A 130,736-nucleotide genomic window follows, 5' to 3' on the forward strand; every position below is an offset into this window, starting at 1 on the left:
AGGCAAAACAATGGCCCCCCCAAGATGTCCACATCCTCATCCTTAAAACCTGTAAATGTGCTACCTTACACAGCAAAAGGAACATTGCAGATGTGATCAAGTTAAGGATCCTGACTATTCTGGAGATATTCTGGGAAGACTATTCTGGAATGTCTGGGTGGGCCCAATGTAATCATAAGGATCCTTATAGGAGGGAGGCAGGAAAGCCAGTCAGAGGAGATATAACAGGAGAAGCAGATGCTGGAGCAATGCCAATGCTGTTAGGAGGCCATGAGCCAAGGAATGCAAACTGCTTCTAGAATCTGGAAAAGGTGAGGAATGGATTCTCTCCTACAGCTTCCTTGCTGACATCTTGATTTTACCCCTGTAAGACCCAAGTTCAGATTTCTGACCTAATAAATGTATGTTTTGAGCCACTAACTTTGTGGTAATCTGTTATAGCAGCAGTTAGAAACTCATACACTCTAGAAATGTGGTGTCATAGAAATGCCCAAATCCTTTGACGCAGTCAGCATCAATTCTGCTTGTACGTGCATTAAGGGAGCCACCAGCAAACTGAGAACCAGGGAACCACAGAAAGGTCTCAACTGACTCCAATGTTTGACTTGACATCCGGTAGAGAAAGTCTAGAAGACATCAGACTCCTCCCTGCCTTGGCCCCTCCCTCCTTCACAGAGGTAACCACATCATTGATGTTCCACAGTTGATGGGGACCAGGCAGCCTTGCACCCACACAAAGAAACCCTAAGAAGGCATAAAATGAGTCATTGTCTCAAGTCACCTGTTCCATTGATGAATGAGAACCTGCAAAGGGCAGAATCAATTTACTCAGCATTTTGTTTTGCAAAAGAAGAGACATAAAGGGACCTCAGATTGTGAGAATAGCTTTTAATTTTAAAACAATTGAAGCAATAAATCACCCATCTCTCTTCCCATCACAGGCAAATATTCTCCCCAAACATTTGAGATATTTTAAACAACAACTGTGACTAGTGCAAAATAAAATAAATACAAACTCTTTCAGAAGCCAACATCACCACCTGCCAGGCAGGTGGGCACAGGGAGGAATGGTGACGTATCGAGAACGGCAGGATTCGCAGTTTCAAGACACCCAGCTCTGACCAGACTAAACAATGCCTGGGGAGGGGAACCCACAAGAGAATGTTGCCTAGAGTGAAACAAATATGCCCAACACCCTCATGTGGCTGACATTCTTGGTACCTGGAAGATGCTTGAAAAGTAAGTGCAAAGTTAGCAGCTTCTAGGAAAAGGTGAAAGAACAGAGCTTGGGGCTCATTTGCTTTTGTTTTTTAATTGGGGTCTGATACATATTGGTTTTTCTATGGAAAAATCTGCTGGCTTCTGGAAGGCATTCCATGCCTCACAGTGCTCCCAATTCCAATGAAGCATTTGTGTTGCTTCTATCTGGAGAGGTTGGAGAATTACCTTCCATACCTTGGTATTTCACTGCCTACGCCACGCCACCTGGTCTAGCCTAGAGCGGCACTGTCCAACAGAAGTACCATGCAAGCCACACATCTGATTTTAAATTTTTTGGTAGCCACATTAAAAAAAGATAAAAAGGGACAGGTGAAATTTTAATACCTTACTTAACATATTTAAAATATGATCATTTTGGTATGTAATCAATATAAAATATTGATGAAATTTTTTACATTCCTTTTTTGGTATCGTCTCCAAAATCTGGTATTTTATGTGTACAGCCCAACTCAATTTGGACAAGCCAAATTTCAAGAGGTATTAGCCACATGTGGCCGTTGACTACTGCATTGAATAGCGCAGCTCTAGAGAATCTTAATACAAGCTCCTTCAGCAGGATTTACTGGGTAGGGAATCTCCTGCACTGTGCAGGTGATCTTATACCCCAACTTAAGAGAACAGAACCTGGTTCTGTAACCTAGGATTTCTGAACTAAGGTGAAGGACAGAATCACATTTTATCCACGCCTATCCCTTGGCCCCTGTCACCTGCCATCTCCCCACAGACAGCCTGTACAGATGGATGTGACTTAGCAACAGCGAAGCCTACAAGATGAAAAGACATCCTGTCTGTGACAGACAACTTCCTCAATACTTAGTCGGGGATCATAGCTATAACTGAATGAGAAGAAGATAATGTTATAAATGTTATAGATTTCGCTGAAGGTAGTTCTGAGGTTTTTCAGGAGGTGTTTTAAATGGATTTTTCATTTCTGAGGGGATGGTAACAACATACATCATGGACTAGGAAGAAGAGAGTTTCACGAGTGGGGAAAGAAAAAACGGGATAATTACCAAAGAAAGTGGAAACAGAAGCCAGGGTGGGCACACCAAAAATGGCACAGGTTCTAAACTGCGGTGTATGGGCCATAATAAACCAAATATATAACATCCAACCTCTATGTGATCCCTCCTATCCCCATGTCTGACCCCAGTAGTAACCATAGGAAAATAAAAATAGAATCAAATGTTAGGGCAGGAAGGGACTTCTGAACCTATCTGGTCTAACCCACTCATTTTAAAGAAAAATGGCCAGAGAGGTAAAGGACTCAGCCCATCACAGGCAGAGATGGAGTCGGGCTACAAACCCAGGTGCCCTCACTATGAATTGCAGGTAAGGCTCCGTCTAGTTCAAGGAAATAAATGATGCTGGGAGTCACAGGCTCGTGCTACTCACACTAGACATCTTCCATCTCCAAGTGAGCTCAGGAGAATGGCAGGCACATTCTCTTGTAGGTGGGAGAAAACAGCCAAGTCAATTCAAAATATTGAAGCAATGTTGATGTAAAATAGCATTAAAACAGGCTTCTTCCAATTGTCCTTTCTGCATACTTTTCCTCCCCTTTAAAAAAAATCCCAATCTGAACCAAACTGGAGTTCTGATTAGTTAAATGGGCATTTAGATCAATTGACAAAATAAAAACTTTGCTACATTATATTTTCCAAAGACACATTCATTGGGATTTTACACAAATGGATATCAAAAGATATTTACAGGGAAAAAAGTGCTCTCTTTCACACATACACTCACACACAGTGAGAATTTCACAATTATACCACCACGCCTCACACAAGGACTCCTAACAGGTTGATAATCAGTAGACGAAATCCACACATTATTCCAGTTTTCAGTAACAAATAATCTCATCTACATACATGTGTAAAATTAAGTAGTATGTTCCAGACTTTTATTCCAGGGAAACTTGCCTTGTATATATTAAGGTATACATATAAATACATTTTTAAGCAAGAAAGAAACCCATTATTCACTCCAGTTTTTCCCAATTCTTAATCTGAAATGAAGAATAAGCACATATACAAAACTTTGCCTTGTAGAAATAGCCCTTTGTTTTGTGAGGCAGGAAAAAAAGAGGCAGCCATATTACACTTTCTTACAATAGGTTTAGGCATCAAAAGGGCTAAATTTCTTTTTCTACTTAATGAAATTAAATAATGTATAGCCTATAATCTTATATACTGATTTGACACCATTCATTTTGCAAAGTTTTATTAGAAAATTTTTTGTTCAAAATACACGTGCTATCATTGTCCATATTTCAATCCAAACCCCCAATCACCTCCCACCCCCAGAAAGGCCTTTGCTTTGTGACAGCATTGAAAAGAAGTCATTTTCAATGTGTGTTTGGAGTCGTTACTCTACAATACTCAGCCCTAAAGAGACTGGATTTTCTAAGGCTGCTCAGCGTGGGGTTTTGACAGGAGTCAGGGGCTCATGTAACAGAGTGGGACTGCCTTAGGATATGGAGTCAATGTTAAAAGGTGACACCAGCGGGCAAAATTTAGTAGAGAATTACTGCACCACGAGCTCCCGCCTTCTGCCAATCTCACTTGTTCCCAAATTGAAGAAAACATCAGATGAGAGAAGGGAGGGAGCATACTCTACTAGGACCCACCGTGGCACACCATCTGCGACTCTTTAAGGTCATCGTACCAAATCTCGCCATATCCTCAAAGCACAGTTGGAAAGAGAGGGCAAGTGTCATCACACCATTGTGCAGATGATGAAAGTGAGGCACGGGGAGGATGAGGGACTAGCTCAGCTAGGGGCAGCACCCGTGGTCTCCAGGCCACGAGCCTCGGGCTCTGCATCCCTCACTCACATGGCATAATGCATCTGTGAGACGGCCCCATCATAACCAGAATCCTGATTGTTCACAACTCACCATGTCATCATCTGCCATCTGTCCTGTGTCTCACCCAACTGGTTCTACTTTCTTTTCCTACACTTTCTAGAAAGAGCCTTTCTACCAACCAAATGCATGTTTAGCAGACAGCAATAAATTTTCCATTTGACTGAATAATCTGAAATAGAAATTCCAGAGACCCTGGAATTTGGTACAGGGCAGTAGGAAAATCACAGAGCACTATCATTCCATTTTTTCATCACATGTGAAACTCTGATCTAACCCCAGGTTACAACAAAACACTGAAATGTAAATCATGGTCTTTTATAATGTCATATAAACTTTCTTCGCATGTGAAACCCTTAAAGTACCCAGGATCACACTGTGGTTGCAGCAGATAAGCAGTGAAGGCAAGTCAGGAGGTGATTAGGCAAGAAGAGAGCAGGGATGGGACTCTGGCCCCATAAAACGTAGAAATGGAGGCAGGCAAAGAGCTCAGAGATGAGAAAATTACAGACCAATGTGGGGCACTTAACATGATTCTAGGGAGTTGTCATGTGTTATGGTAAGAAGAGATGAGCTATTTTAACTAAAAATACACACTATACCTTAGCAGGAATGGCTGCTGAGAAACAGAATCCATCTACCTTTGGCAAAGTACAGTATTGTGCTGCTGTGGGCATCCGGCATTACACCATCAAAGGTCACAAACCCAAGTGAATTCTCGACAGCCCTCAAAGGGACAATCAGCCCTTTCTAAGCCTGGAAATCTAAGTGGGGAACTAATTTTTAAACTGTTCCTGAGTTATAGTTTCTTTAAACTATTTGCTTGCTTTTTCTAGCTATGCTTAATACCAACTGTTTTAATCTTTAAAAACCAACCCGTCACAGATTTTCTAGTTGACTATAAAGGTCTCACACTCTTGGTCTCATTCTCACACACATTCACACAATTGTATTATGTATTTTGATATGATTAAATTAAAAATATCTTTCGTTGCAGATGCTCTAATCTACTATACATGGATAGGTCAGAAATTATTGTCTGTAATGAAAAAATTATGTCACAAATAAAGCCCAGCTCAGTTACTGATTTTCGTTATGAAACAAAAGTGGGCTTCTCATTTATTGTGGGTGAGGCCACATGACTGGCCCCATTACTTGGTTTCTCTGGAGGCCGCTACCACTGACCCCCAAAGCAAAATAGAGGGCTAGTGGCACATTCTCACCTTTGATGTGCCAGTGGCAGATCCCCCACCAGCAATATGAATATGTTTTTTTTAAAAAATCATCCTCTCCTTGAACATTTATAAAAAGAAAAACTATCTACAGTCGTGTATCATCACTAATAGAAATTTCTTCCCAGTTCTATTTCAGAAGATGTCAAACGATGTTCTTTAAATAATCTATAAATACCCCATGTATTCCTTCATGTCTGGCCGTCCAACTTCTTACTTTTTTTTTTTTTTTGGCAAATTAAAAAGGCATATGGCTTCTTCTCGCCAATTTGTACGTCTGAGGTTTAGCTTGGTATCCTGCGGTAAAAGTACATGTAGCCCAGGTCTTTAGGGGGCCTTTCAGAGGCACAAACTTTGTGGTCATTGTAGATCACCCACCTGAAAACAAAAGACAAAAGCATTTAATGGATCTAAGTCAGTTCCAGGAAACTCTGCAGGGAAAAGTTACCGTGCCATACTTAAAATCATCAAGATGCTTTAAGATAACCATACTCAAGCTTGTGGTCTAAAAGGGAACAGAATGCTGGTGGGAAATTGCTTTTTCATTCTTGAACCTAATCAGAAAGTAGCTACTAAAGGAGCCTCCAATCATTTTAAATCCTCTATCTCATAATTCTGTTTGTAGATATCCATAGACAGCCTCAGGAATGGAGTCAAAAAATTATGTACAACAGTGTTTATTTTAGCCTTAGGTATAAACTAGCTAAAACTCAGAAGTAAATTGCCATGCAGTGAACTATTATAGAACCAATAAAATATCTTCAAAGAATATTTGGTGAAGTGAGAAAATAATCACAATGTAATATGAAGTGGGAAAAAATGTTACAAAACTAATACTTTATTATTAAATAATAATATTTATTATTATAAAGTATTGTGTACATACTTTAAGGTTTTAGAAAAGTTGTAAATATATATGCATATTTATATGTAGTGTGTACATATGTAGCCATATATACCCTCTCCCAATAAAAACAATAAAGCAAAGAGAAATATACCAAAATACAGACAATGGCTATCTCTAGGTTTCCAGATGACATATTCTTTGTATGTTTTTGTATTTTACAAATTCTTTTTACAATGAATTTTATTGCTTTTTAAATTATGATTAAGCTATTTTTTCTTAAGAAAAGTATTGTTAAAAGAGCTATCAGCCTTGGTAATAAAAAGAATTCACCATAAAACAGGTCCCTGTGCTCAACTATTTTGTTACTCAAGTTTAAAAGATAAGACTAAAAGACACACCAAAAAGGAACAGAATTGAGTTCTGAGTGGGAACTGATCACTCTTGCAGCAGGAGACACGGAGTGAGAGGTCAACGTCAAACCAGGAGAGGCCAACGTTAGGTGTTTCTCCAGCATCCATGTGGCCTGAGCAATGATGCAAACAGGAGTGCTGACCCACAGGCTGCTCAGTGGGGAGCTCAAGGAAGGGAAACCAGTGGAGCCTCTGGAGATCCAGCCTGGGGAGAATGTTCTGAAGAGAAGAGCAGCCTTACATCCCATAACTGTCTCCTTTCCTGTTTACCACACACCTAACAATCCAACTTAGGAAGCCAAGAAACCTACTGCAAGGCTGCAATAAGGCAAAACCCTGGATGTTTAGGGTTGTCAGATAAAACACAGGATACTCAATCTTTGACTATCAGGTAAGGAACAAATAGTTTTTTAATGTAAGTTATGTCCCATGCAATATTTGAGACAATATTTGTACTAAAAAATTATTCATTGTTGATCTGAAATTTGATTTTAATAGGGCATCCTGGTTCTCTTGGGTTTTGTTTTGTTAGCCAAATCTGGCAATCCTATGGAGGTTCCAAATATGACATGCATTCTGCTGCAGAGTGCATCTTCATTTTGAGAAGTCACCTTGGTATGACGGTTGAGAGTGGCTTTGAATACCAGCTCTGACACAGCTACTTAGGAGCTAAGGTCAAGCTACTCAGCCTCCCTGAGCTTCACTGTCATGATGTATAAAATGGCTTTAAGAATACATCCCTCCAAGACCACTGTGAGAACCCAATGAGAGAACATGAAATCCCTACTAGAGTGCCTGTCACATAGCAGGTGCTCAATAAAACACAGACATCATTCACCTTCTAAAAAAAACTCACCTTCCTTCCTTTTTGATATGGCAAACATAATGGCCACTCATTGTAGATGTTCCCATGTGACTGATGAATGCAAATAATTCATACACTATGAAAGAGGAAACAACTCAGTTACAAGGCAATACTTCAAGAAATCAATAGCAATTCTGATCAGAATTTAAAGCCAACAAGAGTGTAACCCAGCAACTGTTTAGATTGGAAGACAAAGTTTATTTACCTTGTTATGCTGAGAACACACACGCCCATACATCCACCCACAGTGACACCAAATTCAACCTGCAAGTTCTTAACAAAGCAGGACGTAAACTATCAAAGTACAGCTGACACTAAATCCATCTCTGGAAAGCAGTTAAAAATGCCACAGCCCCATTTGGTGGCAAGCTCACAGTCTGAAAGGGCAGTCCTGGCTCTACCTCTTCCGAGCAGCGTGAGGATAGAGGAGTTATTTCATCTTTCTGAGCCCATTGCTTCACAGAGATGAAAAATCCACCCACTTCACCAAGTTGTATGAGGCTTACATGAGCAATTCAGACTAAAATATCATACAAATGTCAGGATTATGAGGAAGCCAGCAGATAGCTGTTAGCATTTATAGAAAAGGAAAATGCTTCAGAATACGCTTCTTGTGATTTCTGACTTGCTCATAATTATAAACTATATGAGACCAAAATTCAGGCTTCGTGTTTTCTGAACAAGTAGATATATAGCCTCTTAGAGCATTAGACTGGTGTTTATTCTCTAACGAGTACGTCCTACCATCTAGCACAGTATTCTGTACCAAATCCATGTTGAACGAATTTCAGCTCATGCTCGCCCGGCCAAACCTAGACCTACACAAGACACAGTGGGTTCCACAGACTGCTACCAGTCCCCTCCACAAACTACAACAAAATAGGTACAGAAACTGAGTGAGCATGAACTTTAACAATAATTGGAGAACAATATTCACGTCTGTAGAATCTAATAAGAAAAAAATGGGCTTGCATAGTCATTTTTCTAGTACTCAGTTTTTACTGCGTTTTCCAAAGTACTGGTTTTGGACAGACCGTTTTCCCCCACCTCTCCCTCTCCCATTCTCTCTCTTCCTCTTGCTGTTCACCCATGCTCATCCACTTACTCACTTGCGAATCCTCAGTCCTCATTTTACTCACCTTCAGGACATCACACTGCTGATCACCTCCTCCTTCCTCAACTATTTATTCTTAAGACACAACTCTCTTGGTTGTCTAGCTGACTCATCAGCTCCTCCTCGTCTCCCCGACCTTTAAATGGTGGTGATCTGAAGCTCAGCTCTCAGACTTTTCTTTTCTCTATCCTGATTCTCTCTCTGCATGCTTTCATCCAGTCTCACAGAATTAAGTGGAGTTATTTTCTTAATTTCTGGAAAGTTCATTGCTAATGTATGGAAATAAAAGTGACTTTTGTATATTGATCTTATGTCCTACAACCCTGCTGAACCCATTTATTAGCTCTAATAGTTTTTTCAGTGCATTCTTTAGGATTTCCTATATATAAGATCACATCATCTGCAAATAAAGAGAGTTTTATTTCTTCCTTGCTAATCTGGATGCCTTTTATTTCTTTTTCTTGCCCAGGTGCCTTGGCTAGAACCTCCCCTTACAATGTTAAATAGAAGTGGCAAGAGTGGACAGCCTTGTCTTGTTTCTCATCCTAGGGGAAAAGCAGTTAGTCTTTCACCATAAGTATGACATGAGCTGTGGGTTTTTTCTAGATGCTCTTTACCAGGTTGAGGAAATGCCTTTTCATTCCTAATTTGTTGAGCATTCTCTCCTCAGCCTTATCTATCTTTGCCAATGGCAATTCCATTCTTCCAGTAACTCGGGACAAAATCTTGACTTCTCTCTCACACTCTTCACACACACCCAATCTATCAGCAAATGCTGTCAATATTTCCTTCAAAATATATCCAGAATCCAACCACTCTTACACCTCCAATAGTAACTCCTAATCCAAGTTACCACCATGTCTTGCCTGAATTTTCACAATAGCCTCCTAACTGGGCTCCCTGCTTCCTTCATTGCCCCCTGCCCACTATACTCAGCATGGCTGTCAGAGCGGTCTTTAAATGGAAGTCAAATTGTGGCTATTTCTGTCAAAAACCCTCTCAGTGGCGTCCTAGATCTCAGAGTAAAATCTTACTCTTACAGGGGCCTATGAGGTGCCCCCACCTCCTTCCACTCTCCCCCTCACTCCACTCCAGCTACTCCGGCCTCCTGGCTGCTCGTCAAACACACCCAGCGCCCTCTGGCCTCAAGCTTCTACACTTGTTCCCTCTACCTGAAACTCTTCTTCCAGATGTCACATGACTCACCCCTCACTTCATCAAGATCTCAGATCAACTGTCACCTCAGAGATGCTTCCTGAACCACCATATGAAGGAGCAGCCCTCCCGTCCACCCCCACCCTCACCTGACCTTTCTTCACTGTTGTCCATCTAGCACAAATTAACACCTGCCATGTCATATACTTACTCGTGCATTCATTTATTGCCTATCTCCTTTTATCCCAGGCTAGAATATAGCTCCATAAGGACAAGAAGTCTGTCTATCATATTTGCTGAAATATTCCAAGCACAGAGAACCATGCTGAGCACGCAGTAGGCACTTAATAAGTATTTGTTGCGTGTATAAATAAGTGAATTAAGGAATAACTCCCTTCACTCCATTTCCTCATTTGTTTTTATGTCACCTTATATTGACTATATTTATACCAAAGTATAAATTGGGGTATAAATTAGTGAAATAATGATTTAAAAAAGAAATGAATCAGAGGGAATTACTGTTCCCATCATAACTAAGTTTTTGTTGCTAGCTGTCACATCCAAAAAAAAATTCTAGGTTTGAAACCAGAAACCAGGCAAAAACAATTGTGAATGACAATCATTTTGCCTGGCCCTTATTTTCTGAAATAGTGATCCAGGGACCCTACCCTTTTCTGCCCTTCCCATTGCCCCCCAACACTAAAAACCCACCCAACCCCAGTGAGCAAGACAAGGTGTGGGCTGAGACTTCTTCCAGTTTCTTGACCCTGGTGGGTTTTTAAAGCTCTTTTAGAATAATTCAATAGCAAATTCCAAAACTTCAATTTGACAGGTACAGTGCTGGTCTCCCAAACTTCAGCTGCCCTCTGCTGCCCTCTTAGAATTTTTATGAAATAAAGACAAGATACGATGCCCCAACCAAGGCTTTTTTCCCCTCAAAGAACCGTCCCCCAAAACAACGACTTAAATAATGGAACAGGGTATTTAATGAGCACTGCCCAGCATAAGCCTGGGCCATAACAATGAAACATTGCTCAGACACCAACACAGCCAATGGGTTGACGAAACAAACACACACACCAAGAAAAGGACAGATCCACACACTCCAATACACCCAAACACGTCATTCAGCCCCAAAGGCATTTTTCCCCCATTCGGTTAAAAACAATTCACATATATACTCAGAATCATAAAAATAAATTAAAGAAAAAAAGATGAGCATAAATCTTAGTCCTATAATTAAAATTAACCATGTTTATCAATATAAGCAATCACCCCATGCATTATTCAAGACCTCCTGCTAGGAACCACAGCAAAAGAGAGAGTCTCTCTCAACATATTTGCAAAAACTCAACAGGCAAAAAAATCTCATTTAGTGTTTCTTTCCAAAGAGAAAGTCAAGGTGAACAAACCAGACGGGATGATGCTGCCGGTTCTTCTTCAAGTTCCCGGAGGTCAGAAAACAGCATCAGCACACACACTGCCCCTAAAATGTATAGACCCCTTCTCATGTAGATAGAAAAGCCAGTTTGAGGTAAGGTAAATCATTCAAAAAACGTTGACTTTCAACAGAGAAACTTTCAAAGTATCCGAAAGAGCTGAACAAACTTCCTATACATACCACTACGTCCTACATCTGCTGAATAGGGACCCTCTAATAGCCAGAATTAAACAGCATCTGAAACTAGCGTCCTTCCTCCCTACTTCCCTCTCCCAACAAAACTTGTCCTTTTACGAACTTAGGAAAATGTTCCCAACCTTTCTAATCACAGAATTTTTTAACATCAAAATTTTATCACCCCACCCCCAAAGAACATAGCAGCGATTGTACTCGGATTTTATTCATTGGGAGAGCACTGTCAGAGAAAGTCTATGAAACTTGGGGAGTAGCATAGTTAGGCAGAATGCCCTTTCGTGTCATGTGGAGGAATGGCCACCCGAGGATGGTCTTGGATAGGGACTGGCAAACTAGGAAGCCCCACAGGCCAAATCCAGCCCACAGCCTATTTTTGTACTGCCAAAGAGGAGAAAAATAGGAGATGACCTGCATATGACCCAGGAAGCCTGAAACATTTACTATCTGGTCTTTTACAGAAAAGGCTTGTTGGCCCCTGGTCGAGGGGAATGAACTCAGTTCATCTCATTACTTACCACTGACTGAAGGTCCCAAACTTAGTGAAGTTACTTGTTAATTAGTAGATTTTTGTCCAGTAAAACTATGAAAAATTTCTGTCCAGTGAAACACAGAACCTCAAGGATTTACGATCTTGATAGACATGAACTAATTTTATCTCTAACTCAGCAATCAAGTTATCTTTAAATATCCTAGCTTCTCAGATGCATTTGAACCAACAACCAACTGGTTCCCTCATTAATTAAGGAGTTAAAGAAAATCTGTGATATGTGTTCAGTTTACATTTACCTGAGAGTTATGATTCCACCTTTTTGAAAATTATAGTTCAACAACACATAACGACGAAACGCAGCTCTAGATTCAGGAGTGCAGTTAAATTAATTTATATTTTATAAACCACTACAGCATCCACATATATTTGAAAAGCAGGAGTATCTTGTAAGGGTGCGATACATTATTTAGTCCACAGAAAGTGCTCACAATACAGAAACAGCAAAAGACCCCTTGAAATAACCATCGAGACCCCAGAGGCTCTGCAGACTTCTGGTGAGAAACCCAAACTGGGTTTTCCAATTGACAAACTGGGTTTTCCAATTGAGTCTTCCTAACTTGAATAATTTGTTTCATTACCCATCTCTAACTCTCTCTGTACAATAGGGGGGGAAACAGCACCCCCCCATTTACTAACATTTGACTCAAAAACACCCTACATTTGCAAACAATCTCTACCCCCAACAGCTTGATTTCCCTCATCCCTGCTCTGAGAAAGGGCGGCAGAAGGCGGAGTTTTTGGCAAACTTCTGAATTCCCAAGAAGAGAAAAAGGAGGATCTGGGTAAATCAATAACAGTTTAAGGCAGCTGATAACACAGGCAGAATCTTAAAGGGTCTGCGAACTGCGAACTGCCTCCCGACCCCAGCCAGCTCAAAATTACCAATCCCCCCTGACTTCTCTTTGTTATACAGCCTAAAACTCCAAATATCAAACACTTCCCTCCTAGCTTAATAGTTCCCAGTCATTCATACTTTAGTGTAAATTAGTTTACTCCACAGAGTGGCTTCCTCTTAATGTCCAATAGCCCCACTGAAAAAAATAGGAATTACAAATAGGTGCTGAAATGGGATGAGCATTAGAGCCCAGATGTGGTAAGTAAGTGTGTGTGGCTTTCAAGTAGACCACTGGCGCTTAGCTCCCCGTGCAGCTGTACCTCCTGCTCCCCAGATCCTATTCTGGCTTCATTCCTCAGGGAGCCCGGCATGTGGGGAGCCCCACCATTACGTAAATGAAATGTCTCTCTGCTCCCCTTGCTGGAAAATCTGAGCTGCAGAAGATACCTGAACCATTACAGCAATGTGGCTGAAGGAGCCAGAGCAGGTTTTGAGTAATCACAGCCTAATCACATTTTAATTACACTGGCAATCAGTGAGTTCTTAAAAAAAAAAAACAGTAAACGCTCATTAAGTGCAACACAGACACAGAAATGGTTTTGCAAACAGCAGAAGCCCAGACAGGTCAACTGAAGGCCTGATTTCCCTCTTTTTTCAAATTTTTAAAAACTCAACAGAAGGGCCAGCCCCATGGCATCGTGGTTGAGTTTGGTGTGCTCCGCTTGGGCAGCCCAGTTTCATGGGTTTGGATCCGGGTGCAGACCTACACCATTCATCAGCTATGCTGTGGCAGCAACCCATATATACAGTGGAGGAAGACTGGCACAGATATTAGCTCAGGGCTAGTCTTCCTCAGAAAAAAAAAAAAAAAATCAACAGAAAGTGAAGCACTAGCCCTAAAATGTGTAGGACATGAAGATAAACAGACAAATATCTTCTGAAAAATAGACTCCTGTCTCCATTCCAATTTAGAAAATCTGAAATAGGATGACTCAAGAGGGAGTGAAGGAGAAAGCGCACAGACTTCAAAATCAGACAGACGCAAATTCCAAGCTGGTTCTACTACCAGCCAGTTGCCTCAGTGGCCCAAGTCACCACTTCCTTATCTGAATACCCAGCTGTAAGGAGTGAAGGAAACACTGTAGAGGGAGTGCCTGCACATAGTAGGCCTTCAATAAAGGACCACTACTAGAAGTGTTAATAGCACTAATCCTTTTAAGCCAATTACATAACATTTAAATAACGCAATGACATTACTTCCTCATTCAAAATGATAGCAATAAAGATTCTTAACATATTCCCTAAAGGAAGAATTTGATACGAGTGCTTCTTTAATCCCTGTCCTCGTAGACAGTAGTCTCTTTTTTCCAATTCAAACACCTACCTTGTCATTATTTTCAGTGTTAACGTGGTGCAGTGATGTCCCAGTAGCCACTTTCCTCTTTACAGCAACAGTAACCTAATCTTGCTTTAAGGTGGTGGTTCTCAAATTTAAGCTGAATTAGAACCACCTGGAGGACCTGCTAAACCACAGATGGCTGGGTCCACCCTCAGAGGTCCTGATTCAGTAGCTCTAGGGTGGGGCCCAAGACTATGCATTTCTAACAAGTCCACAGGTGATGCTGACTCTGCTGGTCCACTTGAACCAGGGCTGGAAGGGACCAACCCTTCCCTTCGCAGCTCAAAAGCTAGAAAGGAACATGTATCCACCCTGAGGCTCCATGAGTGGGTCCTGTGACCAGGGGCAGGGTGGGCAAAACCAGAGTCTCATTCTCAGGATGTCTGCTGAGACCTCTGGGACAAGACTCTGCTGGATTTTAACCTGGAAAGACACCAATGCAGGAGGCACTGGCAGCCATCTGACAGCCATTAGGGAGAGCCTTTCTGAGACTGGAACCAACCCAGAGGGAGCAGAGGCCAGGGGCACAGCCAGACAAAAGGGTTTGAGTCTGGGAGTCAAGGGCACGCCTAGTGTCAGGTCTCTCTGGGACTTTCTAGCTTTTATGACCCAACACTCACTTTTTTGCTTAGACAAGTTTGGCTCAGCCCTCCTGGCAGGTATAGGAGAACCCTTAAAACTGAGGTTGTTGGTTTTACTTGTTTCTTGGTCTGTTTGTCTGTTTATTTTGGCTCTCCGTTTTGCTCCTAAATAGTAATTACCTAAACCTTTAAATTGTCTTCATTACCCCCAGGTCAAATGTCCCAACCCAATTCACCAACCAAAAAAAGAGGTAAAAAACACTGTCTCGGGAATGGAAACAACCTACCTACACAGAATACCCATCTCCCCGAGTTAACCTATGCATTTAATGTAATTCTAGTCAAATCCCTGCAGAACGGCCAATGGCCAAAATTCAGCAGTAACAATTTAGAAAACATAACAGGAAAAAACTTTATTCATAAGTAAAACAGAAAACGTAATTCTGAGAAGTAACTAAACCAGAAATGCACAGGATGTTTATAAAGAAAACCATACAGCTTTGCAGGAGCAGGAGAAGAGGGGATGAATCAGGAAAAGGATAATATGTGTTTGGCCAGAAAAACTCAATACTGTACAGCTCACCAGGTACTCCCAAACTAATAAGCAATATGAAACTCTTCATACAAATCAATAAAAAATAGCTAAAAACCTCAACCAAATGGGAAAATGGGCCAAAGGAAATGAGGACGCCATTAATACAAGAAAAACAACTGGGCAATAAAGATATGAAGAATATGAGAGTGCTCAGCCCGACAGCAGTGCTGGGAGGAACGGGAAAGAGCAGAGATGCCAGGGCAGCCAGGATACGCAGCAGGGCTGTGTTTCTGGGGAGAAGTGTAATAATCTGTGTTAAAAATCTCAAAAATATGTAGTTTGCCTCAAAAGCTTCACTTCCAGAAATTTACCCTAGAGAAATAATCAAATGAAGATCCAAGAATGTTCATTATAGCATTATTTTTAATAGAGAAGGAAGGGAGGGAGGGAGGGAAGAAACAAATGTTGAACAAATGTTTCTTGCGTAACTGCATAGGGATTAAAGGCATTTGTTGTACTTCTGCGAACTGAATTCATCCCCTAAGAAATTTATTATTTAAAAATCATTGCTGTCATCTTCTGAATGTGCAAATAACCCTCTTTTTGGAAACTCTGTAATCGCCGTTTACTCAAATAATAACTAGTTAGCCTAAAATTAGGTATATAGATTATGGTACATCTACACAATGGAATATTATTAATATATGTTCAACAGTCTAGATTATATATATGTACACCACAGTTAGGGGGGAAAGTAGGTTATAAAATAGCATGTAGAGAATAGAATATTTTTATAAATATACACATTATATTCATTTTTATAGATTTGTATAGAAGGAGCTAAAGAATATACAAAAAACATTAACAGTGGTTATGAGTGGGTAGTAGAATTGTAATTTTTATTTTCTCTTTTCACATATCTGTATTTTCTCAAGTTGCTAAAATCATTATATTTCATTTTAATTATAAGAAAAATAAACAATATAAATGTTAATTTTTTAAAGGAAAAAGAGAGAAGTGACTGACATATGAGTTCAGGTGCTGATGCAGCAAAGTAGAAGAAATCATCTTTTTCCCTTCCTGTGATTGACGCAAGTGTGACAAAATGGGACTGCCGCTTCCTCCATATGGCACTTAGTGGAGGCAGCAAAAAAACCATCCATGTGACCACTGCCTCTTGCATTCATTTAATTCTCCATTCGATCATTCATTTGCTGATCACCTCTCATGGGCCAGGCACAGGGCTGGAAAGGCTACCTTAAAAACATCTTTTCTTCTATAACATCAGATGCAAAATGCATTTGGTGAATTAGGATGGTTTATGCTTTTTTGGTTTTTCATAAGTAAATTTTTCACCTACTACTGTTCTTAGGTGCTGCATATCCTCTATGTGATCCCTCATAGTGCCTCACTGCCTCCTTCCGCGCCCTCACTCTCCTGCGCCCTACATTTGGGGGCGATTAGGAATAAGGCCGCAGAGTTTGGCCCTTTAAATGAAAGGGTGCTTAAAAGCATCATCATAGCACCCTATTTAAGGATGCACCTCAAAAACCAGTAGAGCCAGGAATATCTGCAGACCACTCTGAGCACAATAAGCCCGAGGAGCTGATGTGGCCGTTTTGTGTCATTAATGACCATCTTGGGGAGGACGGTTGGTCCCTCCTAGCTCCACCAGAAGCAGGGAAACCCTAATGGATCAGACTCTCCCTCCTTCTGCAGCCAAATCTCTTGGCAGCTTTACAACGGCCCCATCTTGTGGTTTATTTCTTTTGCAAGAAGGACTTATCCTCCCCAAAGAAAAGTCCATTTCAGAAAATCAAGGAAGCAGTGAACCGGTGAACACATAATACATAATAAATTCTTCTTGTGAATTATTCAGTACCTTGTCCATAACAGCTTTTAATATTTTAGGCAAGCCAGTGATTTCCGAAAAGTAATACAAGACCCCTTAGATGAATATGGAAGACGGGAGAACTATACATCTCATCCTTTTCTTACCCGTCGGGATTAAAAACAGCTTCAGTGAAGAAATTCCTATTTTATATAAGAAAGAAACTTTCCCTCCCACCCTCTCTCTTGAGTTAGATCAATACATCCATGTTAAGTCTGGTAAGAGCACTAATGAGTAGAAGTATAGCGATATGATTATAGGAACAAATGCTTCTAATGTAAATTCAATCCCATTTTTATTTACTTAGTACTTTCTATGTGCTAAACACCATGAGCTTTGTAAAAGTAAAATGGTTTCTGCCCTCCACAAGCTCCAAGTCAAATGGGAAACACAGATATATACACAAATAATCTTACTGCAAGATTTTTTTTTTTTTGCTGAGGAAGATTCATCCTGAATTTGATACTTCTAATAACAGAAGAACCAATACTATGTTATAGCGGCTATGGGCTCTGGAGGCAGACTGCCTGGGCTGGAATTCTGGTTCTATCTGTTACTATGTGAACTTGGCAAGTTATTTAACATTCTCTATCTCAGTTTCTTCATCCGTAAAATGGGGATAACAATGGTATCTACCTCATAGGGTTATTGTGAGGATTAAATGTACCAGAAATGGAAGAATTGTTGACACTGGTACAATTATTACTAGCATACGAGGTAAGGAAGGACTGATTATGACAAGGGTCTGGGAAAGCAGTCCAGAGAAATGGAATCTGTGGCCAAGTTCTGAATAACGGTAAGGATTTCAGTGTGCAGTGAATGGAGAGAAGGGCGTTTCACAATTAAGGATTAACCTGAGCAAAGGTCGGGAAGTAGCGAGAAGAGGGTCGATGACAGCTGAGCAGGCTGGTGGTTTGGCTACAGGACCAGCCATCTGAGTTGCAGGGAAGGGCGGTACAGGAGAAGTAACGCTGCGAGATGAGGTAGCCTGGGATCTAACTGGGGAGGCTGCAAAGAGGTGCTGAATGGCAGCTAAAGAGCCTGAACATTATCTCACAGGCAACGACAGCCCGAGAGGAAGGGAATCACGATGGTGAAGAACGTGGATTCTGAGTTTGAATCTTGGCTCCACCTCTTAAGAGCTGTGTGACCTTGGGCAAGGTACCTAATCTTTCTGTGCATCTATTTTCTCACCTGTAAAATGGGTGTGGTGAGGATTAAATGAGTGTTTATAAGCAAAGTCCTCAGAACAGTGCCTGGCACATAGTGACATATATAAGTGTTTGCTATTATTATTATTTTTTTAAATATTTTTTATTTATTTATTTTGAGGAAGACTGGCCCTGAGCTAACATCTGTGCCCATCTTCTTCCACTTTCTGTGTGGGACGCCTACCACAGCATGGCTTAACAAGCCGTGCATAGGTTCGCACCCGGGATCCAAACCGGTGAACCCCAGGCCGCCGAAGGGGAACACATGAACTTAACTACTGCGCCACCAGGCTGGCCTCAATGTTTGCTATTAAAAGGCAGAACATTGGCCTATGACACCTCCTCCTGCCATCCTGACAGCCCTTCAGAAAATTATCAGTAGTTGGTATGGGTAATGACACACCCATGGGTATGTATGGGGTCAAGGGTACAAGACTGGTTTTCAACTATTCAAGAATATCACCATGAAAACAAGTGCTCTCCTGGACAAAAACTTCTGTGGTCCATGAAGAAATTTTACCTCAAAGGACAGACAAAGTCAAAGCTGGCACTAAACTTAAGCACACATGCTACTAGGCAACATGACTCTGAATTTGTCCAAAACTTTATCAGATCCTTGTGGCCCATGCAAAGCGGCAAAATGTACCACTTATGGGAAGATGGGATCTGTGCTAACTTTTGAATGATGGCAAAGGTTTTAATATGCAGTGGTGAGAGGGAAGGGCATGAGCCGAACATATAGTCATGATTGTTCACACAATCCTTAAGGCAAGAACTTACTTCCAGATCCATCCTTGACTCTAGGTCCTTCGGGCTTGGCCTCAGAAATAATGTTTGCATTGGCGTTATTCTCCATCTCGATCACAAAGTCACTGTCCTCCTCAAACTCAGGGTGGCTAAAGATCCAATCCAGTGCTCTTTCCAGGTTATTATTCTAATAAAATAAAACATTTTTACAATGTATGCAGTCCCCGGGCCTCATTATAACCTGACCATTTGAAAGGACGTCAAGTAGATAGGGCAGGAGGCCTGAATTCATTAGTCCTAAGTGCCTCTGAGTAAGACGCTCTGATTCCGCATATGAAACTCACGTTAGTTGGCATTCTGCAAGTCTCCCAACTGAGCTCTCCAACTGGAGTCACTGGAAAACAGTTCTGAGCAGCAGATTAGCATTCTAAAGTCCGTCCGTCTTAGCTCAGCATTTCTGTAGGCCGATGCTGATAATGATGGGGTGCAGAATGCCAGAGAGGATGGCATTGAAGTGCCGCCCTTTTTAAAGCCACACTAACTGCACACACTGCATTCTCTACCAACTGTATTTTCTGCAGATAACCATGCAAGGTTGAGGGGGGCCAACGTGAGTACTATGTTAGCGCCTCCTATCCCTAAATGTTGGTAGAATGGTTGAATTGCAGGCGAGTCAAGATTAATTCCTTGATTAAGGATGACAACGCTGGTTAAATTGTTTTAAACTGAACTCCATGCGGTTCAAACCAATTGACCATGAAAATAGTTCCATCTTCCCCTGTTTGTGGTATCACTGATGGGTTAAAGAATTGTTTCGACGTAGTCAGAATCTCCAATGAAACAGTCAGGCTAATAAATAAGTGGAGAGTAAGCAAGTTCCCCGAGTGAAACAAACTCTAGTTGAGACATCTCAAGCATTCTTAAGGGGGACAGATTGTTCCAGCCACATTTCCATGAGCTAGTCGAGAGCCACTGTGACCTCAGCAATGGACCCTAGCAGGCAACCAGTCAGGATAGGCAAGAAGGAATCAGTAGCAGACATCCACTCAAAAATGGAGTATGGTGTGGCAAGGAAGGGTTTAAAAGAAAAAAAACAATGCAAGGGAGGATGGGTTAAAAAAAAAAAAAGCATTTTCCCTCAATATGAAATAGATATCTGTACTGCCAGAGGAAGACTTCTTTCTGCTCTCTAGTTTCACAGCCCTTCTCTCCTGACATCAGGAATTCATGAATACAAGAAAAGCATAACTTCTCATAAAGAACTGCCTTATTGAACACAGAATCTCGTGCAGCCCTCTTTGCTACAAGGCCAAACAAACTCCAAGTCAAATCTCTGACCCTTGTTAATAAATGTTAGGAATGAAACAGAATTTCTTTCAGTTTCGTCATCTTGCCCAGATGTACTATCTCCCTAATCTTAAATTCTTTGTATGATTCCCTCAACCGTTTATTTTAGCTTTAAATACACTATATGCCAATAAATCTCTCCGGGCAATGGTGAGGTATAAGTGAGACAAACATGATTCAACACAATCAAAGGACATTGGAACATCTCAATTGCTACTGACGAAAAACAAACCACTTCCAATAAGAGGAAGGTATTCACACACACAGTCTCTCATGCTTACTGTTGCTCGTAGCGCCTGAATAGCCTGATTTCGATGGAATCCCATGGAGGTAATAATAGCTACAATTTCCTCCGGAGGTTGGTTATCCAATCCAGTAGCACCAAAAACAGAGGCTCCAGCAGAAGCTGCTCCTCCATAACCAGGCATGGTCAGTGGTTCAGCAAAATCTGGGGAAAATAATCACACTCAGGCTTTTTTCTTTTTTTTGGTCTTGAAACAACACTTTAAGCTAAGGAGGAAAAATAACTACAAAGTTACAATAATCAAGACAGTTTGGTACTGGCATAAGGATAAACACATAGATCAGTCAAACAGAATTGAGAGTCCAGAAATAAGCTCATACATCTATGGTCAATTGATTTTCCACCAAGGTCAATTGATTTTCCACCAAGACCATTCAGTGAGGAAAGGACAGTCTTTTCAACAAATGGTGTTGGACAACTGCATATCCACATGCTAAAGAATGAAGTTGGACCACTACCTCATACCATATACAAAAATTAACTCAAAACAGATCATTGACCTAAATCTAAGAGATAAAACTACAAATGCTTAGAAGAAAACACAAGAGTAAATCTTTGTGATCTTAGGTTATGTGATGGTTTCTTAGATACAATACGAAAAGCACAAGTGAAAACAGAAAAGAACAGATAAATTGGACTTTATCAGAATTTAAAACTTCTGTGCTTCAAAGTATACCACCAAGAAAGTGAAAAGACAACTCACAGAATGGGAGAAAATATTTGCAAATCATATATCTGATAAGGTACTTGTATCCAGAATATAAAATGCACTCTCTGAGCTCAACAATAAAAAGACAAATAACCTCATCAAAAATGGGCAAAGCATTTGAATAGACATTTCTCCAAAGATATATAAATAGCCAATAAGCATATGAAAAGATGCTCTATATCATTAGTCATTAGGGAAATGCAAATCAAAACCACAATGAGATACTCCTTCCCATCCACTGGAACGGCTATAATAAAAACAATAATAACGAGGTTTGATGAGGATATGGAGAAACTGGAACTTTCATACATTGCTGGTGGGAACGTAAAATGGTAGAGCCACTGTTGAAAACAACTTGGCAATTTCTCAAAATGTTAAACATGGAGTTACCATACGACAGAGCAATTCCACTCAAGATAAATGAAAACATACATCCACACAAAAATTTGTACACAAAATGTTTATAGCAGCACTATTCATAATAACCAAAAAATGGAAATAACCCAAATGTCCATCAATTGATCAAAGAATAAATAAAATACAGTGGAAGATTATTAGGTCATAAAAAGAAATGAAGTAGTGATATATGCTACAACACAGATGAACCTTGAAAGCATTGTGCTAAGTGACAGAAACAAAACACAAAACATCCCATATTATATGATTCCATTTATATGAAATGTCCAAAATAGGCAAATCCATAGAGCCAGAAAGTAAATCAGTGGTTGCCAGGGGCTTGAAAAAGAGACAGGGAAGTAGAGGATTTCTTCTGGGGGGACAAAAATGTCCTAAAATTAGATAGTGGTGATGGTTGCACAACTCAGCAAATTTATGAAAAACCACTGAAATGTACACTTTACATGGGTAAATTATATCTCAGTAAAGTTGTTAAAAGTAAAAGCTAACTAAATAGCTTCCATTTCTTCACGATAGGTTTCTATTTCAAGTCCTTATATTCCCTTAGCTAGAAGTTTCTCTCACATCTTTCCAGTGGTCTTTTGTCATTTAAAAGGGTGAATTATATCTCAATAAAGTTGTCACTTAAAAAAAAGAAAGAAAAAGATCGTGACTTTGTGACACAGGCAAAGTCCTCCCCCACCGCAGCATATTATGAGCTGAAGAGTCATTTTCTGGGACACATCCAGAGGACATGGAAGAACCAAGACTTACCATCACTGAGGATCAAATCAGATTCCCAAGCCATTCCATTTTCTGACCACCTACCTGGCTCCTCCATGTGAACAATGATCCAGTTGAAGGCCACCTCGGCTCCCATATTTCCAGTAAAGTACACAGCCTTCCGACACGCTTCTAGGGGGAACCCCATCTCGGCCAGCTGCATCACTGATGACTCATCGATGTCTGATGCTACGGAGCACAACAGGATATTGCGGCGTGAAAAAAGTAAATTCTCCACTTCTTCTTGTCTTAGCTTCTCTTCACCCCCTTATCCACGTGCTACCCAAAGCAGGTGCTATTTTATTTAATGTGTAGATGGTGGTTTAACATTGTTTTGTTTTAAGCCATCCAAATATTAAGCGATTTGAGCTGAGTTTACATCTTGGACCTAAATAGAAACCATGGTAATTACCTGAACAATCCAAGCACTGACAAACAATTCTCTAATTTCATATGGGGAGATTTAGCGTATTCCCAGAACCATTTCCGCCTCTCGGATCATTCCTAAGACCTCTACAGCAGCCTCTCCTGTGACTGAAATTTGAAGAGAAAAGCATGATCTACAGGCCCAAAAAGATGTTCCTTACATCTCACAGAAAGTTACAGCAGGCCTTTAGATATAAGAGCAATCAAAGGAAGTAATCAGACAGGGGAATGGAGAGCCCAAATATAGAAGGAAAGAATGTGCTTTTTACTTGTATACATTTAAGATATTAAAAGAGATAATTTTACAAACCTAACTTGGGCTTACACCCAAGGGTTTTCTTCTCTTTTCATAATAATATATAGATATTGGTAGAAATGTGTGTGTAAAGACACACACATACATATAGGTTTGTATGTATATATATCTTTGTACATATATATACACACACATAGGTATGCTTACGTATATGTATACACATACATATGGGTGTGTGTGCACCCACACACACCTACACAGTGCTCTCAAATTATACCAAAGGTAGAGAGGAATAGAGCACAAAATATATCCCTTACGTTTTTCACGTCCTGAGGCCTCTAATCTACTGAAAATTCTCCCAAAGATAGCATTTAGCAGAATTTAGGAATATAGATATCTGTTCTACAAAAATTATATTGAAAATGTGTTTACCAAAGTTCTCCTACAAGGAAGATACAAAGAACATACTATCGAGGTCAAGTTTTAAGAAAGCAATGATGTAGGACAACAGTGATACCCAAATTGTGTTCTACAGTACTCTAGGGTTCTAAGAAAAATGTAATTATTGAACCACAAAATAAGGGGTTTCCATGGTCAAATAAATTTTTAAAAGCTACATTCTCAATTCTCCCCTTAGAAATTCATAATGTGCAATAGCATAATGAAGACCCAAAAGTCCTATATTAAATATTCCTACAGTAAGGAGACTATGAAAGTCCTTCTGCAGAACACCTTTCAACAGCTTGTAAGACTCTAATGTTCCCTACGGTCCATCAGCTATGAACATATAGAGAAGATATGGTATATCTATGATGGAATACTACTCAGCCACAAAAAAATGACAAAATCGTCCCATTGGCAACAAAATGGATGGACCTTGAGGGCATTGTGTTAAGCAAAATAAGCCAGACAGAGAAAGACAAACACTGCATGATTGCACTCATATGTGGAAGATAAACAAACACATGGATAAAGAGAACAGATTAGTGGTTACCCGAGGGGAAGGGGATTGGAGGGTGGGTGAAAGGAGTAAAGGGGCACATATATATGGTGATGGATAAAAATGAAGACTGCTGGTGGTGAGCACAATGCAGTCTATACAGAAACTGATAAACAAGAATGTACACCTGAAATTACACCATGTTATAAACCAGTATGACCTCAATAAAATAACTGGGGAAAAAAAAGGAAGTACAGTTTAGTAAGAAGTGTATGTATGTATATAATAACATCGGACTGAAAATGTATAATTCCATTCTTGTGAAAAATAAAGTGAGCCAGGCATAAGTAAAGAATAATGGAAGGATATACACCAAATGATAATAGTGGTGATAGATGGGTGATGAAACCACAGATGATTCTTTGCTAGTCCATAGTTCTAAATATCTCTTTTACCTTCGTAATAAGAAAATAAGTTATTCCTTTTAAATATCTGAGAAAGGTAGGAGGCAAATGTAAATTAACTCCAGCTAATGCTCTTTTCTGCTGTTGAGGATAGGTAATTGCTGATAAGACAGCAAGCTCAGACCCAGAGGGAATCAATGGTCAAACCAGGAACACTGGAAAATGGCCGAGTGCTCACAGTCAGAGACAGACTCCTCTGGAACAGTCAGTTCCAACCACCCACGACATCCCCTGGGGCGAGATCCTGCAGGTCAGCTCTCTGCAGCATCAGGAGCAGCCAGCAAACCTCTCCAGTGCAGGAAAGGTGAACTGGCATGAAAAGCACACTGGACTCCTAGCCCTGGTGCTGGTCCCAGCCCTTGGGTCTCTGAACTTGACTGGGTCTCAGTTTTATCCTTTGTAAAAGGTCATCTGCCCTACCCTTCTTACTGTGATAATCAAATGAGAACCTCATCTTTGTATAAAAGACCTGTTATATACCATTGAAAGGAGTTATGGAATAATCAATGCCTTGTGACTCATGGTAACCATTCAAAAATATTAACAGCCATTGTTATTATTTCAACTAGATTACCCACATTGACAACGGCTTTCCCAAAACCCTTGCTGACCCTAACAGCTTCTCCTAGCAATTAGCAAATTATAACTGACCCAAGAAACAAAACGTGGAGGCCTAAGCCATACAATCAACCACTTGCAATGTGGAACACTCGAACTTCTAAATTAACCATAGTTGTTTCCAGAAAGGCTTTGCGGACAAAAAGATTCAGAGTATTTAGTGTTCAGGGTTTACTCCCTCTTCCTCTCTAATTAATATCTAAATAGTTTGTTTTTTTAATTTCTTTTTTGAAAACTAAGAGTATCAACTCCCACCGGATTAAGGCACTAACAGGCTACAAAATTAACAAAACAATCCAATGAAATTAATAACCTTGAGAGTATTAATTAATACTACCATGTCCTGTCAGTCACGTGTCTTCATTATGTGTCTAGTGGCAGGAGTGGAAAAAATGACTGCCCACTGTGCCATCATTGCAGAAAGAGGCCTACTCATGTGGCCAGAGAGGGAAGAAATAGCATCATCATCCCCTGTTCACACACGAGGAAATTGAGGCTCAGAGAAGTTAAGTAAATTATTCTAGGTCACACAGTCATAAACAGCAGAGCCAAGATTCCATCCCAGGGCTTACTGGCCATTCACACTAATGGCCACTCTCCTGAGCCACAGGGCCACCTAAGTCACTATGTCACTAGTTTACATTTGCTGCCAACTCAACTTGCAAACAAAGAATCATTCCCACCCAGGAAAAGCTGCATATACACATATAAAGAACAATGCCCCTTTACTGAACTCCCACAGATAAATGTGTCAGACCACTAACAGCGGTAGGACACACAGAAAAATTTCAAAAGATACATACGGTCTATGAATTGGTTCATCAGGCGATCTGGAAATTAAGGGAGAAGGCAAAAAATGAGACCAAACCACAGCAAGGAGCTTTAGAGAAAGAAAGAGTTAATCCAGGGTGCTCCCTAGCACCCACCCCCCACTCCTTGATATCCCAGTGTTGTCAACCCCTCAAACCCCCACAGAGACCACCCCAGCCTGCACGACATCAAGTCATTACAGTAAGGAGGGAAAAGACCAGGTTTCAGGCATTTTGAGCAGCTAAAACATGATGCTCTATCACCTTAATGAACTAAATAACATGGAAACTACACTTTTGCTGGTGAGCACACCGTAGTATATAAAGAAGTCAAATTATAATGTTCTGAAACCTACACAATATTATAAACCAATGTTATCTCAAATAAAAAAAAGCAATGAACTAAATAATTTCTCTTCCTGTATTACTAAGAACTCTATATAATTACAAACCTAGGATCCTGTTGGGAACTGCATAAAATGCAGGAACAGTGCTAATAAACCATCTTGTATTTCTCTGATGCTCCTACGGATCTCTTCTTTCTCGAATTCCTTTAATGAACCACCTGTACCACACACCCGAGACTGTCCCACATACAGGTCCCTTGTCTACCCTCCGTACTCTGTAATTTAACATTCGACTTAGCATTAGAGAATAACGTAAAAAAGATGCCTATCTTGAATCCTATCGTGCTCCTCCTGCATTCACCTTACCCTTCTTTTGCACCCGAACGTGGCCACCAGTAACATTCACTGTTCAACTGATGAAAAACGTTCGGTAGAAGGGCCCAGCGTGCTCTATCACTATTAGCGAATTGACCTAATGGACTCATTAGGAAGATGAATGTTCAACGAGTGAGCAAATGAAGCCAGAATGAAGCTGATTTCATCAGAGTAACTGAGTCCATAAAGGAACCAAGATTTTTCGACACTGTTCTTGGACCCACAAGGTGAAGCAATTATTTTTTGCATGTCCTTTTCCCTAAAAAGTGAAGTATTCCGAACAATGACGAACTCAGCATTCACAGGGTGAAAGAGAAACTCGAGCCGCCCCCTTGCTGTGAAGCAGTGATGACGCTGGGGAGGTGAGATGTGGGTAAGATTTTTAAAACCAACAAACACTGCTTAATTTCCCCTTTTGGTTGTCCAAAGATACTCCCAGGAACGACACAGCTCCCCTAGACTAAGAGCCGACTGAAAACACAATCCTTCTCTTCCCTATGGGCCCCTCTGGGGGAAGGAGACGGAAGAGGCAGGCAAAGCCAGAGGCAACATAACCTACTAACTTTTAACTTTTGGGAGATTGGTTGCCCTCCGCTGCCAGTGATTTCCACAGGTATGTTTCAACTACTCGTGATGGGTCTGTGCCTCTTCCCACATCTATTTTAAGTTCACAGGTGCAGCCAGGCCTCACTTGTGTGTCTATGGTGACTTACAGCACAGGAAGGGACCGCAGAAGGCGTGGGAGAAAGTGACGATTCCAGCAAAGGAGGGTGGGGGAAGTGATAAAGAATGTCTTCCTGGCAGAAGATGGTACCTTTTGAGTCATCAGGAATGACTATTGGGGGGCTGATGTCTGGAAGTTCCTCCTCTCCTGGCTGTAACCCCCTGGCTCGGAGATGGTTGATGTCAAGTAGGTCTGGCATATCAATAGAAACATCTGCAAAATGAGAGAGATTACATTCACTGGATTCTCCAAAAACCCACAATCACCTCCTAAAACCAACACCACTAATTCTACGTGCATGTGTCTAGGCAGAGCTAAGGGATGCTGTTCAGTTCCCTGGAGTAGGTCACTAGACCAGCAGACTCATCAAGACTGATTAGATGTTAATGGAGAACCGGGGGAAAGTACAGGGAGCGGCAGGATTTCACACTGAACAAGAACAAACGGGGTAAGCCAGAGGTTGCAAACTGGGAACCCATAGACCACTTGCAGCCCAGACATTTTCCATTGGATATTTTTTAAATGATGGCAACAAATTCCAATTCTTAAATTGGATTTCATTGAAAAATTCAGATTTCCAGCTTATTTTGGAAAACAGAAAGCTGTAGCACATTCTCATATGGTAACAACTGCCTTGGGCCTGATCTTCGGCTTCCACTGTAGACAATATGTGCTCTCTGTGAGTCTGCCACAGACCCCACCGCTCCCTATTGCCCCCATGACCCTGAACATCATATTTGTGTTATTCTAATTTCTATAGTAGAGAAATGTTTTTCTAATCCATGTCTTTATCCAAAGTGGGAATACCCAAGAAAGACCAAGATATGTTTCTTATACCCAACCCACTTCTTTCATTTACATTATCATCCAGTCCTCGTTAGGCATTTGAGTTTGCAACTGCTAGTTTATGCCTTTTCTCAGATCATGGTGGGTACTGTGATTATTCTAACTAAGGTAATAAATAAGAAATGAAGTTTTAAAGAAATTAATCGAATCTCAAGCATATTAGTCTTGGGTATATTTTTTTAATTTCTCAGCTCAGTTGTTATTGTGTTAACTTACTCAAATAAAAAATGTATCAGTCTGATAGCCTGTTGAGATTTAGTACTGCACACATTCAGATAGGATAATAACGAAAAATGGGTTCAAATGCTGGTGCAGGATGTCTCTTGGGCTAGCAAAAAGAACCTGAAAAGACTATCCCCAAAACCAGTTATGAGGCCAGGTGCATAAATCCTATTTTAAAACAATAACCCAAAGAAGAAACTTAGCTAAAAAAAAATTTTTAATCTCATGGGACAGCAAAAACAAACATAACATCTGACCAACAAAATCAATACAATTGTTCCTCAACAGAAAATTCAGGTTCATTAAAGAAAACTTCGGGGCTCCTTTAAATTCAGTAAGTCTATGAAATCTGATGTGAATTTTACATCCTTTACAGAAATTCCAAGGACAACGAAACAGAAGAAAACTGCCTCTAAAGTGGTTCAAAGCCTTTAGAAGAGTCAGTTTTCTCTCTCAGGTACCTCCCAGGTCCATGGAGGAAAGGTTGAGGGATGAACATCCCATCCACAAAATGATTCCGTCAGGAAAAGCAAAGATCTGCTGCAGAATCAATCACCAGGCAAACAGTGCCTTGTTAACGGTGAGTGCTGGAAGTTTCTGGAAAATCTCTCCTGCCGATTTTACATTCTTTTTACCTACCCCCTTCAGATGAGCAGATGAGGGCGTAATTAACCTGGGGAAGGCTCGAGCTGCTGTTTTTAAGTGCTCAAAACATAAAAGCTTTAAAGGCCTGGCAAACTGTCTGAGGAAGCTGCTTGAGAAACCACCGAGGGTAAAACCGTACATCCTCCCATGGCACTAAGGACAGTCCACCGACACCTTGATAGGAGAGCACGATGGTGGAGAAAATGTCCTTATGCACTTTCTGGAAAACGAACTTCTAACAATGGTCAAGGGCCTTTAAAATTAGCAAGAAGAAAGCCCAATTAGGCCAAAGTCACATCTCTCTTTTGACTAATGCAACTGACTATACTCCTTTTATTATTAATAAAATTTGTATGATCTAAGAGAATATCACCATCCACACCTGCCCGCTTCAGAAGCAGAGGAGAGATGCTGAGAGTGTATCAATTACTTGCATCTCCAAGTGTGGCCTCTGGACCAGCAGCATGAGCAGCACCAGCATCACCTGGGAGCTAGTTAGAAATCAAGAATCCCAGGCCCCACCCTAGTCCTGCTGGATCAGCATCTGCATTTTACCAAGATCCCAGGTACCCTGTAGACATGGTCAAGTTTGGGAAGCATTTTTATTTGATAATGTGAAAATCCCGTTTTCACTCTCAGAATCCGGTCATTCCAGAACCCATTATTAGGGGTGGGTTAGTATGTGGTCATTTTTACTGTCAATGCTTATCATATATTCTGATTCAAAAGAAAAAGGTGAGAATAATGGAAAAAGAATGAAATGGAACTGTTTCTGGCAGCCAAACCACACGCGCTCTTTCACATGCCACGTTTTCTAAATGGCTAATTTGATGCTTTAAGCAAAAGCATGCAAAAGATACCTACCAAATTTTTTGGGAACCCAGTCAAGACCAAAAGTGAACTTCTTTATCTGCACTACCAAGTATTCAGGGAATGAGGCAAAGCGAGATGTTCTGGGAAACACAAGGGGATTAGATCAATGAAACAAGGCAATAAGAATTGTGAATACAGTTCACGAAGCATCAAAAGCTTTGTCTGAGGCATACCTGGCAGTTCCAGTGACTGGACTGAAGGGGAAGAACACGCAAACAGACATAAGCAGACACACTCACCCACTCCTGGTCATTCAGCCTGGCCTTTTCACAAGAAGAAAATGCTTAACGGAGGAGAACGATGTCCCTTGACAATGATTTTGGGCACACTGCAGAAGTATTACTGTTACTTTGCTGTGGCATTTCATACTTCCAAAAAGTGTTTTTCGACTATAAACATTTGTTTTTGCTAAAACCCTTGCTAGAATTTAGTGTACATATTTGTAGGCATGTGTGGGCATGCGTGCATTATGCATTTGTGTGTGGGGTTTGAAAAAGCTCCCCAAGCAATCCTTACACACCCCCACCTCCGCTCCCACCGAGAATCACTAATTACAGCACAGAGTCTGCATAACGAGGGTTTATTGGAACTTTGGTTGAGGTCAACTATTGGAAATGCCGGGGTCTCATTAAAATACTACTGCACCTAAACTCCACGGTACCTGGAGCCTAAAGGAATATATATTATGGCGTAAGGATCTAAAACATCTAAATCTGGGCCTTAAATTTTAAAATTAGTTCATTTGTTCAATGTCTTGAGTTTCCCTTCAAACTTTCAGGAAGGCTGAATGGCCTGGACTTGGGTTTGACAATTTTATGCACAGTCTATTCAACTGGTACACCAAATTCACACCCCAGTTCCAGCTCATTCTCTCCACGTTTATCATCTTGTTCATAAGAACCATTTCTATTTGATTGTCAATGTGGGTATAGTAGGTAACTGTAAAAAAGGAGATTAGCTGCGACAGATACTATAGATACCTTTTAAAATAAGATGCTAGAACACCCTCCCCACAAACTCTACTTTTCAAATGTTATTCCTTCTATTTGGAAGGTATTGTCCCAGAATTCAGAAAACAAAAGAAAATGCATTGCTGCCCCCTAGTGTAGAAGAGAAGCCACAGTACAGGGACAGAGCACCACCAAAACAAGTCAAAAGATGTGGATTTGGGTCTATGATACACTACTTAATTCACTCCAAATCTAGACAAGTCACAGACCCTCCTTGAGGCTCCATTATCACATCTACAAAATGGATTTATTAATACCCATTTGCCTTGGCTGTGTGATATTCATAAAAATGTGAAACTACCTAGCGCACTAGAATGTACTATGTATACCTAAGGAATTAGCTTGATTATTTTGCCATGAAAGAGTTGGAATCCATGAGGCTTTGGACACTGACTTGGTCTGTCGCTGACCTGTATTTTGTCCCAGGCAAGTCACTGAACTGCTCAGTATCTCAAATTCTCCAGCACAAGGATGGTAGAAGGGTACAGGCAATAACACAATGGAGTTTTTCAAAAAAACAGGAGCTTAACCATCCTAAGGAATTGATCTATTATCCTGGCTCGCCCTCCAGAAATTATATATTATCTCTAATTAGGTTTTCCCCATCTTCTGAGAAGCAGTAATAAACATCATTCTTACTTAAATATAACCAAGTCTTCATTTGCACCAAAACTCAACAAACTCCATCTGATATTTTCAACCAGTGTAAAAATGTCACCTCTCTGACTTCTTCTTACCACATTAACTTAAGATCTGAAAAATATATAGCGGTGAAATCAACCAAAAGTCATCGGTAAATCAATGATTGCCAAAATGTGGTTCAGGAGTCCCAAGACTCTTGCAGTAGCTCTGTGGTCAGCATTTGGGTGAGGAGTTTTCAGCTGGTAATACCACGGGGTGGGGACAGGGGAACTCAAGCCTGGGATGGGATGGGAGAGGGGACAGTAATTTAACCCACTACTTTGCTACGGGTAACTACCAACCTAAGAGTACCAGAAAGCAGGTTAGATGATGCTCACATATTTGCCCTGTTGGGTAAACACTCTTTATTCATCTTTGTAACCTCTATAGGGTCTCAACTTGAATCACCCATGTAGAAACTGCTCAAAATATATTTGTTCAAATCAATCTCAAAATTAATATTTTATATTCATCAACTGCAGGTCTGGGACATCAAGTTTGTCAGTTAAATCCAGCAAAGTTATAAATTATGCACTACTTACTCTTTTATTCCTAAAATTAATTCCTGGAATTAAAATTTTTCTTGAAAAGTTATGTATTTAATAAAGACCTTAGAATGGAAATCACTCAAAAAGGTCTAGGTAGACACACAATAAATTTACCTCAAAGAATTGCTATGGGAACTAAATGAGTTAAGACATACAAAGTGCTTAGAATAGTGCCTCACACACTATTGTGTTGTCTATTGACAATCTAGTATCGGTCTTTAAAATATATCAAGTGTCAACTAATTACAATTAAGGCAAAAACACCATGAAAACCTTACTAAGAAAAAAATATAAGCTGTCCTCTCCTTGAAATTATTAAGATTGTCTAATGTATTGAAAACCTGATAACTAAAAAATATATAATTTGGCAGCGGCCCAGTGGCATAACGGTTAAGTTCACGTGCTCCACTTTGGCAGCCCAGGGTTTGCAGGTTTGGATCCCGGGCATGGACCTACACACCACTCATCAAGCCATGCTGTGGTGGGGTCCCACATACAAGAAATAGAGGAGGATTGGCACAGACGTTAACTCAGCAACAATCTTCCTCAAGCAAAAAGAGGAAGATTGGCAACAGATGTTAGCTCAGGGCCAATCTTCCTCACCAAAAATACATCAATAAATAAAAATTACTCTAACCTTCCCATTAAATATGTTGAAAACATGATAATTAACCAACCACAGTCAAACTGTATAATCCAAAGCAAAAACAAAAAAAAAAAGGAAAGATAAAAATACCAGTAGTAACAATTACAGCATCTATTCACTCTGTGCCAGGCACTGTACAAAGCACTTTCCATGGTTTATCTCACCTTAATCCTCACCTCAACCCCATGAGGAAAGAACTATTCTTATCCCCGGTTTACAAATAAGGAAACAGGGGCTTAGGGAGGCGAGGTCACTTTACCGAGGTCACGTCCCAGTCATTTCTACACTGGGGATTCAAACACTGCCCACCCACGTAAAGCCTGTGCTCTGGAAGCCCACACCGTGCTATTCTCTTTATAAATGATAAAAGTCAAGAGAAAATCTCTCCTGCTGACCCTTACTTAATCTGTTAGCTGCTTAAGGGCAGGAACTAGATCTTGTTCAACTCGTGGCCTAGAAGACACTGGGGGGCAATAATGAATGACTTTTCAAACACTACCATTCTTTCCAGACAGTCTGTGCAGGACCATTTAAAGGAAGGGTCTTTAAGTCTGGTCCACACTGATCCAAGCTCTTCGGGACATCTTTTGCCTCTTCCTGGCCTTTCAGGCTCTGAGTCTAACATAAGAAAAGTTCAAGGCCCCAAATTAACAAAATAAGAAGGTCGTGTCTGAGTCACAGCCTACATTGCTGGAAATAAGAAAAAGAAAAAAAAAGAGATCTTTTAGGAGTCCCCTGAACTAGTTTCCCCAAAACTAATATTTGAAATATAATAAGGTATAAGAAGGAATAAGTGAGGCTCTACAAGGATTACATATATGAATATAAGGATAAGCAAGCATGATAAGGAATGTGGTGCACTATATAATACAGGGATTAAGAGCTTAAACTTTTAACTCAATTGACCTGCGTGAATCCCACTCTGCCCCTTACTGGCCAATTACTTCTCCTTATCTCCTCATCTGTAAAATGGGGAGAATAATGGCGCCTACCTCACAGTAGTACTAAGAGGATTAAATGATAACTGATGGGAATTATTCAGCACATGACCTGGAATAATAAATGTACAATATGGTAGTTGCTTTACTACCCTAAAACATTGTTTTCTCCTGTCCCATAGACACCAGTTTTCAATTATTAACAATTGTGATACATCCAGTACTAGTGTTTTTATACACGTAAACCCATAAGAGCGCGTGTATCTGTAAAAGACAGAGCAAAAAGGAAAACATGTTTCATGTCTACTATTAAGGATTAGGGAAAGCAGAACCCTTCCCTCAGGGATTCTAGTAATTATGTTAGGACTGCCTACAACTAAATATTTTGTAGCATTTGAGGGGAAAATCAGGTCAACAAGCATCATTCTTCCATTACAGAGGGAAGCAGGACATTGGCAGTGACTCTGCCCCAGGAGAAGAATCCAGATCTCCTGACCACTAGCCCGGGGGTCAGAGGCTCTGTCTGCTGGAAAGCTAATGCCTCCAGCCTCCACTTTAAAGACGGGCCTTTTCCAAGGAGTGAGAAGGCTCCCTCCTGCGGGCCCAGAGAGTACAGCACACCCTGCACTTCTAAGATGTGAGGCCACTTTTCTGCAGAGAAGGAAAGGGTGGCCGAGCGGCCAAGCAAAGGGAGAGCACTCTGCAGCTCACCCCTCATGCTGGGGGCTTTCTAGGCTGCGGGATCCGCGATCGCTTCCACCTCCCACACCGCATCAGAATCACAGCGCCAAGTGCAAAGGATGAATGCTTGAGGAATCTCCAGCCTACTGTCAATAGTTAAAGTAAAAAAAAAATCAAATCAACACATCGTACACCTTCAACTTACATAATGTTGTATGTCAATTATATCTCAATAAAGCCGGGGAAAAATAATTAAAGAGCTTGTTTCCACCCCTAATCTAGGGTAGATTTCTAACTGTGCAAAGATGTCTTCGAGTTGCAATGAAGTGAATCTTGCATATTTAACATGCCAACTCACCAACTGTCATCTGCAAGGACACACACACACACCCCCCCATACCCACACACACACACACACGCACACACGCTCCAAAGCTGAGCCCTTGTAGGATGAAAACTTACCCTGCAATGGATAACTGAAAACTGAATCAACTACTATTAATCTTCATTTGGATATGAAGAACCTTGTTTTAAAAATTATTTTAAGAAAATACAGCTTTCTTTCAGCTTTTGAAATAAATTCTTTTTGTTTCACATTTTTAACATGTGAAATCAATCATCTGAAACAAAGAGGAATCCGGAGGGACGGCCGTTGCAGAGACCAAGTGATTCAGGCGCGACTGCTCCTTAAGATCGTGATAAAAACAGCCGGCAGCAGCGCTGCCATCCTTCACTCTCCTTTATGTCAAGAAGAGCTCAATCTTAGTTTAAAAGAAAAATGGCCAGAAAACATCTAAAAGTAGTGAAATTCCCAGAGCCAAACTTTCAGACCTCCCCTCACTTTATGCCACTATGAGCACTCTTTGTCCAAGTGTATGAAGTGTGTCAGCAATGGCTTGACTGTATAAAATCAATTAAGGTGTCAAGGGGAGAAAAAACATTTTTTATATACCTGACAACAAGGCTCATAATGTGGAAACAGAACACCTGCCTGAGTCCTGGCAGCTCATCTGAACAATGCTCAGGAGCCCTTATGTGCCCTTTGAGACGCCCTGAGCCCCCTGGTCTCCGGCAGGAACACAGTCACCAGGTTCTAAGCCAAGTCTTTAATTATGCAATTAAAATCTATCACAGGGGAGTTTAAATATCGAAGACTGTCATAGGTATTTTTGTAATTTCTATATTAACATCATTCTTGCCATGCAGGGCCGGGGGGTGTTTCTTGGCTACAGCCTCTTGGCAAAACAAAAAAGCAAATTCCTAATAGAGGATAAACCACGACCTTGCTTTTTTTTTTTTAAAAAAAAAAAAAGGCATTCCCTCGCTAGCGTGTCATATAGATGATAAGTCGGTTATTGGACAGGTCTCACACAGTGAGGTCTACAACAACCAGGAGTGTGTGATCATAATCTCAGCTCACCACACACAAGCAAGCCTGCGCGGACTCACACAACACCCTGCCACCTCTCCCCTGCCCCAGGCCCCGCCTCTCAAGCCCCCTCCTCACCCCACAACCACCACACAAGCGCACACACACACACACACATGCACACGTGTACTTCCACACACTTACTTCACACCCGCAGACTTTGCCTGGAGGGCGCTACTCCAGAAATCGTCAACGTTTTCTGGTTCAGAAAAGGCCTGAAGGCAGGCACTAAAGGGGATCTTGGCACGAACCACCTCGGGGAGGGGTCTTCTGTTCGCTTCTGCTTCCCTTCTCGTTAACTCATAGGCGATCAGTTCATCTGAGGGAGAGAGCAAATGAATGATGATCGTGCAGTCACTTCCATCTCCTTGAAATGAACAACACCCTCTTTGGACAATCCTCCCCGAAGGCTTCTGGGCTGGGGCAGGATTTCTTCCTTGTGCCCTTCCCAGAGCTGGTGAAGCCTGCTGAAAGGCCGTTCTTGGGGCCATCTTTAGAGCGGCACTGGCACCGCCTCGAGCCATTCGTACTTTTTTGCCTGTTCCCCTTCAAGACTGACAGGAGTGAATTCTGGCCCAGCTGAGAGGTTCAGATCATGCAAGTGATGTAAGCGATGCACGAACCTGGTCTTTCATTTGCCCAGAGGTCAAGGATGGTTTTACCCAAACACCCCCCTCCAATCACAAAGTCTTCACACCAGAGCATTTCACACTGAAAAAGATCCGGGCTCACCTCTTGCCAGGCCCTTCACTATGATTAGGGACCATGGGGGGTGTGGGCCAAGGAGCAGGATGAACTACAGGGACTGCAATTATAGCCACTGCCCACAGTCTGTGACACTAACCAACACTGCCGAGGCAACTTTGGGCCAAGGTTATGGAACACTGCAGACATCAGAACCACCAACCTTGAAAGCCTTTCTACGCTATCCATGCTCAAAGAATTAAATACCAAGGGAAAAAGAGGTGAGTGCACCAGGAACTTCCCAAGAATCAAGAGATCTGCTCTTGGAAACTACCTGTTAAGTCAAAATTTTATATAGATTTTGAATGGGCCTTTCTGGGAATTCCTTTTGTATCACAGAAAAAGAAATCACTCCTGATTTAACAGTTTTTCAGCACATTTATGCACCTATGCATGCTTATGTGCTTTCCTTTTTTTTCTTTTTTTTTGCTGAGGAAGATTAGCCCTGAGCTAACATCTGTGCCAATCTTCCTCCACTTTATACATGGGTTGCTGCCACAGCATGGCTGACGATTGGTATAGGTCTGCGCCCGGGGTCTGGACACATGAACCTGGGCTGCCAAAGCAGAGCACACTGAACCTAACCACTTGCCACAGGGCTGGCCTCACTATGCGTTTTCTTAAACACATCTGAATATTCATTCCCCAGTCCACATCAGTTTATGATGTAAGTAAATCTAGGATGCTGGCATTAGGCATCCCGAGCAATCAATATCCAGAGACTAAATTATAAGTCTCCTTTCTGAAAAAAATAGTTACCACTCATAAATTATAAACAGTGAGTTAGAGAAGATGATAGAACTGAGCAGAACAGGCAAGAGAAAGCAATTAAGCCGAGTTCTAAAAAGCAAACAAACCACAGGCCCCCACCCTCATTTCTACCTTGTATAAGGGATAAGAATTTAAAAATTGGTCAAAAGCTGCATTGAGCTTACAGAAAATGGAAATCATTTCATCTTAAAATCATCATGATCATCACTCTCCAATTAGCACAATATAGTCAGGAAAAGACCAAAAAGGAGAAAAAGGCTACCAGGGAGTTGTTGAACTTTACAGAAATGACCAGTTCACAGGAAATAAGCAATCTGGCAGATATTTTGCCTTTTTCTGCTTTTAAGATGCTAATTCTAAGAAATTACCATTTGTCTATTCTGCCTGGGAAGAACCAGATGAGATGGACTGAAGGAACCCCCACTGGCTGCGGTATCTCTGCCTCCTTCCTGCTTCCGAAGCCCAGAGAGTCTTCTAACAGGCCTCGCTCCTATCAAGGGCCTTGTCACACTTTATCTCAAAGACTCGGAGGCCAAAGCTGGATTACTTCAAGAGACCTCCGCTTGAATGTCTCACATCAAAAAATGCAGTTCTGGAGCCAGCCTGGTGGTGTAACAGTTAAGTTCGGGCTCTCCATTTTGGCGGCCCAGGGTTCACAGGTTCAGATTCCAGGGGCAGACCTACACACTGCTCATCAGGCCATGCTGTGGCAGCATCCCACACACAAAACAGATGAAGAGTGGCACAGAAGTTAGCTCAGGGACAATCTTCCTCAAGCAAGAAGAGGAAGACTGGCAACAGCTATTTCCTCAAGGCCAATCTTCCTCACCAAAAAACCCCACAAAAATGCAGTTCTGATCATTTCCCTCAGCACAACTTATGAGAGACAGTGTTAAAGAAGTTTCCACATATATAATTCAAATAATTTTCCCCAAAATTAAGCTGACTCCAAGCCAACCTATGGGTTAAACTTATAGGCGCTAAAGTAGGTTCCATCCACAACCCATCCACAAAATCTGTGATGCATTTGATTCTTCTCAAAAGGAAGTCACACGAGGACTGAGGGAAAGATGGAAACAACCAGACACCTCTGGGCTGGGTCCACTCCTAACACAACTTTGAAGCCATGTCATCTCTGATGGAGGGTGTTCACACGTGAAGCAGCACCCTGCCGATTTCCCCCTTTGGAACCGTTACCCTTGTTGGTCGCTGCCTCCATGGCCACAGGCAACTGCATCAGGTAATCCACTCGCTCTGTGTAGCGGACTTTCCGGGTCTGACAGCACTGAATACGTTCTTCCACCAAAAACCGAAAAACATCACTTGGGTTTTCTGAGCCGATGCGGTTCCTCTGAAGGTTGGATTATACCAGGTTAGCAAATGTATGAATATTAAGCTATGAATAAAAACTAATAAAATCAAATATAAATCTGGTATAAAGGTCTGGGGTTACTAAAAGTTCCCTCTGGTGTTGCTAAAAGTTTCCAGTTCACTAGATACTTTCATAGCAAAACAGTGGTATTTATCTAAAGTCCAAAACTGGAAGAATGGTTAAATAAATTACAGCCCATCGTGTGAATTAATATTATGCAGTCATTAAACATTATGGGAGAGAAAGTGATCTATATGGAATTAGAAGACAAGGGTTGAGGGAGACAAAGTGAGGAGACAGGGGAAAAAATAAAGGAAAAATTAAGGCATGCATGCTATGATTATATAAATGCATTTGTGTAAATTATATACAAATAAAACAGAAATCATGCTCTATTCAAATAAGTAATGACATGGTAAAACGTTCACAACAGGTTAAGCGGAGAACATTGCTTACAAAACAGCACATAGAGAATTCATAAATGCACCTGAAATGTGACTGGTGGGTCAGACACCAAAATGTTAACACTGGTTGTCGGTGCTGGTATTACGGGTGATTTTGATTTATTTCTTTGTGCCTTTCTATATTTTCCACAAAGAAAATGTTTGTAATCCAGAAAAAAGGAGTTGTTTTTCAAGAGGAGAAAAAAGCTTTTAATCATGACTTCTCAGTGGCTTTAACCAGAGCATTTAATGGGATTTACTCTGCTGCGAGAGAAGTGTGACCATCTCTGAGCGGTGGCAGGAAGACACCACATATCACACAGGACTCTCAAGGAGCTTTGTCACGGAGAGAAAAAAAGCGTGAATGAAATAACCAACAAACGTTCCTATAACACGTACAAATGAAAAGGAGACCAGGGACGTCCACAAGCGCCTAGAAAACAGGGCATCCGGAGCGATTACAACAAGTACGATGAGCAGAGAAAGCCTCAAAGAAGCAGATTCCAAGTGAGCTTGGACAGTGAGAGATGGAAGGAAGTGGCCAGGCCAGAGCGGACTGCACCGAGGGGCTGGGCACACTTCTTTCAACCCTCAGGAGCATTTTTGAAGACTGACTTACTCACCTCTACAAGATTCACCAGGTGCAAGAAAAATTCCTGGGCATCCTGCTGTCTATTGGAGGAGAATTCTGGGTGGCTCTTGCTTACAAAGGCCTTAAACATGCGTGGAGAGATCCCATTCTGTTGAGGCTAAAACATAAAAATAAAATCATCTTACAATACTTTCATACACATAACAGCACTAAGTGGCAAGGACAGTGAGGATTACCATAAGTCCCAATTTCCAGATGAGAAGACAGAAGGCCACAGAAGCTAAGTAACAATAAGGGCCAACACGCCCTGGATGTTTAGTGTGCACCAAGCACCGCACTATGAAGCTGACGTGAGAACAGGATGCCACTCCTCCTGCTGACTCAAAACTAGAGACATGATAAATACCCCACTTTCTAAAGAGAGGCACTAGGCCCATCCTCACAGGGCCTGCTACATGGGGGCCAAACTGGTGCATCACAGCCCATTTCAGAGCAGGCTGGAGATGCATTAGGGAGGGGGGTCCTCGGAAGGAAGTTAAAGGAGGGGAGAGCTCTGTAGCATCTCCCTGCCCTCCCTCTGAGGAACTATGAGAGGCTCCCCCACAGAGACTGGGGCACTTGCAAGAAAAGGAAGTGACATTGCATGCCCCAGGCAACCATGGCAGAGCTGTTCGGCTCATGAGTCCACCCTGGGCTGTTTCTGGAACAGAGCACACGGAGTTCCCAGGAGCTTGCCCCTCACTTGGAGAAGTGGAAGGAGCTTCCTGCAGCTGCCAGGAAAGCAGAGTGGGAAGAATGGGCAGCAGGCACAATTTTGGTGGGACAAGGATGTGTGAACTTGCCCAGGGACTAAAAGGATAGCTCAAAAGGCAGCCAGGCTCCTCCAGAAAGGCACTGCATGAGAAGATGGGGGGAGGAGGCTTGGGGTAGGAACTGGGGTAGAGTGTTACAGAGGTCAGCGGTCCAGGGCATCAGGGAAAGGTCCTTGAGGGGACAAGCGGGGGTGGGGAGGCATCTCTAAAGAACCACTAATGTGCCCCCACAAGAAGGTTGACCATGACAGAAGACACACGGCAGCCAAGAGGGAGCCAAACGCTCCAGCTCAGTGAAAGACTCTGCCTCTTTTCTAATCTCCCATCCCTGGATCCTCCACTCTGGAGGGGCCAGAGGAGGTGGGAGGAGCCAAAGGGATGGAGCAAGGACAAAAAAATATCAGAGGATGCTTAGCTGACCCTTCTGTACTGCTGGTTTCCAAGACTCCCGAGCTTGGTAAGGAAGAGAAATTTTAAACTAGTTCTAATGTGAACCCGACATTTTAATGCTAGTAACTTGCAAGAAATCACTAGAAATCTGGGCGATCCCCATAAGATGCTCTGACGAGGCACGATGGGAAGATTCCACATCACCTTTGAGGACAGAGGTGGGCACATGATAAAGCTGTTTCCTGAGTGTCCCTCCACATTCAGCCCATCTAGTAATGGGGCTACATGCCATCTCCTTTAATACACAATAACCCCACGAAGAAGGTACCACCATTATCTCCATTTTATGGATAGGGAAACTGAGACTGGCAGAGAAGTGCCAGGTAGGTCTTTCAACTGAAAGTGGTCTTAATGACCATATTATCATAGAGCCAACAAAGAACAGACCCAGAATGGACTCCAGCTTCTGAGTCCAGGTCCAGGGACTCTGCAGCAAAATTAAAATGGCACCTGCAGCACCCTGCCAATCAAGCAAAGAAATAATTGACGTCCTCTCTGCAAAGGTGTGGCTGCTGCCCACTCACTTCTTCTCAAAACCTCCACGTGCTCAGCTTCCAGGCCACGTTCCCCTCCTCTGAAGCCCAGAGAACTTGCTATGTGGGCCATCACTGGGCTCATGACACTAAGTGCCTCCTGCTCCCTTCAACTTGTAGCCTCTTCTGGCCCACCTGCTCAGCGTGACTGCAGTCCTTGACAGGCGGAGGCCAGGTCTCACACTTCGTTGAGGTCTCCTGGACATCCAGGTCAATGCTCAGGGTCTGGAGACCACGACAGGTGTGCAGAATCACACAGTCAGATGCACCAGTTTATGGGAAAACCTATATTTATCTCCTGGCAGCCAAGGGCCTGCCCTACATATAAAATCTCTCCAATGAGCATGTTCTAAGCAATGGTGCTAATAAAACTCAGGTGAATTTTCCTGTCTTGCTGAAAATATATCTGGTCTCGTCATTCAATATTTACTGACAACCTACCTCGTGCAGAACACTATTGGGTATTCTGGCAGACAACAGAGGCAATGAGAGACAACACACGTAGCTATAAAAAATGTTGCGGAGCACTGCGGAGGACCTGAAACAGTGCTAGCAGCTCTCAGAGGAGAACTCCCCAAAGTAGCAGCATTTTGGCATCTGAGGACTTGGAACCTGTACATAAATGACCGACTTACACACACACATGGCTTCAGATGTACTTCCAGCGAAGACCAATTTACCCCTGACAATTAATTTTCCAACTGTATATACACTTCCTGAAAACTATGTAAAAGTGGTAACTTTCTTCACTCACAATACGGCTGTCTATCTACATAGTACCAGCCAACACACGCACACAATAATAATGCCTTATCATTGCATAATGCTAACATTTATTCATTCATTCAACAGATATTTACTGAGTGCTATAAAATGTCAGACACTATTCTAGGTACCTGGATGAATAATTACAAGGTGCCAGACACAGTTCTGAGCACTTTATATGTGTATATTGCTTAACTCACCCAACTTCATGAGGTGATTACTATTTTCATTATTTTCTCCACTTGACAGATGAGGAAACTGAGACAAAGAAGTGTCAAGTAACTGGCCCAAGATCACATAGCTAGAAAAGTCAGTCTCTCCCTCTCTCTCTGTCTCGCTCTCTCTCTGTGTCTCTCTCTCTCATCCTAATACTCTTCCTGCACACATGTGCCTAGTTCTCACCTCTGATGTCCCCGAATCCGTCCTACCAGTTGCTGAAATCAGAAGACAGTACGTCTTGGACTCTGGGTAAGCCCTCTCACACCCAAGCACCTCTGGGGCCAACAGGACAGGTCTGTGCAAGTCTTTCTCCACCCTCCACAGTGTAGAGGCACCAACTGGAATCAATCTTTTTGCATGGTGCATTTCTGTTTAGGCATTCACATAAGCACACACTCACTGCCTCCTGCTGATGGTGTTACTTCTTACAAGCCGTGCTTCGAGCGTGGTGTGGCTGCCAGTCCCCATCCAAGCAGCTGCTTTGAAAAGTTCAACGAGAGTAAACTCTGAAAAGATCACTGCTGCTCTGTGCCATCATGTGGTCATACAACCGGGAGAAGTTTCAGTAAAGACCCTGGTGAAGACCCTAGAAACAGCCCTGCGCTGGGATTGCCACCCAGCCTCACTCATGCCCCTCCCACGCCTCTTGTCTTTCTGTGCTCATTTCACTTCTTTGTTTTCCCTCGACTGATCTTTCTTAATCCTTTGTTCAACAGTCAAGCTATAGCTTGAGAATTATTGACCATCAAGATGTTACTTAAAAGTGTCCCAACCAGAGAGATGCTAGCCCTTCCTCTCCATGTCACACTCCAACTCCTGGCTGTCACAGCTGGATTTAGCTCAAACTTGGTTACTCCACACTCAACATCTGATCATCAGCTGGCCCCGTCTGCCTGCACGCATGCCCCACACCTAGTCCATCTCTGATTTCAGAGGAGAGGTCTCAATAATTCCCACGCTCAGCTATCACTATAGTCACCTCATATCCAGTATATTAGAAAGTCAGGCTATAAACAACTGGAGGCTGAATCTAATTAGGCTTCCGGATCTAACTTCCAGCTTATGAGAAACACAAGCTAAACAACACCTCAAGGAAGCAATCTTTAGAGCAATCCTGGAGCAGAGGATCCTGCTCCTTCGACAAATCAATAGCTTGCAAAAAGAAAAGGAGGCGGACTTTAAAAAGATGTCCTTGATCCTGCAGGGAAGTCTGCACATGGACCGGTATTAGCTGGTACTGAGGTAACGTGGTTAATTTTGGTGGGGTGCTTCTAACTCTTCAAACAACTTTTAACATGATATTTATGTTAAAAGAAAAGAAGAAGGTATCCTAGTTCCAGCTGCATATTAACTATCTACAAGTGAAAAGGAGGATGACTGGATTTGGTGATAAAATACTGCAGGGAAGGGAGAGGAAAAGAAGGAAAGGAAAGAGATGAGTTTAGGGGGGATTGATGAGACCAAAGTGGCAGAACGGTGACTGCTGAAGCGACACATCAGTACATGGAGATTCATTAGACTTTGCGCTCTACTTTTCTGTATATTTACAAATTTAAATAATTTTTTTAAAGGCCAGGCTCTATATAAAGCAGTTACCCAAAAGAAACCAAAAAGTCAAAACAAGAACCAAAGAACTAACTCAAAGAAACCATGTTTGCTAGTGGGCAGTGGGGTCAGTGACATCACCTGAGCGTCCCCTATGGGCCTATCACCGCACAAGATGAAAGAAAAGACCAAAATTGACCAAGGGCCAGGCCTGCCTTGAGGAAGCACGCACTCTCTGAGAGCCAGCTCTCGGACGCCTGAAGCAACGGCCAGTCCTAACAACTAACTTTCTAAGGGGGAGCCCCAAACAGTTTCCAAAATACCAAGCATGTAAGGAACCTGTCATATTCATAGGGTACTGTACTTACTTTCTCCGTCAGCAACTGCAAAACAGATCAGCTCAAATTAGAAGACTATGGTGTTCAGAATCTTTCCCAAATGCTTGCACAGACCTTTCTGGTGAACACTGCACCAAGAGGGCAGCCAGACTCTGCCCGTTCATAGCCCCTGAGCCTAACGCTTTAATTAATAAACAGGCAGCAAGATGGAGGCTTTGTATTACATCAGAGAAACACTTGTACGGATACTTAAATTGGAAGACCACACGAACAAAAAAAGATAGACGCATCTCAGCTTGTCCCTAATACATAGGTGTATGGTGTTTGTTGAGTTAAACTTTTCACTTTAAACCATAAACCTTGGTCCTCTAGTTCCTAACCCAGGTCCACCCTTAATCTCCTAAGCTAAAGGAATAGATGGCATGCCCCAAGCTATTTTTTCATATTTCAAAAGGTAAGTTAGAAATATTATATTTGCCCAATCTAGGAAAATGGAGGTTAGTGAAAACAATATTATTACGTTTGGGGCTAAAATTACATCACTAAAGTAGAAGACTGGTTATCTCACGTGGATCAAAAACTGAGACTAGCAATTGCTCAGAACACAGGATTGTTTAAAACATGTTCTCTTCAAAAAGAGAAATAAATTATGGAGTATTCAACACTAAAATGTGTGAACACTGTCTTAGAATGCATAAAGATCAGGAATATATTTTTTAAAGAAGAAAAAGTGTTCTTTTATAGTGAGGAGATTTTATTTACTGTGGGTGCAATTTAATTTCAAAAATCAATTCAACAAGGGGCCGGCCTGGTGGTGCAGTGGCTAAGTTCGTGCACTCCACTTCAGCAGCCCAGGGTTTGCAGGTTTGGATCCCAGGCATGGACCTATCCACTCATCAAGCCATGCTGTGGCAGTGACCCACATACAAAATAGAGGAAGACTGGCACAGATGTTAACTCAGGGACAATCTTCCTCACCAAAAAAATAAAAATCAATTCAAGAAATTTATATAGAAATGGCAGTGCCCAAAATAAATACTGAAAATCTTTTTATAGATGAAAATGTATATTAAGCATGCATATATAAAACCTAGATTTTACCTTGGTCTGGAGAAGAAAAATTTAATACCAGGAAGTATACATTCTAGAAATGACCCAAGATGTGAGACAGAGGTAAGAAACTCAAGTTACTGGGATACGTTGGAATTCTGCAAACTTCACACACCCCTTTTGTCATTCACTCACCACCATTCACACACTGAGGCACAGGGAGCAGGAACCAAGTGCTGGAACTACTGTCAGGGAAGTAGGATAGTGTAGTGGTCGAAAGCACAGACTCAGAAGTCAGTCTGCTGGCTGTAAATCCCAGCTCTGCCACTCCCTGGCTTTGTAACTTCAGGCAAGGTTTCTGTGCATCAGTTTCTGCATCAGTGAACATGCAGGATGAACCTGGCCTTTCATAAGCTCTACGTAACACAGTTATTAGTATCACTGGTGGTAGTGGCCCTGTAAAAAGGCATTCCCACCACATGGCTCCCACCCCTCTCTTATGCTCTCTCCCCTCCACCACACATTCCTCTTGTAATCTATCCCTCTCTCTGCTTCAGCACATCTTCTTTCTCTTGGAGCACTTCAGGCTCATCTACAAGCCAGAAATGCCAGAGGCCTGGGACAAGACCACCTGACCAAGGGCCTATTGATACCAGAGAGAAGATTCTGACAAATTGCTTTCTCTGAAACCAAGTGCTGATGAAAATCTTGATGCCTCAAAAAGTAATTCCTTCCTCTGTGAAGGAGACTGGAGATTTTACTAAGAATTACTTGTCTGTTCAAATAACAGCTTGAAACTGACATCACTAGGGCCACAAAGAAAATCATATGGTCAATTCAAGTTCTATTTTGAATGTTAAAGGAGCCTTGTTGACACCTGGACCAAAGACTCCCTCATTCTCATTTCCCACCCAGCCAGACAGGCCTTCCCCTCCACTGCCAAGATACGCATCGCTCCACTGATCACATGCAGGGTTCTTTCTTCAAGACCACTAGATCATGGCACCTCTGAGTGGGAAAGGATTTTACAGATTATCTAGATCAAGGGTCACACACCCAAATACCCAGGGTACCTGCTGGATCACAAATCACAAAGGGACTGGAGCCAGCTGGGAACTGTGTGTCCTGTGTGAAGGGATGCTGCTCCTCAGCTTCAGGCAACTGCTATTATGGGCTGGGACTGCCATGTGTTTAAGAGAAGCTGGAAATTCAGATATTTGTGTGGGGGCCAAGCAAAACACACCTGCAGGCCAAATATGGACCAAATGTTGCCAGTTACGGACCCTGAGCCAGACAGAGCAGTGGTTCCCATCTACAAGCCTCAGACCTCTGGAACCACAGAGCTACTGCACAATGGTCCCTAAACCCAACGGCGAGGAGGGGGCAAGGGCCCCAAGCAGTCACTGTCCAAAGTTGAACAAATACGTGCCTTGCTCATCTAAGAACTTCCTTTTTCTAATGTAAAAAGATATTGTAATATTAACAAAACCAAATTTTACTTCTAAACATCGCTAAATGGATGAATTTGCATTTCACATTTTCTCAAGTGAGGAGATTCCAAAAGCACAACGGCAGCCATATAATGCACACAGATTTTATTTACATCAGAGAGGGGTCCTTCACTCTTGCAATATTCACAACCACCACCTAGACCAATTCCGCCAGGCAGAGACTGAAAGGGTACATGACTTGCCCGTGGTCCCACAGCTCCCTGCAGAGCCAGGGGAGGAAGCCAGGCTCCCAAATCCCAATCCAGTCTCCACCTTCTCCAACAGGGAGGGTGGGCTCCGCCTTAAGAGTGGCCTAAGAAGTGACAGCCTGGATGCCAACTCAGGATAAATGTGAGCAAAACAAAATTTTGGACCGTTTTCTTCACTAGCGCCTCTTCAAAGTTTCAGCGGAGCTCAGAGGCAGAAGCAGCCTGATAAGCTCAGACCTCAGCCCTACACCCAAACCATCTCCTCAGCTGCATCCCAGATGAGGGTCTTCCAGTCTCAGGTGGGTCAGGAACTCATGATCCTGCAATGCTGGATAACAAGGCAACCAGGGAACGTAAGGCTTCCTGCCCCACCGACACTCTGGTCTCCTGGTCTGGCTGTTCGGAAAGTCTGTATCCCTCTCCATCCTCCTCACAACCTACTCCCTTCTCCCCACTCCCCAACCCTGCCTCTGTATGTGCCCTTCATAATCTCCCTTCTCCTCTTTGCTCCATTTCCCCAGCTAACTGGCTTCATTAGGAAAAAGAGCAGATTCACTTTCCATTCTTGCTCTCAGTCTGCAGGCATTAGTTAAGGATAACTGACTTAAGGTAGGAGCACAGAGGTCAAACACTTGAGAAACAGAATTGAAAGAACATGCCCACTAAGTCAAGACAGGGTACTCTGAAGGCAGAGCAAGTGGGGCGTGAACTCCACTCAGGACATCTGCAGCAATGGGAGCCAAGGCCGCCAAAGACAGCTGTGTAAGCTGTGCACTGCACAACGCCGAGGGCACCACTCAGAAAGACTAGGTTGCAAGTAACACCCTCTGGAGTAGTGTAACAGAGCAGCCCAGGGAGGGGTCAGTAGCCCATCCTGCAGGCACGTGGAAATGCAAGTCTGACTATTAGGAGATAAAGCACATCTTTCAATTACGCTATCAATTAACAGGGACTGAATAGCCAACTGAGTTACTTATACTTGAGTGTGCTTACAAACTCCCCGCCAGCTGACCAAACATGAAGACTGCCCAGCCTTCACCAGAAATTCAGAATCCTCAGCTCTAAAGAAAGGTCTAGGAATCAGTGTGTTTATACCAACCAGCCTCTTGAGAAACTCTAGCCAACAAAGTTGAGGCTTAGGAGAAGAAAGACACCATAAGGGCCAAGATTGTATTACCAAGAGGAAAATGTTAATATTTTTATAAAGTTTATTCCTTCCATCTCAGCTGTATGTTAGGAAGAATACGGTTTCTGAAGACCCTTAATGATACAAATCACATGTAATCCATGAAATGACTGGCACCGGAAACCCAAACCGTGGCTATTACTTACCACAATTTTTAGTAGCATGCAGACAGACACCCTAGACTCTGAAATCCAACAGCTATTCTGCCAACTCGCTAAATTGACGGCACCACTTGCCAAATCAGAGGAAATCCACGTTCTAGCTGGTAAAGGCCCCTCCCACACATCAACGTGGCCACCACCCGGACACATACCTTGTGTTCCTCCTTCATCACCTGTTCTATGAGTTCAGATTTCACCGGAGGTTTCGAATACTGGCCTGAGAGAAGGCCGTGTCCTAACTTAGTCCTGGACGGGAGGGAGAAACAAAAACAAAAGGTCATTGTTGCTTCCCCTTAGAGATGCTAAAATTACCTACGCATTTCAATAATTGCAGCTGCTTTTAGGTGGAACATTTTATCTCAATTTCTCACAAATAACTTTTTATTTGATTCAGCTCAATACTGATTCCATTTTCAAATTTTCCTCAGTACTTTATAATTTTATTAATTTCTTTCTTCTTGTAAAAGTAACACACGCTCACTTTAGAACACTTTAAAAATACAGAAAATGAAGAAAAGAGAACTGCCTTTAATTCTGCAACCCAGAGATAACCAATATGAACACTTTATTGGATACTTTTCTAAACAAACTACAATTGGGCACTTACATCTGTGTGTTGAAATCTTGTGTTGGATCTAAAGGAGAGTAGTCAAATATTCTTGGAAGATTTCCTACATACCTAGGAAATGAGAAGTGACAGTCAAAACATAGGAACTAAGAGGAGATCAGAACCAAAATGAGCCATCATCCTAGCTCAGACCTCCTTGCCTTTCTGTCAAAATTAAATCATCCACTGAAGAAATGTTTTTCCTGAGCTCCTACCTCTGCCGCCATATTCACGGACCTCCCTAAAATGTTCACGCTTCTATCAGCGGGTCCCAACCCTGGGTGCAAGTTAGAATTCCCCAGAGAGTTTCCTGAAAAAATACGAAAGCCAGAGTCACTCCCAGATGTTCTGATTTCATGGCTGAGGGTGAGGCCTGGGATTTGGAATCTTTTATAAGTTCCCCAAGTGATTCTAACATGTCGCCAGAGTCAAGAAGCACTGGCTTCTGCCATTGCAACTGCCATCTCAAACATAAACGGTGAGGTCAGGGGTTGTTCAATCACACCAAAGTGAATAACGACGACACAGCAGTGACAACTACCGTTTCTTGAGGGTTTCCTATATCACCTGGTTGAGTCTTCAGTACAACCATAAGAGGAAAAGATTATTATCGTTACTCCATTTGAAAGATGAGAAAATAGGGATGCAAAATCATTAGGTACCTTCTGAAGTCACCCAGAGAGTGTGTGATGAAGCCCAGAGTGGACCCAGGCAGCTTGGCTCCAAAGCCATGCTCTGAAGCACTCTGCCGGCTGTACCTGCCTTGTCCACGATCCCTTGAGCAGCCCACAACTCCTCTTTCTGACCAGTTTATCCCAACAGAGCAGCGCTAACTTTAACCACCCATCTCTAATCTCAACGTACAATCATTCCTCTCACTTTCAAAGTTCATTTCCTATTTCAGGCTCTCTGCTTTGTGCTGTTGATCTTTCCCTCTTCAGGCTTTGAAGTTCTAAGCCTGAAAGCTCTAGGAAGAAGAATCCAGAAGCAGATCCCTTTCCCTGGCCCGTCATGCACTCTGCTCTGCCCACTTCTCTGACCTCATTCCCATCACTCTCCCTCAGCCCACACTGCCCCGGCCATTTGCCCTTCCTGCTGCCCCGGGGCATGCCAAGCTCACTCCTGATTCAAGGTCATGCCATCTGCTCCTGATTCAAGGTCATGCCGTCTGCTGTCCCGTTCCTGGAATGCTCTCCCCATGGATCCTTGCTCCTTCTCAGGTCAGGTTAAAAGAAATCTTCCACCCTTCCTAATTCCCTATCACCTGAGCCTGGCTGACCTTCCCCTTGGCATGCATCACTACTTGCAATTACATAATTTATCTATGTTCTTGTTTATTATCTCTCTCTGGAGATTACATACTAGAATCTAATCTCCCTGAAGACAGACTTTATCTAAATCACTGCATCTCCAGCACTAGAACAGCATCCGACCTGTAGAAGGCACTCAATAAATATTTGTTGAATAAATACACTCATATTGTGTAATCACATAACCAATTTCTATAACTGACTACCTATAACCCAACAGAAAAGGCATCATACAACAAAGCTTTACCAGAAAACCATGACACACTTGTAGTTAGCAATGACCTGTAATCGGATCCCTCAACTACTAGAAATTTCTAGGCACCTGTTCTCTACAAACTCAGAATTCGTATCCCAGATTATGTACCTACATCAAAATTACCAGAGCACGCTTCTCAGGGACAGTCCCATTCAAACAGCTTTTAGATGTCACCAGGACAACAATTGCATCTAGAAATTTTCAATCGACCAAGAGCCAATAATAGATAAACAAAACTTCGGAACCAAATTACTCAGAACCATATGCTGCACTGAAGAATTCTTAACAATACACAACATGATGAACTCATTAGCTCTCTTACAATCTAGCCTTTATCAGATTTCAAAACCTGACAGGACAAAAAAACTCACTGGGAAGGCGAGTATTAGGGAAAGGCTTATGCTTTCAAGAAAGATTGGTGGAGAAAAATAAAGTTAAAGGGGATAATCTTTGATGTCAGAAATGTCCACCTTGCTAGCAATTTATATTCCTTTTCCAATTGATGAGGAATATCCTCCATTACGACAAAATTAAATTAAAAGGCGGAAGTAATGTTAGATAATTTTTAAAATACTTATTATGCTTTTAGTTTGTAATCCAGTGTTTCTTAAAAAAAAATGTAGTTCTGCTATCTGACAATCCATCTCAGTTGTCATTCAATTTGTACACTTGTTTATTTAGATTTGATCCTCATCAGAATTATTCTGAAATGGAAACTGGGTTCAGGTGGCAGACAGGGTATCAAGGAGTCAGGCCGACGTTCCCGAATTACACTGTGGTTGTGCGTAAGTTATTTAATCTTTCTGTGAGTCACCCTTTCTACTTGCAAAATGGAGACGCTGCTCCTGGAACTCCACTGAGTTAGGCCCGTGGGGAGAGAGGAGTTTAAAGAGCAAGTACCTCAGGCCAGTGATATTTGGTAAAAGAAAGAAAACACTGAGGAGGAGTATGAATAATAAGCTGCTCATGCTCTAATATATACAGTAAATGTTTAGAAAATAGAAATATAAAATACTCGATAAAATAAAATTCTAAAACTCTTGAAACAAGACTGAGGTGAGAAATTCAAATCATAAATCCAAAACACGGTAAGGAGGTACATTTTTTCACTGAAGAAAAAATTCAGAAAGGTAATTGTTCATCAAACTTTGGTGTATAGAAAGAATTTTCAAAAACTATAGACTATAAAGCACTAAAAATGTGTTGGGCTTTGTAACAAAAGAATACAAGTTTCTTCCATTCTAGTTTAAAACAAATAATAATTATACAACATCTACCATAAGAACTTTCCTTTAAGATTTTTTTTAAAAACTTGGAGCATGAGACACATAAGATGAAGCTACACTGTTCCCCACATGACAATACAAGTATGTGACAAGGATAAGAATGTATTTAAAAAATACAGTGCATGACACATACCTTTGAAAAGGTTTTCCCATCTCAGAGCTTCAAATTTGTTCTTCCTTCTGTCCCAAACCCTCTGTCCCCACTTTGCCTGTACATCAGGCAAGGTGCATGTCCTTTCTTCAAAGGGCCTCTCTGACCACTTCCTTTTCCTTCAGGGAATCTACCACGTTTATAACCATGCAGTTGTTCCTAAGATTATTTATTTAATGTCTGTTTCCCCAAGTGGGGCCAGGCACCATGTCCTTTTGATTACCACTGAACCCAGCACACTGCTGAGCACAGTAGAACCTACTCTTTATTGGCTGGATAAAAAAATGAAAACTAGACATGGAAAACTGGCCATAAATTCCCAAAGCCAGAAAACAGTAAGAGGTAAGTCTTCAATACCAAGAGGAAAGAAAAGCATTATTTGATACACTTTTTATTAACCACCAGTAAAGCTATTAGCATTTCAACTCCACAGGATAAAAAACTGTCCTGTGCTATTCTTAGTGTCCTGTCTACCCATCCGTCTGTCTTACCACATGTGTGTCCCACTCCATACTCAAACCAAGGTGGAAACCTACCCACTCTGGAAAATACCAGAGACTATTTCCTAAATTTAGGCAGAGGCTGTCCATAAGTGTACCAGTGCAGCTCCCAGTTTCTGTGGCTCCCTGTCCTAAGCATGGGCTAAGGAAGAAAATGCCACAGACACAGCTACTCTGCCCCTAGGTGTGGAAGAAGGCAGCCTAGTGCATGGCCAGTTAGGAAGTGCACCAGTGCCTCCCAATTACCTATGGTGAATGGCCAGCTTTTTTGTCTGTTTCAACTAATACAGATGATACCTTTAAAAAATACAACATAGGGGCAGGTCCCATGGCCGAGTGGTTAAGTTCGCGGGTGCTCCGCTGCGGCAGCCCGGGGTTTTGCCGGTTCCATTCAGATCCTGGGCGTGGACATGGCACCGCCCATCAAGCCACATTGAGTCGGCACCCCATATGCCACAACTAGAAGGACCCACAACTAAAAACATACAACGATGTACTGGGGGACTTTGGGGAGAAAAAGGAAAAATAAAATCTTTAAAAAGTAAAAAAATTTAAAATATAACATGAATAAATTATTGGAAAACTGAAATGCCAGTTATAAAACATGGCAATGTCAAATTGCTACAAAAATTTCTAAACGTTCACTCTCAATTTCCATACTTAAGTCATTGCAGATCCATAACCAGCAGTCCAAGACCAGCACCAGTCTGTGAACCACATTTTGAGTAGCAAAAAATTAAAGTCTAAATCTAAGAAACTCCACTCACCAAGAGGACAACATCGACCAAATGGATCACTGAATCTCGCCTAGCGCATCTATAGGAAGGGATTTGGCAGGCTTGCTGTGAAGATTAATGATTAATACCTTCTTGGCATGGAGAGTGATGGTCTAAAAATGGAAGCCACTATTAATATGACAAACCCCCACAGGAGGCTTTTCAGCGACAAAGCTTTCCTTATCTCACTTGATTTCCGTAACACTTGACAAGTGTTCTCACCCGGCTTCAGTGCAAGAAGTCACACCACAGATGATGTGGTGAAATGTCCTGCAGCTGATGAAGATGGGCTTCCCCAGCACCTGTGAGTGGAGTGGACATGGAAGGGATAAGGGCAGTGCTGAGCGCCCCGGGGGGTAACTTACGCCCTCTGGAATTCTGGGATGCTGAAGATGGCCTGCATGACAGAACTGAGATAGCAGCTGTTCCCCAGGTTCTTGAGACCCGTGTATCCAGGGCCATACATGGGCTTCAGCTTCGTCCCCGTCTCCTGGATCACTTCCCACTCGCTGACACGAGGCTTGATGTCATTGTCCCGGAGCCCATTCTCTGTCTGGGGCAAAGTCGGTGAAGAAAAACAACTTTAGCTGTGACTATCATTCACAGATTATGTCCCATGAATGATTTCTAACAGCAATGGATGTTTCTTCCTTTTTTCCCAATTAAACAGAGAAATAAACCGCTTAATTAAAAGAGACTGAGATGGTAATGGTTACACAACAGCATAGATGTACTCAACGTCACCGAATTGTACACTTAAAAGGGGTTAAAATGATAAATTTTGTCATGTATATCTTACTACAATAAAAAAAAAACCTCACATTTTAAAGATTTGAAAATAAAAGAAAGAGAGATTGAGTGGAAAGGAGCTAGGAGGAGGAAGAAAGACAAAAAAGAATTGAAAAAAAGAAGCAAGTAGAATAATTTCAAGGGAAGATACAACACAGCAAACAACAAGGCAAGGCAGTTGGAGGGGAAAGTGGAATCAAAGCATGGGGCTCGGGAGTGCCTCAAAATAGGAGGGAGGGCTACAGAAGAGCAGAGAAAATAAGTGAAAAAGTGACACGAGCGAGAAAGAGGAGAACATGAGGAGAGGGAGACGGCCCAGCTGGGAGGAGAGGACAAAAACAAAGTAGGCACATTTCACCAGCTCAGCATAGGGACAAATCTTACATAGTCAGGATATCAGCTTGAGAACACAATACTAAAGCAAGCAAAGCTTTTCCATCAGCAATAATACGTCGGCTTACTCTTTCCACCCCCTGGGAGCTCTGCCTCCCTTCATAAATTAATTACAGTGATGGTGGTCACAGAAATTTTAAAGGTCATCTTCCCACATCTTCTCCCTTTAGTGGACAAAGAGGGATTCATGCAACTCTCCATCCAAGGAGACAGAAATGTTGTACGTAAACTCCAAAACAAAATGATACTTGATGGGTGCCATCTGTATTACAACATAAAAACACCTAAGCTGGTAACCAAAAGAAAATGCTAATTAACTAAATTCAAGACATAAATGCAAACATTAAAACCTATAAACCTATAAAATGAAGATTGGTGTTGAAGGAATTAGATATTAAATAAACCAGTTTCCTCCCTGCAAGGGGGGAATAGACAAAAGTAGGCCTTCTCACCCCGTGCATGTGAAGCATATCAATTCCAAAATGCGCTAAGTGCTTGGCCAAATGAGGATCCAAAACGGGTTCCTCTTCTTGAAAAGAATAAACATCTAGAGGGTGAAGAGAAAAGAACACTGAGATCTGTAATTAAGCATTCAATAGTCAACATGTATTTATTGAGCTCCTATTATGCAACGGACTGGTACCCAACAGGCTTTGTACGAATGAACAAAACCAGCAGAACCATCTTGTGAGTTACATTCAACTGGGGGAAAGACAGATGAGAAACAATAAACAAAATAAATAGGAATTTTCTGTAAATATACCCATATATCAATTCTTTTGACATTTTAAGAAGTAATAAAAAAAAGTTTTCTGAAACAAGAAAATAAAAGAGCAGTGCCTAAAGTTAAAATAACTTAAAACTAGACAAATGTAAATGTTTAACACTTGATTTTTCTAACGAAAACAACAGTGGCATAACTAGAAGTTCAGGAGGTCAGAAGGGTGAGGAAAGAAAAGGGTGACATGGTCTGCCAATGGCAGGGAGGACCTAGAAGGGAACACACAGGCCCTCAGAGGCAGCTGAATGGCTGGACTTGGGTGTTAGGTCCAGGACAAAGCAAAATGCTGCCACTGGAACCCTCTATGGTCTCAGCCTTACCAGCTCACCAATGTCCACCTCCACCTGCCTCCTCAGCCTTCCCTTCCTCCGTTAGTGCTCACCCCTCACAGAGCTGGAGAGGGATTCGTGAAGACTGTGTACTGTTTCCTAAATGTGTCCACTTCGTAGCACACACAGAAAATGATGCGACTTCTGGCACAGCAGGGTAATAGAGGAGGCTCCAGTCGCCCCGGGCCCTGCCCCCCTGCCCCAGGACTTGAGGGGTGGGCATCTTGGCCTCCCTGGTAACCCACTCAGGGTGCGCTAGTGTTGGGAAGCTCTGTGCCAAGGTGGGCAGCTTCTCTCCTCAGAATTCTAATATCCCGCCCGACAACAGAATGCTTTAGACCAAACCTGGCTTCTCAAAGTGTGGTGTACAGACTTGAAGCAGCGGTAAGAGTGTGAGAAACGCAGAACCCGGGCCCCACCCCAAACCTACTGAATGAGCATCTGCCTTTAACAACACCCCCAGGTGCACAGCAAAGTCTGAGAAGCACTGCATAGAGTTTTCAAAGCTATCTGATCACCGCCTTATCTGTCCTCAGAGTAGTGCAACGTGGGAGAAGGAAGAGACATCTTCAGGCCATTTTGCAAATGAGGAAGAAAGGTTCAGAAAGGTTCAATCTTTTGCCTCAAACCTAACAGGTGGCCTAGAACCCAGGTCTTCTGACTCCCAGCCCAGTCCTTTTCCCTTTACACCAGACTATTTCCTTAGATCTCTCAGGAGACCAATAGACTTGGTGAGGCACCATCCTAGGCCCTTAACAGGAATGGAGAGTCAAACCCACAATTTCTTCATTCCTAAATTTGAAAAATAAAACCTACTAAAAGGAAAATGGATATAAAGATATCATTCTTTAGGACAGTAAAAGATAAGACTGTCCATGGACTTTCCTGCTCTTTGGAGCATCAGCAGGAGGAAAAAAAGAAAAAAGTAATATATAGGAACTCTGGTAACCTTCTGACCCAAATCCAGATACAAGGAGATACTGCCACCCAAAGGAAGTCAGTCTTTGTATTATTAACAGATTAAACATTGTATATCTTTCTCCTCTACCTTGCTTCCCCTGGGGGCTCACTTTAACTGGTGGATAGCAGCCTTCGTCTATGTTCTTTTTTAAATATAATTCAGTGCTCTCAAAAGCACAAACAAAAGACGAAATCCCCAGCCCAATGAAGAAGAAATTTCCAAAAAGTTTAAACACTTTTAAGCATCAAAAATCTTTGAACGAATAACTTGAAACAAATACATCAACAATATTTTCAATCCATGAGAAGTGACACAAGCAAATACCATTCAAACACTGGAAGGTGAAAGAGACACTTCCTAGGCACTTTAACTTTGGTTATTATTAACTAGTGAGATAGTTTTGAAAATTTAACTCATTATCAGAGCCTATTAGAAAATAATAAAATTGCTAGAATTGTACCACTGGCATTGGCCTAGGATTTTGAGATAAGTGAAGGTCACGCAGCACGCTGCAGTTCTTAACCTGTTAGGTTCTCGCCACATGGAGAAATTAACATTTCCTATTTCCAGTCATCAACCGCTCCAAAGATACAAAATGATTTGGTCAGACACAATGGTTATTTCTTAGCCCAATGACAGAAACAGATTGGTGAGTAACACTCAAGAAATCTAAAAATGAATGGTGATCCCTTAAACTTGGCAATCATGAAGAATTTATAAATGACATGCAGTCATAGGAAAAAAATTTGAAGTAGACTCAGGGCCTGAAAACACTGCCTTATGCATTTTTCATAGGGAAATTCATTCATCTCCAACCTCAGCTTAGCAAAGTCAAGTCTTAGCTCAAAAATTACTATAGCAAATAAGCATTGCCTGACAAGTGTCACCCTCCCCAATCCCCAACCCGGCTTCAACCCTGGAGGCAAGAAGCACAGTTAGGGAGTTCACGGAGGGATCCTCCCAGGAATAGCCCAAGCAGCATTTCAGGAGTAACGACATTCACTTTAGAAGGAAACCAGTCATCGTTCCATTTCAAGTTAAATGACTAGTTAAACCATGGAGAGCATGGAGAGATCCACACCAGGGAACAGATAAAAGTTTTAGAGCATGAACAACCCATTGATGTGATAAGCATGTTAGAAAACAGTACATGCAACAAGTCTCCAAATTAACTAAAGAAAAGTTAGAGAATAGAGCTGAGACTAAGACTGAGACCAAGACTGAGAATCTGTAAGGAATTATATGAAAATAGTAATAATTTCATATCTCTGAATGGGAAGATTTATTTTCTGTTTTTTTTCTTTTCTATTTTTTCCAAATTTATTCTATTTTGATTGAAAAAATTGTTTTATAAGTAATTCCTAAAGATTAAAATGATTCTATTGGATGAAACGCCATTAGGTCTGATGTACCAATGGTCTTCCTTGTTCATCCACATGCATTCACTCACTCACTCACTCACTCACTCATTCGTTCATTCACTCATTCATTCATTGTCTCAACAAATATTTACTTAACACCAAATGTATATAGACACTAAGGATATAATGTTAAATGACATAAGTAAGGTCTGCCCTCATACGTTTAAACTTTACTACTTCAAATAGTCTTAGAAGAAATGCTGGTTTGGTGTAAAAGGACCTAACAGACATCTTCTTGGCTATGGTTTAGTCATGTCACTTCAGGATCTCTTCCTAAGCCCCAGAAAATGGCAGAACTCCAAATCCTGCCCTCAGATTCCCACACAGGAAAGCAGAGCGGGGAGAGAAAGGCAACATGTACCTCAACAAGCTCTTGTGTTTAGAAAAAGAAACAAAACCAGGGTAGCTGGCTTCGCGGCTCTGTTCTCACAGCTCAAGTGGAGAGAAAAACAGAACTCTTGGTCAAACACCAAGTCTTAAGTCAGAGAGGAAAGGACAAGGAAAGGTTCTTAGAGTAAGTGCTGGTCCGTCCACCCCAACTGCATCTCTCCACCGTGAGTTCATATTTGTGTGCCTAACAGACCATCTGCCACAGACAGGAAAAGAAGAGGAATGAGAGAATGCTCCAGCAATTACTAGAAAAATAAACACAAAATGAATGAGGTCAGAAGCATGTACCATCAGCTTAGCAACTGTAACTCCCAGGCCTGACAAAACCTAAACTTTCGTCAGGAAAGGAAAACAAGTAAGAGCAAAAAGACGTCAGTAAAATAGAAAAAAGGTGAATCAGAGGAGCAAATTTTGCTGGTGTGTCTTCCTCCATCTGTTTACCCCACAAGTATTTACTGAACACCTACTATGTGTGAGGGGCTATGCTAGATATAACAGACTACAACAAACGTGGCACTTGGGGCTTGCTGTCTGAAGTGAGTCACCACCATTAAACAGTTACAGGATCTTGTGAAAAGTGTTACGATAGAGCAGAACGAGGTGCTACAGAGGGACACAGGAGCGGCACAAGCCAGGTCAAACTAAAATGAAGCAGTCCGTGCCCTGATTCCAAACCCTTGGGCTATGAGAAATTCAGGGGAGCTCACGCCCAGGTCAAGGGTGAAGATGACCAAAGAAGAAAGACCACCTTGAGATGCTATTGAGCTGGTGCAGGGGCAGCCAATTCCCAGCTGTGGGATAGGCAATTTCACAGCTGCCTTGGGCATCTCTGGAAGGCTCTCACACAATCACCACGGCAATGAGACATCCTCTTAGGTAAACTAGCTTCCACAATGGAAGAATAAAACCCCCTCTCCTGCCTCCATACCCCTCACTGCCTTCCCACCCAGAACCTCAGCCTTTCTCTGCCACTCCAACGTCTCTCCGCCCACAGAGGAAAGCTTTTTATGTGTTTGTTTGTATGGTGATCTGTTCCTTGGTTTGTTTGTTGCTGTACCCATGGGGACCCAGATTGGAATTTGATATGGGGCCCATTTTTACTACACATGCCACTACAATGGCCTAGCCTGGGGGATCGGGGCTTTTTGAAAGAACTACTTCTAATTTGAGATCTCAAGATGAGCAGGATTTCTCACTGAGCAGGTATATGCTTGTTGGGGAGAAGGAAACCAGGATGACTGGATCACACTGCCATTAAATATTTGAGTCCACAAACTGCTTGGATTCCACGTTCACTAAGCAATATTCTAAATATAATTCAGCTTCCCACAGGGAAGGAATGTACTGGTCAAGCTGACATAAACATCACACTTACAGGCAGTTGTGGTTCTCATTATAAACTAAAAAATAAACACTCCGACTTTGAGACTTTGTCTCTTGTGAGCTGAATTACCCTCAGTGAGCCTAGCGAGTATGGAAGAGGGGACCCTCGACTGTGGTGCCTTCACCAGGAGGTGGCCACGTCGACCACAGTCAGAGGGCACTGTCACCTCCTGAGCCTCAATATCCACAAGGCTCATCATCACATATTTAAGGAAACTTATGCATGTTTTCAATTAACTTATCTGGCCTTTAAATAATCAAGAAGTTACAGCTAGCAATCTATTAAACAGATTTAAAAGAAATGAAAATTGAACTGATGCAGCCCATAAACTAACATGAAATGATAATTAGACTGAAAATAATCATTTGTGTTAAAATCCATTCTGCATAACATAAGCAGGAATCAAATTCTGATCTTTTTTGCAAAAAGTGAACATTATTTCAGCTAAATGAATTCAAGAACCCTTATCAGGGAATGCACCATCTGCACTGTTGTTGCCAATGTCTTATGCTTTCTATGATTGAAACAGGAGTATTTATTCAAATACTCTCATTTATTCAAATAAGAAAAACCTTAAAAGTTCTCCCTTCTTTATAAAAAAAAAAAAACCCTTAACTATGGCAGATAATGGGTCAATATTCTTAATAGCTAAAGAGTTCTTAAAAACCAATAAGAAACATAACAGCAGCTAGAAAATCACACAAAGAAATTCACAAAAAGAACTACAAATGGCCAAGAATACCATGAAAAATATTCAGCCTCACAAGTCAAGCAAATTAAAACAAGATACCAAATTAGCAATGGTTTTTAAAAAGCTCTAAAACCCAAAGTTGTCAAAGATTTGTTGAAATGGGTACTCTCATACACAGCTGGTGGGAATGTAAATTACTATAACTATTTAAAAGAGAAACTGAAAATTTAAAAGGTTCAGGATTTTGTTTGTAGGAATTTATCCTAAAGAAATGATTAGACAAACATGCAAAGATTTGAATATGTACAAGGATTTTCATCAGTATGGCAAAAAAAATTGCTAAAAACTCACAGAGGAATAGTGAAATGATTTATGAAACTATCATGAAGAATATTTAATGACAGAAATATAATTAATGTTAAATACAGAAAACAAGGAATAAAACTTTATACAGTGTGACCTACTTTTTGTAAAAATGTGGGGCCGGGGGAGGGTTTTTGTATAAGAACTGATCAAGCCCTTAAAAAAGAAAAACGACTGAAAGGAAATACCCAAATTGTTAGAAGTGATTTGTCTGGAGTGTGGTATTACTAGTGATTTTTATTTATTTACTTCTCTAAACTTTCCTCTCTGTTTTCTAAACATGTTACATTGAACATCTGTTTCTTGAATAATCAAGGGGCTAATATAAAACTCCTTCCTTAAGTTGAAAGGAAAGAAACTTCTGATGGACTCTAAACCACGATTTGAAAATGTTTCCCACCAGAAAAAAGGCTTCTGGAAAATTAAAGATACATAGAGAACAGAATTAATCCATCCCTCTATTATTAGTATATATTCACATAGAATCTAATTATTTACATACCTATATACAAGTTGGTTCATTTAACAAAAGTACTTGTGCATACTATGTGTGAGATTTTGTAGGGAACCCAAAGATGCATAAGACATAGCCTTGCCTTCAAATAACGGACATTTTAAAACCAAGCCACATATACAAATAGTTGTTGTCTTGGACAAGCTGTTCTGAGAGCTGGACTTCTAACAACTGGTCTTATCAAAGCACTACATAAGGCAGAATAGAAAGTAGAAATACCTGAATTATTCTCCCCTTGTTACTTTTACCCAGGAGAATTCCTACACTGCAAACCCTTCTCTCTGTAGCCCCTAAAAGGACAAGGATGGTTGCCTGATACAGCAGTCACTCAACATATTGGTGACCTGGAAGCACCCTGCTGTAACCCTGAATCCAACTGCATGTCTTGAATTTCCTCTTCAGGTCCTGGAAGTCTTAGGATTTGACCTGGCTTGTGTAGCGGTTTATTTACTTGGAGGGAAATGTTTGACACCACATCTCTTGTAGCTACTTTTCTCAAACCAGTTAAAATAAGTCTACTAACTTTGGGAGCAGGAAAATTATCCAAAATGTGAATCAAAAGAATCCTGACAAGACCTAACAGCCAGCCCTCAATTATAAAACAAATGAGAAACCAAACTAGTTCGACGGAAAAGGCATGGCTGACAAGAAGCGTACCATATTTAGTGAAAACATCCTAGCCAACTCTGGGGCAGGCTAATTCAGTCATAGAAAGATAACAGGCAAGAGAAAAGACATATGTCTTTATATTTCTTCTAAAAAGAAATCCATCTCAAAGAAGAAATAGAGACTAAAGCCTGGAAAGCCGGAAAAGACGGACCTAAGTGCTGGTCCAGATCTGAGCTCAATAAATGTTTTCAATGATGCTTTAGATGATGGGTTCTTATGGCCACTGCTCAATATTTAAGTTTCCCATTATTGACCCTGATATGATTTCCCTTTTTCCTCACAAAATGGTAGAAGGAATTAACTGTACAAACATGGCCAAAAGCTAATATTTTAGAACATACAGTGTGAGAACATAATGGAAAGAAAAAACAATTGTGAAGCTGACAGTACAGGTAGAAACCAATTCTAATCCCTCACTACACATGAACACCATAGCTGCCAGCTGACATCAGGGACTCTGAACACACAGTATCCTTTAAAACCCATCTTCTCCATAATGAATCCATTTGTTCCGAAAATGATACTAATCCCCATAATGAATTCTAGGGCTTCCTCCTACTATTCTAATGGTAGATTCAATTGTACACATTCACTTCACAAGTCCTGCTTCCTGCTCTGTCCTCTTAGCCAAGAAATAAACAGAAAGACACTAACAATAGCAATTAACTTTTATTAAGACCACACTGCGTGTACTGGGCTAAAAGCTTAGGCACCTTAACAAATCTATGAGGGAGGTACCACAATTATCCTCAAGATGAGAAACCTAAAGTTCAGAAGGATTGGAAAACTTGCCCTAGACCTCACAGCTAATAAGAAACAGAAGCAGGGATTCAAACCTGGGCTGAGCCCAGAGCCTACACCCTCCAGCCCTTGGGATTAAGGCATTGGTTAAATCTAAGCGGGAGCCCACTGTACATTCCCAGTCGGTAAAGGCACACTCACCTGCCCCATCAGGAGTGATGGTTCCCAGCTTCACAGCTAGAGGGTAGCCCATGTCTCTGTAATGCTCCAGTGCATGCCCGTTGCCCCCAGAGCTGTCAAAGAACCACTTCCCACACAGCACAGAGCCATCGGTCAGATTTAACCAGAGGTTTTCCCGCAGGTCACACCTGGCACACTTCCAACCACTGGAAAGTCATTGGAAAGCAGTTAGTGCAGCCGGAGCACAAGGTGAAATTGGAAAATGAACATCTAAGAAATCAGAATCTCAACATGGGGGGGGAGGGTCACAGACAATGATCAACGGAATAACAGAGACCCCTCCAAGAGCAGCAGGACCACTCAGTACCCTGCCTGCCTCCCAGATGGGGACCAGCAACTCCCAGCTCCTCTGCAATAACTCCTTTACTTTCGAAAACTGACACAGACACCAAGGGTAGGAAAGGAGGTCCTTTTCTTAAAATTCTTATGTGAGGGACAATAGAGCTTGAATAAATTTAAACCATTAAGGATCTCATATTTATAAACATCTAATGTTTGTTTGTTTGTTTGTTTGTGCTGAGGAAGATTTGCCCTGAGTTAATATCTGTGCCAGTCTTCCTCTATTTCGTATGTGGGTTGCCACCACAGCATGGCTGATGACAAGTGATGTAGGTCCATGCCTGGAACCGAACCCAGGCCACCGAAGCAGAGTGCTCTGAACTTAACCACCAGGCCACGGGGCCAGCCCCCAACATCTAAAGTGTTAAAGCATTAGCCACACCTAGCAAAAATAGTTTAAACAAAACCCTAAAATGCTGCAAATCTAAATTAAGTAGAAAGGAAACCACTGAACTGAAGGTGAAATGTGAGGTATGTGCCATGTGCCTTACAGAAGTTTTATCATTTAATTCTAATAAACACCCATCAGCATCAATATTACATCCCCTTTGTCAAAGGGAGAAACTGAGGTCCAGAAGTACCGTGCCTTCTCTAAGACCACACAGAACAGGAATTCACTATAGTCAGGGTTCAGCCAGACTGGACACATTCCTAATCCATCTGCTCTTTCCCTCTAGCACCTGCCTCTGTAAATGCACAGGCACCTAAGAGGAGGAGGTGCTCATGTAGCTCAAAGGACATTCCAGCCAAAAACATGACAACCAAAGACTGTTGTAAGTTGGCTTCCCCTAGAAGCATATTCTGCAACAAAGATTTGAATACAAATGGCTTGTCTGGGAGGTGATCCCAGGAAGCACCACAGGGCAGTGAGACTGGAAAGGACAGGAAGCCAGTACAGGGGATGTCAACAAGAAGATGACCACCATGAGCAACTGGGGCTCCATCCAGCTGGGGAACTCCAGGAGACAGTTATCCCACATGAGGGCAGAGATCTAGGTTATTTATCCATCCACTCCACAGTCATTGGCTGAGGGCTATTCCAGGAGGACAGGAGGGAGCACAAACTCCAGGGCATTTCTGACTGTCCCAAGCACCAGCCTACTTGGCTCTGGCAGCCAGAGAAAGCCCTCAAGCAAAGAGTTGCAGGTGCTTGAAACTGGAGGTCTTAGGGTGGGGACAGGCTCAGGGGTATGGGCTGGCCATGTTCGGCATCTACTCCAAAGGCACAGATAATTTTAGAGAGAACTTTGAGTTTATTTTTAATCAAAGACAAATAAAAGAAAATATATAACTGCTAATTCAGAGAAGAGGTAGAAAAGTAAATATTCCTTTGGCCAGTGTTAGAGGGTCAAGTTCCGTTTTGCTATCTGACTCTCACCTTGGAGGAATCCTCACTCCATTGTCCAGCTGGGTGAGGTTATTGGCATATTTGGATACTGGCAATTCATTTTCCCAAGTGTCTGGGTCCTGCTTTCTGTATGGAGATTTTGAGCTGAGAACTGCATCACAAGCAATTGTTACCTGTAAGACAGACCGAGATGTAATATATAAAAACAGTCTGAGAGCATAGCATCTTCTAAAAAATGAATTTAAAAGTTTACTAATAAATACGGCTTAATCTAAGAAAATTCAAACAGCACTGTTACCACAAGAGCAAGATCCTAGTTTCCTGACTCCAGCACGTTCTTCTGGATCTAGCTAGCTTTTGTCCCTGGGCTGGAGTCTACAGTATTGACAATGACACAAGATAACAAGGAACCAAATCTAGTCTGTAAGCCCAGACATAGGAGTCAGATTTAACAATTCCTACCTCTTAGCAAGCATAGTGAAAAGTTTAAGACGAACAACTTGCAAGTGTGAAATTAGGTACAGGAATGTCTAGGATTTACCCAACTGGTGTGTTTTCCTCCCAACAAATATACACCCAGATATCCAATATCCTGAACTCATCACACAATGGCATGTGGTCAAGGGCACTTGAATGGAATGCAAGCAGCACGGCTCCATTTCTTAATCTGGTACAAATGTGATCCTGAACAGGGACATGCCCAGGAGTCTCTGTGCCAGATCAGTCCACATCATGAGCAAATCTGTGATGTCCAGCTTGGCACCAACTGACCACAGAGGAGGGGGCAGGCAGATTTTCTGCTTTCTCCCAAACCCAACTGATCCTAGACATATGCCTAGCATCACATTTGCTATTTGTTTAATGTTATAACCTATCTCTAGCTGTCTTTGAAAACTTATATCTGGTGGGAATGTAAAATGGTGCAGCCACTTCAGAAAACAGTTTGGCAATTCCTCAAATGGTTAAACAGTTACCATATGACCCAGCAATTCCAGTCCTAGGTAGATAACCAAGATAAATGAAAATACGTATCCACACAAAAACTTATACACAAATATTCATAGGAGTATTATATATAATAGCCAAAAAGTAGAACCAACCCAAATGCCCATTAATGACAAATGGATAAACAAAACATAGTATGTCCATACAACGGAATGTTATTCAACAATAAAAAGGAATGAAGTACTGATATATGCTCCAACATGGATGAATCTTGAAAATATATGCTCAGTGAAAAAAAACAGCCACTGAGACCATATATTGTAAAATTCCATTTATATGAAATGTCCAGAATAGGGAAATCCATAGAGACAGAAAGTAGATTACTGATTGCCAGAGGCTGGGGGGATGAGAGGTTGGAAGATGATGGTTGTGGAGTAATAAAAATATTCTAGAATGAGATAGTGGTGATGGATGCCCAACTCTGAATTAATAAAAGCCACTGAATTGTGAAAAAAAAATTTTAATGAAAATTTGTATTCTACATCACTAACAATTAGCTGAACTTCACACAGAATATTTTCCCCTGGGTGGCACTGACAAGTGACCCTAGAACTGATTAAGAGACAATGAAGGAAGTTCTCTCAGCAGCCGCCTCCCCACTCCCACTCAGCCCATGAGCAATTTCTATCAGTCCTACATCCAAAACCCATTGGGCCTACCTCTTCTCGATTTCCACCACACCATCCCGGTCCCATCCACCATAGAGCTCACAGGGACGGCCACACCGCAGCCTCCTTACAGTCTGCTTTCTCCTACTCTTGCTCCCTCTTCTCTGCCCAGCAGCCAGATTGACCTATCCTTCTCCAGCATAAAATCTCCAAGGTCATACTGAACACAACGAATTGATGACACTGGGCTAGGCACAGTAAGAAACAAGGAAGAGGTCCCTGCCCTCAGAAAACTTACACTCCGTTACAAACCAGGCATTCATAAATATACAGTAAAACCTTTTGAAAGAGATACTCCCATTCATCTCTCACCACAACACTGTTATATAATTAGCCGTTCCTTTTAATTATCCAAATTCACTTCTTAGCCCTTCCAGGGATGTCCCTAGAGAACAGGCCTGATCAGGCTCACCACACGCCCCTTCTTGATTTTATGCGTTTCTTACGCCACCTTAGCACTTCTGACTACACATGCTAATCTTTGTAGTCTGGCCCGTTATTATAATCTCCTTGCTGTTTCACTAACTACCTCCATCCCTTCCCAGACCTCTTCAGAATTTTCTCCACCCCCATTAGGTCTTTTTTTTAAGTGTTCTGGCTTGCAGTGCACAATGATTCTGACCAAGCTTTGAATATAATATTCTCTCTTTTCTTTGAATATCCCTCCTAGTGACACTCAACAAAATTCTCTTAAACCTCTGGGCCCCTTATCTAAAACACTGATTTACTGTTTTCAGAATATTATCTAAATTCACTTAGAGGCCCTTTTTATGGATCACAGCTGAAGGATCCATTACCCTATAATTACACAGTGAATTATCTTTCCCTGGATTTGTTCTCTGGAGTGAAGCAAGAGATCTTAGTACTAGTCTTGGCTCTATCCCAAGTCCCTGGAGGCCTCAAGTTCAGTGGTGTCCTGGAAGTGGCTCACAGAGTAGACTGTTAAATGTTAAGAAATTCTGCAAGATGGCGGTTAAACACATCCACTATTAAAAATTAAATTATATAAAATTACAATTGAATAAAATATATTTTTAAAAGCTAATAAATATTCAAAACTCTTCATTTCCTAATTGTTCTATCTTACTATTATATATGTGTACTTGGGTTATTTGCATCTACGTTATGTGTATGGTAGAAATTCTATATAATGGTGTGCTACAGCACATCTCTTCCCAACGCTGCATTCAGTGACATCATGTTGTTAGCCTGAAATCGGCCATGGTGGCAGTACTCACACCACAGAAATCAGCAAACACTACAAAGCAGGGCTTTTCCCCTAGGGAGCTGGTTGCTAATTAGTTACAAGCACACCACTGCTTGAGTTCCTCATGTCTAAAATGAGGCCTTGGATTCCGGATTCTAAGATCCCTACTGAGCCCTAAATGCTATGTGAACTCTGCAGCACAGAGAGGTCGTTGAACTTTCTGGTAGGATCTATAGAGTAATTATCTGAAACCATTTTTTCTGTGCTGAGAAGCTCGAGGGATGAAGAAAGAGTCAACTGGTTGGGTGATTTTGAGCTCAATAATTTTTATTATTTAAAAGCTTAAAAAGAAAATTATGAAATACCAAAAATGTAGCAAAAGCACGAAAAGAAAACAGAGTAACTCGCATCTGTTATACAGATAAATCCTATCGGTCACGATCTGATAAATCCAGACTTTTCCTGCAGTCTCCCCATCCCATCTTCTGAACACTTGTCTTTCTCTCTCTTTTAAATTCTTAAAGTATTTCTTCATTCTAAAAGACTCTGTAGCATAAAATATAATACATATTGTTGGATTTCAATTTCTATGATGCTTCACTTTTAAATAAAAGTATTCACACTTTGAATTATGGTCTGAATATACAAAGAATTAAAAGTATTTTAACACTCTTCTATTAACTTTTTTCACAAAAAGACTTTTTCTTCATAAGTGAATGAGAGAAAAATCATTTCTCATGACATTTACGTACAATGGGCTTCTCTACTTCTTTCCTGACAGCAGATGTAAGAGCTATATTAAACAAGGACACTAAGAACTCTCAGCATCAGAGAGATATAAGCTTTAGTGTATAATTTCAGGTAATGGGATGAGACGAGACCACTTAGTCCACTCACATATTTTACCCTTGGTAACAGCCATTTGAGTCACACAGGGAATCAGAGAAAGCAGCAGTAATTTAATTCTGTATGACTGCTAAACACTGTGTACTTAGCACTAAAAAGGCTATGTTACATCTAATAATTAGAGGAAAGAGCGACAATAGATAAATACATAAAATTTTCATTTCTATGGTCTTATATTTAGGTATAAAGTAGGTCAGGGGCAAAGAAGGTTGAATGTTGGAAACCTGGTCCCTGATGGCATGGGAACCCCAGCACAAGCATCCCCTCCTGGCAGGGGTAAGTGAGCAGGTGGCAACAGATCTAGTCACACAAAGTCCTGAAGACTCTGGGACCCGAAGACCTGGCTTTGGTTCTGGTGAAGTTTCAGGAGGGAAAAAAATGAACTGGCATGTCTAAACGCTATCAGCCCTGACTCCACTGCCATCTGCGGCCAGGCTCTGAGAAGTCAGGGTGTGCACAGAGCAGAAAAGAGGAAAAGAAAGAGAAGAGAACAAAGGAAAGGACGGAAGGAGAGAGACAATCCAGGAAATGAGGGAAAAGTGGGAAAACCGGTAAAGGCCCCTGCAGGAACTCTGAGCCCACTTCCAAGATTTGAGAATCAAAGTCAATCAGAACTCAGTTTCCTTACAGCATCACTGCCACCCCCAGCTTTAAGTTGTTCAGGAAAATGAAAGTCACTCCACAAAAAAGAAGGGAAGGGAAGAGGAAAAAACTCACCACTAAATCCAAATTCTAAAACCTAAAAAACAGTCATAGTCCTCAAGAGGAACAAAACTAAAAAGTAGGTTCACATTACCACAGAGATGCTGCAGCCCTGTGATTTGAAAATATATGGTTATTTTTATAATCATCTTGCTGCTGTTTCAGCAGTGGAACTCTTGTTTTTCTCCAAACAAAATCATACATGGAAGGCCAACATGTAGAAGAGAGAAAAATACAGTCACTCCTCTAATCAGAAGACAGCCCCTCTCCAGCAGTCCCTGTACATCTCAGGGCCACAGTTTGAAAATCTAAGCAACAGACTGTGAGTCCGAGGCGGCAAGAAGTCAGCCCACCTGGAGGAGGCCAGCCCAATGAGCAATGAGCCCAAACAGCCCTGGACATGAGGCAGCGGAGGGTACCTGGCCCAACGCTACTGAAAGGTGACACAGCCAGGCCCTTTGCACTGAGAAGAAGCGATGTGCTCATGTTCGTGCTCATTCTTCTCCTCTTCTCTCATTCGACCCACCTTCCCCAGCCCCCCAGTACACACACAGCACACACGCACACGCGCACACACACCTGACACAGAGAGTCACGCGCATCTAGCTAGCAGCCGTGCACACTCACTGACCAGGGCTGGTAACTCCTCAATATTTGGTAGTGCTATTTCATAGTGGTCTGGGAAAATAACAAGTTTGGCTTCATCTTCATATTCATAATCGTCGCTATTTAAATCGTCATCAGTATCTAGATCTGAGGAGAAAACAAAAACAAAGAACAAGAAGTGAAGAAAGAACATTCCACACTAAGGCAGCACTCACTGGGAAAGCCAGAAATCCACAGGGATGACAAACCAAGGTGTGACATTTACAACTCCCTCCTCTGACGCGACCATCTACCTGGACTTATCTATGAGTCCCGGCATGTATAAAGAAGACTGAGTCATATCATAAAGTTTACAATTAAAATCGACATACGTGCTAGGTATTCAGTTCTTAAAGATGTTTAAAGGAATAGACAGTTCATTATGATTTGTAGGGCACCTAGCTCCTGATTTCACAAAAATGGGTTGGACTGTTTTATACAACACTGTATTATGGAAGAAAATACATGGGTTTGAGAGTAGATAAACCTAGGTTCAGTTCTGGCTCCAAAATTTAATGTTACTTTGGGCAAGTCACAAACTCTCTAAGCTTTAGTTCCCTCATTTATAGAATGGAGATAGTAACATTTATCTCACAATTTACATGGGGAATAAATAAGAAACTATATACAAGAGACCTGGCTCATAATAGGTAGTCAGTAAGTGGTAGTTATTATTTAAAAATAAAATCTCAATCTCCCTCTCTCTCTCTCTCTCCCCTTCTGCCTCCCCCTCCCCCTTTAAGAACTGTTGAGATATTGGAGAGTAACCCAGAGGGGGGAACCCCGTAATATAAGTAGTCCTGGTGTCCACAGGCTGTGGAGAATTTTCAGTAAGAAAGATGAGCTCCTGTAGCCTGTTACCTATCAAGGCATCGTCTCTTTGCTTGGCTAATCTCTGGTAAAGGTTAACTGAAGGCTTAAGGAAATGTCTTGTCACAATATTTACATGGACATTTCAGCCTCGAGTTCACACGGATGCCAGCATCCCAGATCATGTTTGTATATTTAGATGTTTGGAACTATGGTGACAAAGAGCTATTGAGCCATATTCCACTCACGCGCACACAAACCCACATACAAACAGGTACACAAACACGGGCTCTGTAGATAGGAGAAAGTTATTTTACTAGACGAAGCAGCTGGCTGAGAACCCAAGGATCTAGCTTCTGTTAGGACCTTGTTGTTTGCCTCCAACCAATAACCCAGTAGCTTTCTATGTATAGCTCTGCTCTTGAATTCTCAGGGGGCAGTTTTATGTGGACAATGAGATACAGCTAAAACACAGTCTAAACCTTTTAATAAAAGATTCTAAATAATAAGAATCAGAAATGCCAAAGTACAGAAACAACATTGTTAGATAGCTATAAGAGGTTATTTCGACAAAAAGCAACATCAAAGAGGATTCTAAGAGTTTAAGAAGTAACTAAAGGCATTTATTTCAAAGAAATGATTCAAACAAAGACAGGCACTCTATATGTTATAAAAATTTGAATGCCCCAATATCTATAATAAAAATATTAGAAACTAAAAGTTCAATGAGAATGGTGTTCAATCCAATAGAATATTATTTAAATGTACTTATTTACACTATGCAGAAACATGGAAATGTTTATGCTATGTTAATGTTAAAAATACAAAATTCATCCTCACTATAAGTATAACTTGGTAGAAGTTATGCTCATAGCCAAGAATTGGAAGGAAATCTGAACAAATGAAAATAGTGGGCAAACTTTTCTCTATTCTTAAATTTTTCTTTATTATATTGTGTATAACAATTTTAAGTAACCAAAATACAGATCCCTTTTATTTATGTACAGATTTTGCTGACACAACATATTGTCTAAGCGTCTCTTCCATAGAAGACATACTCACTTAATGCTAATTCAAATCTTACCTGGCCAAAATCAACGATAAACTAAGTTCAAAAAAATCCCACTCTGACATTGACTTGCTATGTAACGCTGGGCAAATTCTTTCCAACTTCATTTTCCTCACAAGTGAGCCACAGATAACATCAACTACCCCACAAGACTGTTAAGAAGATTACAAAGATAAGGTTTTAAGGCACTGCGCATAGGATCTGGTAGGTAGTAGAGGCTCCACAGAGAGTAGCCTCCGTCACCATCACCAGCATCACCACCGTCTCCACACTCCTGACGACTAACATGAGCAAAAGTGCCTTCCCTTCCCTCTGGCTGCCCGAGCTTCAAAGCAATCCTGAAATAAGTTTCAGGAAGATCATGATATCTTGTGGGGATCTTCCACATGACCTGCCTGTGAAGAAGAATTAACTTCAAAAGCTTCCAGACGGTAAGCTGTAAGAGCAGGAAACGGATCTTATTTACCTTCCATGTCCCCACCTCCTGCACGGTGCCCAGCACATACCACACACTCAGGTAATGTCTGTGAAAGGAGACTTCAGGAAGTTAAAAACGCCAATGTGCTAAGGTCAACCGCAAAGCAAGAGCATCAAAAAGCTTGGTGCTTTGGGGTTTTTTTTATTGGTAACTGATATGTGTTTTAAAAGAAGAAAAACTGCTATTATGCAAAAAAGCAGAACTTTGTTGGACTTCTTTACAGTTAGTTTATAATTTATTTTTATTTTTAATTCAATGGGATGGAAAGAGACCATGATCCTTCCCAAACATCTTAATGCAAATTTGGGAAAAGTCAGCAGAAGTAACCTACACTCTGACTTTAAGGGACAAATCTAAGATTTCTCCTAAATATGTATGACTCCACGATTCTAAATAAAAATCTACAATTTCCAAATTTCTCCAGAGTCTCACTATCCCAAAAAATATCTAGTTGAGGAACCTACAGAGTAACCACATCCTAGGGACCCATAGGACTAGGACCCCCAACTTTCCCCAGCAGCCACTTTCCATTGTGGCTATTAACTGGCAAGACCTGGATGGGCTGCTCTTTTTCTAAGTTAAAAAAAAAAAGAGAGAAAAAAAGAAAAATACCTTTCTCCAACTCTACTTCAATGATCCTCTCAGATCCCTGGGAGAAGACCCATTTCCAAGAAGTAACCTGCCTAAGCTCCAAAGCAGCACAGCGGAGGAATGGATGTCTGAATGCCCAGCTGAGCGTTCTCTCAGCCTGACCACACTGACTTTAATTTGTGTGCTGGAGGTGAGCAGTGCAGCTGTCCAGTGCTGGGAAATCTGACCACCCATCCACCCTCAAAAGAAGGTACAGAGATGGAAAGCCCTTTGAGCGTAAACCCACATACACATATGTATATACACATTTATAGCTTTATTGTAAAAGATATGAGAGATTTGACCAGAATCACATCGCGAGTCCTGGGGTATTTCTTTGAAGGTCCCAGACCGCCTTATGTCCCCTCTTCTCTCCTTCTATCTCATAAAACAATAAGTTTCATATCAGCTTATTCCCAAAATTTACCACTGTTCACACTGTTGTGAGTTATCTTTATAAAAGACAATCTAATAGTGTCCCCTTCTAGCTTAAAAACATGAAGGCAGAGTTACCCACACTTTCTCGGTTCACAGCACCCATCAGCATCCCAGAGATTTTTGCACAGAGGCCCTAAGCCAAATGAAATGCCTAATAATTCTATTATATTTACTGTTAGGTCCGAAGAACTTCATAAGTATTTATGTTCTAACAACTTAGTAACCACTTGAAAAAAATAATACACATAAATTGAAAGAAAAAATGTTTTATTCCATTCTTAAATAACCATGATTCCTTACTAACGGGATGTGTGTACCTGTTGGGCACTGCGTAACTTCTCTTCGAATCAGATTGAACCCTGACTCCTTTATTTCCTATTCCACATTTATTTTCACATGGTATTTGCCTTTAACCATAGAAACCACCAAAAGACCAGCTTCACAAAGAGATGAAGTCATTGAAAGGAATACAGGATACTATAACAGTGAAACTACATCAAGCTAATAGTTCATGTCATGTTCGAGCGTCACTGTGCTCCCTTGAGGAGTCAAACTATCCCATGGTGTACCTGTGAGTTCACTGCAGCACCCCAGGGTGCCTCGGAGCACAGTTTGGGAACCAAAGTGTTAATGGCTCCCCACTGCCTACAGGAAAAAAGTCTAAAGCATGGTACATGTATAGACTATCTCTGGAAGAATATACAAGATATATAAGGACACACGAACAAAAAATACTATTTGTCTCTGGGGAGAGTAACCAAGTAGCTGGGAGACAGTGAAAGGAGAGAGAGAAACTTACTTTTCATTATAGAGCCTCTAATAATTTTTCAATTTTAAGTTTTGTCTATGTGTTACATATTCAAAAACATTTTTTAAATCCTAAATATAAAAAGAAGTATAAAATTTAAATATTCAAAAATTATCAATAATTTTCATTGTTGATAAAAAAAATTACCACCAAAACCTAGAACCGAGGGGAAGGTCCTTCACTGTGATTCACTTGAATGAACATCACGGAAACTGGGAGGAAGAGTGCCTTGACTGCTGAGGAGCAGGATGGTGCTCAGGAGACTTGGGTAAGCCTTTAGCACCAGCTAGCGGCCTCAGTTTCTCTTATAAAATCAAAATTAAAGGTCGTTAACTGCGTGATTCAACGGTTTCAATGTCACCGTTGAGCCAGGGGAAAAGGAATTATCCACAAAGGCATCAAGAGAAGGGGGAGAAAAGGCTCTCCCTGGGAGAAAGCCTTAGTCATCCACACGTGTTTCATGAAGGGGAAAGGGCATCACAACCACATTTCAACAGCAGTGAAAACGGACTTTCTAGTCAAAGAACAAGAGAGCCTGCAAGAGAGATCTGAGTTCTCTTCCTCTCCATGAAGAGACAAGCCCAATGTCCCCCTTAGGGAAAGACTCTGTGGCAGGGGCTACTAGCTGCCTCCCAGTATCCATTCTCCCCTTATTCCTTACTAATAGACTTTATTCAGTGAATCCAGTTAATAGACTTTACTTTTTAGTCTCCTGTGCAGCACACAGTGTGGCCACACGACCAAGTTCTGACCAGAGAGGTGTAAACTGAAGTGTTGCATGAGGATCTATGAGAAGTCTGACAGAAGGAAGCTGACTCCACGGGGAGATTAGATCTTTTGTTCTTCCCCCTTCATCTTTCCTGCTTTCCAGAATCGGAATGTGATGACTAGAGTTCCAGCAGCCATTCTGGACCATGAAGTAAGCATGAAGTTGGAAATCACAGGCCAGGATGGAGGGTGAAGCAGAAATACGGGAAAAGTCTAGATCCTGATGGAACATGAGGGCCCTCACATCAGCCTGGACTTGCTGCTTCCCAGCATCCTCTATATGACAGAGAAATTAACGTCTATCTTGTTCAAAGTCGCCAATATTTTCAGTTTTCTCTTACTTAAGTGAGATGTAATCCTAATATAGTCCTTCATTGAAATTAATTTATAGGCCACATCAACTTGAAAACAGAGCTGTGATCAAGGTGACAAGAGAAAAGTGTCTACTACTGGGAGAAAAGAAGCATCAGCTGAGGGGCCTGTAAATCAGGGCTTGCAAAACCAAATTCTTAATGGGATGAAGCAGCTAACATAAATTTGTGAAGCATCTGGTTATAAAATACTAGGGAGAAATGGGGCCTGGGGGAAGCCCCAGACAGCTAATGAAATTCAAATTTAAATTTTTAAAAAACTGGTACAATCCAAATAGAAAATTTTTGCTGGGCTGTGAGTTTGAGGCACATCCTGTGGTTTGTAAGGCATGGACTGCTGAGAGAGCAGCTGTAGGACAAAATCTCACTGAGATGAAACAGTGGGCGAGTGCTCCCAGGAAGCAATGGAAGGGGTCCACACAGCACAAGGCACGAAGCTCAGTGCTCACCTTTGGGTTAACGTTTAAACCAGTTACTTGACAACATCCCCTACTACCAAAACGGTCAGAGAGAAAACAAACTTCAAGGTCTTTTGAGTGAAAAACACAAAGTTTAAAGCACAAGACTCTTCATTTAACCATTTAACTGCTTCATTTAACCAAAGAAAATAATGAAAAATAACAGTAGGTCAAAATGTTTCATTCTTTCCGCCTTCAAGAATGCCATGCTGGGCCGGCCCGGTGGCGCAGCGGTTAAGTTCCCACGTTCCACTTCGGGTTTGCCAGTTCAGATCCCAGGTGCGGACCTATGCACTGCTTGTCAAGCCATGCTGTGGCAGGTGTCTCACATATAAAATAGAGGAAGATGGGCACAGATGTGAGCTCAGGGCCAGTCTTCCTCAGCAAAAAGAGGAGGATTGGTGGCAGACGTTAGCTCAGGGCTAATCTTCCCCCCAAAAAAAGAATGCCATGCTGAGGTCATTTAATTAGGAAGAAGTCAAATTATCTATATGAGTGGAAGGGAGCTGAAGGGTAGTAACCAAAATTTCAGAATGTACTCAATTGTTTCAGCTTTTGGGCTCATTCTAAGCTGGTTTGGGTTTGGTCGGTTGATTTGGGTTGTAGTCCAAAGACATGCTGAGAAGTGGGAAAGACTGGCCATCATGGAAACACCAACTGCAGCTAAGCCTCATAAAGAAAACCATGAGCTGAAAAGAAGAGAAAAGACAGCAAGGATGGGCCCAGCGTGGAGTAACAGAGAATCAAAGCAGGAAGGAAACGCAGTTCCACAACTGTTTCCCATTAATGTCCTTTTTTTTTTTTTTTTTTTTTTTGCTTGAGGAAGATTAGCCCTGAGCTAACATCTGTGCCAATCTTCCTCCACTTTATATGTAGGTCAACACCACAGCAACACTGACAAGTGATGTAGGTACATGCCTGGGATCTGAACCCGGGCCACTGAAGCAGAGTGCGTCAAACTAGTGTGTTTTTTTATTGTAACAGTAACATATGTTTCTTATAGAAAAAAGCTAAATGCAGAGAAGCAAATAGAAGACAATAAAAATCACCTCAATCCCACCACCAGGAAGGAGCTACTATTAAACAACTTGGAGTATATTCTGCCAGACTCTTTCAGACTCCCAGTTATATATGTGTACGTGTGTGTATATACACATGCGATATACGTACATACACACCTACAGATATGCATGCACATATACATACCTATTTACATACATATACATACACATACATATATATTTGTACAGATTTTTTTTTTACCAAAATGAAATCATAAAATGCAAACAATTTTGAAATTCCTTTCAAACAATAATCCCAGGCATTTAGGGATATAAATTTGTTTGGTCAAACATTATCAAACTACTTTTTCTCCTGGGAAAACCATATCAAAGCTTCATACGAAATATAACCATGAGTGCATGACAGAGAAACCAGTATTTGTGCATGAGCAAAACTGGCTCTTCTGAATGAAGGAGACAGAAAAATCACTGTTGGGCAAACACCACAGAAATCATTGTTGCAGACAAGATCCACTGATGGATGCTAAAACCACTATGCAAAACTTGGAGGAGAAACAAGATATGAGCATAGTCTCAAAGTACCACTCCCAAGACATTTACTAATTACACTGTAACTTCACAGTGGAGAAACCCAGCAGACACCCCCTTCATAAGTGATCAAGATTAACATCACCGGTATGAAGACATAGCATCATGTGCCCCCTGATATCATGTACTGAGGAGGCCACATCACCTCTGTGGTGTTCTTGCCAAAAATGCACAACCTCAGACTTACCATGAGAAAATATCAGACAAACTCAAATTGAGTACAGCCAGTACTCTTCAAAAGTGTCAAAGTTATCAAAGACAAAAAAAAAAGACTGAGGAACCATCACAGATTAGACAGGATTAAGAAAACATGACAACTAAATGCAACATGGGATCCTGGAACAAAAAAAGGACATTAGTGGAAAAAAATGGCGAAGTCCTAATAAAGTCTGTAGTTTGGCTAATATTAAAAAAAGAAAAACTGTCTCTTCTTTAAAGACAGTGAAAAAAGAGAACAGAAGCAGAATCGCAATGACTCTCCAGTCACTATAAATACAACTGCTTCAAAATACTAAACATAACTAAAAGGGCTAAAAGCATCCTTCACCATCAGGTAAACACAAAGTAGAGACCATCTCAAGTTAAATTCATTTCTCTCATCCTTAAATTGTAGAGCAATAAACAACCCATTACTCCAAATCACACACATGGACACGTACATGCACACACAGAAAATCCGGGCACAGTATTAATAACTATTTACATTACCTAAAAAAATCTTTGAATTCCTCCTTTTTGGTAAAGCTCCACCAGATGCCCCTCTTACCTTCTGAAAAGAAAACAAGAGATTGTTAAAATGCAGCCTACGGAACAGACGATTGGAGTGGGGGAGTACATCTCAGAGGTTCCCAGTTTTTATAAAATGTCAAGAGGAAATATTCAACCTTGACTAGAGATTCCAGAATAAACAGGAATTTGAGCCAAGTCAACGCAGGTGCGTGAAGGGCAATGCTTTCACTCCACTGATTATTTTCCCCAAGTTATAAAGGAAAGCACTTCTGGAAAGGGAAGTGGAACCAGTCAAGGTGAAGTAGGTGCTTCAACTTCAAATCAGCACATGCTCCCAAGAGGTTGGAGTCCATGCCCAATGTCAGAGCTACTATGGAGATATGATGGAGGCTCCAGAAGGAGCAGGGTCCCCTGCTACCACTGGGCCCTCAGTGCCTGGCCCTGAGCATGCTCAACAATCACTGTTGAGAGAGTTAACAAATACTGATAAATAGTCGCTGATGCTCTGGTCATATTAAACCTCAATCTGACCTCCCTAAACATTTTTGGAGCACCAACTGATGGCTATGTTTGCCATCCTAAGCTTCGTGTATTTTTTACCTTCGGTGGCAGCAATGAAATAAGCACCCATCAAGTGGCTAAGCAAAAGTGTTCATTTATTATTACCCTTCCGACACTCACACAAAAAATTTTACTCTCAAATAAGATTACAAAAATTTTATTTCAGGTAGCCAAAACCATTTTTCCACACCGTATGTTCTTTCAGTTAATAGAAAAGAGCACGTTTCCAACACACCACATTGTACGGGCTGAACCTTGGCGTCTTTTCAAGCAGCCACGCGTTATGGCAGCATCAAGGCGCTGCTGCTTCTTTCGTCTGTCCTCTTATCACTCCTAAGTCTCCTTTTCCACATTTTATTGTTTGGCATTCAGGGCTGACTCATCTCGGTGATTCTCACATTAAGTTTTTACAGCTTCTACTGTAAGTTTATAGTTCACATCATAGAAATGTGAAAATTATTGAACACTGTAGCTCAAAAACCTCTCTCTCCAAATACTAATGCCAAATTCACAGCTCCTCTCTTGGAATCCCTCTGCTCCATGGTCTCAGAGCCTCTGTTCTCTCCCTTCCACTTACCTGCCTCAAAAAGGGATGAAATAAACCTGTACGAAAGGCACATTTAACAATCCTGTAGGTCGCTTGAAATCTCTCTACAGAAAGAGAAGTTTCTGGCATCAAAATTGTTCCAACCTCACTGTCCCCTCCATTCCTGCTTGATGGTGGAGGGAGAAAGAAGGAGAGGGGCTGCATGAAGGCAGGCTAGAATGTGAGGCTCTCCTCGATTGTGAGATTCACACCTCAGACTTGGATTAGATCCACTTCCTTTCAGGAAAAAGAAAAAACTAGGTCTTCCTCCAAAGACCATCACCTCTGTGCCTGTGTCAGTTACCACTAGAAATCAATACAGTTTGAGAAACTACAACTCCTCGGTGAGTAAACATTACTGTGCCTGTGTGTCAGGCTCTGTGCTGGTGCTCAGGCTGCAAAGTGAATGAAGATGTGCTCCATCCCCTGAGGAGCCCACCAGCATAGTTGGGAAACATATACGCAAACAAATAGCACAAGAGATTCTGGTGAGTGTTAAGAGAGGTATGAAAAAGGTACAATCAAATCATAAGCAGGAAACGATAGTTCTTCTGGTGGTTGAGGGTGTAAGCAGAGTTGGTCAGGTAAGAAGAGCAGCTGCTCAGCAAATATTTGTTGGATGGATGGATGATGAACAGATGGATGATGGATATATGGATGATGAGTGGGTACACGGATGGATGACGGATGTACAGATGATGGGTGGATGGATGGATGGATGATGAATAGATGGATGATGGGTGGGTGGATGGATGGATGATAGATGATGGATAAGTGGATAGATATCCCAACCACAGGGAGTACAATAGGTAAAAGAGGAGTGAGGGTAGAAGCAGAGAATCCTAGACAGACAAAACAACATGTAAAAAGGCATGTAATTATGATGTGCTCCAGAAAAAAAGACACTGACAAGGAAGTGCAGCCTTCCGAGAAAGAAGACAAGGATGGCCAACCGGCATCCTAGGAAAAGCCAATACTTACGGGGTAAATGGAGGAAGCAATGCTAGTGAGAGAAAGCGAGCAACGGCAGTCTGAAAGCAGAAGGAAAGCCAGGAAAGAATGATGCCAAAGAAAGCCAGGAGGAGCAGTTTGAAAATGAAAATAAGTTCAAAGACTCAAAAAGTCAAGTAAAATCAGAACTAAAATGTACCCACCAAGTGTGGTAAGAAGAGGTCGCTGACAACCTCGAATTTAGCAGATCAGCAGGAAGACTGAGGAGACTGCCGTGTGGAATGTAAAGGGAGGTGCAGTGGAGATGATGAGAACAGAAACATTTTTAAAGAAGCTCTAACTGAAGGATGGGATGACTAAAGGAGGACACAAATTAGAGGGACAGTTTTGCAGTGTGTCCTTTCTCAAGGTGGGAGAAAAAAGCCAGAAGAGGGAGAAGTTGCAGACATGAGAGAGTGGAGTTAACGAAGGAGCAAGTTTCCCGAGGTAGGAGGAAAAGGGACCAGAAAGACAGAAAGAACACAGCTTTCTGCTGAGATGGGAGGAAACCAAAGTGCAATTAATGCAATTGAGTTCCCAGGAAGGAAGAAAGGAGTTCAGGGAGTTCCTGTCCAGGGATCTCTGTTTTCTCTGTAAAGTACAAGTCACACTGTTTTCAAAGAATGATGAGGGAGCTACTGGTAAAGGCTTCAGGAAAGCACCCAAAGTTTGGAATGGGAGGGTATCGACTAAGTTTGCGGAGCAGTGAGAGGGCTCCGGGAAAGGGGGAAGGCCAGGAAGCAGACTTGGTCCCAACCCAGTGACAGTGCGATTCATAGCAGTGTGTGCGCAGAAGCAGAGGATGAGACTAAAGGATTGTTGGCTGGAGCTCTGGAGGACAGTTAAGGAGACGAGACAAGGAGAGGGCTGAGGGTATTGGTGATGACAGAATGGTTAGCCACGGAGCCTGAGAAGCAGGCTAGACAGCAGGGGAAGTGGCTGCCTGGACAAGTCACAGGCCTGGGGGTCTCGAGGAAGGACAACAAATAGAAATCAAAATAAACAAGAGAAACAGTTAAAATGAGAGCGGGTTGTGGTCAGAGACTGAAATACTTAACTTACAATTGCAGAGGCAGCGCTAACCGTACGAGATCACCAGCATTCTACAACTCTGCCGCTGGCTTTGGGACCCTGAGCAAGTTATTCCAAGCGTCTGCGCCTCAGCTTCACTGGCTTTTCCCCAGTTTCCTAAAACTTCACCACTTTACAATAAGACAGACGATACAAAGTGAACTTCTTAAGAATTGCTATATCCCTTCTAACAAGAGTAGTGACTGTAAATCATATAATATTAGGCCAACATTAGATTATTTTAAAGCTAATGGAGTTTATGACTTTGCTGACCCCCGGGCCTTTCTTCCTCTTCTTCCTCCTACTCTCCCTGCTGTCCAATTTTGGGATCTCTCCTTTGTCCGGAACTCAAACAGAGAATATATTAGGTAGGGTAGGGTGAGAGGTTAGATGACTTCAAGTCACCAGCATTGACTATTTAGAAGATCCAAGATAGTCTGCAAACTATAAGGACTAAAGTGAAGGGTGAACAGTGTTGCTAAATATAAAATCAATATTTGAAAATTAATAACATCCCCAAACACCATTAATAGCCAATTAGAATACATTTAAAAATAAAGATAGCAGTAACAATAGTTACAAAATTATAGGGTACCTAAAAAAATCTAACAAAATATAAGCTCCTTTACTGAAAATTATAAAATATTACTGAAGGATATAAAAGAGACCTGAATAGAAAGGTATGCCATGTTGAATAGTCGTTCAATAAATATTTATGAAGCACCTACTATGTGCTGGGCACTGCTAGGCGCTGAGGACACAGAAGTGAACAAAACTGACAAAAGTCCTCATAGAGTTTACACAATGAAGTGGTTCATAGATTAATCTACAAATTCAGTGTGATCAAGATCAAAATCTCCAAACGATCTTTTAAACTAGATGAACTGATTCCAAAATCCATATAGAAAAATAAGCATCTAAACCCAGGAAAGTTCTGGGAAAAATGAACATGGAAAAAGTGCTTGCACACTACGCGATATCAAGGCTTGTCACACCAATGACACAGACAAATAAGATCAACAGAACAGAACTGAGAGCCCCAACAGAGACCCAAGTGTGAATGGCAAGTTAAAATATTAAAAAAAATGGCACTATGAATCATTCGGAAAGATTGCCCTACTCTAGTAACAGTGGGACAACTGGTTATCAACATGGAACATAAAAAGTAGATTCCCACATTTCACACAAACGCAAACAGAAATTATAGATGGATTAAGACCTAAAAGTTAAAACACACACACACATCTTAAAAAAAAGTATTACGATAAATATCTTTACAACCTTGAATTGAGTAGCAATTTCTTAGACAAGACACAAAACCACAATTCATAAAAGTTTAATAAATCTACATCAAAATTCAAAACTTCTGTTCTACAAAATAACTCATAAACGAAGCAAAAGGACAAGCCACAGACTGTAAGAAAATGTTCTATATAACAAAGTCTCGGATCCAGAATGTAAAAAGAACTAAATCAAACTTTTCAGAAAAAGATAAACCTATAAAGAAATAGGCCAAAAATAAAAATAAGCAAATCAGAGAAGAGCAAACCAGAATGACCAATAAATGTACATAAAGATGTTCAACCTTCCCAGAAGGAATGCCAAATATTTAGATGCCACCTCACAATCATTAGATTGGCAAAAATCAAAAGTCTGACCAAGCGCTGGTGAGGCTGTGGGAAAGCACACATTCATAATCGCTGCAGACAGGAGTGTAAAACTCGTACAACCACTCTGGGGAAGGATTTGACAACATGGACTAAAAAAGAAGATAAGTACACCCATGAGCCAGCACTACCACTTCCAGACATATTTCCTAAAGAAATCTTGCACATGAACCCCTAGGAGAAATGGATAAAAATGTTAATTGTTACATTGTTGACAGAAGCAAAAAAAAAATGGAAACAATCTAAATTGTTCATCAATAGGAGAATAGAATAATAAACAACAAGGTACTCATAAGATGCGATACCAAACAACTATTAAAATGAGTTAAGTCCATCCAGAGGCATAGCAACAGGGATAGATTTCACAACGCTGAAAGGGAAAGTTCTAAGCAGAATTATAGGTAACATTATGATAGTAATTATCTACATCTTTAAAACACATCAAGTCATACTATGTATTGTTCATGAATACACACATGCTAATAAAATATAATGACATGCATAGGAATGAGAAACAACAAATTCACAGCCATGGTTACTTCTGGGGAGGGAGAGAAACAAAAGAGACTTGAACTTCCAAGGAAATTCTTTGGCTAAAAAAAGAAAATCTGAAGCAAAAATATCCAAATATTTTTTATTTCTGATTTTTGGATCCACTAGTGTTTCTGGCAGTATTTTGCATACTTTTCTGTATTTTTTTACTTAATTTTTTTTTCAATCAGTCAACTCCTGCCTTTTAATTCCAATCAGAAGTCTAGAGGATGAGAAATATAAAACTGGTTAAGATAACGTTTGGGGAAATCTATGCATTTCTGCAAACAGTGCTATTTTTGTTCACCATCATCAAAGCGAATCAGAAGTTATGTGTGCACAAAAGAATCTCCACGTGATAAACCACACTAAGACAATGTTACAGGAAAGATATCAAGGCCAGTTCTCAAAAAGTGTTTATCTCACCTCTCGTACATGTCTCTTCAGGTGCATGTACACACTCTGTCCAGTTTTTCGAAAATGTCTTTCAACATGTTCCCTTCCAAAAGCCAAAAATGTATTCATGCATACATAGAGTCCACCTTCAGAATTCTAGAAGAAAGAGACAGGTTACAACATTAGCCAATGACACCTAACCAAGTCGTCTAGATGTAGAAAGAGGGAAGGGGCAGGAAGGCAAAGGATGAAGACAAAGCCTGGTAAAAGGCCACCTGGATGTCACAGCCATCTGCAATGCCCCTCCAAGGGCTCCACAGCCACCCACAGCAGAAGCTCCCTCCCCAACCCTGTGTTCCAGTTGCTCCCGGACAGCTGAGCATGGTCTCTCCCAGGCAGGCGAGATCCTCAGAGGCCCTGGGAAATAAACATGTTTGTCTGACTCTCCCAACTGGGGTGAGGATGACAAGAAACAGAAGAAAGTTGGTAAGTGATCCAACTACTATCACTGCAATGGTTTGTCCTCGTTCCTCCTCATTCGTCAGTGCAAGTCTCCAGGAACATAAAGTTTTGGCAGGACAGAGTTCTTCAAATACATTGTTCCCTTCCTTTGGTGATACATTATATTTGATGGTATCCATTAATAAATTATAACAATTGAATACACAAATAATAACTTAATAAGTAAATAATAAAGGGAGTCTCATAATAATCATAGCTGCACATTATTGCATGCCTGACACATGTTGGGACTTTATGTATATTATTTCTAATCCTAACAATACTGCAAGCTGCTAAGTATTATTTCCATTTTACAGCTCTAAAAAGAAGCTACGGATAAGTCACTTGCCCAAGTTCACACAGCTTGGAAGTGTCAGAGTTAAATTTTAGTCTATTTCTCTTTTTATCCCATTACGCCACATTTCAAATATTATTTCATTATAGACATACTGCTAAAATGAATAGTCAAGGATATTGTTCACATTTTAGATACTTCATTCTCTATCCCAATTTCAACTCTCCTTTTCTCTCACTTTGCTTAACATAGCTTCCCTGTAAATTTAGCCTATAAACCTAGCTCTCCTTTCCTCCATGGAAATAGATTTTTATTAAGCTCCTGTTAGTCTCACCCCTCCAAATGATTAAAAAAAATGTTAAGTACCTGTCAAAATTGCCAACAAACATCTATCAAAATTTCTTACACTGCATTTAGTAAATCACATATTACAATATCAAAACAAACACTGATGCTCATTATAAATACATGAAAAAATAATTTTTAAAGTTCCAAGAACTCAAGATCGTTTATTAAAAATTATTTCTAATAACAAAGTTCTCCAACATTGTTTCTGTGGTTTATACGCCAGACATAAAGGAGTCTTGTCACAACGAGACCATTATAACAACATTAGTTCAATTACGTGGCTATTATTGTAGTATCTGCATTGCAATAAGGCAAGAAAAAGAAAAAAGGTGTGAAGATCACAAAAAAAGAAGTAAAATGGTCTCGATTTGCTGATGACATTATAGTCTATATGGAAAATCCTACGAATCTACAAACTACTAAAAATAACAACTAGCAGAACTAATAAGTGAATTTGGCAAGCTCATGGGATACAGGTTAAAAGACAAAAAGCAATTTCAATTTTATACACTGACAACAAAACAGTTGCAAATGAAATTTTTAAAACTTGACTGTAAAATAGCATCCAAAAAACTCACAATTACAGTATATAGCTTGTGCTTCTCGATAACTTTTTTCCCTTTAAATGAGATCACTTGAATAAAATTAGAGAAGTTCTTCAACTAGAAGCAACACATTATATTCACTTGATCACTAGATTAAGTAAATATCTTCAAAAGATTTTTTTAAGTTATTTTGCATGGTTATCACCCTTATGAAAAACAATATTGCATGATGATATTGTATTATAATGGCCATTCAATAAGCCCATTAAATTGAGCACCACATATGTCAATAAGAAAAATAACACTTCCATTCTCTTTCTATAAAACGCAGTGCAATCAAAAAGAATTCAAACCAGAAGATATACTGGGGAAAATACGAGATTTGTAACCAGAGGTTCTGAACTACCATGAAGTAGCTCTGTGGCCTACGGCAGGTTTTCATACAGGTCTCCGAGCTTCAGTATTTTCCTCTGTAAACATGGCTGTAGCGATAATTCCCACCTCACAGGGTTTTGCGAAGTTCAAAGGGAATGAAACACATTCTGTGCTGTAAAGCATTACATAACTGTTGGTTTTTTGTGTTTTTTTTTTGAGGAAGATTAGCCCTGAGCTAACTGCTGCCAATTCTCCTCTTTCTGCTGAGACTGGCCCTGAGCTAATATCCGTGCCCATCTTCCTCTACTTTATATGTGGGACGCCTACCACAGCACGGCGTGCCCAGCGGTGCCACGTCCGCACCTGGGATCCGAACCCCGGGCCGCTGAAGCGGAACATGCGCACTTAACCACTGCGCCACCAGGTCGGCCCCGGTAACTATTTATTATGAGCTAAAAGTTTTGTGTGATGTATCTCCTATTATTTCAATTATTTTATAATTTGGGAAAACACACAGAAGGAAGAAAAAAGCGACTCTGACAGTCACATAGGGTGGGGGTAACAAATATTAATCGGTCAGAAAAATATATTAGACAACTAGCAGGAGAACCAAAAAATTAACAAGTAGAAGAAGAAAAATGGTCAAGTACAGCATTTTTCTGAATAAAAATATAGCATAGCTGGGGCTGGCCCCGTGGCCGAGGGGTTAAGTTCGTGCGCTCTGCTGCTGGCGGCCCAGTGTTTCGTTGGTTCGAATCCTGGGCGCGGACATGGCACTGCTCATCAAACCACGCTGAGGCAGCGTCCCATACGCCACAACTAGAAGGATCCACAACGAAGAATATACAACTATGTACCCAGGGGCTTTGGGGAGAAAAAGGAAAAAATAAAATCTTAAAATATATATATATATAGCATAGCTATATAATGCGAGGGTTTATAAAGTAATGTCTAGATAATCATAAAATCTTTGCTAATTTCATTGCCAAGAGTTTCTGACTTATTAGGGTATTTGATAAAAATTGAATACACCAAATATTCACTCTCGGTTTCTGGAGGCCCTTGATACGGTCAGAAAGTCCATAATCAGAGAGAAAAATGCTTCGGCACTCACAGAGGAATGGACCCACAGAGGGAAGGATTCTATTGCAACATCCATGGGCATCTTCCATCCAACACACAAGCTGCTCTCTCAAGCAGCACATGCCCCTCTACTAGTAGCTCTGAGATAGAGGCGCTGCCCAGGGGACTTGCCAGTAGTTTTAAAAATTCAAGACACACTGAGACAGAAAACCCTTTAAAAGCTACTCCATATAGAACAAACACCCCAGTCTAATGAGAGACGCTTTCTTCCCTCTTGCCTTTTAATGTCTAAATATTGGTCCTATAAGACACTTTCTTTCACATACAAAGTCAATACTCCAGGTCACGTGCTCTGAACAGCTTCTTTCACTAATGATGACAGGTGTTTGCTGATAAATATCCCTCAATTCCTCTATAGCACAGAGAATAATTTATAGCCTGGGATCCAAGCTAAGTTAATTGACTCTTAGGAGTTTTTGAACCCTCAACCTCCTCCTCTTTCATTAACCAGCCACACCCCCAACTAAGACCAATGCCTTGGAAAGCAACGTAAAGCATTTGCCTTCATATGACCAAAAGTGCAGCCAAGAAATCAGGCAGGAGAGAGATCTGAACCAATTGACAGTGAAATGCAACTGGAAGAATAAGAGAGTAGAGTACAAACTAATACTTCTTTCAAATAATGGTGGTAGAGGTGCTTTATTAAACTATTCTTAGGCTACAAATGAAATTCGTATGTATTGAACTAAATTTTTAAAAATAAATGGTAGCATAAGAATGGAGATTCCAAAAATATATTTGTATTATGAAAATTGCTTAATATATGTCAAACCACAAGAAATACAAAAATAGGGGAAAGAATCACTAATAAAAGTTACTGGGACAGCTAGACATCAGCACAGAAGAAAATTAACCTAGAGCCACATCTGGTGCCAAACACTGCAATGAGATCCAAGAGATGAGCACCTAAAAGCCAGACAAGAACAGAATAACATATTTACTGCACTTGTGAAGGGGAAAATAATTTCTGGTCAAGAAACTAAAAGATATCATCAGAGATGGTGTAGTTGAGTATAAAAATGTAAACACTAAAGAACATGGTTTGTACCCCAAAATGTAATGAGACAAATAGAAAACCAACAAAAGAGAATGGGGAAAGATGTAAAGTACAATGAATAAAAGTTCATATTCAAACTATGTAAAAATTGATAAAATTTTTGATAAAATTGATTAAAAAATTCTTAAAATTGATTAAAAAAATAAGATGTCAAAATTCAAGTTCAACTTGATTAAGTGGGGTTTTTTTCTGCTTTTTCTCCCCAAATCCCCCCAGTACATAGTTGTATATATTTTAGTTGTGGGTCCTTCTAGTTGTGGCATGTGGGATGCCGCCTCAGCATGGCTTGATGAGTAGTGCCATGTCCGTGCCCAGGATGCGAACCAGTGAAATCCTGGGCCGCCACAGCGGAGTGTGCGAACTTAACCACTCAGCCACCGGGCCGGCCCCCTAAGTGTTTTTTTTTTAAGATTGTTTAGTTTTAACTGTGAGAAAATATTAAAATCGAATCAGCACATCCTCATTACCTCCTGAAGCAAGCATATTAAAACAATCTCAAGGCAAGTTATGCCTACTAACTAGCAAAAAGTATTAAAATTACACAGCCTGAAGCCACAGACAAAACCTGTATATCTACTCCCACAATATAGACTGGTCCCCTCTTTCCAGAGAGCAATAAAACCGTGACCCTTTGACACAGTATTTCTCCTTTGGGTACAGACTTCAGGAACCCAAAAGAAAGAGAAAAAAATCCCTAATTTGTACAAAAATATTCACAGGTGCACTATTTATAACAGGAAAAAGTAGCAATGACCCCAAATAGAGGAGCTAAGAACCTGTGCATATATACACAACAAAATACTATAACATTGTTTATAATGACAAATTTATGAATTGGGTGTAATAGAAAGTATAGAAAATGTGTATAGAATTGTGTATAATGGACACAGGAAAGTAAAGTTCATGAAAAAAGAACACACACTGATGACAAGGAGGAAAGGAAAGAGGAGAAGGGAAGGCTGGAAATTGACGAAGACCTGAAATGAAACTGGATGTGATAAATGGTTTTATATTTATTTAAGTTCTTGACTGTGGGGCCCCCAGCCTCACCTCCCATTACCTTCTAGAGTGGTGTTTCTCAGACTACTGTCAGGAAGCACCAGGTTGTTTGGTTTTGGTTTTGGTTTCGTTTCGTTCCTGTTCATTAAGGTAAGATTGGTGGTCCCACTGTACCTGACTCGTTCTCAGATCCCGCCAGATGTGAACTCACTCCCACATGTAAGACCCACAGAACCCAAAAGGGTCTATATCCTGTTCAAACAAACTAATGCACTGCTCACACTCTCAGATGTGGCTGCAATGTCGAGTTGCCACAGAAATTTCTAAACGCTTGCACTCCACATTTGGACTTATCCCTTGGCACCAGCCGGCTGACCACACTTGGAGTAGCACTGGTCTACAGCCAGGTGAGCTGCCCAATTCTAAGAGTGTCTCACTGTCAGGAAAGCGTCACTTCAAGGAACTTCAGGGCCACCAGGTGAGGCCTCAAGCTTTCAGAGCAGCAGACATCAGAACTGGCTACACACGTCAACGCCTGCACAACTGCAGATGCTTCCCAGGTCCCACACCTGTTCACTCATCCACCCCACCTGCCCCTGCCCATGACCAATCCCCCCATCTCCCTGTCATCCCCCTGTGCTGACAGGTCTTAACCTCAAATCTGCTTTCACTTCACAACTGTTAGCATCCTGCTCACTGCAATCTGTAGCCTCCTTTCATTTGGGGCCACTACACTCAGAAGCTTGATCATGCATTTGCTCCTTGAGGGCAGGAAAAATGTGCCACAATCATTACTGAATTCCAAAAATAGTACCAGGTACACAGCACTTGAATTGAACAAACATTTATGGAATGAATGTTAAATTTTGTGCAGCTATTTGTCATTCAGTTGCACAGTTTAGTCCGTCTCTCAAACTGGTCCTCAGTGCCCTTCTGATCTGGATTTAAAACACTTCATAGTACAGGCTCCATTTCAAGTCTTTGGCATAGCTAAACAAAGGGGATCATCAAAAGAATGGCCATGCATAGAAAACAGTCAGAGGCACTAGCAGGATTACTAGCTTTTCAGGTTTGTTTGGCTAAAGTCACACTCTTAGCAGCCTGGACACTTGAATTTCCCGGCCCCAGCTCTCCTGTCTTCTGTACCCAAGCCCGTCTCACAGAGATTTCTCCAGGACAGCAGCTGCCATCTCCACAGCCCCTTCCCGCCTTGCATCCTATCTGCCTCCTACTTTCAGAAGCCACCCAGCCCAGAATAGCCAATGTGCTTCTCTGCATATTCTTAGCTAAATAAGATCCTAATTATCATTTTCAAAATGTACTGAAGAGAAACTTGACCATGATGCAAGACTTAATTAAGAAACCTGAAATCACAAGGAAGTCAAGAAATACCCCTCAGGGCTTCTCTAATAGGCTCTATAATGATTCCCTTGACAACTTCTCCCACCCCACAATCAAGTTGTAAGAGAGAGGAGCAGCATTAGCAATCCACGCATTGTTTCAACCCACTTCTTCAATGCATTTCAATATAGATATGATATTGCCATAGACACTCATTTACTACTTTACATTGTATTACCCTACGAACTATTCAGAAGTAACATAAAGGACAAAGTCACCTTTTTTTTATACTGTGTGGAATTTAAAAGAATATTAAAACAGTAGCAAATCTAAAGGTCAAGGTTACAACATGTTTCAAAGTAGCAAGGGAAGAGCCATTTTAAATAAAAATACACCACACTGTCAATCAGTAGGTGTTCAGAGAACTTTGTTTATGATTGCATGTTCTTGGAGACCAGCCTCCGCTGGAGGACAGGAAGGGAGAGCGAGCACATGTGCGCAACACACTCAGGAAACAGTCACTACGTAACACTTGTTTTTATAACTACAGAACAGTGTGGAAAACAAGCGGTCATTGCCGCAAAGAGAAACATGATGTAGGTAGAGGGAGTCACAACAAATCCACGTCCAGGACAAATTACTTACTAACACCTCGGGAAGACTCTGACTCACGCACTCGTGCAAAAAAGGAGACAAAAGGGACAAGAACATGGTATTTTCTAGAACACCGACTATTAAAAAAGAAGGAGAAAGAGAAAAGAAATTAACTAAATTAGTTGGTTGTAATAGTGAAAGGAAATAACCTGAATGCCCATGAACAGCTGTGTTTAGTAATTTATGGAAGCTCCATGAAACGTGACACTCTTCAGCCATTTAACATTGACTTGTGATGAGTATTTACTGATAGGAAAAGCTGTACATGGTATTTCTGAGTAAGGAAAGCAGGTAGCAAAACACTGCGTATGATGTCATAATATACAAGACATATTCACACTGCATGGCATAGGCATGTGTTATTAGGGTTATTAGGTTATTAGGGAGATAACGTGGGATTTCTTTTTTTCACGTTGTCTTACGGCATTTTCTAATTTTTCTTCAGGAACATGGATTCATATTTTAATAATAAAACAATAAAATTTTTCTTAACTGAATGTATTTAAAACCAAATATCTGCATACGGAATAGAATAAGCAGTCATTCAAATGTTCCCTTTCCTTAGGCTTTTGAAACCCAACCTGATAGCTTTAAGGGGCTGTATATTCTCGCTACTCAAAGTAAAAGTGTGGTCTGAAATAACTAAGAGGTTATCTCAAAATGTGTAGCTAAGTAAATTTGGGAACATACAAGTAAAAGAGGTAATGACGAGTGTAATCTCAGGGAGGCAGAGGAGAATGTGTTTACAACTGAGAAAAATGACACTGATGGAGGACACTGTACCCCCGTTGGATGCCATCCAAGTTTACAGAAGGAGGGATGGTCTGTGTGGAGTGTGGAAAAGAAGCTATGAAAGCAAATGAGGCTGTGATGTCTTCTCCAAGGGCATGAGAAGTGGATGGGGGTGTCGGCCAGGAGGAGTTTATTCAGCGGAGAGAGAAAGGTCGGTGCCCTAATGACTTACATCCTAGTATGAAGAGACAGAAAGTAACCAAGAAAGAGATACAGAAGACAATTCCCAGCAGTAATAAGAGTGACAGAGGAGCCAGAGGGTGGAGACAAGAGGGCTGGGGTCTCTAACAGCTGGAGGGTGCAGTGGGGGGCCATGGGGGGCTCTCTGGAAGGGTGAGATCTCAAGGACGAAGGGCCAGGCAAGCAAAGTGGGAAGAGCACCCTAGGTCAATGGAAGAGCATGTACAAAGGCCCTGGCTACATCCTCAAAGAAAAGAAAGAAAGTCAGGGTGCTGGAGTCGAGTGAGAGGGAGGAGGGGTCTGCAGAGGCCAGCAGAGTAGGCCTCGTGGGCATGAGAAGAACTGGAGTTCACCCTAAGTGGGATGCAAAGCCACTGCAGGGTTTTAAATTGAGAAGTTCCGGAATCTGATCTACATTTTTAAAAATCACTCTGGCTACTGGGAGAGAATATGGGGAGGGGCTCAAGAGAACACTTGGTTATGAGGCTATTGTATAATCTGGACTCACACTGTCTCATATAGTAGCCGCTAGCAACATGTGAATACTTACATCCAAATTAATTTAAATTAGGTTAAATTGAAAATTCAGTTTCTCAGTCGCACTGGCCACATTTCAAGTGCTCAACAGCCACTTGTGACGAGAGGTTACCATACTGGACAGTGCAGATACAGAACAATTCCATCATCAGAGAAAGTTCTTTTAGGCAGCACTTGTCGAAACAAGGCAAGATGGTGGTTTAGCCTGGGGGAGGCGGCAGGAGGAACGGGTAAGAGGACTCACAGCGGAGATGGGGAAACTCGGGCAGCGTCAGGATCTAATTTTAGGAAAGAGCCCATCAGCATAGAGGACGGATTAGATGTAGAAGTGTGTGGAAAAGGCAGAATCCAAGACAACTCCTAACTGTTTTGACTCATTACTTTGTAAGACTACCCACCTCTCTCCGCTCAGCTCTTGCTTTCGTCAAGCAACCACCTGCCTATTAATTCAGCCTCTTGGGTACCTTCCTATCTGAATGATAGATATGAATATTCCAATGACCAGAGCCCAGATCCCCAGAACATTCTGTCTTCTAGAGCAAAACAAACAGATAACAGTTTTAAAATGCAAAAATTAAGTACATGCAGATGGGAAACAAATGTGCAATAAGAAAATAAAACAAGGTTCCAGATCAAGCGCAGGAAGCACACAACCCACAGAAAGGGGAAAAACCATGGAGAAGAGTATTATCAAAAAAAATAGGCTGGATAGCAAGAAGAGACTCAAACAGTTCACCAGTAGAACAGAACTACCAGAATACAATATGTGCAAAATCCAAAAACTCGGTTTCAACAGCAGATCCACTGAAATAAATTTGTCCATATACACCAAGTAGAAAAAAACAAATACACTTTAATCCCGAGAGGGTAGGCCTCCCTTCTAAACACTGATAAATCATGTTTGTGGCCATGAAATGTTAAGAAAAAATAGAAATGTTAACGCAGCAATGATTCTTCCAGCCTGCTCCAATATTGACATTTCCCTCTCTGCAGAAGACTCTGTGTCAGGGTGGCACAGCCTGGTCCCAGACAGCTAAAGGCAGGGTCCGAACAGCTAGGTTTGGACATGCTATAAATTTACCATTCCCCTGAGGGGTCACTTATTAACTTTGTTCCTAAGTATAAAACCAAATCCTTGCTCTGGGTATTGGAGGCAGCGAGGACACTGTCACCCAAACAGCTGGGGACGTGTTTGGGCAGAGCATGAGGAACAGCTACTAACGATGCTCACAAGACAGATGGGTTAAATAAAAGCCATCAGAGGATGAAGACACTGAGGTGAGCATCCTTAGCAGTGCTAAATGGGAGCTGTAATCCATCTAAATCATTCTCAGCTTACATCTAAAAAAAGAAAATGTGAAACCACCTGGTCAAAGGTAAAAACCTTTTATAGTCATTTCTCATTATTTTTAAAAAGAGATGGCTTTAGGGGCCGGCCTGGTAGTTAAGTTTGCACACTTGGTTTCAGCAGCCAGGTTCGCGGGTTCAGATCCCAGGCATGGACCCACACACCGCTCATCAAGCCATGCTGTGGCAGGCGTCCCACATACAAAATAGAGGAAGATGGGCACAGATGTTAGCTCAGTGGCAATCTTCCTCACCAAAAAAAAAAGAGAGAGTGAGAGATGGCTTTCTTCAGGATGCATTTCTCCTGATAAACTATATTAAACATGAGTATTAGGTTTCCAGGCTAACCCATAAAAGCCCATCCCTGTGAGCTGAATTTGAGTATGAATAATAGCCCTGAACAGAGAGCCACCAAGGAGGCCAGCAAACACTCACGCCCAAGGCTTTCGCTGTGAGTCAGAGCCTTGTGCACAATGACCAAGCAGAGATGGCTCTCTTTGGCAACCCCCAAAACCCTATAAATCCCATTTCATCTTCTTCTCAGAGGGATCCCTCCCACTAAACCCCACTAAGAGGTGGATAGCAATAAGTCACATTTAAGAGGCAGCTGTGATAACAACAACCCTGCAGGGTAGGTACTACAGAGGGGAAACCAAGGCTCAGAGAGATTCAGTGACATTAAGGCACTTGCTGAAGTCATACTGCTCCTAAGTAGTGGGGGAGAGGGGGTTGAACCCAGGCCAGCCTGGCCCCCGACACACTGCCTGGTGCGACTGAGAAGCAGATGTCGTTTTGGTGGCAGACGCTAGGTGGGCGGCTGTCGGCAAGCACACGCCATCACAGGGGCTTGGGGAAAAGAGCAATTCCTTCTTTGTTTTCAAGGCTGTTTCATTCCAGGAAAGCAGAAGAGGCAGGCAAGGGAGAGCCACCCTGCTCATTCAAGCAGCCTGCGCCAGGTGCTCTGCCAGGCTTTCCTGCAGGGGAAGAAAGAGGCTTCTGCAGGTCGCACCAGCTCCCCAAACTTGAAACATCAGCAGGAGTCCTTGGAAGGTGGCTGCTCCAGGCTGAGCGCTCCCTGACAAAAGCAGTAGCAAGACCCACGGCGCTGGGCTCCGAGACACTGGTGAAGTAGCTGCAGGACCCTTATCAACTTCTATCCAGCCACTAAACTGGATCTGTCAGTGGTCCCCCTCTACTGGTGGCGCCTGGAGAGACAGCCCACGCAAACTGAGGCTCCTTCCAAAGCCTCAATGCAAGGAGACTGAATGGCAGAACCTGCCCAAGTGGCATGCCCAAAGGAGCACTTCAGCAGTTGTACCCAAAGGATGCAGCATGTGAATTACTCTCACCTGCCCCCTTCCCACTCTTCACCTTCAGGCTTGTATGTTCTCTTTCTTCATGGCCAGTCAATACACTGATCCCACTAACAGACCACCAAGCCCATTTCTAAGAACTGCTGGGGACAGAGACATCTATGTCCAGGTCACCACCTTAGAGCCATACCCAAAGAATTAACCAGGACAAAAAAAGCAACACCTGGTTAGATTAAAGGAAAGTTTTCATAATTGCAACTCACTTGACAAGAGCCCTCAGCCTCTTGGCCAATCACCCATGTAGGTTAATATGGGGCAGATTCACTGTAGAGTGATCTTATTTTATAAAACAGTAAAAGGCTGCATGTGTTCCATCTATAACTCTTCATGCAACAAGCTCATCTGTTCCAATTTCTAACTCCTGGAGGAAATGCTGCCCAAAACTCCTGTCAGAGTTTCTCTGAAACTTGAGCCAATCGGTGGGAGGGCAGGAAGCATGTGCTAGTTGCTGCTCCCTCCACCACTTGGGGGAAAAGATCCCAGGAGCAAAGGGGTGGGACCCTGGAAGGGCAACTCACAAATCCAGTTTTCTAAACTAGGGACTGCCAGACTCTGCAATTCAAACCCTGACTCCATTCTAAGCTCCATTCGGTCCCCAATTTTCCCAGTGGACACACAGTACTTGCATTGACCATCTCACCTTCATCACTTATGTCCTTCATACACTCCATCTCCCAGGCCACTAGCCTCGAAGTCATCTTTAACTCCTCCCACTCCTTCATCCACAGCATATTCTGTCGCTAAACTGGGCCATATCTTTCATCAAAGTCTCTATTGGGTTTATTCTTACCACTCCGCCATTTCTATTCCCACTGTCATCACCCTAATGAAAGCATCCTCCCTCCAACAGTACAAGAGACTCCTAGTTGAATTCCTATTGAGGGTCTCCCCACCTCCCAATCTGTTACTCCTCATTCCACTTCCAGAACAGCCACACCAAAGAACACTGTCCTCATGCTGTTCCCTTGCTCCTACCTGGCCAGCCCATCGGTCTAACTTTATCAAGAGCAACCTCCCTTATAACCCAGAGAGGACTCAGCCTTGCTTTCCAATCTCCCCAGTAATTCTCTCCTCCATAAGACAGTTAACTCTCTCACATACATGCCAAGCTTGGTCCCTCCTCCATGCCTTTGTCCCCTCCTCCTCCAAAACACCACCTCTTCATATCCCATCCAGATGTCCAGGCCAGTAACTCTTCGAGATTTTATTGATGATTCCTATGCCTGAAATCTTCATTCACACATTATAAGTGTCACATTGTTGAAAACTAAAATATCCTATAAGTCCTTCAGGGTCTAACCTCATGACACATGAGGGCTTAAGTCCCATCTCTGTCATGTACCAGTCTGTGAACAAGCTACCTAACTTCCCTGACTCTCAGTTTCCTCTTCTGTAAAACAGGGCAACAATAGTAATTATAACTTACAAGCCAATTACTACTGGAGTTAAACGAGATGATGTATATAAGAGTACCCAGTACAGTGTTTGACTCACAACAGACACTCAAAATTGGCACTCACACTCCTGTATAGTAGAAAGATCCATGTCACACTCTTCTTTCCTGTGGTCTTATTTCCCTCCTAAATACTCACACCCTCCCTACCCCCTACAGCACCTAGCGTAGTGCTGGGTGCAGAGTAGGCTCTAAATAAGTATTAATACTTGCTAATTAATACTAAACAAAATGTTTTATTTCTAATCTTATCACAGGAAGTATATACCATTCTGCACCTCAAGCAACATCTCTAGCCTGGAGGCATGTTCAGATTCATTAAATTCTTGTGATTATTGCATTGTCCTGCTGTTCCAGCCTTAAAAATAGGGGCTCTTGCTCACATCTCCCCTGTGCCTGGGGACAAGGGAAGTCCTGGGCGGATCACCCATAATATTGCACCTAAGAGGCAGCACAGAGGCCTGGGCCACAGACCAGCCCTCTTGTCATCTCTCTGAAGGGCACCACATGTGATCGCTTCCACCAAGACGCCTGGGGCATCTAGAACCACAACATGTAAAACACTCAGCAAGTACCCAAGGCACATTTCCCCTGCTTTTCAAGGGTCAAGATTACGGTTTCTCAGACAATATGATAAAATTTTAAAAAGGCATTAGTTATTTTTAATAACATTTTTTATTGCAAAATATATGCTCACGATTTTTAGAAAACAGAAAAGAAGCAGCCTTGCTAGCACAGGTTCACAAACAGCACAGTTTTCAGTCCTCTACTCTTTCCCCTTTACTTCTCTAAGACCTCAGCTATTCTGCGTCTTTAACAATCAGCAGCCCAACCACAAAAGAGATGTACAAAGAGCTTTGACAGCAAAGGAAAATAAGTGTCTAACTCAGCTTGGAGGGCATGAGGAAGGCCTCACAGAGAACACCTGAGCTGGTTTTTAAGGATCAGTGGGGTTTGCCCAGCGGGGTGAGGGCTGGGGAGAAGAGGCATTCCAGGCCAAGGGAAGAGCATGGGCCACACGTGGAGGGGTGAATGCATGGAGCATCTGAAGAACACAAGGTCCTTTGGGCCAAAGAGAATGTAAGCAGAGAGCAGGTGCTAAGTGACAACACTGGCAAGGAAAGTTGGATCAACATGGTAAATTGATTTGACATGCTCTGTTAGAAAAGTCTGAATGGTGCTGTTGAAAATGTCAAGGCAGGGAAATGACATGATAAGACCCATGTTTTAGAAAACCAACTGAGAGTGCAATATGACAGAATGGAAGGGAGGCAAAGTGGTCCGTTAAGAGGCTTCTGCAAGAGTCTAGGCAAGAGAGGATGAGGGCCTGAGCTTTGGCGGTGGAGAAGGAGAGAGGAGGCTATGCTGAAACCTGGTCACTAATGAGGTGTGACATAAAAGAGAGGGAGATACACCCATGTTCATAGCAGCATCATTCACAACAGCCAAAAGGTAGAAGACACCCAAGCATCCATCAACAGATGAATGGATAAACAAAATGTGGTATACACACACAACGGAATATCACTCAGCTTCAAAAGGGAAGGAAATTCTGACACATACCAAAACATGGATAAACCTTGAAAATATTATGGTAAGTAGAATAAAAGTCAGAAAAGGATAGATATTATATGATCTCACTTATACAACATTACAAGGCACCTATAGCAGTTAAATTTGTAGAGACAGAAAGTAGAATGGTGGTTGCCAGGGGTAGGAGGATGGAGGAACAAGGAGTTACTGTTTAACAGGGATAGAGTTTCATTTTCCAGGGTGAAAAGAGTTCCAGAGATGGATAGTCGTGATGGTTGCACAACGTGAATGGACATAATACCACTGCACTGTATACGTAAAAATGGTTAAGACGGTAAACTTGTTATGTGTGTTTTCCACAATTTTTTAAAAAGAAAGAGAGGGAGAGGGAGGCAGAGCGGATGATATATGACATCTCCCAGCCTGGGGCACTAAATGAATGGTAGCTCCTTTAACTGAGCTCCAGTCCACAGGAAGAAGAATGCAGAGGAGTGAAAAGAGAATTCGGAGTTGCACAGACGTCCAGATTCAATATGAGCTGAGAACACAAACTTTCCCAAAAAGGCTCCCTGACAGGATCCGCATCGTCTTTCCCATTTCAAAACTCTAAAAATGATACAACTTTAACAGTAATTAACTTCTGCCAAAAAGAGACAGCAAGTGACTTTCTGATTATTAGTTTGGAAGAGTAAGACTCTAGGGTACACAGGGCAGATGACACACATACATCAACTTCACTCCTTTCTAAAATCCAAATAAAAGAATAGTGAAGGGATGTTTTTAAAACCTAAACCACAGCAACAAAATCTGAAAACTGGACCACAGATATATAAGTGCAAAAAAGATTAAGACAGGCTGACAATGCTGAATCCTAGGCCTGCAGCAGGGAAACCCAAGACCCAAACTGATTTACACCCCAAAATTTCCAAAAGACTCCAGAACTGGCAACTCCAGGTAACTCTGGAAGTTGGGGTGAAATAAGGGCTAACATAAGGAAGAAGGGTTAAAAATCAGCTTAGGTAGCAGTCAGAGCCCCAGATCCATCCTCTACTCGAAGTGGTCCCTCCCACACCAGCAAACTACTGGAGATTTATTCTCTAAAGCAGGTAAAAACGAAGGACTCAGGTCTGTGGGAGAATGGGCTCAGTTAAGAATAGGTGTACCAGCCTGAATACATGGGCGCTTAGAGAGGTATACATAATGTATGTGTATCAGTCCAGGTTTGGTCAGAAAATACAAACTATTCTAGGTATTTCATGCAGAAAGGGATTTAATACAGGAAATTATAGGCTTACAAAATCATGGGAAGAGCTGCGAGAACCAAGGGGAGAGAAACCACCACTCACGTTCAGGAAATCAGGAGGCATAAGCACCACAAAAAACTGTACAGATGATCTCAGCTCCCCCACGACTGAGGTGGCTTTGAGTCCCACAAGGACCCTCAGAAGCTGCCAGGAAAATTGCACATCTGCCATGTGCATAGCTGCAATAGCAATAGTGGCTTCCCCTCTTCTGAATCTCTCACTGGCAGAATCAAAATCAGAATCCTGCCTTCAAAGCATTCTGGGAAGCGTAGTGCCCAGGTTTCCAATCCCTGCAACATGGAAGAAGGCCTAGCAAAACAGGGACAGGGCTGAGAACCAGAAGACAACATCCAGCTGGTACCCAGTATCCAGATGCTAACACCACCCTTGTCCTCTTCTCGCGCTCTGCTCCCTGAGTACTGGCAGATAGGCCTTCACTTTCCAGGCAAGACGTGACAACAGTCTCCTAAACCGAGGCCAAAGGAAAAACATGAAGATGCTAAAATTTAAGGTTCCCCCAAGAAACAGCCAGAGCAGATCACCCTACAGTGAAGCTCACAGTCGAGAGAATAAAGAATTCTCACCTCTGAAAAAAACCAACAATTCCCAGCCCGAGTAGCTGCAATTTTGTTCAAAAGGAGTCAAATTCTCTAAATTTTAATTTGCTTCAAAAAGAATCTACATGCTACAGACGACACCTATGGTCGAGCTAAAATTAATAACCAATTATTCAATTACCACAAATGTGAACCCACAAAAGCCACAATGCAGGTAGGGTATGTCACTGGAGTAACAAGTTGTACTTTTCTTGCCTAACTTCTGGAACTTTGGTTTTCCAAGTATGGCCTGAGAACCCTGGGATGCCCCAAGACCCTTCAAGTGACCTGCAAGGTCAAAACTACTTTCATAAGACTTAGCCGCCTTTTTCACTCCCTATCTCTCATGAGCTGATAGTGGCATTTTTCAGAGTCTACATGACATCTGATGACATCACTCTAATAGCTAATGGAATGGAAGCTGTTTTAAATTTTTCTCAGTCTTAACTTCTAACATGGTAAATATCAGTAGACAGAAACCACACAAAAGCTCTTTGGGGTCCTCAAAAACATTTAAGAGTATAAAGGGGCCAAAAAGCTTGAGAACCAGTGCTATCAAACAACTTTTTAGTTGCTTTTGGAAGGGTATTTTCGATCTGTGAAACTAATTAGACTTAAAGTTAACACCTTAGAAGAGAAAAAAAATCCTTAAGTTCCTAAATTTTGCTTTACTATCTTATATCTGTTTATCCATTAAGAGGAGGATTTTTCCACATATATTCTAAATTAAATTATTCTTTCCCCTACAAGTAAGCACCATGATGGCAAGTCTCATTGCCTGAAAGGCAGCTTTCAGAGCACAACAAAAAAAAGTACAGCTTCTACAGGGACTCAAACAGATACTTGTACACCATTAATCACAGCAGCCTCATTCACCACAGCCAAAAAGTGGAAACAATCCAAATGTCCATCAACAGATGAATGGATAAACAAAATGTGGTATACATACAAGGGAATATTATTCAGCCACAGAAAGGAAATTCTACTACATACTACACCATGAACATTGAAGATACGCTAAGTGAAATAAGCCAGACACAAAAACACAAATACTGTGTGATCCCACTTACATATCCCACCTATACGAGGTACCTAGAACAGGCAAAATTCATAGAGACAGAAAATAGAACGGGGGTTACAGAGGCTGGCAGAGGGGGAGAATGGAGAGTCATTGCTTAACGGGTACTGAGTTTAGTTTGGGGTGATGAAAAAGTTCTGGAGATGGATGGTGGTGATGGTTGCACGAAAATGCGAATGTACTTTCGGGTTGAACTGTACAATTAAAATGGTTAAAACGGTATAAATAAAAAACAAAAAGCACAGATTCTAGAGCCAGACAACCTGGATTCAAATCTCAGCTCCTGCACTTATTATCTGTGTCACCTTTGTGCTTCAGTTTCCTCATCTGCAAAATGGTAATAATATACACCATAAGGTTGTTGTGAGGATTAAATGAGGTAATATCTGAATAAATACATGCTTAGAACGATGCCTAGAACCTAGTAAGCACCCTGTCACTGGGTCTCAAACTATGGCACATGTCAGAATCACTTGGAGAGCTTATTCAAACACAGATTGCTAGAGTCCAAGACCCCATCCCCTGCCCCCAGCTGTCTGCTTCAGTGGGTCTGGAATGGGACCCAAGAATTTGCATTTCTAACAGGTTCCCAGGACATGCTGGTGCTGCTGGTGCCGGAAGCACACATTGAGAACCACTGATCTCTGTAAACGTTAGCTGTCATTATTATTATTAGCAATATCTAAGACAGTACCAAGCAGATCCATAAATACTTTTAGAAGGAAGGACAGAAAGACAGACGAGTAAAGGAAAAACACTCCTGTGTTTCTACTCTACTCACAGAATGCTTTACTTCTGGTCACCAAATGTGTGGGGGTTTTCCCACACCAAAGCAATTCTCCAACCCTCCAGACACCAACTGAGCATCCCACAATTTAACTCAATTCTGACACTATCTACCTGGAGTTGACATCGGATCCCACAGGTTAAGGGCTCTGTCCCATAAGACTGCCTCCTCTTTTGCCCCTACTTCAGATGCCAATCGCAAGTCCAGGTTGCCACCTCTCCTTCAGAACTAGCTATAAATTGGAGGTTCCCACAACCTACTCTTGAGGTTCAATTCATTTGCTAAAGTAACCACAGAACTCAGGAAAACAATTTGCTTACCAGATTACCAGTTTATTACCAAAGATGTTAAAGGATACCAGTGAACAACCAGAAGAAGAGATACATAGGGCAAGGTCTGGGGAAAAGAGCATGGACTCCCATGTCCCCTCTGAGCACGCCCACCCTCCCAGCGCCCCCCAAACCCCACAGTTCAGGGATTTTTATGAAGTCTTCATCAGATAGGCAAATCATTGGCCATTTTTGATTAAGTCAATCTCCGGCGCCTCTCCGGAGGGGCTACTGAAAGTTCCAACCCTCTAATCACATGGTTGGTCACCCTGGCAACCAGCCCATCATTAGGGGTTTTCCAAAAGTCACCCTATTAACACGAACTCAGGTGTGGCTGAAAGGGGCTTGTTATGAATAACAAAAGACACCTTCGTGGCTCTTATCACTTAGGAAACGTCAAGAGTTTTAGGAGTTCTGTGCCAGGAATAGGAACAAAGTCCAAAGAAATATTCCTTATCATAAATTACAATATTACAGAAGGATTTACCGAGCCCATAATATGAAGTTTCCCTACAAGCAGATGATCTCAAAGCCTCTCCCATGGACATCCAGACCAGCCAGTACCATGAGGCCCCCGTCCACCAGTTTTGCAGACTTCCAGAAAGGCAGAGAACCAACAGTGATATCTTAATATCACCAAGAGACCTCAGAGCTTCAGAGAATGGGGAAAAAAAGCTTCTTTTTACAAAATAGTGCTGATGCTGGAAGGGAAGAAGAGGTGTGGGGGACATGCTCATGCTGGTTTCACATCCTCTCGGGCCACCTCTTGGGTGTGTGCAGCTGCTTGCCACAGAAATGCGCCTGACATCCTGGCCTCACTGCACCGGGGTCTCGCTCTTCTCAGCTGCTGCTGGTCTCAGGGAGCCTGAGGGGAGTCTGCTCAGCCTCTCTGGCACAAATACAAACCTGGAAGAGTGAGGGCGTTTCACCCCTGGAGCACCCTTGACCAACGGGCCATGGGAGCCAGTGGATAAATACTCTTCTATTGTGTGTCCCGGGTGGACGATGCTGAGGTGCATTCAACAGTTCCTCAGAGAGTCCCCGACCAGAATGAGCACCAGTGGCCAAGGGTGGTAGCCAGCTCAATCAATCACTTTTGGATTGGCTTTCCTTCCTTCTCTTTGTCACTATTCCCTTGGATGTTCTTCCACTTCTGTTCCCTGGGATACCTTTCCAAAATAAACTGCCTGTGCCAAAGCCTTTGTCTCAGTCTTTCAATTGACCTCAACTCAGACCAGGCATAAAATAAGCTCTCCACCCTCAGACAGGTGGGCAGGAGGCATAATAAACACAAGAGTGGCCCAGCGCCTCTCCGTACCTCATGCTTCGTACAAGGCTCCACATCTAGTAGCTGTTTAAAACTACCAGTTAAATGGGTCAAAGAAAATGAAATGATGGCAAACTATGGAAGACAGACTATAACTAACTGCTGTGTTGTATGACACAGACTCTAAGTAATGAAGGCTTCAGAGAAAAGGATGAAGTCTGAAGCAGAAAGGGAAGGCTGAGAAATGGACCTAAAAGATGATCAAGACAGGAAGGTGGTCATGGAAAAGGAAATGAGTCTTACATGTTAAAGACCCAGAGACTGGAATCTCCAGAGCTGGTAATCTAGAAATGGAGGAGAAGGGGGACAAGGTACATTCAGATGAAGGAGAGGTTCCACAACCAAGGAAATGAGAGTGCGTTTTACATGGTGGTCCATGAAGGCTTGTGAGCAGAAGTGTGAACCAAGATAATTTCTCTACTTAACCTCACCTAACTTTCTACAAAACCCCTGAACAACCAAACACTCGGGCTTACAACCCGTGATTGACTCTTTATCTCTTTCTTTTCATCCTATAGCAGTTTCTAATTGGCCAGGCATATTATACACATGAATTTATTTAATCCACAAAACAAATCCATGAGGTAGGTTTTATTACTGTCCCCTCTTTACAGATGGAGAAACTGGGGCACAGAGAAGTTACAGAGCTGGGTGACAGAGCCAGGATTCAAACCCTGCAGGCTGGCTGATTCTTTCACGGTTGTCCCGCACAATCAATGAAGTCACCACATTCTACATGATAATCCCACATGATTCCTTTCCCAATGTTTCCCATATGTTGTATCCCTACCATTTTCAGATCCTGTGACCCCATGCAATTCATACATTTCCTAGACATTCATTGAGTTCCTGGTTTGTATACCAGATGCCGGGCCCGCTGCTGGGGACACAAAGACACAAAGTCTCCTCTCTCCAGGAAGGTCACATTACAGACCTTGCAAGATGAAGTCATGGAGAGATGAACCTACAGGTCAAGATGGGGAGGTGATCCTGGGATGAAACCAAATTGGTAGCTGAAAAAACAAATTTTCACTCCTCCTAGAACAACTGTTCTGGGCACCTGCTATGTGCTAAGCCCTAGAAGGTGGGAAGGAAGGAAGGAGAGGGACACTGAAATGAGTTTGCATGTTGTCCCACTAATACTCACACTCACAAAGGTGAGGAATAGCAAAGGTGTTCAGTTCATGCCCTGGACACGGTAGATACATAATAAAAATGTATCAACCCAGTCTTCCTCTCACACCACTGCAAATCACATTACTTCCAGTAGCTTTGCATAAATGATCATATAAAATCAAGATCCTCTTCTAGGTATTCAAGGACCCCATCTTCTACTCTCTACTTGGTTCTCACCTCCCTTATTGGTAAACCAATCTCTTGCTTCCAAATACATTACAAGCCAGTAAGAAGAAAATATTCACACTTTATGTATTTGCACATGTGATTTACCTTGCCTGGAATGCTGGTCTCCTTTATTTCTATCCATCTTTATCTATGACCTTTTCAAAAGTATCCAGAGCAAGGATGACTACTTTTTTTTTCTTTAGGAAGATTAGCCCTGAGCTAACATCTGCTGCCAATCCTCCTCTTCCTGCTGAGGAAGACTGACCCTGAGCTAACATCCGTGCCCATCTTCCTCTACTTTATATGTGGGATGCCCACCACAGCATGGCGTGCCAAGCGGTGCCTCATCCACACCTGGGATCCAAACTGGCGAACCCTGGGCAGCCAAAGCAGAACATGCGAACTTAACCACTGCGCCACCAGGCTGGCCCCAAGGATGACTACTTTTTGCACTCAAATGGTTTGGGTTTTGGTCTTTTCTCTACCACAGTCCTATAGCATTTATGGATTACAGACTCTGATGTAATCACACCAAAGGATTTTGCTCTGTATGGTTCTTACAGCCATGCATGTAAGAGTTGGCACACAGAAGGTGCTCAAGAACCTTGCTGGATTCATGAAGTGTTAAGTAAGTGCCACAGGGAAAGATCTGACATTACCATGCAGTGCTTTAATATAACTTGTTATAAAATCTTCTTTCTCTTCCTCCCCTGAAACATAGATAATGAAACACTGATTCATCTGCCTTGTAATCAACCCCAGTCTCCCTCAAGGAACTCCTATAGGATGAACGAAATCATCATTTTGCACTGGACAAGTTGCTTCTAGAATAGTATTTGGCACACAATAAGCTCACAATAACTGTGGAAGCGAATTAAAATAATCAGCTTTTTTTCACACCTGCTATCCACTATATAGTGTGGTAAAGATTTCCGATAACAAAGTTTGTAAGAAGAATTTGAAGAGCAACCCAGATCAAACACAGAAAAAGTCATTTTACCCACTTTACATGGTGCGCTGTTCAGAAAGACTTAAGCCACTTTCTTCTTACTGGAGTTCATAATCTGTCAGTTGCTCAAGTTAGGACCATCATCCTTTGCCACCTTTGAGAGCTATTAGTGGAAACCTGCCCAACATTGGACACAAAATCTGAAAAGGGCATTTTCAAATACTTTGTGAACAACAGGATTTAAGGGCACTGCTGACAGTCACTTTAAGTAGTGTGATCACAATACGCTAAGTATTAAATACAACCACTTCATTCCATTCTATATAGACCTTTGTGAAGAAAAAAAATAAGTAACGAACAAATAAGTGAGATTTTTATCCCCTAAACGATCTAGAATTAACATTTTAAAATGTCACGGAGAGGATACTAATTCTGGGACTCCAACGTATTCCAAACAAAAATGTTTTGAAGTCAGCCAAAATCAACCCACAAGATAATAAAGAATAGTTTGGAAAATTTCCCGCTCATTTAGGGTTTCTTTTTCCCTCCAACAATACTCTACATAATACGAATAAAATGTGTCAGGCTATTGTCGTGAAACCTGCCTCAGTCCTCCCAGTGCCTGAACCTCGCGGTTGCATTGAGGTCTGCCCGGTGACACATGAGATCTAAAGTGGGTGGATAAAAATAACCTGGTCCTCCAAAAGACATGATAAACGCCAGACAGCTGAGTCACTTTGAAGCCCATTTTGACTCTTGAAAGGGACAATCACCCTCCTTCTCTTCTCACACATACACATACAACCTGGTGAAAACCACCGCCAACCGCTGGGTGGAAGGAAGGGATGGGTCTTCCCCTCCGGTCTCTGAGGTCACGACTCGCAATTTGGAACTTTTAATAATCCATACCAGTGCATTTCAGTCCAAGTGACTCATTTAGAGGAGAAAGGAGGAAGGGTTAAGAAAATCATAATAGAAAACCAGGAGACCCCCTATTTCTGCTGCCCGAGTAGAGGAACTTGAAGGTTTCTTCTGACATGCTGATAGAGAGGAGTGAGGAGAAATAGAAAGTGGAAGAATAAAAGCTCAGAGAGGAAATCAGAACTGTCCAGGAGTGGGAATCCCTGGGCGAAGCAAATGGTCCCAGAAAGAGCAGGGCTGTGTGCGTTTCGGGGGAATCCATCCCGTCCACATACCCGCCCTCCGCTCGCGCCCCCGGAAGGACGCAAACCATCTGCAACGTGCAGTTAAGATCAGGGAACTCTTCGATTCGATCTTTCAAACCGTGGCGGGGCTGTGGGCAGGCTGCTGGGAATGGGGCCCTGTCAGCCCAGGAAAGCTGGCCGAGCAAACCCCCCTGGCGACCCGGTCTTCGGCTGCTGCAGCCTTGGGGAACGCCGCGCCGGGCACCCGGGAGCCACTCGCGAAGTGCTCGCCGAACTGCAGTGCCCCTGAGCCAACTCCGCCGCCGGAGGAGGAGGTCCCCGGCTGCCACTGCGCATCTTCTCCCCAGCTTCGTGCGCCGCCGAGTTCCGCGGCTCCCGGCCGCCACAGGCCGCCGGCACCGCGACCCTCCCCCGAGCCGCCGGGCGCGCCCCGAGCCTCACTTACGGGGGAGTCGTAGGAGAAGGCGCACTCGCTCTTGTAGACCCGGTCCCCGGACCTGGGCACGCGGATCGTGGGCATGTGGGGCACAAGCAGCTCGCCGATGTCTCCTGCAGCCATCTTCCTGCTGCTGCTGCCGCCCGGCATGCCGAACAGGGCGCCCCGGCGCTGCATGGCCGCGGCGCGCACCGGAGCCGAGCCGAGCCGAGCCGAGCCGGAGCGCTGGGGCTGCCCGCGGCGGCGGCGGGCTGCGCGGCGACGGGAGCCGGGCCGGGCCGGGCGGGGAGAGCGGGCCGCGGGGCGGGAGCGGACACCCGGGCCTGGGGCGGGCGGGCGCGGGCGGGGGGACGCTGCTATTTTTAATCCAATGGCGAATCGCCGGCCCAGCTGCAGCGTCAGGCGGGGCGCTGGGGAGCGCCAGCCGCAGCGCGCCGGGGAGGGGGCGCTGGCGAGGGGCCCTGCGCCGGGCCGGGCTCGGCGGCGGGGGACGGAGGGCGAGCCCGCCGAGGGCGGCTCCGGGGGCGGGAGGCGCGAGCGGGCAGGCTGCGGGGCCACCACCACGGTGTCTTCGATCCTCGATCGCCAGGTTGCGAAGGGGCGACTCCGATGCGGCCAACACAAAGAGCAGGACTGGGGGTTTTAAACACCAAACATAAGTGCGGGGTCTTCCCCTGATTGGGTAGGTGTGGGTGGGACTCGAGGCGCTTATCTGGAACCTACTCTCAGGCCCAAATCTAAATTTGCGCTTTGCACTTCGGTGTTAGCCTTACCAAGCCTTCTTCCTCACTTTTGACATCTAAAGCTCATTTTAAAAGAGAATAGAATAGGATCCAGCGCGGATAGACGTATGTTTTTGCGATAATACAGATTTTTCTTACGTATGGGGAGGAGGGTAGTCAAGATATTTTTCAGGTCAGGGGGAAGCTTTATTTTTTTCTCTGTCTTTGGATCGTCTTCTGCGAGATTCGAGGTCTCCGTATCGAACATCCAATAGCCTGATTTGGGATCTTACGTGCAGGCATACATATTCCTGTCTTGCACATCCAGTTCCTCAAAATAAATAATGAATGGGGTTGGGTTGGGGGGTGAATAATTTGCGAACAGAGCATGCCTCACAGCATGCTATTTCTCCAAAAAACTCTTCAAACACGGATTCAATTCCATTGAGGTTCCCTGACTACAGCCAAGGTAAAGGGCAGGGTACCCAGTGTTCCCTGCCAGTTAATGAAACGCAGACATAGCAAGAAATAGTGAATCAAAATGCTGATTTCCGTAAGCCTTTCCCAAGTCAAATAATCCTTAAATTCTTTTTTTACCTCCATTATTTCTCCGTTATTCTCCTTGATTTTTCAGCCGTGCGAGTCTGCTAGGGAGAAAGGAGAGGTACCTGGCGTTCGATGTGAAGTAGGCAGGGGAGCCCTCTGCTTGCTCTTCTAACTTGCCATACCCTCAAGCAAGGCTCATGCACACTGCACAGTCCTGTAACTCACAATTTCCTAATGCTGCCTGATGAAAGTGGAGAAGAGGAAGCACAAAGCAAAAAATTACATGGTATTGCTATCCCCATCAACGGGCAGACACTCTCAAGGAGTTTTTGCTTTTCACTTATTCTCACCAGCTCATCACCTTCTAGTAGTATCTGTACCTGTTTCAGGTTTGTGGTTGAAGCTTGCTTGTCCAATTACAGAGAAAAACTTGATTCAAACACATTCAAAACTTACAATTTAAAATGTCTTTGGATTAGGTGCAGATTAAAGCGAGACGCTGTTTCCCATCCTTCAGACTGATTAAGATATGTGTTGGCCTGGGTTTGGGAATCAGCTTGCATGCATTGTTGGTGGGAATAAAAACAGTAAACCTCTTTGAAAGGAGATTTTACAATACTGACCATAATTTTATGTGCTTCTGCTGTTTTGTGTAAGGATATTTGTTGGAACATTGTTTATAGTAACAAAAGACTGGGAACAGCCTAATGATCTATCCGTAGGAAGTGGTTAAAATATAGTGCCATTGAAAAGAATGAAGCGCTTTGTATATGCTGATGTGGAACAATCTCCAAATCACATTACTAGATGAAAAAAGAAGTACAAATCAGTGCGCAAAAGCAAGGAATACGTGCAAGGCACTCCGCACGTCCTGTACAGCATGGTCCTTCCTTCCAGTTGGTTGTACCTGTGGGAAATATTTTATTTGTATCTAGCGAAAGGCAACATTATATATGCATATATTTTTGTGTGTATGTATATATTTGTTTGGCCATAGGATGTCTCCAGAAGAATACGCAAGAAACTACTGACATTCAGGCTCTGTGGGGAAGAACACAAAGCCTGAGATTCCTTACTCTTTACTACAACTTACTACCACTCTCTATCTTTCTATACCACTTAGTTTTATCATATGCAAATATTGCTTTAAAAAATCATTAAAACTCAATTGTAAACACTCTAAGTTCAATAACCAGTTAATATTAGTATGTTAGCTTCACATACTTCCAATACTATTGCAACTGGGCAAAAATAAATATGCATTTTGACAAGGCTGGAAAGACATATAAAATTTAAATAGCTATGTTTAGTTTTTGATTATAGGATTTTGTTTCTATTTGCAAAATACCTTCAACAATGTTGCATTTGTTTTATAATATGAAAATGTATTGAGACAAAAAGTTAGTAAGAGAAACTTCACTGAATTAAGACAATATCTTAATTGTGCCATTGTAGGAAAAAAATTCTGGTTCAATTATTGGAACTTTTTAAGTTAATTTTGCAAATTCTATGTATGAATTTATAACTGGACTGTTTTACTATTGGGCCAGTTTCTGCATGTGGATCTTGAGCAAGGAGCAGGAATAGAGTGATGATGGGGAAACAATTTTGACTTCCAACATAAGTTCAAAAAGTCTTACCTAAGAGATTTCAAAGGATCTAAGAGTAAGAACTGACGTTTGTCACATCAAGGTCTTCAGGCCACCAGATCACTGCACTGCTCAAAAGCCTCCTGTGATGTTCCGGGTGGAGCCGGGGCTCTGACAGCCTGGCACTCAAGGATCTCTCCTGTTTGACAGTGTTTCCTTCAGACTCTACTCCCACTCCTACACTTCTGGTGAGCTCCATTTACTGTCCCCCGGGGATAAATGTACGTGTCTCCTAGCCTTAGTTGAAAGCTCTCCCTTCCTATTTCTATCTTCTCAATCATTTCAAGACATTATTGAAGACTTTTCTGACTGCTCCAACCCTCAGGAACCAGTCTTAAAACAACGACAACCCCAGGGGCTGCCCCGATGGCATAGTGGTTAATTTTAAATGCTCCACTTCAGTGGCCCAGGGTTCATGATTTGGATCCTGGGCATGGGCCTACACATCACTTATCAAGCTTTGCTGTGTCAGTGTCCCACATACCAAATAGAGGAAGATTGGCACAGATGTTAGCCCAGGCACAATCTTCCTTAAGCAAAAAGAGGAAGATTGGCAACAGATGTTAGCTCAGGGATAATCTTCCTCACCGAAAAAATAAAATAAAATAAGCCACTATTGCCTGTAGTCATTATTGGGTATTGCCCTATGACATCTTTTGTACTGTTATATGTTTAGTCTTGGTTCCATATCTTGTCCCTCTGTATAGAAAGCAAACTCTTTGAAAGAAATTATATTTCTTGGTATCTTTGACCATTGTGGAAGCTCAGTGTTTATGGAATATTGCCCACCTAGAAAGGTACTGCTCTGTTTATTTTAGGTCCTCAGTAAGTACCTACTAAATGAATGACTCACATCTGTGACACTGTAATAGATATGTTTTGCAGTCAGCTTTGTGCCTTTTAGGTAAAATTCATTGTGGCATAAATGTTGTTCCCAAAGCTGACAGAGGTTACATTAAAACTTGACATGAATATAAGTTAGTATGACTAATGCCAAAAAGGGGAATTGAGGAAATCAACAGAGAAAGAAATATCCTAATTATTTCAATTAATGGATTAGCTCTTCACCTCAGATGTTCTCCAATAATGTGCAGTGATCTGGTAAAGCCATCTATGGTGACAGCTTGTTGTGGAGGCATAGCCATTAATATGTTCTGTCCTGGCAGATAGCCTCCGCAGGAAGCACTGGTTAGTAAACGTTAACCATAGGTCACTGGTTAAGAAATTTAAGGCATTTTCTGTTTGTGGAAATTCTAGGTAAGCATTAAAAGTCATGTGATAGAAGAATATTCATCGACACAGAAAAATGATCACTATAATGCAAAGTTCAAGAGCAGGTTATAAATGAGCATATACGTTGTCATTCTGTTTAAATACATATACACACACACATAGTCATTGCATAAGAGAAAGGTTAGATTGGAGTAAGCCCTTGTTTTGTTTTGTTTTTTGAGGAAGATTAGCCCTGAGCTAACTGCTGCCAATCCTCCTCTTTTCGCTGAGGAAGACTGGCCCTGAGCTAACATCTGTGCCCATCTTTCTCTACTTATATGTGGGACGCCTGCCACAGCATGGTGTGCCAAGCAGTGCCATGACAGCACCTGGGATCCGAACCAGCGAACCCTGGGCCGTCAAAGTGGAATGTGCGCACTTAACCGCTGTGCCACCGGGCAGGCCCCAAGGAGTAAGCCCTTGTTAATGGTGGTTATCTCTGGGTGAAAAAAATTATTTTTGGTTTTTTTCTTTGCACTCTTTTGTGTTATCTAAAGGTTTTACATTAAGTATCCATTTCTTTTTGTGAAAAAGGGGAAAAGTTAACTTTTTACACTACCACTGATTATATCAATTTTCTCTCCCACCTACCCTCTTTCTTACCTGCTTGTTCCCTTCCCCACTCTTGTAAAACTAAGCAAGTTTCTGCTGTTAGGTTTATAGACAATCTGCCTAACTAGAAGGTAAGTTCACACTGGAATGAGCAAACTCTTTGAACAGCTCTTAATATCAAGATGAGGTAAGCTGTTATTCGGCTTAAGAGGAAATTTGAGATCCTTGTTCACCTCTTTGGGTTTCATGATGTGTAATACTCACCAAAGTCTTTCCAGGAGACTGACTCATAAGTCACTCACAGAGGTAGGTAGGCAGATTCCCTTTCAGGCCAATCTGACACCATCCCTGCTCATGCTCACCGCCATGTCCGTGCACACAGAGGAAGACATGTCCTCCACTCAGGTGTAGAAAAGCCTGGTGTGAACACAGTGGAAAAGAAGTATTAACCATGAGGCCATGGGCTGCTTTTCAGGTTTCCTAGTAAATGGGCATACCAAGGTATCTAAATATGATACATATTGGCTCCAAGATCCAAAGAAACTCAACATTGTACCTCGGGCTCCAAGATCCAAAGAAACTCAACATTGTACCTCATTCTTAGTGGTAGGGAACTCAAGATGAAGAACTTAACCTTCACTCTTATAATAATATAAAAGTTTATATTATTAAACTTCCCTCTGGAATTTCACTGGGATGGCAAGCCCCTGTATTTCTCAGAATATATCTCCCACCGTCTGTCATGGGGCACCTCTCACTTTCTGCTCACCAGGTCCTTTCTGCACATTGTCATCACTGTAGCGACTAGTATGATGTTCTATAGATGCTGATGGTCAAGGTCAGGAGTCAGCAAACTGTGGCCCAGGGACCAAATCCAGCTTGCAACCTGCTTTTGTAAATAAAGTTTTGGTGGAACCTAGCCACACTCATCCATTTCCATATTGTCTATGTCTGCTTTGATGCTACAACAGCAAACTGGAGTAGTTGCAACAGAAACCCTATGGACTAAAGCCCAAGGCATTTACCATCTGTCTCTTTAAGAAAAAGTTTGCCAGTCCATGGTCAAGATCCCTAAAAGCTATGTGTTATGATCCAGAGTCAGAGAACTGACATGACCCTGAGCCACAGAGTCAGATTGTGCTACATATCCTTCGGGTGATGGGAAACAGGTTTATCTGAATGGAGAAAATGCTTTCGCCAAATCAGTAGCTGCAAACCGAATGCCTGGAGATGTATTAATTTGCTTCAGTAAGGGGGTATCTCTGGAACATCAACCAAATCAAAACCACCACCTTGTTAACTTTACCACAGTACACCATCATTCTCCATTCTGCTTCCAAGTCAGAAAAAACAATGGGAGTCTGACAGGAATCACCAAGTCCGATGGCACCGATTCAGATCAGGGAGCCAAAGTGGAAATTCTACAGTTTGTTAAGGTTAAGTATTCCAATAATACTTTCAGATACTAGAGTACTATCCACACGATGAGCTTGGGGTCCCACTGGGCCTACCATGAGGTGAATGAGAGTTGGAAGACCATATGTCATCTGCTTCCAATGTCTCCACTCTGGCAGATGGGAGTGCCATTCCAACAGGCTACAATTTCCATCAGAGTCAGTTTCCCAAAGTCTCTAGAAAGTTTGGCTATTTCCATTCTCCAGGAAGCAGTTACTAGGGGAGTGGCTGCAAGGAAGGCGGGAGGAAGGTTCACGGTGTCCATATTTGATAATACTGTAGCATCTTTCCAAAGGCACCCAGCCTACTATTCAATCAAGGAGCTCTGGGGGTGCCAACTAACTCCCGTCTGTAACCATGACTATCTAGGATGATGGCTTGATTCAGATCTCTGCTTGCTAAACTTGGAGTTGACAAGGTTGGAATATGATATCTTAGTGGAATGTCCACTGCTTATGTTCCTGGGAACTCTGTGATAAACCATAGCCAGAGTGATCTGTGAATTATCCATTCTCTAAGATCTGCTAATCGCGTTTGGACTGCTGCCTAATATCATAACCCCACCGGCTTTGCTCCTGGCAGTGAATTACTGCCACCCGGGGTGTCGACCCGGGATTCCTCCAGCCCCACAGAGATCAGAAAGCCCACTTCCTGGGCAACTCCTGTCAGTGGCATTCAGAGCCAGTTGGAATGATTAGTTAATTGCCTTTGAAAGATTGTGCGCCCCATTGGAGGCATATTTGATAGATCAAATTCAGAGTTTCTGCCTCTTGAGTCCCTTCCTCTATGCTATGCCAAGGGATTCCTAGCCCCTTGTTGTCATGTTGCATGAGCCAACATTTGGTCCAGGCTTGTGCTAGGCAACCCAAGTTTGTATTAGGATCATGCCCATACTAATAAAGAATGTCTGCTGAGTAAATTCATATTGATCAGTTTGACCCGATCTAAAATCGTATTTTGCCCTCCTTGGTCAAACGTCCTCAAAATCCATTCCTGCGGACATTGCCCCATTTTGCAGAATTTGCTGATTCCTGTGACAACTTTGAGTATAAATGCTGAACTCTCCACTCCACTTCTGCAGTTGACTCTTGGAGACGACATTGATTTATCATGGAAAATCATTATCAGTAGAAAACACTGAGGGGTTGACAATGGGAAAAACGCTAATTTGCCGCTGAAAGAGAGTATGGCTTCCTTAGAGAAGGAAAGAGTGCGGGGAGAAGTTCAGAAGGGTTTCAGAACTTGGGATTGTCCAAGTCCCCTGCCTACTCCCAGACTTCTCGATTTCAATTATGGGGTTCCTACTCTCTTCTGATGCGTGCCATAACTCGGACATAAAAGTAAGTGAGATAGCATTTTCAGCAATGAGATTTGATTTTTGAGGATCTCATTCTGCAGCAGCAAGCAGGAAGTCAATATTTTCTCATGATCACATAAATACTCTGAGATTCATTCTATTCCTTGAAGACTTTAAAGATTTGAGCATGTCCATCCCTTGTAACAAATTATCCAACGTCTCTTAAAACAGAGCCCTGACATTTCCCACACCCTGGGGTCTAGGATAGCCACCTTGCCCCAGAGCTTTATGGCTCCGGGCATACAGTCCCAGACAACACGAGTGCTAACTTGATTGATCTATTTCACCATTGAGTACTACGGTCTGCTATTTTTTATCTTGAAATCTGAATGGAAATCTAGCTGCCTTCTATCCAATTTTGAACTGAAAAGCAATTCCAAATACCACCCCCCACCACCACCAACTCCACATCCCTCAGGATCTGCTGCTTGCAATGTATTCTCTGCTATGGAAAAGGTTAGAGTTCTTCTTTTGTAAGCAATGGACACTAGCTCTGACCAACATAAGCTAAAGGACAGGATGCCTTGGAAAAGTAAATTGTGACTCCCAGTACTGAAGGATGGGCTGAACTATCAGAAACTAAAGCACCAAGGATCACAGTAGCGGCCACTTATGCATCTTCTTTCTAGATGCTGCCACCGGTTGATGCAACAGTAATTTCATTCCATCCATGTGTGTCTCTGTTCAAGATCCAGACTTCTGGGAAAGACTCTATTGGGTAGAGCCCCCAAATGTGCCCATGCCTCTGATTGGGGAGGGGCCCTTCTGCCAAAAAAGGATGCTGATCAGACAATAAATAAATAAATACTATACTCACCTTGCAACATTATTACAAGGATATAAAATGTTTGTAAAGCACTTAGCAGAGTTCCCAGGACCTGCTAACTATTTTTGTTATTTCTATCATTATCCACAAATCTGACCCCTTTCTTCCTTGCTAGGGGAGTGACAGCAGGTTACCGTGGGGAACTGCTTTCCTCCATACATATCTGTAACCAAATTGGTCTACTCAGTACTTACTGATCATTTCATGAACATTCATGCTTTTATGCTTTTGCTCAAGATGAAGCCAAGCTGGAAGATTCTCCATCATTCATTCTTTTTTTCTAAATCCTGTTTGCCCCACATTTTTCAGAAAGTTCACCACATACATTTACTACCTCTGTCACTCATTAGATACTAAAACGTCTTTTTTAATCTTTTATTTATGCATTCTGTCTCCTCAACCAGATTGAGGGCAGAGACAACCATAATACACCTTTGTATCCCCAAGCCAGAGTCATGCTTCTACATATAGAAGTTGCTAAAAAAAAAAAGTTTGGTATTTTCACAGAAATAAATCAAACAATCCTAAAATTTGTAGAGAACCACAAAAGATGCCAAGGAGCCAAAGAAATCTTGAGAAAGAAGAACAAAGCTAGAGGCATCACATTCCCTGATTTCAAACTTTACTACAAAGCTATAGTAATTAAAACAGTATGATGTTGGCATAAAAACAGACACACAGGTCAATGGAACAGAATAGAGAGCCCAGAAATAAACTACCACATATACAGTCAACTAATATTTGACAAGGGAGCCAGGAACATTCAAAGAGAAAAGGATAGTCCCTTCAATAAATAGTGTTGGGGAAACTGGACAGCCACATGCCAAAGAATGAAACTGGAACACTATCTTACACCATATACAAAAAATCAACCCAAAATGAATGAAAGACTTGAACATAAGACTAGAAACCATAAAATTCCTATAAGAAAACATAGGCAGTGCACTCCTTGACATCAGTCTTAGTGTTGATCTTTTGGATTTGACACCAAAAACAAAGGCAACAAAAGCAAAAATAAACAAGTGGGACTACATCAAACTAAAAAGCTTCTACACAGCAAAGGAAAACATCAATAAAATGAAAAGACAACCTACTGAATGGGAGCAAATATTTGCAAATCACATATATGATAAGGGGTTAATATCCAAAATATGCAAAGAACACATACAACTCAATAGTAAAAAACTAACAATCCAATTAAAAAACAGGCAGAGGATCTGAACAGACATTTTTCCAAAGAAGATATACAATTGGCCAACAGGTACGTGAAAAGATGCTCAACATCACTAATCATCAGGGAACTGCAAATCAAAACCACAGTTTGACATCACCTCACACCTGTTAGAATGGCTAGTATCAAAAAGACAAGAAATAAGTGTTGATGAGGCTCTGGAGAAAAGGGGACTCGTGCACTGTTGGTGGGATTGTAAATTGGCGCAGCTGCTATGGAAAACAGTGTGGAATTTCCTTAAAAAGTTAAAAATAGAGCTACCATATGATCTAGCAATTCCACTTCTGGGTATTTATCCAAAGGGAACAAAAGCACTAACTCAAAAAGATATCTGAACTCCCTTGTTCATTCTAGCATTATTTACGATAACCAAGACATGGAAGCAACCCAAATGTCCATCTATGTCCATCTATGGAAAAATGAATAAAGAAAAAAATGTATATATATGTATACACACACACACACACAGTGGAATATTATTTAATCATGAAAAAAGGAAACCTTGCCATTTGTGACAACATGGATGGACCTTGAGAGCATTATGCTAAGTGAAATAAGTCAGATGGAGAAAGGCAAATAACATATGATCTCACTTATATGTGGGATCCAAAAGAAAAACCAAATGAACTCATGGATACAGAGAACAGATTGGTGGATGCAGAGGTGGGGCGTCGGAGGTGGGTGAAATGAGTGAAGGTGGTCAAAAGGTACAAATTTCCAGTTATAAAATAAATAAATTTTGGGGATGTAATGTATGCATGGTGACTATAGTTAATAATATGGTATCGTATATTTGAAAGTTGCCAAGAAAGTAGATCTTAAAAGTTCTCATCACAAGAGAAAAAAAAATTGTAACCATTTTTGTGGTGATGGATGTTAACTAGAGTTATTGTGGTAGTCATTTTGCAATATATGCAAATATCAAATCCTTATGTTGTATGCCTGAAACTAATATAATGTTGTATGTCAGTTGTATCTCGATTAAAAAAAAGGTTTTTAAGAGTGTTTATGGCTGTGGAAAGATTGCTAATTGATTTCCCATATCCATCTCCCCTTCTCCTCTAGAAAAAAAAAATTGGGTAATGTGACCAGTTGGAAAACTAAATTTTCCAACTTTGCATCTAGGTGCATCTAGTATGTTCTAGACATTAAGGTGTAAGCAGACAGTGTTATGCCTTTCTGATGCTTGGCATCTGGATCTAATGCCTGGAGTTCCAGCAGCCATCTGGACCATCACTTGATACTGAAGTTGGAATCCAGGTGTGGCAGTGCATAGAAATGCAAAGATAAGGGGTCCCTGATGATTTCTTAGAGCTCCATACTAATTGGCACTGGGATATCCACTTCTGGGTGGTCTTCATAAAAGAAAAATAAATTTCTATCTTGTTTAAGTCAGCTTTTTTGAAAGACGTGGTCAGTGGGGGGTGCTCTGTTACAAGTAGCTGAATACAATTTCTAAACGATATTACTACCATTAGAAAATATAGATGAATTTTTAAAACTTTTTATCACTTAGTACTTAGTACCATGTAACTAGGTACTCTTCATTTTTAGCACTCATAAGAAAAGCTCTTAACAGCTTTTATGACCTCATGACTTACGTAGTAGGCTGAATCATAACCCCCCAAAAGACATTCACATCCTCATTCCTGGAACCTGTGAATATTATCTTACATGGCAAGAAATGTCTGTGCTTGGCATGTGTGATTAAATTAAGGATCTTGAGATGGGGAGACTATCCTAGATTATCTGGTGGGCACTAAATGTAATCATAAATGCCCTTACAAGAGACAGGCAGAATGAGATTTGACGTGCACAAAAGAAGAGGAAATGGCAGTGTGACCATATAGACAGAGATTGGAGTGATGTGGCCACAAGCCAAGGAACGCTGGCAGCCACCAGAAGCTGAAAGAGGCATAAACGAATCCTCTTCTGAAGCCCCTGAAGGAGGCATGGCCCTGCCAACACCTTGATTTCAGCTCAGTTGTACTGATTTCAGACTTGGTTTCCAGAACTGTGAAAGAATAAATTTTTGCCATTTTAAGCCATCAAGTTTGTGGTAATTTCTTACAGCAGCCATAGAAAACTAACACAATTTGAATTACCTTTCTTCTTCTCTTCTAATGAGGAACTATGCTTTCTTCTATAAACCACCTGTTACGTTCTCAACTCCTACCTCTCAACATCTCTTACCTGACACATCAAAGATGCCCGAAATCTATTTGATAAGCGTGTGAGTCCATGCATTTTCCCTTTGCCTACCTAAGATGCAATATTCCACAAACAATATACACAATTAGTCATCAACTGCCTGACACAGATAAAAACTAGCATACTAGGGGAATGCACAAAATAAATTTAAAGGGCAGACTGTTTTTGCAAGAATCGAGTACCTAGAAAGTTTGTCATTGAAAAGAACGCGACACTGCAGGTGGGTTGGAGCAGGCAAGGTCTTTGGGTGTCCTCCTTACAGGCAGTGGAGAGTCACTGGAAGCTGTTGAGCAGGAAAGTGACATATATGAAAGGGCCCTTTGAGGAAGGTGAGGCTGGTGGTAGTGTGTGGCATAGGCTGCATGGGGACCGCTGCCAGGAGAAAGAGCCTGCAGGGGGATATTGCAAGAGTATATGCAGCCAGAAATGACCAAACCAGGGAGAGGTCAGTGGAAATCACGTCGGTGAGGGAATTTGTAGGACAGGACATTGATTTGGGAGATGAAAGTCCGATGTGTTCTACTCCTAGAACTATCCAGCTCTACTTCCTATTATATCATCTGAGAGAATTAATTAACTGCTCCACACTTTGGTCTCTTTATGTGTGAAATGTTAAGAAGATAAAAAAAAAAATACTTTCTATGGATGAAAAAATCACATAAGAGCTGCACTTTCCCTCTTTCTTCTCATTTTCATTGCCTCCTGTGTTTTTTTTTTCAAACTCAGACATCTCCTAAACCCTCCTGAAATGATAACATGACAAGAGACCGCACTAGGAGAAAACTCCAAAGTCTGCGAGGAAGTCAAGATGTGCTGATGGAACAGTGTCACTCATTCTCAGTTGTGTTGTGTTATTTCCAGTGTCACTTTGACAGCCCCATCAAATGGAAGTAGTTTGCAAGAACAGTTTAAATACATGAATATTTCTCAAGAAAAATTTGTCCTATGAAACTAAGACGAGAAAAGGAAGGTATAGGACAATAAAAGAAAGAGGAGGAGAAGGGAAAGGGACAGGCGAAGAGAGGGAGAAAAATAGAAGAGTGATAACTTATTGAGGTTCTACTATACCAGGGTCTACACTATCTCATTTAATCCCCACAACCCTAAAGGTAGGGCCTATTATTATCCCCATTTTACAAATGAGGAAATCAAGACTACACAAAGTCAAACAACATACCCAAGTTCACATAGCTGGGAGATGACAGAACTGGAATCCAAGGCCCCAATGCCTGCCCTCAAGAAGCTTATAGTTTTGTAAAAGGGCAAAAGGTAACTATGTGACACAAATGAAGAAACAACACAAGACAGCGTGGACTCAAGGTCCATGTGATATATTACATTACTTGTTCAAACATATTCATTCCTGTCCTGCCCTTCCCATGCTTACCCATGGGCGGGGTATTATCTTCAAAGGCTGTTCCTTCAATCTAGATTCCTAGAAGAAGACACGTGGTACCAGCAGAACCGAGCAGATCCAAAGCTAACCTTCAGCCCTTAAAACCAAGACATAGTTTTTCAGTATTGTGAACCACGGCAGAAACTGGCTAATACAGACCTAAATGTGCAATACTGACACAGGCAGTCAGGATTCCTGCTAAACTTTGTTCCTTTTTCTGTTATTGCCCAGACAAAAGAAGTATCCCCTTGCTTCCTATCTTTGAAAAGTACAGCCAAAATTAATTCTTGGAACTGAACATTCATTACCTCAAATAGAAATGACTCTTAAATTTTTCTACCATAGTAGTTCTAACAACAGAAATAATATAAAAACATTGAGACAAAACAAAGTTACAAGGAATAAAGCACACAAATCATCCAAAATTCTTTCACTCAGAATTACCACTATTAATAATAGGTGAATATCACTCCAGATATCTCTCTCTATATGTCTGTAGATGAAAAGGTAGATGGATGGATGGCTAGTCAGAAATAATTTTATAAAAAGAGGAACACGAGATACTTGAAGAAAGTTTGGCTTTTCCACCTTGTAAGTGATCTGATTTTTCCGGCTAGAAATTTCCCTTACTTCCATTTTAATTTTTAGTGTTATCAACTGTAGTCATCATGTTATACCTTAGATGCTCAGATTATAGTTGAAAGCTTGTACTCTTTAACAACTTCTCCCTATTTCCCCCATTTTTAAGCTTAAAATGCAATCATTGAACCAAGACATGTCTTAGTGGCTGTTGTTCCATTTTTTCCTAGAACAGAGTAAGCCCTTTTAATCCTCAGATTAGGCTCTTCCTTTATTTCTTGGAAATTTCCATTCTTACATCTCCACTGAGGGATTTCAGTGCTTCTCCTACCTCACATTGGACCGACATAGCATTGTGCCAAAGGCGGGCTTCCCAAGAGGCTCGCTCCCTTCTTCAGGGAAGTGGGCTATTAGTGCCAGTGTCTCTGGGCTCTTCAACACCTCTCTGTATATTTCTACTGCAGCATGCCCCCCACCCATCCCTCCCTCTCCCTTCCCTCTTCCAAAACATTTGACCTCCAGTGGGTAGAAATGAAATGATACTCATGTCTAACTTCAACTTTCTCTTTTTCCCTCCCTCTCTCTTTCTCCCCTCGGCCTCCTCCTCTCTTTCTCTTTCCTTCCCTTCATCCCTCCAAGAATCTAAAGTTTTGCTTTTCTTGCTTGTTTGGTCAGGACTTCCCTCACCTTCAAGGCAGCATTAATCCCTCCCTTTCTCTAGAGTTGCAAGGATGACACGGTTCCAGGAGCACCAGATTTGTAATGCGGAACCTTTAAGAATCCACTTCCCTTCCCCAGGCATTCCTGTAAGTGTGATGTCATCTTCAGATCTCCCATCCTCTTTAGGTCAATGCCAGTGTACTGATGTGACGTCCAGAGAAGACACAGCAGCCTGGAAATCCACCTTCTTAAAACTCATCTAACTTTGGGAAGATTATCCAAAATGTTTTACTAGGGGAACAGAAAATGTGGTCTCCAAGCGAACACAGTGGATCTATGCTTCCATCTAGGTCTAGAGAAAGGATCTAGTGCTGATGGGCAAGAACACAGTGAATTGCAAAACCATCGAAAGGCACCCAGAAAACAGTGCCACTCAGGAGAAACTCTGGCCTCATATCCAGGGTAAAGTAGACTTCATGTTTTCCAAGAAGGACTCCTTGAAATTGGAGATATGCTGCTTGCCAAACAGGTGCCAGCTACTGCCTTTGTTGATGCCATAGCTCCATGCAAAGTCACACAGTCAGCCCAGAGCACTGGTCTGGATGTGGGAAGACTTCCATCTTTCAGCCTGGGGCATCACCACCAAGGTCTCAGGGGCACCACTGAGAGATGTGCCCCTGACTTAAACTGGAGACAAAATGGACTACAGCAAAGCCATATTGCTGAACATGTTGAGAATCTTCACCTTCTCCTTCAGCTTGATCACCCAGCAGGTGTCTGACAAAGGCAGCATCTACCACCCAAAATGCTTGACATTCTTGCTTGCTATAGGGAACCCATAATGCTGTCAAAGTTTGTCTGTGGATCCGTACTCTGTTATGAATGGGTACAAGTGCGACCTGACTGTGCCTGTGGAGATCAATTCCATCTTTAAAATGCTTTTGGACTGGCAATGGTTGGCGAGGCAAACACAAAGGTAATAAAAAGCTCACAGTAAAAAAAAATAGTTAAGGGGCTGGCCCTGTGGCCGAGTGGTTAAGTTCGCGCGCTCCGCTGCAGGCGGCCCAGTGTTTCGTCGGTTCGAATCCTGGGTGCGGACATGGCACTGCTCATCAAACCACACTGAGGCAGCATCCCACATGCCACAACTAGAAGGACCCACAGTGAAAAATACACAACTGTGTACTGGGGGGCTTTGGGGAGAAAAAGGAAAAAAAAATAAAAATAAAACCTTAAAAAAAAAATAGTTAAGCATGCAAGAAAACAAGGCACAATGAGTGAGAACAGAGGAAACAACCAATACACAAAAACATATCTGCAAGATTTCAGATATTTAAATTCTCAAATACAGAATATAAAATAACTGTGATTACCATGTTCAAAGAAATGAAAGGCAAATTTTTAAGTACCTGCAGAGAACAGAAGACTACTTTCTGCAGAAATTTCTTTTGTTGGCATTAATCATCTTTTATTGCAATTCGATGAGGACATCAAACAATTTATAGAATCAAATTGCAACATCTGGAATGCTGAGCAAAGGTACAAGGTATGTGCTGAATGAGAAATGGTGTGTTGAGAATTACACTTTTCACAAGACCTTGAGGGTGTTGAAAGAAACTGTCACAAAATCCTACTGTCACGCTGACAAGAGACTTGAAGATTTTAAGACTGCCGGGCTTGGGAAAATTGATGGCCTCTTACGCCGCCAATGGGAGTGTGAATTGTATATTTCAAGAGGGAAATTTTGAAACATGCGACAAAAGCCTGAGAACATTCTCTCTGGCCAAAATTTCCCTTCTGGGAGTTTATCTTAAAGAACCAACTAAGAATGCGTGGAAAGATTTAGTTATGAAATTATGAAATTAGAAACAATATAAATGTTCACAAATAGTGGATTGTTAAATTATATCCAAGGGAAAAGGGGAGAGCACTGGGCGCTCAGATAGGTGCCAAATGAAAGTCACTTTACAACATACCGAGGCTTAGTCCTGTCACTTCCTCCCCAAGACTGGTGTACTTTTATTTAGTTATTTTTAAGTCCTTTTGAAAATCTGGCATGACTTTTATTAGGTGTAACCTTAAGCTACTGACTTTAACCTTTCTGAGCCTCAGTTTTCTTATTTAAGTGGTGAGGATAGTAAAATCTAACCTGAAGCATTATTGTGAAAAATAAATAGGATAAAATATACAAATTGCTTAATTAGTGCTTGGCTCTTATTGGACTCAATAAATGGTAGCTACTTTTAATCTATTAAAAAAGCAATATAGGGGCTGGCCAGGTGGTGCAGCAGTTAAGTGTGCACCTTCCACTTCGGCGGCCCAGAGTTTGCCGGTTCGGATCCCAGGTGCGGACATGGCACCGCTTGGCAAGCCACGCTGTGGTAGGCGTCCCACATATAAAGTAGAGGAAGATGGGCACGGATGTTAGCTCAGGGCCAGTCTTCCTCAGCAAAAAGAGGAGGATTGGCAGCAGTTAGCTCAGGGCTAATCTTCCTCAAAAAAAAAAAAAGCAATATAAAACACAACAAGGGGCTGGCCCCGTGGCCGAGTGGTTAAGTTCGCGCGCTCCGCTGCAGGCGGCCCAGTGTTTCGTCGGTTCGAATCCTGGGCGCGGACATGGCACTGCTCGTCAGACCACGCTGAGGCAGCGTCCCACATGCCACAACTAGAGGAACCCACAACGAAGAATACACAACTATGTACCGGGGGGCTTTGGGGAGAAAAAGGAAAAAATAAAATCTTTAAAAAAAAAAACACACAACAAAATAACATCACAGAATGTTGGGTATTTGAGAGGGAAAATAATTCCTATACCTTAAGTCAAATATTTTATCTTATTTGTTTCACTTTTAGATTTTGTTCACATTTGCAATTATGGTGTGCATGTCCTTATGTTTTATACATTACTTATTTATTATTTCAAATTTGAAAGTAATTTCAAAGTTGCATAATAAAAATAGTACGAGGAACATCCACATACTATTTACCCAGATTATCTATAAACCTTTTACTTCATTTGTTTGTTATTTGCTCTCACTCCTGTGTGTGTGTGTGTGTGTGTAATATGCATAATATACATCCACACACAGATAGATATATGCATATACAATATATATACTTATTGTATTAGTATTAATGTTAGTACATATTGTATTAGTCTACTAGGGCCGCCATAACAAAGTACACACCTGGGGAGCCTAACCAACAGAAATTTATTTCCTCCCAGTTCTGGAGGCCAGAAGTCCAAGATGGAGGTGCCAGCAGGGTTGTTATCTTCTGAGGCCTCTCTCCTTGGCTTGGAGGTGGCCATCTTCTCCCTGTGTCTTCACATGGTCTTCCCTCTGTACAAGTCTGGTCCTAATCACTCCTTCTTAAAAGACCAGTCATATTGAATTGGGGCCCCCCCAGTGCCTCATTTTAGGTTAGTCACCTCTTTAAAGACCCTGTCTCCAAATGCAGTCATATTCTGAGGTACTGGGGGTTAGGACTTAAATATGTGAATTTTGGAGTGACACAATTCCACCCATAACATACATGTATGCATACGGATATAAATATATATCGAGAGAGATACACACACATATATACATATACACACATGTATGTGAATGTATAGACACACCTATATGTATCTGCACACACATCTATGCATATAAATGATATTTTTTCTGAACCATTTGACAGTAAGTCACTAACATCATATCACATACATCACCTTTACCCCTAAATATCTCTTTCTCCCCTAAATATGTCTGTCTCCTAAAGATAGGGATATTCTCTTGCATAACCACAGCGCATTATGGACTTCTTCCATTCACGCTGATATAATACTGATCCACCTTCCGTACTCCAGTTTTGTCAGTCCATCTACTATCGTGCTTTATAACATCCCCCCTCCTCTTCAGTGCAGTGTCAGGTACTGCACTTAGTTGCATGTGTCTTTATCCTCTTTTTATATGGAAGATTTCCACAGCCTGTCTTTGCCTTTTACGATATTCACATTTTTAATAAATACAGTTCAGCTGTTTTTTTAAATGAAATGTTTACCATTTTTCGTTCTTCTGGTGGTTCCTTGTGACTGGATTGAATTAGACTGGGGTTATGCATTCTTGGTTGGCATACCGCAAAGGTCATGTTCTTCTCAAAGTATATCCATATGTCCCTCGTATATGGTGTTAACTTTTGTGTGTGATGTTAATTTTGATCACCAAGTCAAGTCAGTTGCTTGACTTCTCCACTGTACAATTACTGTTTAGTGTACCTTTATTTTTGTATGCTGCTATTTTCACTTAGCATTATAGAAGACCAGCAGAGACTGCTGGTTTTCCCTCAATATTCGTTCTCCAAAATTTTTGCTGGATACATTTCTTGAAGGTGGGTATGGTCATGTGACTACATCCTGTCCAGTGATGCAGGAACAGAAGTGACATGTGATTTCCAGGCCTATGTTTTAGAGGGAACGAGCATGCCTCCCTTTTCTGTTTCCCTCTCTGCACTGGCTGGAATTTAGTCATGATAGCAAGAGCTAGGTCAGCCATCTTGGACCATGCAGTGGAAGCTACATGTAGAGAATGGCAGTGGTAAGACAGAAGGAGCCTAGGATCCTGAGAATTTCCTGGAGTAGAGCCCCCATATCAGCTGAGACTTTTACCAAGAGAGAGAAATAAACTTCCCACTTGTGATATATTTTGCATTTCTGCAATAACGTCCTTACCTCTATCTTAAATAACATAGGCATTTCCCCTCTTTGCTACATAGTTTTCATAATTATTTTTAATGGCTACGTAATATTCTATCAAGTGATATGCTAATAATTAACAAACGATTCTCCTGTTAAGTACATATTGTTTCTGTTTTTTCATTATTATATATGATGTTATGATCAAGAGTTTAATGTATACAGCTTTTTCATTTTTTGTGGATTGTTTCCTTAAGATAAATTCCTAGATATGTGATTATTAGGTTAAAAATAGAAAAGAGATCATGACTCTAGGGAGGTTCTCCTCAAACGTTCTCCAAAAAAGAACTTCTCTGTGGTTGGATTCTGAGGGGAAATGCTGAGTAACCTATGCTTTTAGATAATTAACTAAATATCAAGCTAAGTAATATTTAGCAATTAATAGATAATATGAAAAACAAATAAAAATGTGATTTAAGGGCCAGCCCGGTGGCACAGCAGTTAAGTTCGCATGTTCTGCTTCCACGGCCTGGCTTTCGCCAGTTCAGATCCCGGGTGTGGACATGGCACCACTTGGCAAGCCATGCTGTGGCAAGCATCCCACATATAAAGTAGAAGAAGATGGGCACAGATGTTAGCACAGGGCCAGGCTTCCTCAGCAAAAAGAGGAGGATTGGGGCAGATCTTAGCTCAGGGCTAATCTTCCTCAAAAAAAAAATGTGATTTAAGGCAAATTACAATTGATACTTTAGAGGATGTTTATTTCCATGTTTTCCAATGTCAAGAGTATTGCCATCTTAATGAAATATACAAAAACTTTCCAAAATGTGGGCATGCACTTGGAGGATATGAGATAATACATCACATCATGACAAAATTATTGCATTTTCAATTCTCCATTTGATTATATGAAAGACTGTCTCCATTTGGTAGTATGTTTTTAACACCACTAATCTCTTTAAATTCTCCCTTTTTAACAAAGAGAGAGCCAGGCCTTAGGCTCTGAGCCTTGGGAAGGCAACAGAATGGAGGTAGAATAAAATACACAGTTATATTTGTGATTACATTTTCATTATGACAAGGGACTAATTTTCTATTTATAGTTATGATGTAACACTTCTTTTTAAAAATTTAAAGAAAATATTAAGGATATATCATATGTGGAGGCAAAAATAGAGACAGTTGAAATCGAGAAGGACTGAAATTTGAGAAACGGTGACATAAGGAAAGAGACTGAGCCCAGGGAACTTATTGCTAACTCCTCGTTATCTCCAGCAAAATGTACTTTCTAGGAAGAACAGTACAGTTAATTTCTATTGTAAGAATTTCTTACTTTTGACTTTTTCCATGATTTGGAAGTGGTTTAACAAACATTGCCCATGGCTGTAGTCTACCCATAATTCCATTACTCTATGAGTCAACAGGCCTGAAGCAGAGGTATTATAGAATATTTAAGAATTTTCTTGAAAAAGGAGGGGATCAGTTTAATCTTTAGCTAACAAAAAGAAGTCTTCATTTACCACCTATTATTTACCAGTGTAGCAGGCACTTTACATAATTTTCCCAGTAATCTTCACAACAGTACTGTCAGATGAAGAGCATAATCTCCATTTTAGAGATATGGCTTAAAGAAGTGAAGGAACTTCTCAATATGAGATAGAAGGGAAGATTAAACACAAAGTTCCTAGAGTAACATCTGGCACATGTAGCAGGTACTAAATAGATGGTAGTCATTATTATTGTCAAAGTGGTTGGCAAGCTCAGAATTTAGCCTGAGGTCTGCTCAATTCAAACCCATACCTTTTTATAACACCTGCTGGGCCCTGTACAACTTCAGAAAAATAAAACAGATAATTTAGAGATAATTCAAAACAGTGTTAAATCCATGTGCAATTCACTCAACAGATCTTTCCTATTATGTCCCAGATGCCGTGAAATGAGCCTACAGTCAATGTACCTTTAGGCAGCTTGGAATCTCACAGGTTGCTACAGTGCTGTTATTCCATCAAACCCAATGCATCATAATTTCCGATTTAATGTCTGTTGTCCGTGCTAAAGAGTAAACTCTTTGGAGGAAACACGTCTACTGTGATGACCACTGTATCCCAGTATGTATCATCACCATCAATATAAAAGCTTAAGTATTTGAATTAGAAAAAGTTTACATGAAAATCAGTATAAACATATATGTTAACTTTATTAACATTTCCCTCCAAGAAACACTTCCAGACTTTTAAAAAAAAAAAAAACTCTCCATTTTATATACATGATCCCAGTTATTTTAAAAAAGAAAAAAAGCCTGCAGGAAATTTCTCAAATTTCTTTATGGGTAGGTGGGATTATCAGTACTTCTTGTAACATTTTCTATGTTGGTTTTTTTTACATTTATAATAGTAGGAGAAAATAAAGTAACATCTACTAATGCCAAAAACAACCTGTAAAGTCCAAAAAAAGTGAACATAAATGTACAAAGATAGAGCATCATTTATTATCACCACTCACAAGACATGGATGCTTCCATTCTCCTTATCCGTCTCCTACAAACTGAATGGTTGGTGTAAGCAGGGGCTTGAAGGACAGCACGCCCTTCTCCCAAATTCTTGGGCAGAATTACAAGGTAATTAGATGGCATACGGAATCCCCAGAACAAAATCTGGGAGTAGCTGGGCGAGGCCGCCCTCTTGAGGGGATGTAAGAAAATGCAACCACCTCAAACAATCTTGGGGCCCGTAAGGCAAAAGGTCACTCAGAAGGTATCCGCTGAATGAGTGGCCTCTGATTTTTAGCTTCGTTTGTTTGTTTAGATGGCAAAAACAGTTTCTCTATTTGGCCTTGAGTTTAGTAAACTGGAGAGCCACTAACCTAAGTCTTAGGAGACCTGGGTTCATTTTTACTTTCATGAAGAACATAAGAACACACTTCTTAAAGCAGTAATGCACTGATGAGCTGGTAGAGGTTTGAGAATAATGAATTTTTGAAGCTGAAGGCCATTTTTGAAGTTGAAGCATAAACGTTTATTTTTGCAAATATTGAATATGTGTTTAAAATCTCTGAGCCTCAATTTCTCATCTGCAAAACAGAGTAATAGTACCTCAGAAGGTCATTTTGAAAAGAATCTGAAAAAACCCAGTTATTTAACACAGTGCTCAGCGACAGTAAATGCTTTCATAAATGAGAGCCATCATTTTAGCTTTTACTCACATTTCATAATCTTTGCACTAATCGTTTTACTCTGTTGAACACCTCCTCCAGTGTTTCCAAAAAAGAACTCTAAGGAATCTTAGAGATTCCATCTAAGAAAAACGCACGTGTGTGCGTGTGTCTAAAAAGAACAATATACGGTTAAGACACAAAACTATAAAGTGAGATATGTTCACTGAAAAATTGCTTATTAAGCTGTTAATGTTTTATATAGTTGGTTCAGTATTTGTGTAATTTAAAATCCTGAGTTGCCCGTGGTCAATCCAGATCCAATACAGGTAAGTGTAAAAACTACTATACTCTCTGAGACTTCACATAATTAGACTTCTCTAACTTCATTTGTCAGATAAATAAAACATGAACCCTTCAAAGTTACCCCTTTAGGAGTTCACAAATTCCTATTTTTCAAATTAT

The 130,736-nt window shown here is 41.7% G+C and overlaps 1 protein-coding gene across 1 annotated transcript; it reads right to left on the reverse strand.

Annotated features, from left to right (window-relative positions):
- Nucleotides 1-873: 873 nt before the first annotated feature.
- On the reverse strand, nucleotides 874-108,323 carry USP13 (ubiquitin specific peptidase 13). Its single transcript, XM_014838347.3, has 21 exons — nucleotides 107,997-108,323; nucleotides 84,229-84,354; nucleotides 78,376-78,436; nucleotides 70,214-70,335; nucleotides 65,125-65,267; nucleotides 63,369-63,553; nucleotides 55,376-55,470; nucleotides 54,107-54,294; nucleotides 49,463-49,534; nucleotides 49,008-49,101; nucleotides 40,129-40,254; nucleotides 38,888-39,041; nucleotides 36,320-36,494; nucleotides 30,234-30,322; nucleotides 27,747-27,869; nucleotides 26,205-26,231; nucleotides 22,743-22,886; nucleotides 20,787-20,953; nucleotides 19,192-19,345; nucleotides 7,496-7,580; nucleotides 874-5,760 (listed from the first exon to the last, which is right to left on the reverse strand). The coding sequence occupies exons 1-21, from the start codon at nucleotides 108,162-108,164 to the stop codon at nucleotides 5,667-5,669; spliced, it is 2,592 nt and encodes an 863-aa protein (XP_014693833.1). The 5' UTR covers nucleotides 108,165-108,323; the 3' UTR covers nucleotides 874-5,666.
- Between the last annotated feature and the right edge of the window lie 22,413 nt (nucleotides 108,324-130,736).

This window comes from Equus asinus, chromosome 5, assembly GCF_041296235.1.
Source record: "Equus asinus isolate D_3611 breed Donkey chromosome 5, EquAss-T2T_v2, whole genome shotgun sequence".
Taxonomy (NCBI): Eukaryota; Metazoa; Chordata; class Mammalia; order Perissodactyla; family Equidae; genus Equus; species Equus asinus.

Coding starts and splice junctions, on each gene's coding strand:
- USP13 (XM_014838347.3), bottom strand. CDS start 108,164: ATGCAGCGCCGGGGCGCCCTGTTCGGCATGCCGGGCGGCAGCAGCAGC. Junction 30,323..36,319: donor GCAAAGTCTGCGGGTGTGAA/GTAAGTGTGTGG, acceptor TGTGTTTCCCAG/AACATCTCGCTTTGCCTCAT. Junction 19,346..20,786: donor TTCAGGCGCTACGAGCAACA/GTAAGCATGAGA, acceptor TTATTTTATTAG/AATAATAACCTGGAAAGAGC.